The sequence below is a fragment of the Juglans regia genome, chromosome 2, assembly GCF_001411555.2.
Source record: "Juglans regia cultivar Chandler chromosome 2, Walnut 2.0, whole genome shotgun sequence".
Taxonomy (NCBI): domain Eukaryota; kingdom Viridiplantae; phylum Streptophyta; class Magnoliopsida; order Fagales; family Juglandaceae; genus Juglans; species Juglans regia.
Genome location: NC_049902.1, coordinates 30,007,497 through 30,134,219, shown reverse-complemented (window position 1 = coordinate 30,134,219; position 126,723 = coordinate 30,007,497). Strand labels below are relative to the sequence as shown.

At 34.5% G+C, this 126,723-nt stretch overlaps 8 protein-coding genes, 1 non-coding gene and 3 pseudogenes across 22 annotated transcripts in view; 2 read left to right on the top strand and 10 right to left on the bottom strand.

Moving 5' to 3' along the window:
• Positions 1-23,805: 23,805 nt before the first annotated feature.
• TRNAG-UCC lies at positions 23,806-23,877 on the bottom strand. Its single transcript has one exon. It is a non-coding gene; the product is annotated as a tRNA-Gly (tRNA).
• Positions 23,878-28,035: 4,158 nt separating this feature from the next.
• On the top strand, positions 28,036-32,866 carry LOC108982823 (aluminum-activated malate transporter 9-like). Its single transcript, XM_018954281.2, has 6 exons — positions 28,036-28,590; positions 28,805-28,945; positions 29,059-29,328; positions 29,473-29,612; positions 29,809-29,955; positions 32,059-32,866. The coding sequence occupies exons 1-6, from the start codon at positions 28,296-28,298 to the stop codon at positions 32,692-32,694; spliced, it is 1,629 nt and encodes a 542-aa protein (XP_018809826.1). The 5' UTR covers positions 28,036-28,295; the 3' UTR covers positions 32,695-32,866.
• A 1,355-nt stretch (positions 32,867-34,221) lies between these two features.
• LOC108982829 lies at positions 34,222-40,874 on the bottom strand. 2 transcript variants are annotated; one of them, XM_018954285.2, is made up of 3 exons: positions 40,684-40,874; positions 38,634-38,705; positions 34,222-37,199 (listed from the first exon to the last, which is right to left on the bottom strand). In XM_018954285.2, exon 3 carries the CDS (start codon positions 36,925-36,927, stop codon positions 34,873-34,875), a length of 2,055 nt encoding a protein of 684 aa, XP_018809830.1. In that variant the 5' UTR covers positions 36,928-37,199; positions 38,634-38,705; positions 40,684-40,874; the 3' UTR covers positions 34,222-34,872. The 2 variants fall into 2 exon arrangements, with proteins under 2 accessions (XP_018809830.1, XP_018809832.1); XM_018954287.2 differs by having other exon boundaries at positions 38,634-38,697; positions 40,684-40,873.
• An 8,847-nt stretch (positions 40,875-49,721) lies between these two features.
• Positions 49,722-56,019, bottom strand: LOC108982830 (protein PAM71, chloroplastic). Of its 2 annotated transcripts, XM_018954289.2 has the most exons (13): positions 55,750-56,019; positions 55,506-55,551; positions 54,521-54,638; positions 54,336-54,433; positions 54,053-54,106; positions 53,635-53,696; positions 53,110-53,178; positions 52,288-52,339; positions 52,037-52,111; positions 51,779-51,908; positions 50,939-51,009; positions 50,541-50,588; positions 49,722-49,938 (listed from the first exon to the last, which is right to left on the bottom strand). In XM_018954289.2, the coding sequence occupies exons 1-13, from the start codon at positions 55,914-55,916 to the stop codon at positions 49,867-49,869; spliced, it is 1,062 nt and encodes a 353-aa protein (XP_018809834.1). In that variant the 5' UTR covers positions 55,917-56,019; the 3' UTR covers positions 49,722-49,866. The 2 variants fall into 2 exon arrangements, with proteins under 2 accessions (XP_018809834.1, XP_018809833.2); XM_018954288.2 differs by having other exon boundaries at positions 54,336-54,638.
• Positions 56,020-60,736: 4,717 nt separating this feature from the next.
• LOC108982827 (disease resistance response protein 206-like) lies at positions 60,737-61,640 on the bottom strand. The gene has a single exon (XM_018954283.2). It carries the CDS (start codon positions 61,555-61,557, stop codon positions 60,988-60,990), a length of 570 nt encoding a protein of 189 aa, XP_018809828.1. The 5' UTR covers positions 61,558-61,640; the 3' UTR covers positions 60,737-60,987.
• A 418-nt stretch (positions 61,641-62,058) lies between these two features.
• On the bottom strand, positions 62,059-62,464 carry LOC108982826 (annotated as a pseudogene).
• Positions 62,465-65,163: 2,699 nt separating this feature from the next.
• LOC108982828 lies at positions 65,164-65,718 on the bottom strand (annotated as a pseudogene).
• A 6,544-nt stretch (positions 65,719-72,262) lies between these two features.
• LOC109005584 lies at positions 72,263-72,822 on the bottom strand (annotated as a pseudogene).
• A 2,403-nt stretch (positions 72,823-75,225) lies between these two features.
• LOC109005591 (cation/H(+) antiporter 18-like) lies at positions 75,226-79,855 on the bottom strand. The gene is made up of 4 exons (XM_018984602.2): positions 79,671-79,855; positions 78,597-78,844; positions 76,573-77,574; positions 75,226-76,490 (listed from the first exon to the last, which is right to left on the bottom strand). The coding sequence occupies exons 2-4, from the start codon at positions 78,795-78,797 to the stop codon at positions 75,276-75,278; spliced, it is 2,418 nt and encodes an 805-aa protein (XP_018840147.1). The 5' UTR covers positions 78,798-78,844; positions 79,671-79,855; the 3' UTR covers positions 75,226-75,275.
• Positions 79,856-87,880: 8,025 nt separating this feature from the next.
• Positions 87,881-94,760, bottom strand: LOC109005590 (cation/H(+) antiporter 18-like). The gene is made up of 4 exons (XM_018984601.2): positions 94,549-94,760; positions 91,211-91,485; positions 89,330-90,331; positions 87,881-89,210 (listed from the first exon to the last, which is right to left on the bottom strand). Exons 2-4 carry the CDS (start codon positions 91,415-91,417, stop codon positions 87,945-87,947), a joined length of 2,475 nt encoding a protein of 824 aa, XP_018840146.1. The 5' UTR covers positions 91,418-91,485; positions 94,549-94,760; the 3' UTR covers positions 87,881-87,944.
• A 10,825-nt stretch (positions 94,761-105,585) lies between these two features.
• Positions 105,586-114,077, top strand: LOC109005585 (uncharacterized protein At5g41620-like). The gene is made up of 3 exons (XM_018984587.2): positions 105,586-106,124; positions 111,631-111,756; positions 112,270-114,077. Exons 1-3 carry the CDS (start codon positions 105,738-105,740, stop codon positions 113,785-113,787), a joined length of 2,031 nt encoding a protein of 676 aa, XP_018840132.1. The 5' UTR covers positions 105,586-105,737; the 3' UTR covers positions 113,788-114,077.
• Positions 114,078-114,943: 866 nt separating this feature from the next.
• Positions 114,944-126,723, bottom strand: part of LOC109005586 — a 13,057-nt gene continuing 1,277 nt past the window's right edge. For 5 of the 12 annotated variants that reach the window (XM_018984589.2, XM_018984594.2, XM_018984591.2 and 2 more), the window contains exons 4-10: positions 116,782-117,171; positions 116,513-116,682; positions 116,301-116,403; positions 116,028-116,144; positions 115,770-115,940; positions 115,491-115,614; positions 114,944-115,420 (exon numbers count right to left, since the gene is read on the bottom strand). In XM_018984589.2, the coding sequence (XP_018840134.2) occupies positions 115,281-115,420; positions 115,491-115,614; positions 115,770-115,940; positions 116,028-116,144; positions 116,301-116,403; positions 116,513-116,682; positions 116,782-117,066 (1,110 nt within the window). In that variant the 5' untranslated portion in view covers positions 117,067-117,171 and the 3' untranslated portion in view covers positions 114,944-115,280. Of the gene's footprint in view, positions 115,421-115,490; positions 115,615-115,769; positions 115,941-116,027; positions 116,145-116,300; positions 116,404-116,512; positions 116,683-116,781; positions 117,172-126,407; positions 126,465-126,723 lie in introns of all 12 variants that reach the window. The other 7 variants (XM_018984590.2, XM_035687517.1, XM_035687516.1 and 4 more) reach the window with 3 other exon arrangements.

Here is a 126,723-nt window from a genome sequence, read left to right as displayed (position 1 = left end):
CCTCAACATAGAAAACACTAGTTCAACAATCTTACACTCCTCTAGTTCTTCATTTCATTTTAAAAATATCTTGCATTGTCCTAAAGCTTCAGAAAATATGTTATCTATTCAACAATTCTGTCATGATAATCATTGTTAGTTTGTCTTGATTGATTCTTATTTTCTTTTGAAGGATCTTCAGACACATGCAATACTCCTGGAGGGCAAAAGTGAAAATGGTCTCTACCCTCTTCGGTTCCAGAAGAGTTCTCTGAAGGGAAAACGTGCTTTTACTACTTTGCTTGGAATAAAGACCTCCTCTTGAGATTACACTCTAGATTAGGACATTCTTCTTTTGATGTAGTTTCTAAAGTTATTAAAAAATTTCATTTACCATTGCCTCTTAATGATTTTAATAAAAGTTTTGTTTGTTCTTCTTTTCAATTGAGTAAATGTAAACAATTTTCATTTGGTCACTCCATTAGAATCTCTACTCAACCTTTACAACTTGTTCACACAGATGTTTGGACTTCACCTATCCAATCTGTGAGTGGTTATAAATATCATGTGATTTTCATTGATGACTACTCACGCTACACCTGACTTTATCAACTTAGAACAAATCTGAAGTTTTTGATAATCAATTATCTACCACTATCAAACAAATACAATTTGATGGTGGCGGGGAATATAACTCTCTTCATTTTCAAACATTTCTTAATAAAAATGGTATTCTTTATCGAAAATCTTGTCCATGTACCTCTCAGCAAAACGGATTGGTTGAGAGGAATCTTAGGCACATCCTTGACACTGGCTTGACCTTGCTTGCACATTCTAAATTGTCTAATAAATATTGGCTTGATGCTTTCCTAACGGTTGTTCACATTATTAACAGACTACCAACACCAATTATTGATTATGAGTCAACCTTCTCTAAGCTTTATGCTAAAGCACTAAATTACTGGCTTCTTAGGACATTTGGTTGTCAATGTTATCCTCTTCTTCGTCCATATGGTCTTCATAAACTCGAATATAGATCCAAATCATGCATATTTCTAGGCCACTACCATGCTGGTTATAAGTGTTTAGATATTTTGACTAACATGGTTTACCTCTCACAACATCTTATCTTTTTTATGAGAAGACTTTTCCAGTCAAGGGCAAGACTTTTGCACTAATGTTGTCCAAGATTAATGTTCTGAATGATCCACCATTTCACCTTACTGTAAGTACCTTCTTTCCATCCTCTTCTCAACCTATTATTTCCTCTTATAATGTCACTTCTGAATCCTTGTCTCAATCCCACGATTCTCTCTCTATAGATTCTCCTCAACATATGCATGTTGATCCTAAGCTCCTAGCTCTCCTTTTCATTCAACTACTCTTGATTCACCAACCTCTAATCCCTTACCTACACTCTCCTCAAGTGTTGTTGTACCTTCTTCTATGGAATCTACTGCTGCACTTGTTCCAGCTTCCACTTACCCTATGTTGACACGATCTAAGACTGGTTTCTCTAGACCAAAATCCTTCCCAGATTTTCAGTTGTATTCATCCATTCGTTATCCCATCAAATTGTTTCATGTTGTTGTCCAGGAAATTGAATCTACCTCCTATTCAAAGGCTGCTTCTAATCCACATTGGAAGGAAGCTATGACTCAAGAATTTTTTAGCGCTTTTATCTAATGGAACTTGGTCCTTATGTCTGAAACCTTCCACTCATAATGAGATTCGCATCAAATGGGTTTGTAAGATTATATCGAAACCAGATGGGTTTGTAAAAAGATTCAAGGGATGGTTGGTGGCTAAGGGGATTCAACAACAAAGTGGCATTGACTATACTAAAACTTTCAGCCCAGTAATAAAGCCATCCACCCTAAGGGTTCTTCTTAGTTTAGCTGTAAATTTTGATTGGAGCATTAGGCAATTGGACATCTCCAATGCCTTTCTTCATGGCTATCTTGGGGAAGAGGTGTTTATGGAACAACCTCAAGAATTTATAGATTAAACACACTGATTTTGTGTGCAGGTTGCATAAAGCTGCTATATATGGGCTCAAGCAAGCTCCTAGAGCCTGGTTTACTAGACTCTCTAATTTTCTTCTTGATCTTGGTTTCATAGCATCGCTTGTGGTTTCATAGCATCGCTTGTGGACACCTTAACGTTTCTTTACACCTCTAGCAGTATTAGAATCTTCATAGTAATATATGTTGATGATATACTTATCACTGGCACACATGCAAATCACATTGATTCACTTTTTCAACAACTTCAGTAGGAATTCCCACTTCGAGACCTTGGTCCTCTTAGTTTCTTTCTAGGTATACAGGCCACAAGAAATGCTTCTTCTCTTCACTTATGTCAAGCCAAGTACATTCTTGACCTGCTTAATAAAGTTAACATGACCACTGCTAAACCAGCCACATCTCCTTGCTCTTTAGGATCTAAATTATCACGATTTGAAGGTATTCGTTTATCAGATCCAATTGAGTATAGACATTTAGTTGGAGCACTTCAGTATTGCACACTTATAATACCCGAGATTGGCTTTTCTGTCAACCAATTGTGCAAGCACATGCACAACCCAACTTTTCTTCATTCGTTTATTGCAAAAAGGGTTTTAAGATACCTCAAAGGTTCAGTTGAACATGACCTTCTCTACACTAAGGGAACTTGTCAGTTGTCAATATTTTGTGATTCGGATTGGGCAGGTAACCCTAATGATAGAAGATCCACCTATGGATTTCTATGTTTATTGGTAATTCTCTCATTTCCTGGAGTTCCAAGAAATAATGTGTTATTTCTAGATCCTCCACAGAAGTTGAATATAGATCATTGGTCATTGCAACAACTAAACTCTATTGGCTACGCATGTTGTTCAAAGAAGTTCAAGTCCCTCTTCCCTCTACTCCTATACTCTGGTGTGACAATGTTTCTGCCTTTGCTTTAAGTGTCAACCAGGTATTCCATGCTCGTACAAAGCACATTGAGGTTGAATTTCATTTTATTCGAGAAAAAGTACTTAATCGAGACATCTCACTTAAGTTCATTTCTACATATGATCAAGTAGCAGACCTTTTCACCAAAAGTCTTTCATCAGCTCAGTTCTCATACTTAAGATCCATGCTTATGGTAGATTCTCCATCCATTAGCTTGAAGGAGGATGTTAAGAATAGATTCCACATCCCTACAACTACCACACCAGCTCTATCTGATAATTCAGATATCACAAATAATGTAAAGGACTAAGTCAAAGATAAGAGATGGGAAGATAATAACATGTAGTTTTTTGTTTGTATTTTGAATTCCTCTGTTTAAAGTTTCTATGTATTGTATCTTATCACAAACACTTGTATTTTTTTTGGAAGGAGGACAGCACTCCAAAACTTTATTAGATTTTGACGGAGGAATACCATGAAAACATCAAAACAATACTAAAAAAACGACAAATAAATCCATAAAGACAAAAAAAAAAAAAAAAAAAAAAAAAAACCAACCAACCAACCAACTAACTAAAGTCGAACATTTGGCAAACCCAAATTCTCCTGTTTCAAAGACCCTTTGAGAGACCTTGGTAGATGGACAACATTCTCCCAAGTAGTCGTGCACCCCTTTGCCCCTAACTTAGCAAGAAAATATGCCGAAAAATTTCCTTCACGATAAACATGATTAACGTTAACATCCAAATTTTCCAGCAGCAATTGAACCTCCTCCCAAAAATCTTCTAGGTACCAAACTATACAACTATTATTCCACGACCAATTTATAACCAACAACGAATCCATTTCTATGTCAATACAATAAAAATTCAAAGATTTTGTAAGTCGTAAATCATGTAAAAGACCCATAAGCACCGCTTTATCATTTGTTCCTTCGCCAAGATTAACTGCAAAAGCTAGCTGCAATTTACTATGTGAATTTCGAATAACTCCACCAGCCCCCATCATTCCTAGATTGCCAATACAGTTACCGTCAACATTGGGTTTAAATCTACCTACATCAGGAGGCATCCACCGAACCAACTTAGGAGTTTTACGTTGAACTTGTTTAATCGGCAAATGGAAAGCTGATAAAATTTCTTCATCCGAACCATGCAAACCAGCACACCCTTCAACTTTTCCCCCGACCAACCAACCCAGTATTTTATTTTTGCGCATGTCGACAGCACCGACTCTTCCTTATCTTCAATCCTTATTTTGCATCTCCTATTCCATAAGCACCAAATCAAGATACAAGGAATTAATAATACCAAAAAGAGACCCTACTTGTGAATTTGTTTTAGCCTTAAGAAACCAGCTCTCTACTCAAATCTGCCACCCACTACCTCGCACGGATGTCATACCAAATGAAAAAGAAGCCCGCTCCCACATCTCTTCTGCAAAATCCGCTTTAGCCAAAACATGGTTCAAGTCTTCGTACCCGCTATATCACAACAATTACATCTGGAAACAATCGGTATACCAAGCTTACGAACTTGATCATCAACACTCAAGGCACTGATAAAAGCTTTCCATACCATTACTGAATTTTCTTTTTTTTAAGGACAGGTGCCATACCCACAAATTAACTCTTGTATTCATGTACTCCTATATATATCAACTGATCATATGGTATGGATCATCAATCATATTATTTTCCTTAAATTTTTTTCATTTTCATTATAAATAATTATTATCGTCGTAAATAATCTATTATAAATATTATTTTTTCTTTGAAGTAGTGTTCGTTTGTGGTATACAAATTGTTTGGCTCCTTAAAATCATAAACAATTAACGTTGTTTTCTTGACGTGGGACAGGGGTTCTGGTCTTGGCACAAGGCCATGTGGTTGCAATTCGGCCGAATTGAAATCGAGGATTTAACACGTAAATCGATCCCTATCGAGGTGGGATTCATGTATTTTGTTATCTTTGATTAGTCGCGCGCCGGTCAACACTGACTTTAGGACGCAAAACTAAATTATGAAGAATTAATTATTAATTAGTTTTGTAGTAGTGTTGAGGAGAGTACTGTACTTCCAGCCAGCTAACCCATCACATTATCATGATGTCATGACTATCAATTGGTGAAACTACAATCAGTCGAAAAGAAACATAAGTTGAAACTTTAATTAAAATTTTCTTTAAATTGAATGGTTAGATTTAAAAAAAATACACATGAAAATCCGCTTTTTTAATGGATGTTTAATTCGGATAAAAGAGAAATTAGATGATCACTAGATCTCGGTTGGAAGAAAATCATCATGTTGACAATAAAAAATTCAGCTCTCGCGCAGTAGTACTCGCGTCACAAAATCCGACAACATGACAGGCAATTAAAGACCTTCTAATTAATTATAACTACGTCCAAAGGACATTAATTATGAAAAGATATTAATGCATGCTTGGTAGCCGGTGAATGGTCCTGCGTTTTACTTGCCAGAGATTGGAGTACTCACCAAATGTGTAAAGAATACTAGCTTAATTAATTGCTACATTAATTAATGGATCAGCTGCGTGTATATATATATATATATATATATATATATAATATAAGTACTGTGTAGTGATTAATGGAACAAACATCATCTGATGATCTATTGCATTTGAAATTATCATCAATAGCATATATATATATATATATATATATTTAGTACAAAACATGATTCATGTTTTGGTAGATAATAATGCTTTGGACAGTGATATTAGAATTTTTTATTTTAAATTAAAGTTTAAAATATTATTTTTTAACATTATTATTATTTTATAATTTAAAAAAAATAAATTGAAATGTAAAAAAGTTGAATTATTTATTATATTTTATATAAAAATTTAAAAAAATTATAACGATAAACAAAACATCCATATAATTGCTAGCCAGAGTTACAGAGAAGTGCGTTGCATCCGTAGAGTATAACGCCACTGAAGATTAAGACAAAGACGATGCTTGCACAAGAAAAAACCCGGCGCTTCATCTGTTTGTAAAGGTCTGGCTTTTGTCTCTTAATTGTGAAGGTTTTCCGGCCATCTTGTCCTTTAAAATCTTTTTGGCCTCCGGGCTCAATTTCATTGACTTCAGCTCTCGTTACACGAAGCTGTTTCATCACGCTAATGTCTTCTTGGTTTTGGTCTAATTCTTCTCTATACTTCAAAAACTTCTTGTGGGTGCCTGAAAGGGAAACCACGTTGAAGAGGGCGGCGATGAAGGAGAGGATAAAGGGTACATACCAGTTATGACATTTGACAGGTGAGGGCGCGGAGATTGAAGAGAGGATGACTCCTTGAAACACGAAATATAAGTTGATGAGCTGAAGAGCTCTTGCTTCTACTTTGTGGATTCGCTCTTCTAGTTTCTGGTTAATATCATCGAGATCATCTATGTCCTTTTGGACCTCAGGACTGATCTTCCGGTCTGGCCCTGGTGCTTCTGTTTTTGGCCGGTTAAGGAGTCGCGTCTGATCTTCCTTTCCTTCATTGATTTGATCATTAATATTTGGTGTGATGTCTGACGGCCACATGATTTCAGTCATTTGGACCTGATCTGCATGATGAAGGGGGGCTTGATTACTCATATTATTTAGTACTGATCTAAAGCGAGATCTCGCTAATTCTTTTTGCAGAATAATTCACACACAGACACAATGAGAATTGTAGTCTGTACGTAGAACGAGCTGCATGCTTATAGGCTTACTTTTATAGCCAAACTTTATTATATTTATTGCTGAATAGTGTATATTTATTTATTCAATTTCAGGTACCGAAAATTCTCGACAACTTCCAGACAATTACCCAGTCGATGCATGTGACCCAATATTTAAGCTACGAAATGGCCAGAAAAGAAAGGACGTTCAAGTTTCAACCCATGCGGACTGCGGTGTAGAATAATTCATCGCGAGACAAAAAAAAAAAAATTGTCGTTTCGTAGATTTATTGACCAGCAAACGCGTGCTGGTGGATCCCTCGACGTGAGAGAAGCTGTTTAATAATGTCAGTTTAGTTTACAAATTTATTTTAACTCATCTTATCTAATTATTATAATTTTATCAAATTACAATTAATACAAAATATAATAAATAGTTTAATTTTTTAAATCTTAAAATAATAATAATATTAAAAAATAATATTCTAATAATATTTTATTCAATTTCAACTTTTATCTCAATTCAACTTAACTCATTTCAACATCCAATCGTAATCTGCTACGTTTAATAATGCTAGGACCACGTAGAAAAGTGATCTCTGCAATATTACAAGACAAATTTTATATAGAAGTTTTATACTATTAACGTCGCGCATGTTTCGTATGTTTTAATTAAGACAAAATAGATAAGAAGACAATTGAGAGAGAGTGACATTGAGATTGAGGAATTTCTGATGTCAAAATTAGTATTGTCTTTTTAAAATTTGTAAATAATGAAAGAGTTTAGGGATCAGAGACTCTTTCTTGTACCTGAGAGTTGCTATGTATACCAGGAGTTTGGGAGACAGATCGTGTCTACTCCTGGAGTCTGTGTCCTTTTACTGTTTATTCTATTAGAGCCTTTTAATGCAACGTGTCTCTGTGACAGCGTCATTGATATGTCGTGTAGCTTGGATAGTGGTGCCATTAATGCAGCGTAGTTTCCCGATTTGCCTTACCATGTTGGTATCCTTAGTGGTCCGTCGATGTCTTCTTGTCAGATGATCGAAGGTCTCACTTACTTCCAACCTGTTATGGTGACAGGTACTCAATGGCTGGACACTATTTGAGAAGTCTTCAGGATGGCGAGTCTCGTCCCTCCACAGTAGGCTCCCTTATGGAGGTTGCATCTAGGGGGCCTACCCATGGGCCGAGCAGAAGAGTTTATTTGTTCTGGGCTGGGGTTTCGTTTTTTATTTCCTTAGTTGCCCTTCTCAAATCCACTAAGACAGAGGAGGAAAAACCCCTTACACGATTTATCTTCATCTAATCAATATGTGATTTGTCATTTTTTTCTATCTTAATGTTAAATATGTGTGTGTTTAATTTAAATAAGAATGATAAAAATGACAGATTACATATTGATTAGATGAAAATGTATGGTGCAAAATTTGTTTGTAGCATTTCTCATATATATAATAATAAATGACTAATATTAGGACACATTTAAGGGATAAACTAATATTTCATAATTATTTAATGTCAGGTCATTAATATATATATATATATATATATATGTATTTATATGGTGTAAGAATAATGTATGTTAGTCTCGTCAATTTGTCCTGATCTCAAAGTTACTATTTGATTTTTTTAAAAATTGTTGAAAGTGTTATCACTAGCTAGTACATTTGTGTATTTTTCTTTAATATTTTAAAAAATAAAAATAAAAAATACACAAAATACTAATTTAAACTAAATGCAACTTCGAAGAGTCAAAATGATGGGATTGATGATTAACGTCACTCATGATGTAACTAATGGCTCATTCGGGCAAAGAAGCGCGCAGGTGGAATTAATCATTCATGCATGCACGCTATAAATTGTCTACTATTTGCTTGACTTCTTAACCAGAACTATCTATAATAATTTAGGAAAATTTCTCCCATATTTATTAATAATCGCAACGCCATAATTCTTTGAAAGAACTAGATTCCAAGCTGCTGCCTTCGCAACTTTCTCGGAAATGCAGAGAGAGAGAGAGAGAGAGGGAGAGTGCTGACGTGGTACGTAGGGCGCCGGCTGACGTAAATTAACTTTATAAGTCCAAACATTAGTTTTTTTTTTTACATAAAATAATCGTGAAATATATTAATATGGTATAATTTTTTAAAAAATAAATAAATATAGAACTTACATAAAAAAAAAAAAAAAAAAATTTAATAATAAATTTTACTCTTTTCAAAATAAATTATTCAGTAATTATATATTTTATGACTTTAACACAAGTGACCCCAGATAATAGGTCTTTCTCTTCCCCTTCCACGTAAAACCATTCCATTGTTTTGTCCATTGCTTCTCATGATAGTTACAGCCCACGCACGCACATGTCGTGTACACATATATAAACAATGTGGAGGAAATGTCCTTTGTCATTTTTTATAAAAATATTTAATTTTATATTTTTTTACAAATTAAATTATGACATGTCAATAGTATATATGGTATGCTCTTCCCAGTAGCTTGTAAATATAAATTTCATATTATATATATAAATTTATATATATATATATATATATATATATATAACGAGTAATTTAATGGATGCTTTTTATTGTTCTTGTAATTGAGTCTTTCTAGCTTAGTTTTATTTAGGGGTGTAATCGGTCTGGTCCGATCCGGTTTTGAATAAAATCTAGGACTGAATCGGTATGTACCGGTTTTGTAATTTTCAAAATCGATTATGCCCCAGTTACCCTATAAACCGGTACCTCCAGTTTCCGGTCTGGTTAAGATTTTTTTAAAATGTAAAAAACATATAATAAAGTGTTCTTAATTTTTATGATAAAATGTTATTAATAATTTAATATATATTATTTTATAAATTATAATAACATTATCTTATATATAATTATATTAATAACATATGATCAAACAAATTATAAATGTTCATATTTAAGATTAATATTTTATGTTATAATTTTTAAATTATAATATGAAATTATTTCATATATGATATATAAAACTTATATATATATATAAATATTTTGTATAATATATAAAATTATTTTATATATATTTTTTCCAACCGGTCCAGTTCGGTTCTGAAAACTACGGAACCGAAACCGGACCGGATCCGGCATTTTTTCATAATATAGGAATTGGTTCTGGACCGAATCGGTTCAAAACCGGACCAACTGGTCTGGTTCGGTCCAGTCCGAACTGGTTTCTCGGTTTAAATTTACACCCCTAATTTTACTCAGGGTGGCCCTTCCACAAGGTGAGTTAGGCGGTTGCCTAAAGTCCGGCAGTGGAAGAAGGCCCAAAAAATATTAAAAAGATAATTAAAAAAAATTTAAAAAAATTAAATTATCTAAACTAAACAAAGAGACGTTAACTTTAAAATTGAAAAAATTAATTCTTAACTCATGGTAAAAAAAAAAAAGGAACGTTAACAATTATAAAAGAATATAAATTTTTATTTAATTAGACTCTGCAAAGCTTGAAAAATCTAATGTGCAGTTTGTATATACATGAAGTTTTTGTTTTATACATGAAGTGAAGTTTTGTGGCAATAAAACATGCATCCGCGTGAATCGACTTGTCTTGTAGAAATCCTTGATTTTTTTCTTTTTTGTCTCCTTCTTCAAGACTTCAACTGGCCTCTCAATTCACATGGCCCATCGGACACATATTTCTTGATTTTTTTCTATACATAAATCACGAATAGCAATCAATAAATGAGATAAAATATTTTTGAATATTCAAACAAAGGTACTAAATGGTCTATATATATCAGTGTGAATGATTTCAAGAATTTCCTCACTTCTCTTGATACCTTTATTGATTTTGTTGGTTTGCTTACCCTTTATGCAATCTAAACAAGTATCAAAATTTGAGAAGTTTAAAGTTTTTAAGATTCCATCATTGACTAATTTTTTAATTCTTTCTATGAAGATATGTCTCAATCTCCTATGCCATAATATAAAGGATGACTCATCAATAATATTGTGTTTAGTACCAACATCATCATGCTGAGTTAATAGACTATTTTAAAAAATAGAATCTAAATTGAATTTATACAAAGTACAAACCATTAATCAAGGTCTCATAGCCTACAAATATGGAGTTCTTAAATACATAAACATTTGAATTCACAAAATCAAATTCAAATCCCAAAGGTACTAATCTAGATATAGAGACCAAGTTTCTAGAAAATGAAGATATATAAAATGTGTTTTCAAGATCCAAAATATAGCCATTATTTAAAATAAATCTAAAAGTTCATACAGCCTCGACTTGCGAACACATCCCATGCATTTCTTGAGTTGATGTCTTGTTCACTTCCCATCGATTTTCTTAGGCTGAGAAACCCTTGCATAAAATTGACAATATGAATTGAGGTACCCAAATCAATCCACTATGTATTATGATGAGAGTCTACAAAATTGGACTCATACCACACAAGAGAATTGAGATTACATTTCTTCTCAAACCATGATTTATACTTTATGCAATTTTTCTTTTTGTGCCCATCATTCTTCCACTTATTAATGCTGACACTTTTGCCTTTTTTCCATTGTCCCTTCCTTTGAGTAACAAAATGAGCATTCTCAATATTTTCATATTTCAATCTCTTTTTTTTCTTTGTACACACATGGTTAAAAGTTCATTAATGGACCATCTTTCTTTATGTGTGTTGTAATTAGGGTGCTAGCAAATGCCTTATCAGAACTAAGAAATTACTCTTCAATAGCCTTTATGTAGTCCTTGACTTTATCACACTATGGGATTGAACCTCTAATGCTCTTACTCACATGTGACTTGATGAGCATTAGACTTAATCGGTTAGACTGCTCCCACCTTTCATAGGTATTTTTATCTACCAATGAACTTGATTCAGTGGGTATAGGTGGTTCATCCACACAAAGTGCCAAGTCTAAGTTCGTGCACCCTAATGTTAAAAGAAAATTTTCTTTCCCGTTCGAAAAATTATCTGTATTCAAAATTAAAATATTATAAGATTCACTATTTAAAAAAGAAGTCATATGGTAGTTGCAATAACATAACTAAGTACATATATCAATGCTTTGAATCAAACAATAACTATAGTTTGAATTGACCAATGTCTAATTCAAAAAACAATTCTAAATCTCCTTGTGGATAAAGATTGTAATATGAATGATATTTGCTTATATTTTCTTTATAATAAGATTAGTGTATTACAAATATTTAAGAAAAATAGATCCCGCACCTATGCGTATGGGAAATCTCATTTCCCTAATATTCTTTTCACTATCTTATTCCAATTAAATCATCATTTTTTTCTTAATAATTACCTCCCAGTAGGGCCAAGTTATTACTATAATGATTTAATTGCAATATAACATGCCATTATAAAATCATACAATCAAATATATTAAAATGCTATTATGTCCTAAGATGTTGTGGCCATTCTCAATACACAATTCCAATTAAATCATCATTTTTTTTCTGCCAAGTAGTAATTAACATAATGATTTAATTTGCAATATAACATGCCATTATAAAATCATACAATCAAATATATTAAAATACTATTATGTCTTAAGATGTTGTGGCCTCTCACAATACACAATAATATTTATACTCGAATATGGCATTTTTTAAATAATAAAATCATCATAACATACTCATTCACTATGATATTACATTAACAAATAATCAAAGATCAAGATGATTCAAAATAGAGAAAATATATTTATAACAGTGAATTGTGCAACTGCCGTGTAATCGTTTTAAAAAAAATGAATAAAATATAGGATCCACATGAAAAAATTTTAATTTTTTAATAATAGATCCTACTTTTTTTCAAAGCGATTACGTGATATTTATAGACCTCATAATAACAGGTAGAGACGTTTGGATTCGCAGGACATCTCAGCTCATCTCAACTCATCTTAACTTATCTCAACTCATCTCACTACTATTCATTACTATTCAGCAATTTTAACTCACAAATTCTATTACTATTTACAACTCTTCTCATTCTATTAACAATTCATCTCAACTCATCTTAACTCAACTCATCTCAAATCATTTTCGAATTCAAACGTCTCTGTGGGTCAAAGCCACCTTTTTAAATAAAATAAACACATTGGTCCATATTAGTCACCATTTTATTTTCAAATTAAAAAAACTTTTTGAACCAAACATACATATTGTTTTTAAAATGTTATCCCATTTCCGATGCAAATTCCTGGCCATCGGAAAAGAATTAAAAATTCCTACCATCTAAAATTGAGCCGTTGCACATGTCTTGCGAGGGTGATTGGAAACAACGACATTTCATTTAAGTCAAGTTTATTTTTAAAAAATATATCATTTCATATCATTTTATTTTATCTAATTATTATAATTTTTTTAATTTTTATTATAAAATAAAATAAACAATTCAACTTTTTTAAATTTTAAAATAAAAATAATATTAAAAAATATATTCTAATAATATTTTATTCAACTTTTTAACTTTGATCTCAATATTAGTATCCTCTTTATTTTGATCGTTTATATATATATTTTAATTTTTTTTAATATTTAAGGAAGTGACGATGTACTAGTTTATTGGAACTTTTTTATTTTTTTTAAATATTTAAATATGTTTAAAAAATATTTGAAATAAAAAGTAAAAAATTTATACAATTTGCACTAGGCGGCACACTCAGTAGGCACATGCAGACAGTAGAGCAACACCACTCTTTCATTTCATGCCAATTAATTAAGAATAATACTACTATACTGTCTCATTTTAATCTGCCTCAGACGGTGCAGATCAACTCCGAGTTGGTGATGGATCTTCCATTCCAATATCTCATACTGGTTTAGCTCATTTTTCTCATTCTTCATCACATTTCCTTTTAACAAAATTACTTTGTGTTCCCTCATTAACAAAATTACTTTGTCTTGATAACAGTATATATTTTCAATTCTTTTCTTATCACTTTGGTGTGAAGGATTGCATCATGGGGAACACACTTCTCCAAGGGACAAGAAGTAACGATTTATACACACTCTCCTCTCAGTCTCCTCAAGCTCACTCAAGCTCACTCTTCTCTGTCCCATTATGGCACTCACGTCTCGACCACTCTTCCTTCAAAGTTGTTTGTGTTGTTCTTCTTACTGATGGTCTTCCGTTTGATAAAAAAAGTCTTCAATGTATTTCTGTAATGCTTGGGCTATGGCCAAGCACCACCGTGTACTAGCATATACTAGAAATACTAAATCTGATTCTCCTTTTAATCTGGTGTTTAGTGACTTATGGGGTCCTTCACCTCACATTTCTCTTGATGGTTTCAAATTTTATATCTCTTTTGTGGTTGATTATTCTAGATATACATGGCTATTCCCTCTTCAAACAAAATCTCAAGTTTTATCCAATTTTATAAAATTTAAAGCTTATGTTGAGTTACAAACTTCAAACTGACTAGGGTGGGGAATTCAGACCATTCACAAAATTTCTCTCAAACTCAAGCATCATTCATCGTGTTACATGTCCTCATGCTCACACTAAAAACACATCGTCGAACGAAAACACAGGCATATTGTGGACTTGGGTTTAGCATTACTTGCACATGCTTCCATTCCCCTAACTTTTTGGCCCTATGCTTTTCAAAATGCAGTAAGACTAATTAACATGTTGCCTTCTCCTTCATTAAATCATGCATCCCCATTTTCGATTATTCATAACAAGGACCCTGATTATAAATCTCTTTTTGTATTTGGACCCGTCTGCTGGCCTTTAACCAGGCCCTACAACAAATACAAATTTGATTATAGGGCTGTGCAATGCTTGTATATGGGCCTAAGCCCAGCTCACAAAGGGTCCATTTGTTTTCACATACCTTAAAAAAAGGATATACATCTCCAAAGATATTAAACACAACGAAAATCATTTCCCATTCAATGATCTCTCGAAGCCCATTTTTGCAACACCTTTTGAGCCCACTACAACAATGCTTCCTCTTTTCCATTCCACTCCAAATTCTACTGGACAGGTCCAATCCATTCTTGGCCCAGTTCCAACTTCTCCTTCCTCTTCACAAACTCAATCACAAACACCTGCATCTCCCCCTATCCAGCACATGCATTCTATGGCAACTGCTTTTTCTCGCCCATGTCAGTTCACTGATGGAACCATTCGATGGCCACCTCCACAAGCATATGTGTCAACCAACTCAACTGTCCCAAAAACACCCACTTGCTTCTTGGTTACACAGAAATTCAAAGAATGGAAAGAGGCCATGTTTAAGGAGTTCAATGCACTCCTAGCCAATGATACCTGGTCTCTTGTACCAACATCTGAAGCTAGAAATCTTGTGTCATGCAAATGGGCCTTTCGTACAAAAAAACTTGCAGATGAACCATTAAAAGAAGAAAGGCCCGTTTAGTGGCAAAGGGACTCCTTTAACAAAGTGGTCTAGATTATGATTAAACCTTTAGTCCCGTCATTAAAGCAACTACAATTCGACTAATTTTTGCCCTTGCTGTGACAAATGGATGGTCGATTCAACAATATGATATTCAAAACGACTTTCTTCATGGCCCTTTATCTAAGACAGTTTACATGACTCTACCAACAGATTTTGCTCATCCACAGTATCCTACTCGTGTGTAAGCTACGAAAAGCCATTTTTGGCTTGAAGCAGTCACCAAGAGTATGGTACTCTCAGTTAAGTCAAAAACTCATGGATCTTGGTTTTTATGTTTCCTCTGCTGATTGCTCTCAGTTTGTTCGAGTTCATAGTACTACATGCCTCTATGTATTAGTCTATATCGATGATTTACTTATTCAGGATCAAGCATGCAACTCATCATTGATCTCCTTCATGTACTATGATCAGAATTTCCAATAATAGATCTCGGCAAGCTTCACTTTTTCTTAGGAATTGAAGCAACCCACAAACCAAATGGATCACTTTTACTCACACAGAAGAAGTACAATGCAAACTTATTGGAGAAAACCAACATGACATTGGCTAAACCTGTCAAGACACCTATGGCCATCTTGGAAAAGCTCAGCATCCACTCAGGAAATTTTTTGAAGACCCCTCCCTTTAACGAAGCACAATGGGTTCCCTTTAGTACTTGTCATTGATAAGGCCAGACTTAGCTTTTGCAGTAAGCAAAGTCTGCCAATTCATGCACTCCTCTAGAGTTCCCCATTGGCAAATAGTAAAAAGAATACTCAGGTATCTAAAACACACTTCTCAGCTTGGCTTGTGCTTCTCCAGATCTCTTTCAATGAATCTCACAGCTCTCTCAGATGCAGACTGAGCTGGGTGCCTAGATGATAGGCACTCCACTAGTGCATATTGTGTTTTCTCAAGTTGCAATCTTATATCATGGTCCTCAAGGAAACAACAAAGCATCGCAAGATCATCCACCAAAGCCAAGTTCAAGTCAGTAGCCACTGCAACTGTAGAAGTCATCTAGATCCAACATTTGTTTCTGTGATCTTGGCATCAATCTTACCACTGCACCAGTTCTGTTTTGTGACAACTTGGGGGCTACATATTTATCCTCTAATTTTGTCTTCCATGCTAGAACAAAGCATGTTGAAATTGACTTCCATTTCGTGCGGGATAGAGTTCTTAACAAGTCCTTAAGTGTTGCCTTTATATCTGGAAAAGACTAGTGGTTGATGTTCTAACAAAACCCTTGTCTGCTGCAAGGTTTCAACAACTCTGTTGAAGTCTGTGCTTATCTTCATTACCGCTTGACTTGAGGGGGTCTGTTCAAGAAAATTGTACATTACATGCAGTCCATGATGCACAACCAGCAGCTAGTGAAAAACTTACTCAAGCAACACTTGCAATTCACGCAGGTTACACAGCACGTAATGAGTAGCATGCAGGCCATGCAGTACGAAGCAAGCAGAAAGCACACAATGGAAAGTCTATCCAAAATACACAACAACACTCAACAACCAAGGCATCCTTCAGAATACTCTCAAACCATCCACTATAGCAACAACAAATTTCTCATGAGCTGTACATTTCCTTTGTAAAGAATATTCCTTTATGTACCATTTATTTTCGTGTAAAAAAATAGAGAGGCTCTGCCTCATTGTAAATGAGAGAAATCAATGCAAGAAATTATTTTACCTTAGCACTATGAGTTTAAAAATATATGGGCACTCAAAATAACAGATCAAATGCTAAACATAAACCAGTTTAAAAAGTTCGAACATAAACCCAAAATGTAAACCCACTCTTAACCATCAACAAATTCACAAAAGTCGTTGATTTACAAAGTCTAAACATTTCAGATTAAAGGAGTATAAACTCAAATCGAAACAAACAATGATGAATAAAAAATCTTTGGGTAAAAAACGAAGATGAACTCTAACATGTATTTCGATTTGTGTTTTTTCGCATATACCCAAACTTGTATTTTTTAAATCACATAAATGAACTCTAACAACAACTCACAAATCGAAATAACACATATGTCCAAAGACTCCAAACAAGTATTTCAACAAATAACTCACATAAAAATCGGAATCCATACTAAAATACGTGGCATAAGAGTTTGCTCTAATGCCACTATTGTTAGATTTGGGAGAAAATCTAATAATAAAGAATCGTTAGAACACTAACTTCTGGTCATCGTTGATTAAGTATTCGCAAGTATCAATTATTTATGGATTGTGAACCCTCACAGGTTTCTATATAGAGAGTATTGGATATGGATTTTCAGCCTAGCTTTATTCACGTTAATAAAATTGTGACTGATGGAGAATCACAAGCCTTTATATATAGATAGGCCAAAACCCATATCCACTGTTTTTTAAGGGTTGCTTCCTTCCATCAAAGAATGTAACTGTTGGTTTTTTAAATGCGTAGTATCTTTATTTTAAGAATAATGCTAGTATGCCCTCTCATTTTGCCTATTCATTTTGACCGCTCATATATTTCCTTTTTAAAATTTTTTTTACTTACTAATTAAAGAAGTGGCTATTAGTTTATTGATATATATTTTTATTTTTTTAAATATTTAAATATATTAAAAAATGTGAAAAGGAAAAATAAAAAAAGATGAATTTTGCCTAGGCGGCATGCCCACAACCCAACGGTCACTGCTGGGTGGCAGCCTAACATCACTCTAATTACCCAGAATTTTTAATATAAATATGAAACTATTAAAATAAATAAATAAATAAATATATAATATATTTGAAAGGGTGTGGCGCGTAAGCCACCTTTAAGTCACCCATATGGAGATGTGTTCTTTCAGATATGAGTTGAGTTGAGTTATAAATAGTAGTATTTTGTAGGTCCCATTGAAATGAGTTTAACTTCTTTAGGTTGAGATGAATTTAATTTTTTAGGTTGAAATGTATGAAATAGGCTGAGATGTGTTTAACATTTTTTTATGAAAAATTGAAAAACTAATAAATCCTATCAATGATTCGTTTAAAATGAATTGAGATGAATTGAATTAGGTCTAACAACCAAACACAACATTGTCTCAAGTTAACAGACACTCATGTAGATTAGAAGAATAAAGAAATAGTACTTCTATATACAGGTAACTTTGTGTACGCCTGCGCACACCTGTTGATGTGGCTTTCTACCACGTCAACGGTTGTTTTATATATAAAAATCAAAATAAAAAAATAGCAGAACGACATCTTCTTCCTCCAGATCCACGACAAAGAGGCCGCACCATAGGACTTCTGCCTTTGCCTCTCATATCCCGTTGCTCCCATCGGCAAATCACGTGAACTCCATCTGTGTCGTCTCTGGTTGGTGAGGCGCTCCTGTCCTCTTTTTAAATCTCTGGTTGGCAAACTCTGCACCTCCAGATCCACCCGATCTTTGATACCCCATTGACTCTAGAGTCTGGACCCTGATTTTCCCCCGATTTCCAGTTCTACGCCATATATCTTTCTTTCTTGTTTATGTTCCTGTTCCTGGGACTATAGTTACATACTTACGTTCAAAGTTTTCCATGTTACGTGAGTCGACAGAATGTTTGTTGGACATTGAATGGCTGGCCATTAAGGGCATTCTTCTTCTTCATTTTTTTTAATTATTTGTAGGGATTTATAACAATGTTTTAAATTGATCATATTAAACAATTAATATAAAATGTAATGGTTAAATTGTAACTGATATTGATTCAAATATTCGGAAAACTCTGCACCATAATGGGTGACCAAGGGTAAATTTAGAAGGCTTCCATACCGGCATTTTACAAATCATGGGTGACCAAGGGTAAATTTATCAAACATTACTGATGCAGATGTGACCAAGGGTTTTGCAGCATAGAGTGCAGGAACAGGCAAATTGTTTTGGATGAAATAAGAGAACTTGAAACTTCTACAAAGCGAATGCTTGCATCTTATAGCATGCAAATTAATGTCAATTCCTATCATCTGTTCTAGCAATGTTAAAATGAAATGATAGATTGTAAGAAGAGTAGATTGGATCCAAGCTGCTCCAATTTAATTACGACGAAATTAATCAAGTACTTTATTTTTATAGCATAATACTTGAACTAGGCAAGTACCTACCTACTTAGACTTGGTAAATTTTAGATCGAAGGAGTCTTTGGCAAAATAAGGCGTCCCCGAAAGCAATTTTCTTTACATGGACAGCATCGTTGGGGAAGATTCTGACTACCGACAATTTGAGGAAGCGCCGAATAGCTATAGTAGACTGGTGTTGCATGTGCAAGAGATCTCGCGAGTCAGTGGAACATCTCTTGCTACATTGAGAGACAGCTAGAGCCTTGTGGATGTAAGTCTTTAACCGAATAGAGTTATCTTTTGTTATGCTTGAAACTGTGGTAGATCTACTGGCCAGCTGGACACTTCCAAGAGGAGTCCAACAAATCAAGGCGGTGTGAAAAATAATCCCGATCTGTATTATGTGGTGTATATGGCAAGAACACAATGATCGAACTTTTGAAAACAAGGAACGGTCTTCGAAGGAACTAAGAACCCTATTTTTCCGTACTTTATGCTTATGGGCCATTGCTCTAGACTTTAATGGCCTGAATTTTCATGACTTTCTAGTTTCTCTTACTTCAACCTAGATATATCTTTTCTCTTGTATATCATCTTGTGTACTTGGGTTTTGCCTATCTCTATTTATATATATCGATTACTTATAAAAAAAAAAAAATTAGATTGATGTGTTGCGTCTATTTATGGTCCATTAAATTTACAAACTCGGGTGTATTTAAAAAAAAAAAAAAAAACTAAAAAGCTTCCAACAAAGCAAATATCAAGAGTCGTGGAAGTTTACATAATACAGCTTCCAACTCCAAATAAAGGTGAAACGTATTACATATTATACTCAAAAACATCTGAGATTTCTGAAGTCTGAGCTCTTTTAGCATGTGTGCAGTGCAGTGCAGTGTAGTGGATGGAAACAGCAAGCATAAATGATAACGTTCCAACAAATACATGCGTGCATGTGTGGAGGCATGCTCGACTATGAGCTGCATAATTATGGATTATGGAACTCCATGGACCCAAAATGTACTTCTGGAATACAATTTTGAAAGTATTTCATCAAAACATCAAACATATTGTCATAATTATGGATATTTAAAAAAAAAAAAAAACTAATTTTCACATAATCAACATTTTCATAACTCCACATCTTTCTCGAGCAAAAACAACAAAATCAAAAAATAAATAACAGATCGATTCTATAGAAACAACTAAAAGAAATCAAACCAAAAATACAAAGAGAGACCTACCGATGGTTATTGCTTGCAGAGTGAAGACGACGAAAAACACGACGAAGCGACAACGAAAATCCCAGGAGGAGGCTGAATTAGCTTGCAGAGTGAGGAGTGAATGGCGTGGACGACAATGAAACGAGGAGGGAGGGGGGAATTAATGGGGAAGAAGGAGAAGGGTGATATAGAAGAAAGAAAAGGTGGCGGGAGTGGGGAAGAAAGCTGAGAGTGACCTAGGGTAGAATGAAACACACCGTTTCGTGAAAATGACATGATCAACAGAAAATAAAATATTGCATTTCAACCGTAGATTTAAAAGCTTTTTTTAACCGAAAACTTCATCTCAGCCAAAATATTGAATAGATTCAATGTTGAGTACTAAAGTTTATTAATTAATTGAAAGATACAAACAATACGCATATTAAATAGGCTAATATAATATATAGTTTTTAAACTGATTAAAAAAAAAGATTGCAATTTCCTAACTTATAATAATGCACGTGTCTAATACAATTAATTTATATTAGAAACTAGAGCTAGACGCCATGCGATCTTTCCCTTCTGGAAGCCTCTCTCTCACTCAAAAAAAAAAAAAAGCTTCCAGATCTGAGTTTCTTTGGAGGAGGAGGCATCTGCTTCCTCCTCCTTCCCTCTTTTCTCATTTCTCATCCTCATTCTTCTTCTCATTCCCTCATTTCTTAGTTTATTTTTCTTTCCTCAATACCGAAAATGTCGGATCTATAGTGTGGCGCCCCCGACTCCCATGTAAAGAAACACAGGAATCGAGACGCCGGGATGATGACAACACGGTCACGCATCCCAACGAAAGTGCCAAGTGTGTGTACATGCAACAGTGTACAAAATAACGCAGCGGATTAGTCAACTAAGTACCAGAATTTAAATACAATCTAAACAGCAGTAAGGTTTAAAAAGTAGTTATACAGTCATTCAAAATTAAAATACAATACAATAAAATAAAATAACCAAGCAAGTGATCCCGGATCACTCGGGCGGAGCCATCTCCTCAGGCTCGCCCTCATCCTCCTCATCTGCATCAAAATCTGCATTACTACAAAATGGTATCGTAGGTAAGTATAACCCAAATAACCACGTAATGAAAATGCATTAATGCAACAAACATGCATGCATATGATGAAAGATGCATGTTCCTCAAAACATCATTTTTTTCGAATATGATTATTTTCCAACACACGCTAAAATTCCATTTGACCCAAAATATCCGTAAAACATTTTCCCAGAAAATGATTTACACAGAAATCCAACACACTATTTTTCCAGAAAATAGTTCATTAATCTATTATTACCATATGCATCATAGTCTCCCCTAGGGACCATCCGCACGTCTTGGCTTCGTAGCGACCCCCAGTTCTGCGCCCAGCGCGTTCAAGGCCAGACATCCTCTAGTCCCCGCTAGCAGAAGGACCACGGAGTCGGCATGAGACCATCTCGTCCGATCCCATTGTCGCCCAGTGACAATCCAGAGGACGTTACTTAGTATATTCCGCTCCCGAGTAAGCAGAGGAGCTCCACTGAGATAATGCCCCATCTCGGCTTGGGATCGTGATACACACGCACCCAGAAATCCTTTCACATGAAAATCTAATTTTCATAAACACATGAACATGAATGCAATACACGAAAACCCAGTTTCCTTTACAAATATGATCATGCGTGCAAAATGCAATGTACATTAACAACACAATATCCAAACCAACAGTTACCAACCCAATCAATCACACAAACAACTCCAATCACCAATCCATCTGACCCCCGTACTCCTCGGACTCAGTCCGGCATGTTCAACCAAATACAGTGAAATGAGTTAGTACATAAATACATTTAAATCACGAAAATTCTTTGGAGAAATACTTATAGTGCTATATAGCAATTTTCGAAGGATCACGAAACTGCAAGAAGTGACAATGCAGCTACGGAACAGTGACAAAATGCGCTATGGCCATGGGTCTCAAATACTCACTTTTCAACGGAGACAAACGAAGACCCAAGAATGATAGGGTAGGGCCTAGGGATGTCGGTGAAACTAGTGGTGGTGAAGGTTGGCCGTGGGTGGCGGCGTGGGCGGCGGTAGAAGACTAAAAAGCCCAAAATGGAAATATTGTTGAAAATGCTTCACCGGTGACAGATCGGAGGTGGGGTTGGGTCCAATAGGTTGCTAAGAGGTCAATGATCAAGTGGTGAGAAGATGGTGGCCAATGGTGGTGCGACGGCGGCGCAGAGGCGGAAATAGTGCCGCGGCTTAGAGAGGCTCGTGGTGGCTAACGGCGGCGCGAATGGAGCTGAGATTGGTGGGGTAGTGTCGTCGGTGGCTGGAGAGGCTAACGGGCTCGGCGGTGACGGTCACCGTCCGCTCACGGCGGCACTGGGTGGAGAAGAAGGAACGGACGGAGAGAGGGAGAGGGAGAGGGAGCTGGGTCGCGCGGGAAGAGAGGCCGAATGGAGAAATAAGGAAAAAGAAAAGAAAGAGAAAAGAAAAAGAGAGGAAAGAAAAATGAAGGAAAAGAAATGAAGTCTAATATTTATATTTTGGATCACAAAAATGATCCAACGGAAACAATTTCAAAACCACAAGTTAAATAAAATAATTTAAATATAATGGTAAAGTGAAATTAAAATAATTAAATCACACAGTAATTAATTTAGAATAAAGATATTTTAAATGTATAACAATAATTAATAATAAGAAAGTACTTCAAAATATAATTTTCACAAAATTAAAAATCATAAAATAAACCCACTAAAAATCCAACAATTTTAAAATAAGAGAATAAATTTTTGAATAAATAAAAATAATCCTTCAGTAAAAATACATTAAAATGCGGGGTGTTACATATAGTTTTTCGGCAACTTTTGAGAGACACGCGCAGCATAAGAAGACTCCTAGGCCTCAAATCGTTAGGAGAATAGTGGCGATTTTTCAGAAATCATTGTGTGTGGTCCTCACGTGCCGCTCACAACTGTGTGTGGACCTCACACACCACCCCTTCAGGTAGCTCTTCTTGCCACACGCGTTGAATTACCGAAATCGCCACACCATATCTTTTTTAGATCTAACTTTTATGGCTAAAAAGAGACAAACTTGTTGCTTTCAAGTGCCGTCAAAGTCTACCGGAGTTAGTTCAAACTATAATCCATCATTTTTCGTTCTTGTTTTCTTTATTGTATAGTAAAAATAAAAAATGAGTTCGTTTCTTGGACGTTTGTCTATTGAGAGTATTAGCAGCAGTGAAATCCAAACCAATCCAATTGTATACCGGTGGAGCTCCAAATGATTTATATGAAGATATCTTTGTATGTATCTGGTTATGAATGTAAGTTTCTTTTGATAAATGATGACATTTCCCTTTAAAAAAAAAAAAAAGAGCTAGACGGCATGCTGCAAGAATATATAACGTACTAATTAATTTAATTCTAAAGTAGACATTTCCAAAAGGATAGTAAGAATCAAAATCTAAAATGCGTTTGCCGGGAGTCGAACCCGGGTCTATTGCTTGGAAGGCAATTATCCTAACCGTTGGACTACAAACGCGGGCTGGTAACTGGTACTTGAAATCTTTAATATCATTATGACTGTGTGCAAATACGCTTGTCACGGAGTAAATTTTATTAATTATATCCTAACGTAACAGCAAAGTTTGATCACCGCGATCGATCGAGTGATATTCATGATCAAACACTAGTACTGACTTTATGAAATTAAGTAGTGTGTTAATTAACTTAATTATATATGTACGTAGCCAAAACCAGAAAATATTAATCTTCCTTTCTTGTCATATGAATATCAACCAAGACAGTTTATATGCAGTTTTTCTAAGAATGTTAATATGAACGAGTATGAAATCTCCAATTAATTAGGGTTTAGGACTTTATAATTTGGTGTGGCTACATTCATGCGCGCAAGACGAGTGAATATCTCGATATATCGTTTATATTATATTGATCGTTAATTAACAGTACAATCTTCAATAGCCAGACTAAATAAATAATAATTAATTCAGCCTCATGACATGATGATAGACATTATATATATATCGAATATGAGATAAGGAATCAAGCATATATGCATGGATGCTATATATGAATGAGACGTTAAAAAAGTATATGAAGCATTAATGCATGCATTATATTATATACATATGATTTATTGCTGGCCAGTATATATACAGGTTAGTTAGTTGTAAGAACATATTCTGTATACGCGGACAGAATAATAATAATAATAATAATAATAATATTATGCCTGCAGACCAAATTAAGCTGGTGATCTCATGAGGTGCCAGATTCGGTTCTTATATATGTATTTTCTTTGTTATAAATGACGTTGCAATTAATAAGATCATGGTTAATTAATAGATCATTTGGAGAAAATGACTTGGTTCATGTAGCTAGCTAGGTCTTTAATTAAATTAAAATTCTCTGTTTGGATCATATATATAATATATCATGTTCATGACATTAATTTAGATTTGTATCAGTTTTTGAAAATAAAGTCGATCTTTACGTACGTACCGCGTTCAAAGAAAAGAAAGTTAAAATCATGATAATGTACATATTTAGTTTGAAATTGCCAAATCCAAATGAAAAATTCTTTTATTCAAATATTGTAACCGATGTGATTAATTATTTTGGTATATTTCTCGATTGCATCATGCATGCTGATCTTGATCATGTATACGTACAATTAGGGGTGTAAACCGGTCGGTTCGAACCGATCAGTTCGGTCCGGACCGACCAAATGCATGGTCGGTTTCGGTCCAATAAATAAGAATGTTTCAGTCTTCGGTCCGGTCTCGGGGTGGAGATTTCTCGGACCGGACCGGACCGACCGAATAAAAAATAAAAAAAATATTATATTATATATATTATTTATATAATAATTATACAATTAACAATATAAAATTTTAAATATGTTATTAATACTTGTTAATATTCTATAAATTAACAATATTTTATATATATCTTAATCTTATCTAACACTATTAACAATATAAAATTTTAAATATGTTATTAACACTTGTTAATATTCTATGAATTAACTAATATATAATATCAATTAGTTAATTATATAGTAATTATATAAATTAATAATGTAATTTTCATTTAATTTATTATCATTGACCATATAAAATATTTTTTTATTGAGTTTGTTATCTAATCCATATTAATAAGTCACTTAATTTAATTTAGTATTTTAAATAAATTTTTTTTATTAATTGATTTAAAAAAAAAATACCGGACCGAATGGACTGACCGGACCGATACGGTCCAGTTCGGTCCATCACCGGACTGGACCGGACCGACCGGTTTACACCCCTACGTACAATATATATATATATATGGTAGAAAAATGCTTGAATCTATTTAATTAATTAATTAAACTTAAAACTAGAACCACTAGGACCGTAGCTAGCTAGGGATAAAAAAAAATTAAAGATACCAATCTGACCAAAATATATGCAAAGTATACTAACTCATCATGATCCGTTCAAATTATATATGTATACTCAATTTAGAATTACCATATAATTCTCGAAAAGTATCTGTATTAAATTAAATAAAAATGATTTCTTTAAAGAAATAAAAAATTACTTTTTTAGTTTATTAATTTTCATATTTTTCTTAATTACATTTTTCAAAATGTTTTTTTTTTTTTTGAAAAAAAGTTATTTGTGTTTTTTATTAATTTACTGTTTCGTTTTAAAAATAAATTTTAAATTTTGATTTTTTTTACATTTCTGAGTATTGTTTAAAATCTAACTTAAAATTTTGTTGATGTTTGATATTTTTTTGGTTTTTTATTTTTTACCAGAGGGTATTTATGCTAACCTTCTAATGAAAAGAAAGTTCGCTCAAAAGGAGCTATTTCATTATAAGTTAATTTTATCCAGCGCATCTAATTGTGAGCTAGCGTTCACTCAATAATTGAAGGTAATACATATATATATATATATATATATATATATATTATATATATATATATGGACCATGCTACAGTCCCTGCTCCCAGCTATCACTATTCACTGGGGTTACCGTACGTAATTAGTCGTAGAATTTTATTTTATTTATATATGTATTTTTTAATATTTTTAAATATTTTTTTAAAAAAATAAAAAAATATAATATTATTAAAAAATACTTTCTTAATCACTAAATAAAAAAGAATTAAAAAATAAAAATAGTAGAGTAGAGCGGTAGATTTAAGTGGGAAGAATAGTATTATCTTGTGTATATACACACAAAAATGAGCAATCTAGCTATTTTCTTTGAAGTGGGAACATAATGATCAGCATCTATATATATATTCGTCTGCAGATAAACACGTAGATTAACCTAAATACTTGTAATAACGAAATATACTTTAACGCGCGCGGTAGGAATTATAAAACTGCATATATAAGAATCATGCATGCCGACGTGCAGCGGTAAATAAGTACGTGGAATAATGATTTGTATAAATTTTAAATAGATAAATCTTACGTAATAATCATTTTATAAAAAAATAGATCTCACTTTTAAAAAGAATAAATCTTTACAATCTCTTAGTACTCTATACTCTACATTATTTTTATTTTTTATTTTTTTTTTCTTTTATCAAATATTTATTATATAAATAATGAATAGAAAATTTGAAATAATTTAAAAAAATAAACTCAAAAAAAAATTAAAACATATTAAAATTTAAAAAAATGTGGAGTACTGAGAAGTGTGATGGAAGTTGTGTAGCAAAATTCTTTTAAAAATGTATAAAAAAATCTACTCTTTTTTAGTGGGATCTATATTTTTATAAAGGCCAGACCTATACAAAACTTGTACATTTTAATATATACAATTTTTATAAAATCTCGTATAATCATATATCTCATCTCAAAAAATATAAGTTTGAGAAGATATAAACAGGGAGCAATATGGATACCATAGAATTAACTTTCCGTACTCAAGGAAAGAGAGAACATGATGATAATATTCTGAAATCGATGTCGTAGAGGTGATGATCATCAGAATAGAATTAATAGAGCATGCATGCATGCACATAATTCAAAGCGAAAGTAGTAGATCATCACGTACGTTGATCAGCTTTAATATTGCATGGGGAGGTTTGAAAAACGTCTTTAAGGATTGGAATTGATCTCCCACTAAAATTGGAATTATTGCAGCGGAATGACAATGTTAGCACTTCAATTCTAAAATAGCAATTAGCTAGCTAGTCGTTTAACTACTTAATTGTCGTCAGCTGGCTAGCTATTATATATTATCGATTTTTCTCTTTTTACGTACAATATTATTCTTGCCACCCTAGCTAGCTAGCTAGCTTTTGTGTTCGAATTTTAGTATTTGATCTTTTGTATGCGAATTAGCATCGATCATCCGTGTAGAGAGTTCTCCATATATAGATAAGTTTCATTAGGATACACACGGTGAAGACACTTGAAAGAGAAAATCATGTACGTGTGGCTGAAAATTGCATGGCCAATATAATGCAATTTTGGATTCTAATTCTCTTCCCCAGTATTATTGAGTCGACTAAGCATCTTCTATCCCGAGTAATTACCTCCATTTTCTCTTCTATTATTGTCGTATTATTCTTTCTTTATATATCATATGCTGACTAGACAAACTTTTTCTTGCAACAAGAAGCCAGTGAGTTCCACCCTCGTCTCTTTAAATCACTTTCTCCTAATTCTCACACCATTCCCAGCACCAAATCAGCCATTATTCTTCAGCTAAACGCGTACTCGTCTAGCTCCGGCCTGCCTCAGCTGAAACCTTACCTTGCTTTATGTCTACTTATATATTTTGTGTAGAAGTTGCTTAATTTAGTACTCCAAAATGAGCGCCAAGAACCTCAGCAATACGGGGACGTGGTAGATCAGGCAAAGGGCCGGCTTCAGAAGAGTTTGAAATATCAGTACGTACGTACGTGCTCATATTTACTTCATCGATCAGAGAATGAACGGCAAAAAAGGTAGCATCGAGATCAATATCCAGTCAGCGACCAAAGCCAAACTGCCGGAGGTCTGCAAGAACTCCGGTGGGATAATTGGCTTCTCGTGCAAAGCCTTTTTTTGGAATGTATGGGAATTTTGCAAAGAAGACGTCAACAGGGTATTATTCTCACTTAAAGTGGGCCTATCTGTTCTTCTTGTGTCTTTGCTTATACTGCTCCAAGCACCTTATGAAGCATTTGGTACCAACATCATCTGGTCCATCCTCACCGTTGCTATCATGTTCGAATATACAGTCGGTATGTATACATGCATGCCCATGCATGTAATTAAAAAACATATATGCTAGGGTTAATTATTTATAATTAATAAAACTTATAAATAGTTTATATCGTGTATTTATATTTCAGATATTATATATATTAATGATACATAATAAACGGTCATTCTAACCAATATTTAATCTTCCATTAATGTTACTTATTAATGCATGGTTGTAAATTGCTTAATAAGGTGCAACATTTAATAGAGGATTCAACCGAGCACTTGGAAGCTTGCTTGCTGGAATCTTGGCCATCGCTGTGGCTCAGTTAGCTCTATGCACCGGCCGGGTTACTGAGCCTTTCATAATTGGAACTAGCATTTTTCTGATTGGTATTATATATCATCTCTAAATTCTCAAATTTAATGAAAATTAATCAATTGATTTCTTGATAAATATTTTATAAAATAATTTTAAAAAAAAAAACTTTCACGCATGCATGCAGGGACTGTCACATCGTTCATGAAATTATGGCCATCACTTGTGCCATATGAATATGGGTTCAGGGTCATACTTTTCACCTTTTGCTTGATCATCGTCTCTGGTTACCGGATGGGAAACCCTATTAGGACTGCCATGGATCGGCTGTACTCAATAGCCATTGGAGCGTTTGTGGCTGTCCTGGTCAACGTTCTTGTTTTTCCAATTTGGGCTGGAGAGCAGTTACACAAGGAGCTAGTTAACAGTTTCAATGCAGTGGCGGACTCTCTTCAAGGTACGTAAATCTAATTTTAGAACTCTCAAAAAATACAATGACTAAACTGATGTATAGCTAGGAATTAGCGGTACTGATTCGGTCATTTAGTCAATATTTTGAGTACTCTATGTAAAAGTTATCTATCTGATCTTGTATGTATAGAATGTGTGAAGAAATATTTGGAAGACGAAGGATTAGAGCATCCAGAATTCTCAAAGACTGTCATGGATGAGTTTTCGGACGAGCCTGCTTATAAGAAATGCCGAAGCATCTTGAACTCCTCCTCAAAACTAGAGTCCTTGGTATATTATATAATATGATCTTGTTTTTTTTTTTGATAGGATATAATATCTTGATCTATAATTTCAAATTAATTTTTACGTGCGCACGTCGTAGCTGCATGCATGTTCCGATCATATTCTTTCTGATAAAAATATATATATACTATATATAGTACTATTGATCGTTAATATTATTATTGCATGTTCCGATCACAAGGCTAGTTCCGCCAAATGGGAGCCACCACATGGGAGGTTCCGACACTTCTTCTATCCTTGGTCAGAGTACGTTAAAGTTGGAGCAGTTTTACGATATTGTGCTTACGAGGTTATGGCACTTCACGGTGTGCTGCACTCTGAAATTCAGGTATTTCCTCTCTCTCTCTCTCTCACACACACACACACACACACTATGCATGACACTATGCATGATGCAATTAGGGGCTTTACTCCCATAATAATACTACATCAACTGACCATATTCATGATGATCAATTTGATCATTTAATTTTAGAAAAATTTGAGAAGTCATGTCAAAAAAGTTAGTATATTGACATCAACTGACCATCTTATATATGAATGCGCAACTGGTAAGAATAATTCTAAAGAATATCAAATAGACCACATGCATACAACAGAATCAGAACCGGTCCCAGGCCATGCAGTGTGCATGTATACATGATAAAAGATAGGAACTAAGGAATCTGTGCGAAGTATCGATAATATGCAGATAAAACTCGAAAGTATGAATAGAAAGTTTTCAGAGCAAGTGAATAGTTGAAAGGGAATTAATTATGAGTAATGAAGTCATTATAGCAGTGTATATTTTGCATTCACTTCGTGACTGCTTCTAGTAGATTGTTTTCAATACTTACTTGGAGAGATGTGTGGTCTAGATGATGTCACATCATGTGTGTAAAATGGATGCTCTTAATAGTAACTTTTATCTATATTTATTAATTAATTATTAATGGAGATGATGAGGTTATGCACGGAATCAATTAAACAGTTTGGTGTTATACGTTGTGTTTGTTCTCGATTCGGCCGTGTCCATCATGCGTGCATACAAGGGAAGATGGTACGCGTGTCTGGGTAGGTAGGTGCTAAAGACATGATATATAATATTCAATTTCTTTATTCATTTTAGGTATATATTCACAGATAGGTTTAATTAAAGCAATTAGTTTCTTTCTGATTGAAGAAAAAGAAATTCAGATAGCTAGCGGCATGGATCGAGCTCTAATATTAATAGAGTCGTCATACATTAATGATCATGGCTTTCTGAGAGGATACACATTAACAATATTAGCATGCATGATCATATATATATACATGCAGAGCTCCCATCTATCACAAATATTAATATATGGAATGATCAAGTTGCATATTTATATATATATATATATAATACAAAAAACATATTGTAAACGTAATTAATTAAAGAGATAAATTAAATATTTTTTGCATGTTCATGATGATCGACTTAGATGTACAAGGACAAATACCTATGAAAGTACGTAGAAGATCCTATATAATAAATTACGAATAGTAGTTTTTTTTTTTTTCTTCAATTGAAAAAAATAGTATATTCGATATTCCTCTTTGAACCTATATATATATATCATGAGATCAGGGTAGGATGGAGAAAAAACCCATAATATTATGAAAAGAGAAAGCGCCCAAGATGAAAACAAGGAAAAGGTTAAAGGAGACTCAGGGTAGGATGGAGAAAAATATATTATGATTTCTCCAAAGATATTATTTGGCTCTTAGAAAAATTAATTTTTTAAAAAATATTGGTTATATATGTATATATGTGTGTGTGTATATATATTTGGCGATTTTAAGGGGTTATTTTAAATTTTTTTTAGGGAGAAAGAAGAGTTTTAAAAAAAAAAAACTAGGTGAATTGCAGATTTTTTGGGGGGGCGGGGTTTCAAAATTTGGGGTGGGCAGGGTATAGTAGCAACAAGTTTTTCGAGTAAGATCGAACCGTACTGCATGGCTCGAAGAAACTCACTGGGGTATAGTCAAAGCCATCATATAATATATATATATATATATATATATATATTATATTGTCCATGGCGCCAATGTGTGCTCCTTTTTTACATATGAATATCTGCATTTTGGCCATTAAATGAATGGAAAAAGAAAACAGCATGTCTGTCTCTGAGGTACTCATTGACCATCCTTTTGTCGATGCATTACAGTGCAGCCAGTCTTAGCTAAAGTTGTCAGAGTTTAGGAAGAAAAGGTTCACTAAAATTCGTATATAATATAAGTAAACCTAATCATGTAATGATGGATTTTTAGGTGAACTCATGAGGAGAACTGATCACCAGAAATGTTGAAGAAAGTCTCTATTAGTAAAGCTAAAAACTTTTACTGAGCTTTCATGAATTGGATTTATATATCTTGAATAATAAAAAAAGTTTAACAGACTTCCACATTCTGAATGAATTTGTAGGCACCCTACAACCTCCGAATCACATTCCAGTCAGAAATTCAAGAAGCAGCAAACCAGGCTGCAGAACTGTTGAGGGTTTTGGGCAAAGATGTCAATAACATGAAGCGACGCCTGAAAAGCTCTTTACTAAAGAGGGTTCACAGCTCAACCGAGAGACTCCAACGAGCCATAGACATGCAGTACTCTTATCTTCTGACATCCATTAATAGTACTGACCCCTCAGACAATTATTCCAAGCCATTACCAAAGCTCTCTATTTCCTTGTCATCCAACACCCCCTACGACCTCTCAAGCCAATTGACCGATCTTGAGAACAACAGCCTCGAAAAAACTGCGAACCCACCACCCTCGGGGACTCTTTCAATACTGGCACGCACCGAGTCTTATCATGAGACAATGAGGAAGCAATCCAGAAGGATGCATTCTTGGCCACCTAGAGAGGTAGCCGTTTTTGAAGAAGAGGGAGGTCTAGGTTCAGACATTTTGCCTAGGATGAATGCATTGGAGAGCACTGCTGCATTGTCACTGGCCACCTTTACTTCCTTGCTTATTGAGTTTGTGGCTAGACTCGATCACTTGGTTGAAGCAGTTGATGAACTTTCTAATAAGGCAAAGTTCAAGCATGAAGGATTCTAGCTAGTTGGAAAGAGGCCGTCTACATTTACATGAGGTTTTGATATCATGTTAATAATGAAACGACTAAGAACATGGGAAAAGAACAGAAAATCCCCATATAAGAGGGATAAGAGGGGCTCTAGGAAATGTTTTCTTCAGAGGTAAATAAATTTCTAATTTTAAAAAAGAAATAGTACTGATCTATTCCTTCAAGAAGATATATCCAAGCACGAGGTATCAGCGCAGATACAGCATTTAGCTAAAGTAATGAAACATGACATCATTTAAACGACACGGTATATAATATGAATGTATATATGAGAAACATGGTTCAATGGAAGAATCGTACCCTAATGATATAGCTTGTTAATATGTTATGATTCTAAGGACCCATTTTTAAAAGAGGTGGGGTAGTGATTTCCAACACCTTGGCAAGGGATACCCATTTAAATTTTTGCATGGGTTTGAAGCGAATTAAGAAAACCTTCCATTATTTGGGACAAATGTACTCTAGTAGCATTATGAAGTGCATGTATTTTTTTCAAATCACAACCTTATAAGCACAGTAATTGCTACAAAAAGATCAAAAGATATTAATCCATCTATTCTAGGCAGCGTCCTGAAGCCCTACAGGACTATCAAGGTTCGAAAATTGAAGTGGGATCGCAGACTAGATCGACCAGAAATGATTGGGTCTGGAAGAAAAAGATGATAGTGACCCTATATACCTAAAGACTAGAGTTTGCTGAATTCAGAAGGTAGATGAGATTTTGTGAGTTATATTGAGATATGTTTGAAGGTAAATAGATTGAGATATGTATTTAATGTATGAAGTAAGTTTAAATGAGTTTTAAATTTTTTATGAGAAATTGAAAAAGTAATGAATCCTATCAATGATTAATTTAAGATGAGTTGAGGTAAATTTGAATTGTAAACATAGCTAAGTGCATGGTTGATAAGCAAATTTGGATCCAGCTACGTACGGCAACCCAGAGTGGCTGAACATCATCTGTTTTTAATCCTTCGGAAAGTAGCTAGGTAATGTGATGTATGGGTGTGGGCTCTGGCCCCCAAACGATATGGCAAACACAACATCATGGGCCAACCCTTTACTCATATACGTGAGGTCAAGAGAGCAATAGTCTGTGCAAAAGCCGAAATGTAAGAAACAATGCGAACCATTGAAGTCTTCCAGCTGTTGATCAGTACTTGACATACGGAAGGCTACTCTGCCAAAATGATAGACCTCGCACAGCAATAAAAGCCGGAGAACCCGTTCTTCAAATGCCCCTTGGCTACACCTTAGAGCCAACCACCATCACTTGAATTCTTCGGGGACAAAAGAAAAGTCAAGTGATTTTGAAGCAAATAGGAGTTTAAGATCAAGCACAATCCTTAATGTTTTAAACATATATGTTCTCTTTCCCCACCAGAAAATATCATACAGTTTGAATTCGATTGCAAAACTCAATAGCGAGAATGAAAACGAAAGCATCATTCAAATGTATGGACAAAAGGGGCTTCATTAAAATAGACAAAAGACAACCATTTTAATAATACGAGGATAGCTAGTACCAGCTAGAGCCAATTTTCAGACGTCCACAAATTGTGGTTGGATTAAAGCAGCAGCTCCTGACAACTAATTAGTTCCAACAGGAAATAAGACCCCAACAAAAGACTTTATTACAACCACAATGTCTGACCAAACTTTCAGGTTTACTAGTAACGTAACGTGTATTCACAATAGAGTAATATTATACATCATACTATCATTTTATTTTGATCATACTAAATAATATGTGACACATTCATCACCATTAAATGATAAAAAAACATGCAATAAATGATCATTTAATGGTGATAAACGTGTCACATCTTACTTAGTTAGATAAAAATGAGATTGTAATATGGTGTATAGAATTTTCCTTCACAATAACCTACCCGAACAGATACAAATATTAGTATTTACAGGAAAGAACGCGAAAGACCCGACTCCAAATGCCAACTATATCCTAACTTAACTTCCCCAACCGTTAAAGAAGGGCGACAATGCATTTAGGGGTTCTCTCCATTTGTACCACTGAATGAGAACTACTACTGATTATCAAGCCACTGAACAAACTAACCAAAGGACACAAACATGCTGAGAAATTCTGTCAACTGCCGAGACCATATCAAGAACGATGGAGAGAAATAGCCTTACATCCAACCATGAGGCATAATGTAAGATTCCATTGGCTCGGATGAAGTAACGACTACACCTTTACCACTTCTTGAGCCAAGACCAGAACCGGATGCCAGTAATGCTAATAGACTTCCCCCATGCACCCTACCTTCTGGAAGATATACTGGCATTGACGAGAGGTTCCCTTCCCCTTCCCCAACTGAGATTTGGGCAGTTGGGACTCCATATTGGTTCAAATCAGATTTAGTTCTGCCAGCCAAAGTTCCTGTGCCAGTCCCTATCTTCCAAGCATCAACATTCATGTCCCCAGTGATGACCTCTTTCCCTGGCTGGATAAGTTTAGGATCCAGAATCATGGGTCCCAGGGTAACACCTCCATGAACCCTCTTATCCTGGACCAGGCCACTATGGAGAGTACAGAGACCTGTCTTCCCCTTTGCAAAGGAGATACAAGGGCCACTAGATTGGCTGAGATATTCAGATCCAGGATGGCCCCACGAACACCTCTTTCCTCCACCATGTGCCTTACAAAAATCAGTGCTTCCTTGTGCACTTTTGCCACACCCTTCAAACTTGCATCTCTTCCCCCCACCATGACGAACACAATAATCTGTCCTTCCCCTTGCACTCCTTGTGCACTCTGGCGCAGCACACCTCTTGCCACCCCCATGTGCCACACAGAAGTTGGTTCCTCCATGCACACTCTTTGTACATGATCCACCTTGGAAAGCACACCTTTTCCCTCCACCGTGGCCTTTGCAAAAAGGCGTGCTCCCCTCAGCACCCTTGGTGCACCCTGGTGCCGTACATCGTTTTCCACCACCATGGGCCTTGCAAAACATTGTGCTCCCTTGTGCACCTTTTGTGCATCCTAATGCTTGGCATCGTCGGCCTCCTCCATGTGAGATGCAAAGACCTGAGAGGCCTTCTGCACTCTTTGAGCAATTTTCACTTTGACATCTCTTGCCACCACCATGCCGGATACAAAATCCTGATTTACCTCTGGCAGCTCGAGTGCAACCCTCTTGACTGCATCTTCGACCACCACCATGGGCGATACAGAAATCTGTGCGCCCTTCAGCACTCTTTGTGCAACCAAAGAATTCGCATCGTCGACCACCCCCGTGGGCCTTGCAGTACACAGTCCTACCCTCAGCTCCCTTGTCGCAATCAATTCTTTGGCACCTCCGACCGCCACCATGAGAAATACAACGGCCAGAAGCACCTCTGGCTCCCTTTACACACCCCTCAATTTGGCATGTCTTAGAACTACTGCTACGATGTTGTGGCTGTTGCTGCCGCTGTGTTATCCCGGAAGTGCAGGTGACTGAGCTTTTCGGTGCTGTTAATACACTTGGTGAGAGGTCTGGAACAACAGGAGTTTGATCAATTTTTTTGGGAACTTGATTGAAAACGACAATACGCCGTGTCTTCACTGGAGTTTGCAAAGGAGGAATAATAATCCCCAGTTTCCAACGAGATGATGTTGATTCCTCATCGCCATTTTGGCTCCCACCAACACTTTGTGGCATCTCCATGCCCAATTGAAGTGGAGTTGAACCTGGATGAACACTAGTGATCTCGGATTCAGTAGGTACAGTGGAGAGACTTAACTCCAAGTCAACCTTGGGTGGCATTTCCAGAGTTTTCAAATTTGAACAAGTGGTTTCTTTCGAGTTGGGTATTTTCTCACCACCAAGATGGAGCGAGAAGTCCAATTCAAGATCCATTGAGGACTCCTCATCTGTCTCTTTGGCTGAAGACATTGTCGTACAAGCAGTTGCTGAACTGCCCTTGCTGTCTGAAGAACTCGGTGAACGGCCAAGCCCAAGAGACAGTGAAGAGCCAACCTGTGGCCCCATAGTCCGATTGATCAAACCCCATTTCCTTTTGATCCCCTTTGAGGTGGGCATGTAAGGGACGGAAGACCCAGGGAAATCAAGCCGTAAAACAGTATCTGTGCCATATTCAGCTCCAGCTCCACCAACTTGCACCGAATTTCCCAAAATCTTGAATGTATTAGAAGAATAATTTGCATTAAACCCCAAGTTCCGGAACCTCATGTCCATGAAATAAAAGTTATTACGATGCGACCAAACCAAATCTCAATTGTAAAAGAACAGTCTGCCTGACTTCCGGGTGAAGAAACTAGCTTTAAAATTAGGGTTAGAGGTCACTAAAAGATTCCATCACTCCCCCACTAACAAATCCTGATGTGTCACACCGATCCATTTCCTAAAGCAGAAGTTTAACGCAAGCCTCAACTGATCAGTTGGAACAATTGAAGATGAATTTGCTTTGACTTGATTTCTTCACTAGAACATGATGGCAGTCAGTCATCCTGTTCCAGAGATCATGTCATTAGATTAAGAAATTGTAGAGAATAATCACAACAGAATATGGGTTCCTCAGGCATTCACCAAATTAGGACAGCTTCACTCATGCTAAAATTCTCAATAGCGTAAAATTTCATGTGTGAATTCCATCTTACTTTAGGTAAATATACAATAAATGATGGAAAATCAATCCTAAGAGGCAATGAAAAGATCAAAAATTTATTTAAAAAAATTGTTTTCTTCCACGTTTTGCAGATATAAGGACTGTTCATCCAGGTTTCAAACCCGGGCCAGAACCCGGATGAATCCTGGATTCCGGGTAACCGGGTTTTTTTTTCCCTGTTACAATCATAATATTGTACAAGAAGGGACTGACCCATCACAATGCTTTGGCAAGCAACGTAGATCAGATTGATGCAGCTAAGATCAAATCTTATTACGTATGTATAAGTTGTAGACATCATCGATTAATTATTATTTATAAACAATAGAGGTATATATATTTAATAATTTAATTGCAGAATAATTAGTATATATATAAAATGGTGCAAACTCATGAAAACCAATAAATTAACTTTGTCCACCATCAAAGCAGCTTCCGAGGAAAACTGATCTGCCCATCTTTAAATTTTGTTTAATTTGTTTGGTTGTTTATAATTATATACTCTAAAAAAATACCATAACCGACAAGATTGTGTGGGCACGTGAATAAAAAAATTTATAACTATCAAGTGGAAGTTACACATGATAAACTCAATTGTTATTAATATATATATATATATATATTACTTATCAAAAAAATATATATATATTGGAACTGATATGGTGCACTGACTTAATTTCACATATATAATTTGTGAAATATGGGATACAAAGAAAACCCATGAATCAAAACATTCAAAAAATAAATAAAAACCCGGGTTCCGGGTTTAAAACCTGGTACCGGTTCCGGGCCGGGCCAAAAACCGGCCCAGGAAGAATAGTCCTAGATATCCAGTTCCTAAAGTAGACTGTTACACCCATAGATGACTTAAAGGTGTCAGAATGTCATAGGCAGGGCAACTGAAGTGGTTGGTCTAAGAATCTAACAGACATACAAAATATTTTTTTATCTGATTGTATTTTTCCTTTGGAAATCAAGACAATAAACAAAAGCACTTTCTTTTTTTTGACAAGTTATAAACAAACAAAACTACTTTCATAAGTTAAAGTCCAGAAATGAGCTTTGCAAGAAATTTAAGAAAATAGACAATTTTATTAGTAAGAAAATAGACAATTAAAACATTATTGGCCATGTTTTGTTCACCATTTCTTTTTAAAAAAAATTCAATTTTTAGCTATCTTTAACAGTATAGACTATGTTCAGCTCAAAATAGTACCTAAGAGTACAAGTTCGTGAATGAGAAATTTGATTTCAGAAGAAATAAAGTGGAGCAAACCTCTTTTATTACGCCAGGAAAAAGCAAGAACTGATTATAGCCGGCAGCAAAAGCGCCTTTGACCCTGAATACCTAAGAGGGAACAAATCAGATAATCAGAATGGGAAAACCCAATGATATAGATAATTACAAAATGAAAAGGTGTATGATATTTGCAAAGACATCCAACAGACAAGAAATATGATTTTTTTTTTTTTTTTTGATAGGTAAACAAGAAATATGATTACAACCAGCGAAAATGGAAAGATAATTATTACAAAAGCAAATATTGATTTTGTGTCGGTATGACAACTCAGATATGACATGTCATGAAAACTTGAAAAATGGAAAACTGAGCCTGACGAAAAGGTAAAAAATTTCTGTTCCGTAGTGCCTAAACTGCATAACCAAATTTAGAAAAAACATTAGATGAGACAGGATCAAGTTGACCAATTTGTAAACTGAGGAACTCAAATAACTGAAGGTAAATTGAAGAAGCAAGAAATTCCAAGTCTCCATTTTCCTGCCATCATTTAAGGTTAGCGTAGGGATTAAAAAAAGTGTATGCTACTCACCGTCCATTTTACCATCATCCTCCCACCATCTCATGATGTGGTATAAATTGATTGGAAACTATTTGCTATATTCCCTCGCCGGCCAATCATTTGATGTCACATCAAGAGATGTTAAGAGGATAATGATAAAAATGATAATAAAGATTTTCTTCAAAAAAAAAAACACACACAAATAAAGGATAAATTCTTATAGCTCTACACTTACTCTCATATATGACTACCCAAATTCATCTCAACTCATCTTATCTAATCATTATAACTTTCACAAATTCCAACACAAACTATAATAAACAATTCAACTTTTTCAAATCCCAAAATAAAAATAATATTCAAACAATATTTTATTCAACTTTCAACTTTCAACTCAACTCAACTCAACTCAGTTCATCATCCAAACGCAGCCTAAAACAAATGATTGAACTCAGTTTTTGCACAGAATGATGCCATTACAACGAGTCCAAACACAAGCCTCGTATAGTGACCATTACTTTTTTTGTTATATACTCGATCTATCTGGTCGCCCCCCCCCCCAATCTAGCACACACCAACAAAGCATTTTTAGATCATACAAATATAATTATTAACATCCTGATACAACCACTAGGCTCAGTAGGATGAGTTGGTAATTACCCAGAAACTAAATCGAGTTGAGACATACTCCATTTTTTCCATCTCAGTATTCTCGGTGACCAAATAAAAGGTAAATTAAATTAAAACATTTTCTAAACTAACATGATCATATAAGTCCAAAAGGCAAAATCCGAAAGGTTGTAATGATATATAAAGCAATAAAAGAGGGAAACGTATACAATTTATGTACGAGAGCAATTAAACCACAAAGCACATACCCAAAAAATCAACAAAGAAATGCAAAACAAGTGAAATCACCTAAAAACAAACTACAATCTTTTTTATGTCATGGAACCACACCAAAGCAGGGCACTCCCAGAGGGTGCTTTCTAATGAAAAATAAAATCCAGTCGGAAGATTTTTTTCTCACAAAAAAAAAAAAAAAAAAAAGCTCAATCCCTAAAAGATTCAAACAAGAAATCAAGCAAACCCATGTACAAAATAATCCTCGAATCGGTTTAGGTAAGATTAAAAGAAAGGAAGAAAAACTTGGTTTTCTTGCTGGTTTATTTAATATATAACTCATACGTGTAACAAACTTCTATAACTCAGAATTTCGAAATAAAATAGGAAAAAAAAAAAAGAAAAACCCGCAAGCTAAGTTCCGACCGGTTGCCGAGTAAACGCAGGAAATAGTGAAATCAGAATTCATGACTCTGTGTTTAGCTGTTTCAGCTCAACCAAGAAAAAAAAAATAACAACAATAAAGCATAGCGCTTTCTCAGCAAACCAAACAGAACCAGAACGGGAAACTAAATCTGACATCAAAGGACGCTTCAGAGAGAGAGGGAGAGATTGGGAAAACAAAATCGGAGAGCGTACGGGCTGAGATTTGGGGAGGGTGTAACGGGCAAAAGATATATTACCTTCAAATTACATTCGATCAACGATTGGTGCGTGACGGCGATCAATAGGAGAGTCCTAGGGCATGAAGTCACCGGCACCAGAGAGGGGGGGGTGGCGGCGGGGGAAGACGAGACGAAGAGAGACAGAGAGTGTGTGGAAACGACGGACTGCGAGAGCAACGATACGCGTGTTTATGAAAATGCGAAGAAAACCGTGGTTTTACGGAAATTATATAGAAACCACTAACCACTGTCTCCCTGCGTCATGTTTAGGCATTTTTTAAAGACTTTAAAGTTAAAACCCAAAAAATAAAAAACAAGAATTTGGAAAAACACGACAAAGTCTAAGGAAATAAATATAAGTAATGATTACAACTCCTTAGTATTATTTTATTATTATTCAACTATTATTTTACTATTTAAAGTTAGATTAAAAATTTTAAAATAAGACTTTTTGTATAATTAAAAATAAATAAATTTAATCAACTAACTTAATGATGTAAACTAATTAAAAATAAATTTAATTTGATCAAAAATAAATTTAATTTTATAAAAATTGATCTTCTTTACAAAAGTCATGTTATGAGATTTTTAATCTAAATTTAATAAACAAAATAAAAATTAACTGAATAGTAAAACAACAATAAAAAAATATATAAGTGTATCATTACCAAAAACAATATGGTAAAGATTGTACTCTTTTATTTGGCGAAGTATTGTTATTTTAAGATGTTTATATTATGCACGATTTATGTAACATAAATTAATTTAAAAAATAAATTTTAAATTTTATAAATCAAATGTTATTATTTAAATGATATTCTTTATTTACTAATTTAAAAATAAAATAATTCTAATAATAATATTATTAATGTGATGTGTATGATGAAGAGGAGAAAATATTTGTATTTAGTAGAGGATGATGTTTGGTTCTATTATTGTTTCAAATGGTGCACTTTATATCCCCTCCCTCCATCGAAAATTGGTTATTGATGTCCCACATTTAATTCTCACGTTCCATTCTTAAAGAGGAATGATTCCCTCACTCTCTAAGAGATGCTCTCCAATTATGCATTTTCTTTATACTTTTTGGACTACGGAAGATAAGTCTCGTCTTTGGATATTGAAGAATTTTATCAAGCATCCCGTTTCCTCACCATTCTTTTAGGTCACGTCCAATGATTGAATCATAAATAATGATATGAATGATTTAATATCACATTAAAAGATGGGAGCAAAATAAATAATATGTGACATTTCTCAACTGCGTAAAGATTTTTTTCTCAATTTCATTCCAAAAATATAAAATTCATTCTCTCGATATATTTAATCTCTTCGTTAAAAGACCATTATTTTAATAAAATTATGCTTTTAATACATCTCAATACATTATAAAAGTATTATAAACTCATCATCTAAGATGAGATCTATATGCAAAAATTTATAAAACTTTTATGTTTATTCACTGTTCATGCAAAAATAAAAATTATCCAATTTTTTTCATCCAAACAAACATAAGGCTCTCTCGATATATAGCTCTAGAAAAATTATATTTTTTATCCTCACATCACGCGTAATTCTTAATTTTTTTTCTCTTCCTAAATATATAGTGTATCGATGATGAGTAGAAGAACTCAATTAGTTTAAAAAAAATAAACAAAATAAATAAAAATATTTGTAGTGTGTATACATGGTGTGTGGATCATGATAAGTATCAAAACTCATAGCTCTATATCAATTGCATGTGTCAAGATTGTTTCACTCCTTCTAAACATGGTACTCTCTACTCTATCTAAGATTTTTTTTTTTAGTTTTATCATTTCTCTTTATTTCATGCATGAATTTAGACAGTGCAATACAAACGTTAAGTAATAAAAATAAAAAATACTTTAACTATAAATAGATTATATAAAAATATTTTTATCGTAACATTTGTTGTGGGGTTAGGTAAAATGCGTACAATATTAAATAAAGAGTTATTATATTTTCAAACAATTAAATAATATTTCCTCAAATAGCATATTCTACGTGTCAAATGAATGGAAGGATTTTCGTATTGACTACAAAACATAATAAATGTCAAATATGAGCATAATTTTGTGAACGCTACATATCAAACATCGTGCAAAAACATGTCATAGGTAGGCATGCAGGACCATTAGATTACAAAATGTGGATAAGTTTGGAGGCAAAAACCATGTCATCGTACTGCAATCTCTATAAGGCTAAGAATTAATTAATGTTCTCATGATTTAAGTCCAATTTAAAAGATTACTTTGAAAAGACACAGATATTGATGATAAAAACAATGAGCCCGCGTCACGTGTCGATAGAGTCAAGGTGGTTCCAGAATAATGACAAATTCAATTACTCACAACTGGCTTCCAATTTTGGCTAATACATGATCTCTTTCCAATTGTAATGTTATACTTGCAATCTATTTGAATAAAATAATTGCCTAAAACGATTTAAAACCTTCAAAACATTATACCATATTTTTTAAACTGTGGTACCATAGAAATTCGTGCTACGCTTGTGGATTATGTTATATATTTCAAGAAAAAACTTATTTATAATTAAATATTATTAATTATTTATAATTAATTATTTGTTACAAAAATAATTAATTATTATTAAAATAAGGCTTCATTTGTATTCGTAACCCACCTCAACTCATCTTATCGTTACAAATTTTTTAAATTCTCATACAAAATATAATAAACAATTCAACTTTTTTAAATTTTAAAATATTTTTTTAAAATTTTTACATAAAATATAATAAATAATTCAATTTTTATTCTGTTATTCACAAACTATCTTAATTCATCTCAATTTATCTTTGAATTTAAACCACTCGTCAATAATAGTCGTAAATTGTCATCCTCTTTATTAACAATATCCAGTGGTGAGAGGGTGGGAGGCTTGGACAGAAATTAATAATATTTTAAAAAATAATAATAGATATAATTATAAATTATGTAAATGTTGTTTATTTTTTTTTAAATATTAATTTTTTTTATTTACTCAATTTATTTAAAATAGTACAGTAACAATTGCAGCAAATATCATCATCTCTTTGGAAAATGTTGTCGTGTTAGGTAAGCTGTTGTTGATTTTACTAATGAAGATTGTTGTCGTGTATAGGATGGTAGTCAAATAAGAACTTGGGAATAATCTCACAAATTCAAAGACAAATGAACCTGTTCCACTTATGGTGCACTATACAGATATTGCGTGGAGGCCAGGCAAATAAATGTGAAAGCAAAATCGCATCTCGAGGCAGCTTTGAAAGGTCAAAGGATGGGATTAGGTTTGGCGTGGCGTGGCGTGGCGTGGCGTGGCGATGCGAAATCGGTGGTTCTCGTACCGCGCGACCAATCCTTCCACGTCAACCCTGGATGTGACGTTTACTGAGTCGGTAGCAGCGCCCCGTCACCGTTGTTCGTGCTTTGCCTTGTCGACCCCACTCGAGTCCCGACTCCCTCCCGCTTCATTCTTACCCTTAAAGAAAGAAGAAACGACCACGCCGACCAGGCGACCAAAGACCCAACTAGACGGATCTGTACCCCTCTCTCTCTTTTTTTTAAGGCTGTACCAAGAATTCGGTTTAGACCGGCAAAGGATCGAATTTTTTTATTCGAATTGGAACGGATCAAATTCTGGACTAATTGGTCTCGATTTCAAAATATATGGACCAATAAAATTTAGTCTGGTCTCGGAGTCTATAAATTTTAGACCGAATAAGACCGAACCTTTATATATATTTTTTAAAAATAGTTTTAATAATTTAATATATTATTTTTATATAAGTTAATAATATAATTTTTATTTAATTTATTATCATTTATTATATAAAATATAAAATAATATATATTATTAATTAATAATAATTCGTAAATTATGTGATAATTTATATCATTATATGTAAATAATTAATATATCATACATTCATAGAATCATACATACTCTATTATTTATACTTAATTAAAATAATTAAGTAATTTTTTTAAATACCTAAGTTGTAACCAAACATAAGTATTCTATGTACAATGAAATTATTTGATTCATCATTAACCTTGGCTCGAGCGGAGTGTTGAGTGTGGCTCAAGCAAACACTAGGGTTTGTGTCTCGCTTGAGCCCACTGTCGAGCGCACTTCAAGCGAACTCACTATTTCTCAATTTTTCAATTCCAAAATAGACTCCACTCTAACAATTAATAATTATGTACATTAAAGAGTAAAGTCTAAGTCAATAAGTAGTAACTATCAATATCATAAATATAATTATAGTAAAATATTTTTTTAATGAGTTAGTTATATAATTCACATTAATAATTCATTTACTTTTAATTTAGTAATTTAAATATTTTTTTTATTAATTTATTTGAATATAATAATAATAAAATAATTAGGCTAGACTGAATGGATCGACCAGACCAGACTGATAGCACTAGTCTGATCCAATCTCTATAGATGTTCGGTCCGATCCAATCCAGAGAAAATGACGGACCGAACTGGTCCATCACCCCTAATCTCATCCCATCTTTATTCCATGAAGATAGACAAGGATAAACTATACATATCTCCTAAATTGCGCTGTTTTCCTCCCAATTCAATTTCAGCAAGTTTTATCCAATTTGTTTATAAATTAAGATATATTTAGCTTGTAAAGAGAGTTTGTAAAAAAAATGTTACAAATTAATTTGATTTGACATAGTATATTGAATTGTAATTTGATTTGGTATAATATATTAAATTATAAAATTATTATTATTATAAAATAGATCTAATGTATGACATTAAGTCACGTCAATTTATAAATTTTATTAATCATATAAGGAGCGCGTGTGTTTTTCTTTTTCATCAAAAGACACACGAGAATAAAAAATTCTCCTCACCATCTTCATACCACACACTATACATTACTTTTTCTCTTACCAAACATGTAGTGTATGAATGATGAGTAAAATAATTTAATTAGTTTAAAAATAATAAAATTTAAAACAATTAAAAAAAATATGATATGTGGTGTGTGTGAATGATGAATAGTAAAACTCTTTTTTAATTAGACTTTTAAAAATACATGAATAGATGATGCTCAACAAATATCTTTTCATTTTTATATATGAGTTGGAGAAGATTTTTTGAGAAAAACTCCATCATATTTTTAAAGAACTTTAATGCCGAGGTTTGTTTTTTTTTTTTCCTAATCATTAATGTCGAGGTTAAATGAGTTATAAAAAAAATTACAAATGTTTTTTATGCTAATTAATGCAACAAAACTTTCATTAACTATGTGTTTTGTATGTCAATAAATAGCTTTACATAATTTTTTCTTTTAAAAGTTTCCTTTGAAGATTAAAGTTTGAAGTAGAATAAATATGCACTTGAATAGGTCTACAACATTCATAACTAACGAAATAATTTTATCAGATAATATTAAATGGTTATTAAATGTTATTGGATTTAAAGTCTTTATCTATTTCATTCAAAGCCATAAAATGAAACGAGAAATTCAAAATTTTAAAAGATTTTAATATTTTGATAAAATAACATTGTCATATTGATCAATTGTACAATAAATATGCTTATATCCTCATTCATCCTATTATTTTTAAAGAGAAGTGATATTTATAATTGTGGAATATGTAAGTACCGTACAATCATTTTTAAAAAATTGAGTAAATACGAATCTACACGAGAAAAAAATAATTTTTAAATAATAAATCACATTCTTTTATAAAGTAATTACACGTTATTTATATACTCTACATATATATATATATATATATATATAGCATTATTCCTTATTCGTAGAGAATGTTCCGTAGCAAAAATATTAGATCAGATTCTTAGAAAATAATGTTAGACTTGGACCAATAAAAAAAAACTATCTAAAGGAAAGCCATTTCGTTTTCGAGATAGAAAAAAATCCGTGTGGAATTTGTGATTTTGTAATCCCAAAATTCGAAAATAATGGTGATGGGAGGGGATGAAGCACGCCCCAACATTTTGAAAAGTCAAAAAAGAATAGATTCTATTTTTGTCTTTTTCTTTCCCTCATTTTTCAACAATAAAATCTGGACACGTAAGCATCCAATAGTGATTGTCGACTGTGAGATAGTCACTCGATCTTCTGCTAAAGATCCATCACCAACCTTCTTTGCAAGAAAATTCAAACAAGGGTTTCCACTTTCCACACTCTTCATTAGTTGCTCTCCTAAAAAAACTTGTAATTTCTAGTTTTATCAATAAGCTCGTACACGTGATTAAGCTCGTACACGTGATTCCCCTGTGCATATCATTTTCTCCGTGGCTTGGACTTCTTTACTTCTTCAGTGATCAGTTTTTTTATTAGGAATTCTAAAATATTCTATTACGTAGAGATTTTTAAAGAGTAATATTAGTACGTTAGATACAGTTATAGAATATGTAAGTCTCGTATATATATTTTTTTAAATAAGATTTATTATTAAAAAAATAACTTTTTTCATTTAAATATCAAATTTATCCATTTATCTCAAATTTATTTTTTATTTTTTAAAGAGAGCGTGGAAGACTTTTTAACTATAGAATTATAAATATCATTTATCTTTTTTAAATTTTGAAATTTTATCAAATAATATATTTTTCATATGTTCTAGATTATTTTCCTCGGCTTGCCTTCCACTTCAAAACTCTTCCCTTTATTTTATCGTCTTTTTTGTTTTTTTGTCTTTTGCCAAATTGTTGTCTTATTAAGTTCTGTTTAGATGGTGAAAATATTTCATTTCATTTCATTTTATCTCATTATTATATTTTTTTTAAATTTTTATATAAAATATAATAAATAATTTAATTTTTTTAAATATTAAAATAATAATAATATTAAAAAATAATATTATAATAATATTTTATTTAATTTTTATTTTAAATCATTTTATTTTAACTCACTATCTAAACTATACTTAAATTATTTAATTATTTTAAATAAAGCGCTTCCACTTTTGGAATACGAGTGGACAAAACGAGGCGTGTTCCTCATACATAAGACTTACAGAATAAATAAATAAAGGATAATTATGGGCATTAATATTCGGTCGCTTGGGCGCTCATGAAATGTTTCACACATGGGCCCTTTCGCCTGACAAACGGCCCATCAAAATTAACGCCATCACCAAGATAATGGCATTATTGCACGGTTGGGTGTCATTATGCTCAAGCACGTGACCACCGTCCCACAAGATCCTCTGTTGTTGAGAGGGGAAAGTACGGTATTTATATTGGAGTTTTGTTATACAACTTCTATCATATTTTATACTTGATATTTTTTTAAATTTTTAATATTTTTTTAATATTTTTTTAAGTTTATTTTTTTAAATTATTTCAAATTTTTTATTCATTATTCATATAATAAATATTTAATAAAAAAAATTAAAAATAATATAAAATGTAGAGTGTTAGGAGGTTGTGAAGATTTTTTATTATGATTGTTAGACATTTTGGTCTGCATAAACTTATATGTTATATTATTAGTATGATTTACCATAAAAAAAATTAAATAATCACATGTTATACACATTGTGGACATGGTAGATATGATTTCATATTATACAAATTAGAAATCCCCAAAGGTAACTCACAAACTGATATGGTTTGATGTGGTATGTTAGATTGTAAAATAGATTTAACGTATTATTAGTATTTTTAATAATTATTTTTCTTTTCGTAGGCTTTTGTAGCTGTTGGTTAACGGGCTTTTTTTTTTTTTTCTTTCTTATGGACTCAATTTTTATTTTATTGGTTTTACTTTATTAGGACTTTATTACATTTGGACGATGGCCTTTAATTCTTTTTCGTTATATCCATGTTGTCCATATTTATTCTTTGTTCCGTTTATATATTTTTGTTTTGTCTTTTGGTACGGGTGTAGCATATATTGGAGAAAAAATGAGATAAAAAAAAATAAGTTTAAAGAGTATGTATTTTTTAGAGTATTTCCAGACAAAAGAATTTTGATGGAACTTTGAGCTCAACCACTTGTACAAAGTTGATTCGGGCTATACGACGATCAGTTGAGCTGTTGTATCCTAGAGGAGTCAAGTCAAGAAGAGTTCTATTGCACCGGTTAATTTGAGATTTTGTACACCGCAGAAGATTTGAATCTCCTTAAAGAAAGCGATATTTCCGTGTCTCAGTCTAAACTGGTTTCATTTGAATGTTAATTTCATTGTAATTTTTATTACATTATTATATATTTCACTAACGTATTATATAAATTTATGTCAATTTATAAATTTACTTTTATATAACCTCTTTAATGCTAAAACATTTTTATAAAAGACTTGGATATGAAAATGGTAAAGAATTTCAATCTTCGGGGTCTAAAAGTAAATTGTGACAAGAACTTTTAAGAAATGAATGCAATAACTTAAATTAGTATTCTAAAAGGGAATGTATTTCAACGTCAAGCAAATTGCCACTTTCAGATTCTGATGGCATCTTCGAATGCTAATGGAATAATAGTTTGTTCCTTAAAACTATGATAAACAAGTAATTTAAGGTCGCATTTGAAGCTCTCTCTCAATAATGATGAATTATATATTGCCATTGGTTATTACAAAAGGAAAGCGGAGCCAGTGGACACATAAGATCTGTACGAAGATAAGCCGAAGTGGAAAGGTCGGCCAATGGAAAAGGTTGGGAGGTAAGAGGCATGTAGTAGCGCGGTGTGGGGATTTGCCTTCCTCCACCCACAAATCACAATCATCTTTTTAGGACATTTTGATTCTTGGTAAAAGGTTTTATTGATGGTCAAGGGCGTGACACGTCTGCTAAATCCTGCCACCTCGCATTAAGTTCATATGTCATATCAATAATTCTATTTGAAGATCTTTACACCGCACACCATTCACGTGATATGATTTAATTTGGACGATAAATTTTTAAAATTTAAATCTTACAAATCATATTATACTATATAGATGGCGTGTGGTGTAAAGGATTTCAAATATCACCACTCATGTCACATATAAAGGCTTTGCTTCAACATAATCTCAAGGAACAAAGAGAAGCATGGATGGACATGAAAGGAATTGATGTTCTAAATCCTAACTTAACTATCTCAATCAATTTTAACATAATCTCAAGCTGTTAAAATAATCTCACTGGTACAAATATTTCTTCTTGCATGGATGGACATGAAAGGAATTGATGTTCTAATTCCTAACTCACTATCTCAATCAATGTTACTGCAGCAAAGACAAGGAAAAGAGCCCCTCCAATGTATGCAATGGCCTGCACAAGGAACAAAAGATCGGGATTGTTTCCTTAATGCATGCAAAGAGAAGCATTTCCTTAGTGTACACTAAGAAGTAATTCCTGAAAGAAATATTATGTTTCCCCTATTAAAATGTAATAGTCTCAATTAAAGCAAGTAACCGAAGTGTAGAAAATGTCTCATGCACGTTAGCAGCTGCAACTAGGGAAGTCTCATGGGAAAGAACTTATCTGCATGCACAACATGTTGGTCTACCATATGCGCCTCGCACATACGTATATACACGATGCTGCTGCTCGTGGCTGCTATATAAACTTGATAGTTACATTGTCCACTACACGTCTGTTAAACAAAGAAGAATCCCTATTCCTGGATTCCTTATGGTGGTAGTTTGGCGTATTCTAATAAAGAAGTGATCTGGGTAGATTCTGTAAAATGGTCTTAATGTGTTTCCAACAGAATATATTCTGGATACATATTGCTTTGAATTATCTGAAAATCATTAGGACTTCTTAATGATGTCTTTCCTACGAACAGTCTCAAGTTTTGGAGAAATCTCATGGAATATCAGATGGAATTACTAACAGCTAATAAAAGGTTGAAAGCTTTTAAGACCTACCTTCTCTGACAAAAATGTCCCCAGTATAGAACCTCCCAAAACTGCAAGCTGCATGGAAAAAGTTTTCAAATGAAGTAGGCCAGGCATGTACTAACAGGTGGAAACGAAAGGGAGAAGAGCTTATATAATTCAGAAAAGGACAGAAATTGGATATGATTAAATTTGTCTATTATCCAGACAAATGATGTGCAAAATCTTCCATTCAGAGCCCATGATCACAAGCCTTTATGTCAGAGGAGATGTTTAGTAATAAGTTTCCAAATACCAAGAATAGGGATTGCATGTTACAGCTAACCTCTAATTTGAAATTAATTTGCCCTACTGCTGAGTGCTAAGTCACTATTTTGGCTCCAAAGCAAGGGACATGCATTCCTTAAAAAAACAAAGTAACAAATTACCAAAGTTGCGACGCCGTGACCAGCTAGTGCTCCCCCGATGACTCCGAGAGGTGAAGATGCTGCAGCAAGTGCTGCATAAGACAAGAATTTGTGTTAGTACAGAAGACACATAACAACATAATGCATCGGGAAGAAAAAGTAGAACCTTTGTCTTGTGTACAGTTTGTACAGTAAATTAAATAGCTATAAAACGAATCTCTAACACTTGCAGTTCAAGCGGTGAGATTGGTATGTTAGACCTTCCATACATGGACAATTTTAATAAGAAAAAAAGGAGAGAAAATGAAAAGAAAATCAAACTGCAAGAGCACATACATTGTACACTGACGACATTATATTTTACTACTACATCAAGTTTGACAGAGATTACTTTGTTTTTCATCCTATTTTGACCAAGTCCATTACATATTACGATGATAATTTACACCTTAAATTTCAGATTATAACATGTGACATTCATCCTCTTTACTCTCCGAATTCCAAGATATGACAATCGATATTTCCTATCTTGTGTGGTAACACAGATCACACATTTAGTCAAGAGCTAATTTATGTTTTGTAACGATTGCAATATAAATGGTAAAACTTGCTTTTAAATGCATCTGACATTGGGCACAAAGTAAATGTCATACAGGTGCAGAAGTGCCATCATTATTGTTTTTATCAAAAGAAGAACATCTTTAATTTGCACATTCTAAATCTGGTAATCTATCCGTGCAAAGAAAATTGTCTCATGGGCAGCATGAGAGAAAGGATAATTTCCAGTTCAATACAATTCCATCAAATTGTGTATATTGGCGTACAACTTGATAACTACAGGTGTTTGACCTTTCCACTAACCTATTGTGGAAAAGAATGATTTATCACCCCATTCAGCAACGAAAACCAAGAAGAAAGTGCTAGCAATAGTATTGAGAGAAGATAATATTCCAGCACCATTTCCAGAAAATTTTGAAACTGCTAACTCTGCCTGGTTCAAACGCAAACATGACATTCATTAGAATTTACTCCTACCACAACATTAATGCCACAAAGCATTGCAACACATTTAAAAAGAATAATATGAAAAGCCCCAAGTTATCGTTTCTTTGAAATTACCTCCTTCTGTTCATCTTCTGCTTTTAGACCATCACTGGAGGTGGCATCAAGCAAGGTTGAAACCCCAAAATACACCTATATCCATTGCAAGTAGCACACTAGGACAACTTACTTCATCAAAGAATTTGAGAGTTTTAACTGTTGTTTCATTTCCATCATGATATAAAATGCTTAACTATGAACATGAGGTATTATATTCTTTTTTTTTTTTTCCAGCTAAATATTAAAAGATTACAAAAAATAAAGTTTACCAAAAGGAAAACTGCAGCGATGTCATCAATGGGCAAATCAGTTTCGCCAAACCTGGGATCAACAGACAATATTAACACCACATGTAACAAGTTCAGATTATCATTCAAACAAAAAGTCATACTTAGCAGATCCGATAATACTTATATGGTATGAAGTCTAGAAAATCCTCCAAGATCCAAGAATTTTCTTCCGAAAAATAGGGAAAAATACATTTTGCACTTCCAAACTATCACACCTGTTTTTTCAATTTGCACCCTAAACCATCAATTTGCACCCCAAACTACCAAAACCATCAACTTGCAACCACAAGCTACACTTTTTGGAAATTTGCACCCTCACAATCTTATTTTCAAGACTGTTCTACGTGTCCTATTTTTCAATGATCTTGATGGTTAGATCTAAACTTTTTTTTTTATAAGTATGAAAACAATGGTAAGATCTAAACTGATGGTGCAAATTGCCAAAAAGTGGTGGTTTGGGATTGCAAGTTGACAGTTTGGGTGGTTTGGAGTGGAAATTGAAAAAAAGGGTTGCAGTTTAATAAAAACGCTCATTGAGCTATGATGGGTCATATTGGCCAGGCATTTTCCAGACACAAATCAATGAGTTCTATCAAGCATAAATATATAGGGTGTTCAGATCTTCCAAATTATCAAAAGAGATATTTCTAGTTCAGAATGGTTATTTCAGGATAATTATACATCTTCATGTCTGCTGCATTTGGTAACATGTCATTTATTACATTATCAGCTACCAGTCTTCCGAAATGCAAATTTCTTACCCTAAGTTCCTAAATTGCATGAAAATTTCAAGGAAAGTACCTGAATGGTAAGATCTCATCGACATAGTGAAAAGTTCTTCCAAGAATAACAGATACGATGGTCATTGCCCTGCCCATGATAAACAGACATCTCTGTAAATTGAAGAACTGGGAAAATGCACAATAACTATTCTCTGATAGTGAAACAAATTGATTAGATATTACAAAAATACAAATTTTATGATGCTTCTGTTGAAAAGAGAAACCAATGCTTCATTCAATGGATTAGGACAGCTATGCATCACTACAAGTTAGAAGGGGATCATTTAGCCGACATATTCCAAGCTACATGTTTTCTTGCATTGGTATTTAGAAAAATTTTCACGATGACAAAGGTATCTTTTTTAATTGGTAAACTACACATGCACGTAGAGGATCCCAAACCTGTTACCTCACCCTCAACCTCATTCTTTTGGAGGGAGAAAGTATCATTTGAGATAGAACTCATTGGCAAAAACAAGAAAAAAGAAATAAAACATCAATGCAAAGGACATCTAAATCACCATGAATAAACAGAATAACATACGCTAGTGCACCAAAAGTCCCAACAAAGACAACAGAAGCAGAGTTCCTAGCTGCTAGAAGTGCCTGCACAGAACATTAAACCTTCAATTAGGTGGAGGCATAATGATCTGTCTTTGATGTACAACTAGAGAACATACACAGTAAGGTGAAAGAAAAAACATAATTATGAATTTTTGTCTGGTCTTATTATCTCTGATTTATTTCCTAGTAAACTAGGACTGAAAGCAAGTAGAACAAAGTTTTAAGTGTATAATGCCTGACTAGTCAACCGGTCAACTAAAAAAATGTTTCTAGAGGCATTATCACAATTGATCTGACAGTGCCAATACGATTTTTGAGTGGTAAGAAGTAAATTAGAAGTGCATATATGTCAATAAAAGAACTACAAACTATGGAGCTAGAACTCATCCAAAAGTTACCGCAATAAAAAAGGTCTTGTCCCCAAGTTCCGAAAAAAAGATAAGCAAGAATGCCTGCAGAAGAACACATTCTGGTTTAGTAGTTGGAGGTGCACTGTTCTCAAATGGTAAATAAACATTGGTAACATCTAATAATGTCCAAAAGTTCGTCATAACAGAAAAACATTAAAATTTGAAGTGAAGTCACACAGATTGAGTTGTAAATTCTTTTTTTTAAAAATAACTACAATTTCATTTATGATGAGAAACTCATTTGTATAAGTTACAGGGAGGTTTTCCTAACTGAAGCAAAACCTGTGCTAATATCGCCAACATCCCCTAAATAGGGGATTGATTGCAACCCACTAGCAACATCTGAAACAGCAACTGCTGGTTGAGAGCCTTGAAGGGTGAGAAACCCAAGCATCAGTAGAAACTTCATAATATCACCAAGTGAATGATCAGAAGCATGGATATATGCAGCTATATCAAATTCCCCTCTTGAATTATCCTTTGCTCGTGATTTGGAAGAGGCACAGCAATCATCCATCACAGGTGTTGATTTTGTACTCATTTTGCAGGTCTTGTAGTCAAGACACCTTAAATCCTGCGTCAGAATTTAGAATTCCTCATCAACATACATCACAAGAAACCAAGCCTCAAAATTATCATCCATGCATGCAAACCTGAAAAAACAAGGCCGGAACATGTAAACAGCATTGTGCATGTGCAAATGAGCATACAAATGGGAGTTTGAATGGTTAAAAGTGGTTACGTCCCACAAAAAATAGTAATCACAAAATGAGCAGTTAATATAATTTTAACAGGCATAAACCCATTGGCTTAAGCTTTTGCATTAAAATCCCAATATGATATATCAAAGAGACAAGGACTCACTCGGAGTCTCCAGTATTTATCTCCCCAACAGAAAGCATTTAAAAGAAACAAAATCAGCCTCCAATGCGCTAGGGGAACGAAAAAAGAAAGAAACTTAAGAGAAACTTCACAAATATAAGCAAGTGCAATCCCACACAGTGGCAAGTTCTTTTCATTTTGGGCTTGTTAGGCAATTTCTAGTCCGAGCAAGTCTATTACATAATGTTGAAGATAATATCAAATCAAGGCATATATCCCTATTTATAGGAAAATTACCTTGAGTTTGAGGGGACATTAAAGATAATATCAAATTAATAATTTGGTTTGATATTATCTTGATTTGATTTTCATAATTATCAAATCACTTTGATTTGATATTATCTTCAACACATAACACCAATTAGCCAGCCTAAACGGTAATGAAGACTAAAAAGTAAATCTACTCTTCTCATTATACGATTTAGCGAAGAAATTTGTTTGCACATTGCATTATACCCCAAAAAAAAGAACAAAATAGGAATCTCTCGAAACTTTCTAAAGTGAAAAGCAACGTATGGTGAATTTAAAAAAGAAGAACTCGGGAATGAGAAAATATTACGACGCCATCTGAACTTCTGGTAGTTGCAGACCATCGGCTTGAGTACCTGCAAGACAAAGTTAATCGTTTCTTTCAGAAGATAAAATGCTATCTCTATTTCCCATTTTTGTTTTATTTATTTATTTAAACGTTCTGCTCTTGAGGTCTTCTAATTTCTCGGAAGATCACAATACAATGCTCTAAAACTTTTTCCTTGACGTAGACAGTAGAAGAATTGGCATGGAGGTTCGGAAAGGATAGTTACCTGGACAAAACGAGACTTGGGTTTGGACGAGAAAGCTTGGAATTCTGCTGCTTCGAGCGTGAACTCGAAGAAAACAAGCAACAACAGGTGACAGGTCTGCTATGCCTTGTACATGAAGGCAGTGACTTTGCCCCCAACATACAATCTGAGAGGGTTATGCTTCGCATTCTCTCTCCCTCTCGTCTCGTGCGTATGTGTGTCTAATCGATACGGGCCTCTGGTTGCTGTCCTCTGAAACGATAGCTTTGGAAGATAAGCCATCTGGGTAAAGCGCCAATACCACATCTCGTTGGGAAATTATCAGGTCTCGTTATAACTTTTTAAAACTACATTTACCGGTCACTCGTTTTAATAATTTTTTTTTTTGCTAAATAATAATGGGCCATTATTAAACATCACTTAACAAAAAAAAATAGGCCGGATTGGAATTTGGATTGAATTGAGATTAAAGTCTAACGTCTAAATACTTAATTTTTAAATTATTAAATTTATCTAAATTCAAAATCTCTTAATACATAGGATTCATAATATTTTTCAACTCATAACTTCTTCACACGCAAAATCTGTAATCTTTTTCAACTTTTTATAAATACATCTAAATTTATTTTAGGTAGATTCTACAAAATTTACTCTATCATCTCAGTTCACTATTATTTATAAAGAACTTAACTCATCTAAACTCAGTTCAACGTCCAAACGAAATAATCAATCTCCTTTTTTGAGATCTGATCACGCTCACGACACTTTTTTTTTTTTTTTTTATCATCATAAAGTTAGTTTTCTAGATAAATTAAAAATTACTTTTAAACTAAAATTAATTAAAGAAAATTTTTTTTCTTACAAATAACTAAGGCTTGCTTTTACAAACCATCTCAACTTATCTTATTATTATAACTTTTCAAACTCTCGAATAAAATATAAAAAATAATTTAATCTTTTAAATCTAAAAATAAAAATTATATTATAATAATATTTTATTTAACTTTCAACTTTTATAACATCTATATAATCAAACGAGACAACACTTTCTTGGCTAAAAAAGTTTAAAAGTAAATTTATTTGATCATATCTATATCATTCGGATAAATCAATGAATGCAATGAGTTAATTGCCTGTCTAACGCTAGGGAGATCCATATCATATTTGGGTTTAATTCCAAAAGAATTAATTAATGAAATAATTAAAATATTATTATAATTATTATAAATAACAAAAAAAATTTATTTTTAAATAATGTGAAGTCCATCCGTCGCAGATGACATGACTCAAATTTCACATATTTTGTTGAGATAAACTCTAATATCATTTTTAATGCGTTAAAGGAGGCTTAAGTCACATCTAACTGTATACTCTAAAATAATTAGTCAATAAAATAATTGAAATTCCATTAAAATTATTTTAAAAAATAAAAACTTTTCATTCTCAACAATATTTTATCTATCAGAATGGAGTATCACAGTACCAATCGGTGTCCTTCGTGTGGTTAATAGGAGTTTTTATTTTGTTTTTTGAAGGTTAGTAGAATTGAAAACAAAAGCCAAAACAGAGTGGTAAATATATATGTTTGTTTGGTCATAAATATAAAACAAAGCCTTGTGCTGGTCTAAGCCCAATAGGTGTTGAGCGGAGATTATTGGCTGAAGTAATTGGGTCAACAACACAACCGAGTGACCAAAATGGTCTTGCCCTGCCCGCCAAGATGGTATTGATCTTGGCCCAATTGCAGGTGCCTTTATGATTCCTGAATTGGCATGTTCTTGACATTCTTTACATTGTAAATATTGCATGTCATGGAAATAGAACACCATGCAGCCTTCTGCATGGGCGGTGAGCTTGGATTATTTTCGTCGGGTGTGGCATTAATGGAGCTAGAGATGAGGATGAGAAGGAGCGTAGCAAAAGAGCTTCAATGAATTTTGGTTTTCCTAATTTATGAATTTGGTTTAGTAATAAATGGATGTATTGAATTCGGAGGAACCCACGCGCGAGCATAAATATGATCATGAGTACTATGGATGATCATTAGAGTTATTTCAATTCCCTTTCTCAAACTGAAGTAGAATTTCAATGGAATGAATTTATATGAATTTCTTGTATCGCTGAACTAACAAGTTAAGGCGACGCTCTTGTATATGTCCTGTATACCTGGACTTTTGCCTATTCTTATTATGATCAAATAAAATATGGTTTACCGATAAAAAATACATATATATTACAAGCATAAGAAATTAGTAAGAAAGATGATCAAGGTGCTTAATCAAATTTTGAAAATCAAGATACTATTGACACTAGCTTGTTTAAACGTTTTATATATTTAATTTATTCATCCATGCATGATGGGTCAAAGTTTTTTGACGTGTTTGATTATTATATATATATATATATATATATATATATAATAGGATTAACAGAAATGGAAGGAGTAGGTTTCTTAGGACTGGATAAGGGCTCATGTGATGATGGTCTAAATTAACACATTATAAAGGGGATTTAACTGATAAAGAAATGGGTACGTAAGCTTAGCTCAGACGCCAATTGTTTGGAGGACGTAACCTTTCTCTATGTGGAAAAGCTTGCATGCTTTAGCTCGTGCACTTTACGTACGCAACTCAATACAATCATTAAGCGCGGGGAGGACTGTACCATACAACTCAATAGATATATATGCAAGCTGTAATTTTTTTATTTTATTTTTATATCGTAAGAGAGCCTTTATTCATCAAGCAAAGCATTACATAAGTTATCAATCCAAATAGCATTTGCAATACTGCATTCTGGAATCAAATCCCACCAAGTTGCTAAATCATGATCTAAATTCTAAGCAAACCGTGCCAAATAGTGTGTTGCACCATTTGCTGTCCTGCCTTTGTGATGAACAAACCAACTTGGTTAATGCTGCAATGTACTCCTGATTTCATGAACAATATTGCCCCAAATAGACAATGAAGGACCCTCCATGTTCAACTCTCGCATCACAAGAAGGGAATTACTCTCTATGTGCAAATCTGTAAGTCCCATAGGAAGACATAATTGCAACCCTCTTAGAATAGCGAGCAACTCTATCTCAAATGGATCAGTGACCATATGCTCTGCTTTACTAGCTGCAAAAATAACATGGCCCTTATCATCTTGCAGTACCATGCCAACTCCTGATCTGCACAGATCACTAAAAATGGCTCCATCAACATTAAGTTTTAAGACCCCCACTGGTGGTGCCACCCAACTGCAAAGTGTTTTCAAACCTGATTTGTTGGTAGCTGCAGCAGAAGCATGCTCATAAAAAAGTGAAAGTGCATGCTCAATAGCTGGCCTGTTGTGGGGACAACAAATTATTCTCATACAGCTGTTGATCATTATTCCTCCTATACCACATACCCCAAGCTATAAGAAAAAGTTTCTCAAGCTCCCCCGAAATCCTTCTCTTCATGATAGCAAGTACCACTTGCAAAAAAATTCAGCCGAGCATTTGAATCTTGTAGAAACTATTAAAATTGACATGCATATTATATCTTCCACCTACCAAATACTGATAAATATACTTTAATTTGCATGTCCAATTTTGCCGTCGTTGCTAGATGAACGGAAAATTAATCAGTCATGATGTCCGTACAACCAATATTTGACGGTCGATCGGGTATTGATGGAGGATGCAAGTTTTAAGCACTTTTTGATAATTTTTTTTTAATAGTAAATAGACAACTTTATTCATTTATGAAAGTGAAGTTACAGCTATGACTTAATACATATAGGAAAAATACTAGATTACAAGCCAACTATTCACAGTTGGGGCTCCACTAGTACATAAATTTCTTTGTAACTGATATGGTCTTAACTTAACTCTATAGAAAAATCGTCTGAGAGACCACACTTTACCTAAAGTAGAAATTTCAAACCCGGCCACTTCCAGATGAAGATAGGACTTTCATTCTATGAACAAAATGTCCAATTAAGAGACTTTCTTTTTTATTTTTACCTAAACAAAGGAAATAACAATAAACATAAATATAGATGTGAAAATGATATTGGATTACAACTGTAAATCTGAAATTTCAACTTGAAGGAAAGTAAAATACAAAAAATAAAAAGACTGTGGTAGCGTGTGAGGGATATGCCACGCTAGGAGTGTGGCGGTCAGTCGAGTATGAAGAAACCGAGGTGCCTGATCCTAGAAACACCGTGCGTGGCGGTAGTAGAAGCTTCCTGATAATATGATAGTACTGTAATATATTTGTTTATATAATTTGATGATACACGGTGTATTTTTCATGAAAACAAAAATTAATTAGATAATTAATGAGTAACAATTTTTCTTGCTCTTTTTAACTTGCATGAATCGCATTCTAATTTGGTCAATCTTGAAGTTTTAAAAATATCTTAATATTGTAATAATTAGCTAGTGCTGCTCAGACAATATGGCATATATATATATATATACATATATATATATATATTATATGTTAGTCTACACATTAACATGAAGATGCACAAATATAAAACATTGAACCTTTAAGTTGCATGTTATCGCTTTTCCTAATTAGAAGGACTGTAGATTTCTCCAAAAATCATCTCAAGACAATAAGTAATAGTGCACCCGCCACTCTCACCGCTTTAAGTGGAGGTTCCACTGTTACCGGTAGTGGTTCCATTGTTTGTAAGAAATTACAAACAACTTATTTCTGTCTTTTAAGATGGTGTCCTCTTTGTAGGACATAGGTGAAGACAAAAAATTTGGTTGCAAAAACCTATTTTTTTTCTTTTTTATCCACTATTTTATATTGTTATTATTATTCTGGGGTGTTTGTTCGGAACCCTACCTCCTCTTATATCATCTTTTCTAATGAAATATACTTACTTGCTTAGGGGAAAAAAAAAAAAAGTTGCATGTGGTCGATCGTGCGTGTATATATATATAGGTTCTAATAAAAAAACTCACATGTGATTTACTGTGCCATATCAACAGTACCATAAGATCAATAAAATTCCATTATATTCAAACGCGCATCGTTCTGATCAAACTTCAAGGAATTACAACATAGCATTGGCCGTGCTCATAAAAAGAGAGCGAAAAGACAGGAAAAAAAATGAAGGAGCTTGGATTGGATACAATTATTCCTTCCTGAATACTGATGATGAAACTCTTCTCCATTGAGTTCTCAAGGATTATTCCAGATTTAATAAAAAAGAAAAGAAAAGAACGACCATTAGCTAATGACCGTTATCAAAATCCGTCATCAACAGTCACCAACACTCGTACAGTTTAATGTCAACACGAAGACGGAAATAAACTTCTCCCTCAAAGGCATCAGTCATCAAAGTGGCTATACCTCTAGCCATGAAGAAGTCACCGGTGCCACCAACCACAGATATATCCCTAGTCTTGTTCATCAGAGGATCAGCCCCAGCAAAGTTTATGCTCCCCTTGTGCTGCGTAGAGTTGAAAACAAAGGAGAAGCCAAGCCAGGCAGTGAAAATGTCCTTTTGGTCATAAAGATAAAACCCTTGGGCACGACCAACTGGGGTTGAGTGCAGATTGTTGTCTAAGGTAATTGGGTCATCAAACACAACCAAGTCACCAAAATGGCTTTGTCCCGCCATTATGGTTCTGTTCCCCCAGGCTGGTGCACCTACAATGGCTGAAGTTGCATTCTTCGAGTTCTTTCCATTATAAATAATGTCATGGAAATAGAACACCAACCTTTTACAAGGGCGGCGAACTTTGATTTTCCCAGTGGATGCAGCGGTAGTACTGGATATTCCAACGAGTAGGAAGAGGAGGAAGAAAGATGAAATCAGATTTTTAAGCTCCATTGTACTCAATTAATTTCAATGGAAAATGGGTTCGAGAGATACAAGAAGTAGATCATGCTTTGAGGGGATGAGGGACAGACATGTTGTTATATAGGATGAAGTAGTGCTAAGTTAAGCGTTGCTTAAAAGAGATTTTGACACAGTTGTTTAGTTTGCTTCATGAGCTCGCGGGCGTTCTTTAAGTTTGCTTCATCTCTACGACTAACGAAATCAATGCAGGCATAATACATTTTGTGACCAAAAAAGGGAAAAAAAAGTTGCAGTAGATGTCCTGTGCATGTCTGCCACATGACCTGAATTAAAGATAAAGATAACCTTAAAAACCATGCATTAAAGATAACCTTAATGCAGGCATAATACATTTAATGCAGGCATACATGCATTAAAGATAACCTTAAAAACCATTAGTCGATCGCTATGTCCAAGCAAAAGGTTCACATGACCTGAATTCTAGAAAAATAATATACTCCCATGATAAAGTGCTTCAAAGTTCCATGTCTTGATTAAACTTCAATAACAAAAATACTCAAAACTGTCGGAATGAAAATATTGCATGGGGTTATGAGATCACTTCTTCTTTTCTCCAGCTCCACCAGACCTCATCTTGCGGAGAACACCAGACATCTCCTCACGCTTCTTCTTTGCCCTCTTATGAGTGCCAAGCTTTCTTTTAGCAACTTTCAGTGCACGCTTCTCCTTTCCAACTTTAAGTAGCTCAGTGATCTTCTTCTCATATGGTGCAAATCCAGCAACTTCCCTGATCAAGTTCCTCACAAATAAAGTGGACTCTTTTACTTGTTTTTCCTTTCCGATCTGAGGGACGTGGAGCCAATTCTTTCTTGGTCACAATATGACCTTTATTCAAGCCCACAAAGAGGCCAGTATTTGGCTGTTAATTAGGAGCCATCGCCTTAAGCTTCAACGTCCGAGGCGGCAGGTGTGAGAAAGTTAGGAACGTTGTCTCTGGCCATATATAATATTAGTCCTTAATTCCCTAATTTTGGGCTGTCAATCGTCAGATATTAATTTGATTAAATTTGTAATCTTCATAATCATAACATTAATGTTGATGGACCGATATGGCAGTATTTAATTCACTTTATAATTCTTATTTTTAATAAATTTTGGTTGATTTGCAGTTGGCACTGTGTTTTGGTTATATCAGAGGTACTGATTTGTTGGAGTTTCTCCAGCAGTAGTACCCCTCCTGTTATTCTCTTGGCCAGATAACATACCCGGTAAAATTTTTTTGATACATGGGAGGAGAATTCGATTGTTGGTTCTCTTAGAGAAAGTGAAAAATCAAGGTATTGCCAATTGATCCAAAGCATTTTCCCTAACATACCCAGAAAATTATTTTGTCAAGAAAGGGCAAAAAATGATTGCTTGTCGAAGTTCTATGTTACAGGAGTCAAGGCCGTGATCATACATCATACCAAAAAAAACTAAAAAGGTTGGATCCATATATAATTGGAGGTTAATAAATAGAAAAAGGCGAGGATCTTAATTTCCAAATTTTCCATAATTGCTCTATGTTGAATCCTTCAAACGCTTTTTCCATAATTAACTACTTTCCTGCATTCTTTCCCTTACGCTCACTTATTACCAACAACCCCACTTTCGTCCGGAGAATTAACAACTAAACCTAATTTATCAAAAAAAAAAATCTAACCTCAAAAGGGCCATGGCTTGAAGCACAATCAAAAAATAATAATGCTACGTACAACCGGCGTGCGCAACTTTTGTGAAACCGGGTGACACAATTGGATCCCACCGTCCCATTTTCTCCTTTTCATCCTCCCTCTTTCTCTCCTGTTTCATTTTCCCATCTTCTCAAACAGCTATCTTTTTTTTTTATACTCAATTAGAAGTATTCTATTACTCATGAGAAAAATCTAATAGGCGAAAACGAAAAACTATGACAGCAAACAAAAAATGATAATTTGTAAATGATCTTCAAACATTTGAAGAAAAAAATTCATACTTCCGTTATTGAGGTTTAAACATTACATAGAACTAAAAATAAAAATCAAGAGGTACTTCAAACTTAAAAACTGCAAATCATATCATACTTCAGCCATGCCTTTGCTCTTGTGGAACAGACGGACGAAATGCAACAACACCACCTCTCAAACAGCTCAGACGAAACCCATTTCGGAACCCATTTACAGATGAAAGAAACATTTTCTGGAAGAACTACCGCCATTAGCTTCTTCCCACTGCTTGGCCTTGTGGGGCTTTTACCTCATTGGATCAATTTGCTTTGCTCCAAGGCTACAAAAATCATTTAGAAGTTCCTGCAGGGGTTGGCTTCATGGGAAGTAGCCTTCGTGGAAACGAGAATAGAGTTTTGAAAAAAAAAAAAAGGAAAAGAAGGAAGATGCAAAGAGTGAATAGTCAAATGAAACGGTGAGTTTCTTATCTACCTGGCGCTGATTCCCCAAGGCAGTTACACATATCATTTTTCATCAAAAAAATGGATCAATGATTGTTGGGTGTGGAGACTGCTTTGTTCTTGTAGCAGTCCGATTTGATGACCTGAATCAACAAAGATTTATTACGTACATTTTCTTGGTGGGTTTTCAATGAGGTTTGTGCCATAGAGTGTAGACTTGGGCTTGGAAGAATTTTTAGCACTATTGTTATTTACTCAGGAAGCGCCAGATAGAAAGTTCGCTTGAGACTCGTGTGATATGTTGCTCAAGCGAGGTCCAGAAAAAGAGTTCACTCGACAGGTGCTTGACTAGGCACTTGAGTGAACATTAGATAGAGAGTTCGCTTGAGGCGCACTCGACACACCGCTCGAGCGAATATACGAAAATGTTCACCACCTTAGAGTTTTTTCAATGCATCAACTTAGGCATATAAAAAGCAAAATGTTGAAAACTGAACTTAGTTGTTCAAATGACGTTCTTGAAGCAGTGAGAGAGAGAGAGTTAGGCAATAGAGAGAGTGGGAGAGCTTGAGTGTGTGAAAATCTTGTAATTTTCACAATGTACTTCTAGATTCATCTGAATAAAATTTCTTACAGCTCTGTAAACGTAGGCAAATTGCCGAATCATGTAAATCTTGTGTTATGTGATTGTTTTTCTCTATTTCTCTTTACTATTCTTGCATTATCGTTCTCCAACAGTGATTCGATGTTTTAGAGGCTAAAAAACATGTAGAACTACAGGCAATCACAAGTTATCATGCATTTTTTTTCCTTTCCAATAACTTTGTTTAAAGCTTTTGAGAGGACATAAGATACTAGATATACTTGATTCTTTGTTGTCCATTTGAAAGGACCAAGCCATCCAGAATGTTCAATTCTGTATATGTAGGGAATACTAATCTTTCCATCTATATTCAAGGTAGAGATATGGATGTGACATGTTCTAGATCTTGAGATTTGTAAAGCTAAGGTTCAATCTTAATTAAAATACATTATATCTAAATATGCGCGCATCCTAGCACTCTAGCAAGAGTTGGAGGTTGTGAAAAAGCAACCCATGGACAGATAGCTCATAGAACATAAAAACAAAAATACTTTCTAATGCACAACAATATTAATATTGAAACCCTAGCCATAATGAAAATCATCTCTATGACACGATCGATCTCAGTTCACCAACATTCATAGAACTTAATGTCGACTTGGAGCCTGAAATATACTTGTCGGCCTTCATATGCATTAGTCATTATAGTCGCAATACCACGATGCGTGAAGAAATCTCCTGTCCCACGCACGACAGAAACGTCCCTAGCCTTCACTCGAATTGGGTCAGCTCCAATGAAGTTTATAGTGCCTAGGTGGTCTGTGCTATTAAGAACAAACGTGAAGCCTAGCCAAGCTGTGAAAGCGTTCCTTGTGTCATACAAGTAAAGGCCCTGAGCCCTGCCAACAGGCTCTGAGTGGAGATTGTTGTCAAGGGTACGTAATAGGATCATCGAAAACGACGGCGTTCCCGAAATGAAATTGGCTTGCCAAGACAATTACGTTTGCTCCTTTAGGAGCTGCAACAATGGTGGATGTGGCAATACCAGCATTTTTGCCATTGTAAATGACTTATGGAAGTATAAGGTTAAGTGTTTGCATGGTTTATGTTGTTTCTTGCCCTAGGATGAAGACAACGCAAGTAAAATGAGGAATTGAAAAACAATGAAGTATCTAGCCCCCATTAGTAGTATTGTTGCTTGAGTAATACCAGGTACAAGCCTTAAATATAAAGGCAATTGGATTCTAACTGTTTATGTAAATGTCTCATATATCATGAGAACATGCATGAAAGCCTTCCATTATATATAGTGTATGTACAAATATGTAAAAGGAAAATACAAGAGAACATGGAAAATAAAGAGATGTTACATAGGAGATTAGAGCAGAGGATTTTGTGTTAAGTTTCCATATATACAGTTTCTAGCCGTTGGGTCTGTGGTGATGATATGTGTCTTGGTTTCCATAGGAGGATTAGTTGGGCCTGTGGTAGGGTTGAGTGGCTCAGTTTCCATATGTGGATTTGGAGTTGTTGGTTCCTTGCGAGCATCTTCCATACTCCCCCACAAATTAGAAGGCCAAGTTTAGAATGTAGCGAATAAAGAGCAGGACGTCCAAGAGGTTTGATGAAAATATCTGCAAGTTAAAGTGATGCAGGGACATGCTGTGTTTGGAGAAGGCCAAGAGCAACGCGCTCTCGTACATAGTGATAGTCAATCTCAATGTGTTTGCTACGAGTATAAAAAACAGGATTGACAGTCATACGAATCGCACTTAAATTGTCACAGAAAGGACAAGTGGCGATGATAGTTGAACACCACGATCGTGAAGCAGGAATGAGACTCAAGTAAGTTCTGTAGCGGTGTGAGCCATAGCATGATACTCGACCTTAGAGCTAGATTGAGAAACAGTGTGTTGTTTTTTAGCAATCCAGGAGATACAGTTCCTACCCAAGAACACGCAGTAGCCAGTTATAAAACGGCGAGTTTGAGGACAGCCGGCCCAATCTGCATCAGAAAAGGCATAAATAGCAAGTGTAGATTGTGAAGTAAAATGCATGCCAATATCAACTGTACCATGTAAATAGCAAAGAATGCGTTTCACCATTTTGTAATGAGCAATGGTGGGTGAGTGCATAAACTGTGAGAAAAAGTTGACACAATAGGTTAAGTTGGGGCAAGTAAGGGTAAGATATTGAAGGGCATCAACAATGCTATGATAATGACCAGGGTCGAAGTAGGGAATATCACTAGTGAGACCCTTTGTTTTGGGCATCATGGGAGTACCCATGAGTTTGCAGTCTTGCATTTGGGCATGTTCTAAAATGTCTGAAACATATTTGGTCTATGACAAGTTGAACCCATCGGAAGTGCGGGTAACCCGAATACCTAAAAAATAGAGAGAAACAGACCAAGGTCTTTCATGGAAAATTGTTGGTCAAGAGTACTGATGAAAGTGTTGAGATGAGTAGGGTTTGAATCGGTTAAGAAAATATAATCAACATATAATAAGAGAATTATAGTGCTGTGAGTGGAGTGATAAGTAAAAAGTGAGGGACCAGCAGTGCTACAGGAGAACTTATAGGCAATGAGAAAATTACTAAATTTATCAAACCAGGCACAATGAGCTTGTTTTAAACCATATAAAACTTTGTTTAATTTGCAAACATGAGAGGAAAGAGTAGGATGGATAAAACCTAGAGGTTGATCCATAAAAACATCTTCCTGTAGATCACCATGGAAAAAAGTATTATTGACATCAAGTTGGCAAATGTCCCCACGTTGAAAAAGAGCTAAGGTAAACACAATGCAAATGGTGTCAGGTTTGATGACAAGAGAAAAAGTCTCTGTATGGTTGACCCATCCATTTGATGGAACCCTTTCGCAACAAGCCAGGATTCGAGTAGGTCCAAAGATCCATCATCATTGATTTTGGTCTTGAAGACCCATTTGTAGCAATGACATCCATGGACGGGGTGCGAGGCACGAGAGTCCATGTGTTATTGTCATGGAGGGTTTGGATTTTGTCTTGCATAGCCTTGTACCAACCAAGATGTTTGAGAGCATAGCGAACAGTCTTGGGTTCCTGTGGAAGATCAACAAGAGTATGAAGATTAGCATATTTAGGGTTAGGTTTGTGAATCTCAACCTTGGAGCGTGTAACCATGTGGTGGTGAGGAAGAGAATGGGGGGAGTCAGCCACTAGTGGAAGAGGCTGAGTTGCAGAAGCGTTTGTCTCACGGAGAGCGTCACTCCACGTGGCACGATTAGAAGATGAAGTAGGTACAATGGGTGGGGTGGGCACAACTATCGTAGAAATGAGAATATCAGCACCAGGATGAGGGACCTACAAGGAAGAAGAACTAGTAGCACCTGTAGTGTTAGTATTTGATATAGGATAGTGTCATTCATGAAACGTATACCTAAGCATTAAAGGATGGGACATGAAGGTTACCAGGTTGCTTAAATGGGAAGGTGGATTCATCAAAGACGACATGTCAGGAAATGAAGGTTCGTCGAGAGGGAGGGTGTTAGCATTTGTAACCTTGATGGTGATCATTATAACCCACGAAAATATGGGGTAGGGTTTTGGGATCAAACTTGTTATGTTTGGTGTCCCATGTGCAACGATAAGATTTTGAGCCAAAGACACGGAGTGAGATGTAGTAAAAAAAATGATCATCGAGGACAGAAAAAGGAGAACGAAGGTCAATGCTTGTAGAAGGGAGGCGATTAGTTAAAAAGACAATAGTAGTAAATGCTTCTACCCAGAAGCATTTTGGGACACCACTATGGAAAAGCATGGACATGCCTAATTCTCGAATGATGCAACATCGACGTTCAACCGAGCCGTTTTGTTCAGGGGTATGGGGACATGAGCATTGATGCAAGATTACCTATTGCTAGAGGTGTGAGTTGAATTGATGGTTAGCAAATTCGTCACCGCCATTAGATTGAAATTTTTTTATTTTTTTGTTAAATTGACGGTCAACATATTTTTCAAATAAAATAAAAGCATTAAAAAAATTAGATTTTCTGGAAAGGGGATAAACCCCATGTATTTGGAAAAACCATCAACTAAACATGCATAATATTGAAATTTTCCAACTGATAAAATAGGAGCAGGGCCCCACAAGTCACAATAGATTTTATCAAATACATGAAGATTAGGATGAGAAGAGAGCAAAAAAGGTAATTTACTCATTTTTCTTAGTTGGCAGCTCTCACAAATTGAGATGCCAATATGCTTGCCAATGATTTGAATAAGACATTTGGAGCGAAGAACTTAAAGAGTAGAGGCTTGAAGATGACCCAACCGTTGATGCCACATTTCTTGGGGGACCGATTGAAAGCAGGTGGAAAAATGAGCTTCAACAGAAGGGGATAAGACATACAGGTTACCGTTCCATTGCCAGTTCAAGATTGTGTGATTGTCACTTTGTCATTAATAGAGGAACCAATACCATAAAATTCACAAAAGTAAGGATAATCAGACGTTAATTAACTAATAGATAAAAGATTTTTATCAAGATTATGAACTAATAAAACATCTTTTAATTTAATTTTGGAGGCACCAGACCTGATAATAGTATCATCAATATTGGTGATTTCATGTAAAGTACCATCACCAACAATAACATCGTCAGTACCAAAATAACGTCGAAGATTTTCAAGTATATCTGAATTACCTATCATGTGGGTAGTAGTCCTTGTGTCAATAGTCGATTCAATGTCGAAGATACAATCATTAAGAGTGAGTGCAGCCAAGGCTTGCGGGACATCATTAGGTTGAAGAGCATGATCAAAATGATGCCAACATTTAAGGGCCACGTGTCCCTTTTTGCCACAAATTTAACAAATTTCAATTTTGTGAGGATCACATGTAGGAGCCGAGCCAGCAAATGCACAACTTTGAGACCCACCAGATTGTGCATAGTGATGAGAGGGGCAAGTGGGTTGGCTGGACTGCGTGAAGCCGCACCCCTTGGAGGAGAAATTTTGGTCAGCTTGTCGCCAACCAATGTGCACTGTCTTTTGTCCATAAAAGGCCATAAAAGGATTAGAGAAAGAGTCATGGAGATGGGAACATAGCTCATACCCTTGGAGGAGTGGCACTAATTCAGTGTACGCCAGCATCAGTGATTTGAGTATAGAGGTGGTGAACTTCTCGTACTTCAATCCAAGGCTATTCAAGAGAGAAAAAAAACCTTTGTTAATCCTCCAAGGGTAGTTCGACTGCTGCAAGGTTATCACACAGGAACTTAAATTGCCTTAGGTGTTCAACAAGAGAGGAGTTCGACTCCTTCCTCAGGTACGAAATCTGCTGGGTGATATGAAATTCTCTCTCTTGTGAGACTTGTGCGCATGCGGCTTTGAAAGCTTCCCACACGTGATTGGAGGTGTCAAGACCAACCACCAACCCAAGGGATTCTTCGGAAAGAGTCCCAATGATCTACCCATAGAGGAGACGATCGACCTTGCACCATAGAAGGTATGGCTAACTTAATTCTTGTGTGGGGTTGAAGGAATCATCATCAGAGTGTTTAGTGGTTTGGGGAGTCACCAATGAGGTGGTTGACTAGGTCTTCGCTTTCTGCCAAAGCCAAAAGTTGCTCTCTCCATAAGGGGTAATTTCCTTGATTGAGTCTGAGAGTAACAAAATTGTTAACACTTAGTAAAATGGAGGCCATGATAATCGAGAGGAAGACTCTTTTGCACTCTCAGGCGACTCTTGATACCATAAAGACAATTGGATTCTAACTGTTTGTGTAAATCTCTCACACACCATGAGAACATGCATGAGAGCCTTCCATTATATATAGTGTATGTACAAATATGTAAAAAGAAAATACAAGAGAACATGGAAAATAAAGAGACGTTACAAAGGAGATTCGAGTAGAGGATTTTGTGTTAAGTTTCGATATATACAGTTTGCAACCATTGGGTCTGTGGTGATGATATGTGTCTTGGTTTCCATAGGAGGATTTGTAGCCGTTGGGTCTGTGGTAGTGTTGGGTGGCACAGTTTCCATATGTGGGTTTGGAGCCGTTGGTTCCTTGTGGGTATTTTCAATAAAATAGACAAGTCTCATACAATTTCTTTATAAAAAAGTGGGTTATACTAAAAATGAATCTTTTTTTTATACATTTTTTAGGTGGGGTCTACTTTTTTACAAGAATTTGTATGAGATTTGTCTAATTGAAATTTGTATAAATCATTTCTCTTGTTGCTTGCTTTTCTACAAAAACAATGAAGCTAACAAAACAAGCTGAAGGAAAAAGAGAGATTCTGATAAGTGGATATATGAATAATGAATGGAGGAGCTTGCAATTTGATCGGTTCACTCTCTCCCTTGTGTTCCTACTTATATTAGAAGTAGAAGTCGAATTCTATGTATAGGTGCTAGTTATATGTAGTACAAAAATGGCGTGGAAGAGTGATGAAATTAGTCTTGACGTTGGACATGAATTAGCATTTTCCCAAGTATATATACTAGAGTTAGTCTACACACATTCTTTTAACCTTATTAATCAATAGGACTGCATATGCAGTCCTCCACTCAAGATTGTAAATAAATTTTTTTTTATATATTATATGTCTGGTAATAGAATAGACCCTAGCTAGCTAGATACTGATGAGATTCTCTAAAGTAAACAAAGCAGACTATGAATGAGAATATAAACAAAATTAGGTTGTGCCAATTTTTGGGAAACACCAATTGATCAATTAATGAGTTACAATATAGGCCAAATGGGCAGTGATGGTCTCTCGCCCTCAGCCTAAAGGACAACTCCGGTTCAATATCCCCGAATAATGTGCCGAACCTTTCGACATCGAGTGTTCAAATCATCTTATTGTACGAGTAGTAGTACTGGTCTGCATATATAACTATATAAATTAATGAGTATTCTTCCCTATGCTTCATCTTCTTTCCTCTAAATTAACGAGTAATAATTTTCCTAGCATGTGCATGGAGAGCACAACGTGTCAACGTCGAGTTATAATTATTCTCAAGCCTTCAATATTGTACGTATTAAAATGAAAATGTCAATCATGTTCAATGAATTCACCTGAATGTCAGTAATAAATCCAGCAGCCATGCACCAGAAATGTTCAGTTCTGTGTATATATATGCTGGGAAATTGGAATAGTTATCGCATTTATATTATTCAAGGTAAAGAGATGAGTATGACATGTTCATGTAGATCTTGAGATAATTTATAAAACTAAGGTTCATGAGTCTTGATTAAGGAGACGTTTGGATTCGAAGATGACTTGAGATGACTTGAGATAAGCTGAGATGAGTTGAGATGGATTGTGAATAGTAATGAGATGAGTTGTGAATAGTAGTAAGATTTGTGAGTTAAAATTGCTGAATAGTAATGAATAGTAGTGAGATGAGTTGAAATGAGCTGAGATGACTTGCGAATCCAAACGTAGCCTAAAACGTACACATATATATTAATTATATCTAAATTATATAATCTTCATACTCTGGCAAGATTAATTGGAGGTTGTGAAAAAGCAACGTCCCATTATTTACAGGCTCATAGAACACAAAAGCAAACACAAAAATATTGAAACCCTGCCGACGGCCAGTGGCCTGATGGCACAAGACCTACATCTCCAAAATGGAGGTCATGGGTTTGACCCCCTCCCCAAGATATAAAAAAAAATATTAAAACCCTAGCCATAACGAAAATGATCATTTCTATAACATGATCTCAATTCACCAATATTCATAGAACTTAATGTCGACCCGAAGCCTGAAATATACCTCTCCTTCAAATGCATCAGTCATTATAGTCGCAATACCACGATGCATGAAGAAATCTCCTGTCCCACCCACTACAGAGATGTCCCTAGCCTTCACCAAGATCGGGTCAGCTCCAATGAAGTTTATAGTGCCTAGGTGCTCTTTGCTATATTTAAGAGAACAAACGTGAAGCCTAGCCAAACTGTGAAAGTGTTCTTTGTGTCGTACAAGTAAAGGCTCTGAGCCTTGCCAACAGGCTCTGAGTGAAGACTGTTGTCGAGGGTAATGGGGTCATCGAGAATTGCAATGCTCCTGAAATGAAATTTTCCTGCCAAGTTGGTTAAGTTTGCTCCTTCTGGAGCTACAACAATGGCAGATGTGGCATTACCAGCGTTTTTGTCGTTGTATATGCTGTCATGGAAGTATATGGTTAAATGCTTGCATGGAATATATTAATGTTTCTTGCCATGGAAGGCTGAGGACAAATCAAGTAAAACGAGGAACTGAAAAACAATGAAGTATCTGACCCCCATTATTCTTGGCTTTCCTAGCTAGTGGAAACGATCGAGGAGGAAAAAGAGAACTAATGCTAAGGGGATATATATATATATATATATATATATATATATATATATTAATGATCGAGGAGATCAGCAGCTTGGAACTTGAGTTTACTCTCTCCCTTTTGTAAAACACTCTCTCTCTCTCTATATATATATATATATATTTAGAGAGTGGAAGTACACAAAATGTACTTATCATAATTTGTACTAAGGAGTGGAAGTATACAATGAGCATTCTGATGAGTTAAGAAGTTTCTTCTCTCATACTTTATTTCTTGGAAAATGATTTATCTACAACACATTTTACAACACATTGTACAATAATGTGTTAAATGAGGGGCATTATTGTAAAATCATCTTATTTTTATAAGATGATTTTACAATAATGCTCCTCATTTAACACATTGTACATAATTAAGAAAAGGTTATAATGAAAATTAAGAAATTAACATAATTTGTTGCATCCAGCCTATTCATGAAATAGACAACTCATCATTTTTTTTTTTTTTAATTCTCCATTTCCTATGGTTGGAGGATTAATGGTAGTAGGTATTCACTTGAATAGTCTAAATGAAAAGCAACATATATATATTGTTTGTCGTTTATGGTAGGTCCACCAAGACCACGCCTATCATTACAAGTTCCCAAAACCCTTTTTTGTTTATAATTTCATTTTCCCCATCCTCCTTGACGAATTAGATCGATCTGGCACCGAGCAAAAGGATAACTCGTCAAAATACAATATTTCATCATTTCTTTTGTTGTTTAACGGATTAGTCTGATATTTTTCTTGACAAGATCGTTAAGGTCTTCGAATTAGTTATTAACCAGACGATGAATTATATTAATATTATTTATCATTTTTATATTATATATTAATATTTTTTTTATTTAAGGTCTTCGAATTTGGTCTAGAAGATGATAAATAAAAGAATAATACTATTTTGATATCATATTTTGACACTTCATATATTTTAATTTTTTTTAAATATTAATGTATTGATATTATTTTTTATATTTTTTTAAAGTATGAATAAAAAAATTAAAAAAAATTAATTTTGATCAAACAATAACTTGCCGCGGGAGCGGAGAGTAGCACCGCTCAAAATAAATTTTTTTAACCATAAACTAGTACTTACTAGGCTAACATATCATTAAGCTAGGGAACTAATTATATCATAACCGTACAAATCTTGGGTAGGTGTGAATCTGTGATAGGTTTAGTACGAATTCTAAAAATTAATTTTTGAGAGAGTCCAACAAATGTACATGGACATGATATGTTTATAATTAATACTGTTGGCATGAAATAATTTGAACAACGTCATTAAATTCATGTACGTACTACATATGAATGTTATTTTAAAAAGTCACCTAGAATTAATTCTAGAAAGGCGTGAGATTCCTATCAGGTAATCAAGCAAATAAAAAAAAAAGAGAAGAAGATCATCACCTAAATAAATACAAAAGAACATAAAGTAGCCATCATTTTAAATTTTTATGGCATGTTCTCCTATGATCTGTTCATGCGCGCAGGAGACATGAAGAGATTGAACGTACGGTTCATGCATTGTTTGGTGCATATATATGGTCGTCTCTAAAAGCCAAATTATTAAGAGTCCATCCAAGAATATTAAAATTAGTTTTTCCCTTTTTGTTTTAAATCGTACATATTTGTCAAGTTTTGTTAGTAATTCAAAACGTCGGAGAAGATGCCTCCCAAGAATCATATATCGGAGATGATCTTGTAAACATCATTGTTCTTTATAATCTGTTGTGATCAATGATTACATGGAATCGGTAGGTTTAAAAAAAAAAATAGTACAAAAGCTACAAATAACGTAACAAAACAAAACAAAACAGTAGGACTGTTGTTAAATTTCAAAGAGAATGCACAAGACTTGCACACTGTAAGACTATTTGTATATATTATTACTCTATAAGTATTAACTATCAACCACAGTCGCATTTAGTGTTGTGGCACATTTTCAATGGCTTATTCGATCAGCCACTTGAAATGTGTCACATCTCCAAGTGTGATTGGGGTCAATAAGATTTAGGCGAATAATAGTATTTTGTAAGTCTCGTTGAGATGTATTTAAATGTAAATAAGTTAAGATATATGTGTAAATGTACGAAAATGAGTTTAAGTTTTTTTATAAGTTGAAAAAGTAGTAGATCTTATCAATGATTAATTTGAAATGGATTGAGATCACTCAACCAACCAAACACAGCCTTAGAATAAAGAAAGAGAGTTACTCTTTGAATATATAATGAGGCACATGATGGGGTAGTAATGTTTATAGAAGAAAATGGTTTATCTAAAATCTGGGATCATAACCTAAGAAAATAACAAACTAATCAACTACATTATTTTTTTTTTTTGATAAGTACAAACTAATCAACTACATTATGAAACTCAACTAACTAGATTCCGAGTGTTTGTCAGGTGAATCTTCCTCCATCTGCAGGGCAAAATTTGGAGATTCCCCACTGTTGTATTGTTGGACAACCAGAACCGATGCTGTTGTTGAGAAGTCGGGCGAAGTCAACAAACTACCTACAGGCCCCAGTTCCGGGCACTCGCTCCTCCTCCTGCTTAAATCTAAGGCTACATTACCTTCAGGCTTTCGACCTACCAAAAAGAGATTGCAGCGGTTTAGCTCGCGAAGCACAGCAATTGTATCTGCAGCATTTCTGACTACTTTCTCTTCATATATGATGGTGTTATCCTTGACAATTTTCTGCTTGAATTCAGTAAGGAACTCCTCATCTGCTGACCCCAATTTATTGCTAGAATCGTCATCAATATTTACCGTGACAATCTCCCCTAGGCTTTCTGGTTCCACTATGAAACGAATAACCATTAGTTTTATACCAGGGTGCTCAGCCATTCTAGCCCCATAAGCAAGGGCTTCACAGTCATCACAGCCCCCAAAATAGAGGACCGTGATGAAACAAGAAACATAACTTGCCGCTACATGGGTGGCTCCACCAAGCCCACGATCAACTAAAATACCTACTGAGCATTGTGCATGCTCAAGAACCTTCCGGTTAACCCAGCGGAAGTCATTTCGAGTAGTTTCTAGCGAACCATCTACACGGTGGTGCTTATGGAATGGAAGAATTATAATTGCAGCTCCCTTCCTCTCGGCAGTTGTACATATGTCCTCGTGCATGTCACCCATTGATGAGATCGCCCTCATTGGCCTGATGGACACGTGACTCAGTTGCCTGTAAGCCTCAAATGCCACAACAACATGGTCTGAATTCGATTTCTGGGCATTATTCCAGAAGGGCAACCCATTTTTTCTTGCCTTGTTTACCATTACTATAGCCGAGGACCTCTCAGAGAGCTCCATGAGGTGCATTGCATACACACAAAGCCCTTTGCGCTTGTCAGAACCTCTTGAGGCCTCAAGAAGGTTTAGCATTGATGGAATGTTTCTTGCACTGTGGTAACAGGCCAACATCCTTAGTTCCGTATTTGGATGCTTCCTTTCAATTGTTCTATACTTGTAATCAGCTTTTCTTGCCCTTTTTGCTGGCTCGTACACTGCAATGACAAGAGGGGTGGTGATGAAGGTGGTAAACAAGGCCATTAGAACCATAATGGCAAAAGTCTGGTCATTCAATACCTGCACAAGGCAAATAGTAGAACCATTATTATATAGTTAAGATTTTGATCCTCAAGATGAACAGAAAGGATGCTAAGATTACCTTTCTATCTTTACCAATATTCAGAACAATAAGTTCAACCAAGCCTTTGCTGTTCATCAGGAACCCCAATGCGAGAGCCTCACGGAGAGGCACTTTGCAAAGAAGGGACACAATGACAGTGCCAAATATCTTCCCAAAACATGCAGTAAGTATAACTAAAGCTAGAAGACCCCATGATTGGAGCCCCTGAATTGTGGCTATATTAGTCTTCAATCCGCTTGAAACAAAGTACAATGGCAGTAAGAGACCAGATACAAGATCCTCAAGTTTTTCAACAAGAGCGCCTGCAAATGGCCCATCCTTCGGAACAAGAACTCCAATCACAAAAGCACCAAACATAGCATGAATCCCAATAGCATCAGTAATAAATCCAGCAGCCAGAACAGCAGCTAATGTAGCACAAATATATATCTCTTCTACTGGCTCGCCTTCATGGCATCTCCGGGCCATCCATTTGAAGATTGGAGGGGCAATGAGAATAGCACAAACAACAAAACCACAGCCACATAAGAAGACCCAAACTGAGACAAGGGGAGATTTGTCAGTGCCCGAGAGGGCAATGGCAAGAGCAAGTAGAATCCAGGCGGCCACGTCATTAACTGCCGCTGCTGACATAGCCATTCTGCCAACATCAGTGGTTAAAAGTTTCAGCTCAGCCAGAATACGAGCTAAGACAGGGAAGGCAGTTATGGAGAGTGCCACACCCATGAAGACAAGAAATGAAGTTCCATTTGCACCTTTAGATATTGTTTCTCGAAGGACAAATGAGGAACCAATTCCTAGTGCAAAAGGAAGGCTGATTCCTGCAATAGCAATGCCAAGTGCTTTATTTCCAGTCCTACGAAGAGATTTAGGATCTAGCTCGAGGCCTGCCAGAAATAGAAAGAATATAAGACCAAGGTTTGCTAGAGTATCTAACACAGTGAGACTCTTGGGTGGAAATATTGCATGCATGTAGCTTTTGTTTCGTCCCAGGGCTGATGGCCCAAGTATTATTCCTCCCTGCCGAATAAAAACATAAGGAAAACTCATCAGTGTTATTAAAAAAGGTGACCGATGGTATCTAATTCTTTTTGGATTAGTGATTTTGCCTGTGTGAAAAATGGAAATTTGGTGAAACTCAGAGAGTAATCTCAAAGCTCCATAAAAATTTATACTATCTGGTGATTGTGCAAAGTGGAAATTTTAAACTCTCTTTCATAATTTATTAGTCACTTTTTTTCCATTTTCAAATGCAACCATCATTCCCATGCCTGCAAAGTAAACCTCAAGATCACAAAGGACTTGATGTAACGACCAATAAAAAATGCTGACAGCCCAAAAAAGGTTGGTCAAATTGAAGCTTCCCTACAATCATTTATAAATCCAGTTTCACCTAGCAAGTAGCCAATGTAGGAATTAGCAACCATGACTATTTTTATAACTTATCCACTCTATATAAGTTATTCACATTACCATGTGAGATTGGGGTGTTACATTTTAACTAAAAATCAAAGTATTAAACAAAGAAAATAGTGGATACGCTCATACTTTTTCTTCCTAAGTGGATATACATTTACTTACATACATATCCATATATATAAGTTTGTATATATACACACATGCTGGTGGGCTGAACCAATTGATTCTTTCAATCGAAAATAAAAAATACATCTTTCACTTTTCATTAAGTATTCCAATATTAGCATCTAATTTCATAACCAAGAAATTTGCGGCAGATATTGTAAGAGAACTACAAGTTTTACACCAGAAAATTGGAAACTTTTAGACCTTAGATGTTCCCGGAGGGTGGAGGTGGGGATATCGTAGAGTGATGCATTATGCATAGACACTATCATAGTAGGCAAAAGAAAGTGAAATTTAAACTATCGTCGGACGAGCTGTTCCTAGGAAAGATAATGGTTCTCAGGTAGGCAACCAATTAATCCCCAGCGATATGTATGCATAGCATTATCATACTAGGCAAAAGAAAGTGAAATTTAATTAAATTTTCATCCTAGCATAGAAACACGAAGTGAACTTACAACAATCTCGGCAATAACTCGTGGCTGTCTTAGCGGCCTCAGCAGGACCGCAAGACCCCTTGTTACTACTAGTACCAGACATATTTGTAGTATGGCAAGAGGCACTGCAAAATTAAGAGGATCATCTCCCTGAAATATGCCATTTGATGTAGGTTTCATAAAAGGTGGGCAAGTCTGTAACACTATATCTTTGGAAGCCATTCCAGCATGACAAAGTCCAAAAATAGTGAGAGATTTCACTTCAGAACCTGCATAGAGAGAGATATAATCAGATGTAAAGTCCAAAATCTGATTTATAACGAGACTAGACAGTTTGCGTGGTCTTCAATAATTAGCACATAAAAGGAAAAAAGTCCCTTAACACATTTTGGATCACACCAAACAAATCTTCGATACAGAACAACACCCCAAAATACACTCACATATAGGCACGCGTGCTAAAACACAAACACACACATAGTGGAAACTCACTTTCGTCCCTAATGATGATGTCTACAACTCCACTATTCTAATAGACATATAAGATAATTTGATTGGACTGACTCTTTGTTACACCAAAGGTCAGTGAACCCAGAAAATTCTCACTATCAGCCATCAGGAGCACCGAACATAAACATACAAGGTCTTGCTTCGGGTTTACCATTCTCATAACCCAACAAGTACCCCCGACTGCACACAAACTCTTATTCGGTAACTTTTCATCTCAACAAAAAATCAAAATCCAGTAAAATAAGTCCATCAATATACTGATTCTATATCGCTTTTATCATTAAGTTTATTCATTGCCAAATTGACCCATCCATATATAATTTTCCCACCATCTAAATACCAAATCTTTGAAGGATAGTTCGTATTAGATATGTTTTTGAAGCATGGCATAACTCATATTATTCTGTACTCTTCAGCAGGTCAAAACAAATAAACAAAAACAGTCCCAAGAAACAAATAAATGGATTCTGCACTACCATAAACACAGTCCATCAAAGTAATAGATTTCATGGCAGCCAAACAGACCCGAATGCGGTGACAAAACAAACAAACATTACAAAAAGCGTCGACGGAGGTAAACATTACCAGGTTATGGCTATGATTTCAGGTGACACAGTCGGGTCCGAAACGGGTCTGAGCTGACCGTACGGAAGCCAATAGAATAGCGGAAGCGTTTGAGTGTGGTGCGAATTGCGAATTTCCTTGCGGCAGTTTCTAAAAGCATTGGGTTCTGCAAAGAATATATATAGTTTTCAAGTCGCCAGCATCAATGTTCTAATAGGATTCGAATTCTACAATTTTGAAAAAAGTTGTGGTACATAGAAGTTTTATATTTTTATATGAGAATAAAAAAATAAAATTATATATTTTTTAAGTAGTGTATAAAATATAAGATTTATATCTAAAATTTTTCTTTTAAAAATCCAGCCGTTCATTGCATCTAACGGTCTGAAAATCAAGTCTCTCTCGTTGAGTTTATTTCGTTGTCGTCTTCTTCTTCTTAAAAGCTTTGTTTAGTTTTCCAAATTCTTCGAGATTTTCTTTGATCTTATCACAGATGAGCTGGCAAATTGTAAATGGTAGTAGAATTAGTTAGCTACTTAGTTACTTCTCTTTTTTTTTTCTCAGCACTTAGTTACTTCTCTTAGTAAGTTACTTTACTTTTCTGTATAAATACTGCTCATGTATTCGCGTAAAGATTAAGCACATTATGTACTGAAGATAAGAGAAGATATTTTAAATAATAGTAAAATTTTTTAGTTAAGATTAGATGAAATAATTTGTAAAAAAAATTTGTGTTAAGATAGTGAGATGATATGAGATAATTTTAATTTTTAGAATTTAAAAAATGTATGGGTTCCACTATTGATTAGAGAATAAAAAAATGCACTGTATATATATTGTTCATATACTGTTCACGCATTGTTCATTGTCAATATTTACTGTTTATTACCGTTTATTTAAGTGGATGTTTTTAAAAGTTAAAGATAAAATATAGTATGTTTGAATAGGGAAAACTATTGTATGGTACATATGTATTGTGTAACCAAACTAGGCCTAACTCTCATATATAGAATCAGAGACCTTTTCTTCAACCTTTCCAAGATTTGCTTCATGGTAACAGAGAGTATACTTTAGGGTTCCTCTGTAAATAGATTTTGACTGCTGCAAATGGCTTCAATGGCCTCTATATCATTGAATGTTGATGATTCAAATTTTTACCATAAACAAAATGGAGATTCGCCTAGATCCATGCTGGTATCTAAGGTGCTTATGGGAGACAACCATCATAGCTAGTGTAGATCAATGAACATGGCTTTGAAGGCCAAGATAAGTTCTGGTTCATAAATGGAGCAACTGTTCAGCCAATCGATACATGTCCATTATATGTTGTGTGGGATTGCTATAATAGCATAGTGCTTTCGTGGATCTTGAATTCCGTATAAAAAGAAATTGGAGAGACAATCATTTATGCGAAAACACTAAAAGAGATATGAGAGGATTTACGAGATTAGTTCTACCAAGGTAATGGACCAAGAATCTTCCAACTGCATAAAGAACTTTCTTCTCTGACTCAAGATCAAAACTCAGTGAGTATATACTATCGAAAATTCAAAGTTTTGTGGGATGAGTTGTTGAATTATAATCAAATACCTAATTGCACATGTGGAGCATATAGAAACTGCACTTGTGGTGCTATATGCATGTTTGTGGAGTATCAGCAGGGTCAAAACATTATCATGTTTTTTATGGGTTTAAATGAGGAATTTTCTCATATTAGATGACAAATTTTATTGATGGAACCATTGCCACCAATTACTAAGGTTTTTCTTTAGTAATTCATGCGGAGAAACAAAGGGAAGTTGGGTCTATGATTAGATCTGGAGTGGAAACAACAATTTTCATGAATAAAAAGGTTGATAATGCAAAACCAAATCTTCGAAAGCAGCAATATAGAAAAGTTTTATGTACTCACTGTGGTATGACAAATCATACGGTGGATAAATGTTATAAATTGCATGGGTACCCTCCAAACTTCAAGCAAAGGGAAAGAGTTTCATTAGTAAATCAAATAATGGCTCAACCTGCGAGTACACCATTTGATCAAAATTCTATGTCTTTCTCTCCAAAAGAATATTAGTAGCTACTTGCCTTAATTCGCCCACAACCATCTGATCAAAATACCATCCATCAAGTAGCCAATGTTTTCTCTAGCCCAATTGCCCAAATGCATTGCCTATTTTTTCAGGTAAAGCTGTTTTTTCTTCAAATAACAACACATCAACATGCCTTTCAAGTTTCTCATCAAATAAAATTGAATCTCCATATTCTCTTTCAAACACCTAGATCATAGATACATGTGCCACATACCATATTATACATTCAATCAAACTTTTTACTACAATCACACGAATCCTAAACACCTTTGTTAAACTCTCAAATGGAGAAAATGTTATAGTCACGCATCTTGGGACTGTACAATTATCTGATAGTCTAGTATTGAAAGATGTATTATGTGTACCAAGTTTCTCATAGAATCTTCTTTCAATCACTAAGCTAACTTCTAATCCAAATTGTTGTTTCATTTTCATGTCTGATGTTTGTTATATTCAGGGCATTGCCTCATAGAAGATGATTGGGAAGGGTAGAAGAGCAGCTGGATTATATGTTCTGCAGCAACCAGCAGTGAGTGCAGTCAATAATTCCATTGTTTTACCAAGTGTCAATTTTGTATCTGATTCAAGTTTTAGAATTTGGCATAATAGGTTAGGCCATCCATCATCATCTAGACTACTTGTTCTTGCTAAATCCATTCCAAACATTGTTTCTCAAAATAAAATTGCACATAATAATCATTGTACTGTATGTCCTTTGGCAAAACAGAAACATCTATCTTTTCCAATCCACTCATATAAATCTTCTTCTTCTTTCCATTTGATTCACTGTGATATATGGAGTCCCTTTTCAATACATACTCATGATGGTTTTAAATATTTTCTAACCATTGTTAATGATCACTCAAGATCAACTTGGGTGTATCTAATGAAACCCAAATCAGAAGTGAAATCCATTTTTATAGGTTTTTATAATATAATCCTTACACAATTTCAAACAAAAATACAATGTGTAAGGATTGACAATAGTTTAGAATTCAATATAAAGGATTTTTACTCTTCTAATGGTATCATTCGTCGAACTTCTTGTGTTGAAACTCCTCAACAAAACTCAATTGTTGAGAGAAAGCATAAACATCTTCTTAATGTAGCAAGAGCCTTAAGATTTCAATCAAATGTTCCTTTGAAATCTAGGGTGAGTGTGTTTTAACAGAAGCTCACATATTCAATCTTATTCCTTCACACATTCTAAGTGACAAATCACCACATCAGATTCTGTATGGAAATGTTCATGCATATAGTCATCTAAAGGTTTTTGGCTGTTTATGTTATGCATCTACTTTAACTCAAAACAGATCCAAATTTTCTTGAAGGGCCAGAAAATGTATTTTTGTAGGCTATCATTTTGGAACAAAGGGATACAAATTATTTGATTTAGATTCTTAAATATTTTTTGTATCCCGAGATGTCATATTTCATGAATCTATATTCCCACTCCAAAATCAAATTTATAAATCTTCAATTTCCTTACTATTTGATATTGTTTTGCCCAATTTCATTCTAGAATATGATTCTTTTTCCAAGCCACCTAATTCTTCAACTTCCATACCTCAAAATCTTCCATCAACTTCCTCATCTATTCCAAAAAATTCAAATGTTCATTCACTTGAAGATAATAATCATTTTCCTTCACTTCGAAAGTCAACTAGACAGCACAAGACTCCTGGTTACTTGCAACATTATCATTGCAATCTAGCAGCATCTACTTCTGTCTCATCTTCTACAGGCTCAATTTCTATACAATCAGGTAATTAATATAACATTTCTGATTTTTTTACCTTACAAGCATTTATGTTCTTCTCATCGTATCTTTAGTGTTTCTATCTCATCTAATTCTGAACCTGAATTTTATCATCAAGTTGTTAAGCATTCTCACTGGATAGATGCTATGTCCACCGAATTACTTGCTTTAGAATCAAATAACACATGGATTCTAATTTATCTACCACCTAACAAAATTCCAATTGGTTGTAAATGAGTATATAAAACCAAGTTTAATGCTGATGGTTCTATTGGGAGACACAAAGCTAGATTAGTTGCCAATGATTATACACAAAGGAAAGGCATGGACTATCTAGAAACTTTTTCTCCCGTTGCAAAATGGTAACAATGCGCTGCTTTTTATCCCTATCAGCTATTCAAGATTGGCATTTGATACATTTAGATGTCAATAATACTTTTTTATATGGGGATTTGGAAGAAATAGTACACATGAAACCACCTCCTGGGTATATGAAGAAGGGGGACACAAGGGTTTGTAAATTGCAAAAGTCTTTATATGGACTAAAGCAGCTTCTTGGCAGTGGAACTCAAAGTTCACTGCAACATTTGTTGAATTTGGAATTTATTCAATCCAAGTCAGATTACTCTTTGTTTACAAGGAAGCAAAATGATTCATTTATTGCATTATTAGTATATGTTGATGACATATTGCTAGTAAGCAGTGATTTGGGTGTTATATAGTCCATTAAATCCTCATTGAGTGAATACTTCAAATTAAAAGACTTAGGTCCTGTTAAGTATTTTTTGGGCATGTAAATAGCTCGATCCAAGAAAGGTATTTCTCTATGTCAACGCAAGTATGCCTTAGAGTTATTCTCAGATGCTGGTTTGTTAGCATGTAAACCTGTTAATTTTCCAATGGATACTCATTGCTAGTTATCAAAGAATGATGGTGAGTTACTTAAAGATGTTTCTTCCTGTAGAAGACTTGTTGGTAGATTACTATATCTCACCAACTCAAGACCAGATATTACATATTTAGTACATCATTTAAGTCAATTCCTTGATTCTCCTAGAGTTCCACATATGCAAGAAACTCTCAAAATCTTGAAATACATTAAAATGGCACCAGGGCAGGGTATTTTCTTCTCAATTTCTTCCTCAATTCACCTCAAGGCCTTTGCTGATTCAAATTGGGCTAGTTATCCCGATACTAGGAGATCCACATCTAGTTACTGTATATTTCTTGGTGATTCACTCATCTCCTGAAAATCTAAAAAGCAAAAGACAGTCTCAAGGTCTTCTGCAGAGGCTGATTATAGATCCATGGCCTGTGCTGTTTTTTGAATTAACAAGACTCCAATCTTTACCTTCAAATTTGCATCAACAACATCCTCAGGCTTCCTTACTCTTTTGTTACAACCAAGCTATCAACCATATTGCAGCCAATCCTGTATTTCATGAGAGGACTAAACACATTGAATTGGACTGTCATTTGATCAGAGAAGAAATTCAAGCTAGAGTCCTTCAAACACTACATGTTTCTTCAAGTTACCAACTTGCTGATTTACTTACTGAACCTCTTGGGTCTGTTATTTTTAACTCATTATTATCCAAGATGAATGTTAATAACATATACTATTCTTGAGGGAGACTATCACAGATAAGCTAGCATATTGTAATTGGTAGTAGAATTAGTTAGTTACTTAGTTACTTCAGTTAGCTACTTAGTTACTTCTCTTAGTTAGTTACTTTACTTTTCTATATAAATACTGCTCATGTATTCGTGTAAAGATTAACTCTCATACATAGAATCAGAGACCTTTTCTTCAACCTTTCCAAGATTTGCTTCAGATCTCAATCTGTATTAATTTTATACCTTAATATACTTTTCTATTTTTCAAAAAAGTTTTCATTAATAACTTTCCAAGTTTTTGTGAAACTGAGTAAGAAACTCAAAATAATTCTTACAAAAATCTAAAGAAAGTTCTCATAAAAGTTATTGATAAACAATTTTTCAAATTTTTTTTTTTTTACAAACTCAATATAAACTATAAAATACATGTCAATGAAAAATGATATTTACAGTTTTAGGATATGCAAATCTCGCGTACTTATTTTAAGAAAAATGAATAAATATAAGACCCACATAAAAATATGAAATAATATTTACAATTCTAGAGTGTGTAAGTCTCGCGAACTCTCTTTGATAAAAGTGGATAAATTTAAAATTTACATGAAAAAATCATATTTTAATAATGTATCTCATTTTTTTTTCAAGGGAGAGTGTGCTTAACTTGCACAATTTTAAATTTATCCACTTTTGTCAAAGAGAGTGCACAAGACTTGTACAATTTAAGATTGATTATTTTTAATAATAGACCTCACTTTTAAAAAAAAAAAAAAAAAGTACGTGAGACTTACATGCTTGAGACATAAGCAAGCATTACTCTTATTTTATATCCAAAGAAATTTTCAATCATCTCATGCAATATTTCGGTTCGGTTTCGCAGTTTCTTAAACACCCCTAAGTAAATTTATATCATAGTTGTCTCATTTAACTCCTGGCTAGGTTTCTTGCCCTTAAGGTTGAATCAGGGCCACTGTGTTGCCCTATCCCCTACTAATCCAACCCTCCATATATATATATATATATATATATATATATATATATATGTATGTGTATATGGATATTTTTTACGTATCTACTTCGGAAGGACACCAGTACCCCGTCTGAGAATGATACGGATCGAAGACGGTGGTGTCCTTCCGAAGTAGATCTACGTCTCTCATGTAAGATCGATCACTGGGTGTTTCGTTGGATGAATATCTCACGAGAGAAACTCTATCATCAGATCATACGATTATTTGTCGATCGCGACAACTCCAAGTGCAATGATCAATTAGTGAACACTTCTATCTTCTACCTTCAAAAGCATACTTGTGGACTCTCTCACCTGGCCTTCGATCTTTTCTAATGAACAAACACGCAGTTGACAATGTTTGTAATCAGCTCATTTCCATATAATATTGGTACCAATAATTAAATGTTCATTATCAGTCCGATATTGGAAAGATTATTATATTCTCAATTATTGTTGTTAATATATAGTACAATTGGTTATACGGCCAAGATAGAAGCATGCATGCCAATTAAAGGACTATGATCGGTGGAGCCTTCCACACCAAAGCTATTGAAAAAATTAATGTTAGATACAATAGAATGTATAAATTTTGCGCACTCTTTTTAAAAAAAATATGGTCCAATATGAAAATGTTTATTTTTTTTTTATATATGTAGGTCTTAAATTTTTCCAAATGCACGAGACTTTCGATAAATTATTCTCCAATTGAAAAACTTTAAGACTCTTGCGGCCTCCTTTCTCTAAAAAGAAAAGAAAAATAACAATTAGTCCCAACTGATCCGGTCCCCATTCACTATATATATATATATATATATATATGTTGGCTAGAACTAGCCTCATCTGTTTGCTCATTATCTGAAGGAATATCTTGATCAAGTTGTTTATCAATTTTGAATAATAAAAATTCTTGTTTCAAAACTTCATTTTCAGATTTGAGGTTATTAACTTCAGATCTGAGTTCAACAAGTTCTTTTTTAACAGAATTTATTTCATGTTGTAAATCAGAAGTAGAAATATTCTTGAGTTTTTTCTTTTGAAATCTTTCTAAGGTTTCTTGAAAATTAATCCTTTGTCTAGAAGTTTCAGGTTCGTCATATATATATATATATATATATATATTTCTCTTTTTATTAATTGGGCCAACCGATCACGATCATGTACTTCAACGGTTCTCTGCCTCTCTTCTCATTAATCTATTTCTTTTTTCTCACCAAATGGATTCGAATTCTGATGTTTCTAAACGTTCCATGATACATGCAAAAAGAAAATAATGATCATGATTGAAGATGGTGGCGTTGGAACCAACTTTATAGTCTTTACTTACTGGCCACTGATTAGGTCAAATACTCATTATGAGTCTCCAACTTTTTTTAGTCTTTGGAGTTGGCCGATTAATACAAGCACTTCGGTTGCTTTACTTTTGAACCAGTATGATGATCAGCCTTCTTCAGATGTAGTTTTTCTGATCATAGATGCTTGAAAAAAGAAAGAAACCCATTTGAGTAGCCCAATAAAGGGGGAAAAAAGAAGAAGAAAACGAACATATTTAAAGCTCAAATGTTGGGTCACTAAGATAATGCATATATAGTTTCAAACTATAGTTATGGCATTAGTAAAATAAAACTTTAGGTGACACAGACATTGTATTAATTATCTCTTGGAGATATATTCTAGCCATAAATTAATTATATAATAATAATCCTACAAACTGATATAGTTTGATATGATTCGTCATATTATAAAATTACTTTTATTATAAAATAGATCTAACGGATCAGATGAAATCACGTCAATTTGTAGGATTGTTTTTGTGTAATTTATTTGTGGACGTAGCTGTCCTCTCTAGATTCTGAATCTTCCTCGCCCATCACAGAAGAACCATACTCCGGCGACGCTACCCTCCTTGAAGACACTGAATTTGGCACTCTCGCTGATCTATTGTTATGATATTGTTGCACCACCAAGACTGATGCCGAAATTGAGAAATCTGGAGATGTCAACAAGCTGCCAACCGGCCCCAGTTCCAGGCAGTCATGTTTCATGTTCAATGTTGCAGCTACTTGGCCCTCCGGCATTCGGCCGACCAAGAACAGATTGCATCGACTAAACTCCCGAACCACGTCAATCGTTTCTGCAGCATTTCTCATCACCCTCTCTTCAAACTTGATGGAGCTGTCATTCGGAGTCTTCCGCTTGAATTCAGCAAGAAATTTTTCATCTCCTGATCCTGGTGAGCCGTTGGAGTCGTCCCTGATGTTGACGATAGCTGCCTCCCCTGCAATCTCAGGGCTTGTTCTGAAGTGAATGACTGTCAATGAATTACCGGGGTGCTCAGCCATTCGAGCACCATAAGCGAGGGCTTCCCGATCATCAATTCCTCCAAAGAACAAGACTGTTAAGGTTGAAGAAACATTACTTGCAGAAACATGGGTGCTTCCACCAAGCCCACGGTCCACCAAGATCCCCACAGAGCATGGTGCATGCTCAAGAACCCTCCGGTTGACTGAACGGAATTCATTTCGAGTTGTCTCGAGCGCTCCATCAAACCTCTGCTGCTTGTGAAAGGGGAGAATTATCATAGCCACCCTTTTACTCTCAGCACTCGTGCATATGTCCTCGTGCATGGTAGTCATGGGAGAAATTGAAGTCATAGGGCGAATGGACACATGGCTTAGCCGCTGGAAGGCCTCGAAAGCAACGACGACTCGATCGCTATCCGAATGGCGCCCCTTATTCCAGAAGGGTAGCCCATTCTTTCTTGCCTTGTGGACCATCAGAATTGCAGAGGGCCTTTCAGTTAGCTCCATGAGGTGCAATGCATAGACGCAGAGTCCTCCCTTCTTCTCAGTCCCACGTGAAGCCTCAATGAGATTGATCATCGTGGGGATGTTTTTTGTACTGTGGAAACATGTCAAAATCCGAAGTTGAGAATTGGGGTCCTTCCTCTCAATTGTTCTATGCTTGTAATTAGCTTTGCTCATTCTTTTAGCTGGCTTATATACTGGTATAACTAAAGGTGTCGTAATAAAGGTTGTGAAGATGGCCATCAGAACCATGATGGCAAATGTTTGGTCGTTCAATACCTGCAATAAAAATCAGCTAAATTTATTAGGATCATGATCAAGCGGATCAAGTCCAATTACACATGAAAGATTATGAAGTTTGATCTCTCTGTTGTTAGAAGCCAAAAAATACATTTTACCTTTCTGTCTATGCCAATGTTGAGGACGATGAGTTCCACCAAACCTTTAGTATTCATTAGGAACCCCAGAGCCAAAGCCTCCTGGAGAGGCACTCTGCAGAGTAGGGAGACTGCGACTGTACCGACAATCTTCCCAATGCAGGCTGTACAAATGACTAGAACAACGAGACCCCATGACTGGAGCCCTTGAATTGTGGCTATATTGGTTTTCAATCCACTTGAGACGAAGTACAATGGAAGGAAAAGACCAGTGACGATATCCTCAACTTTTTCCACGAGAGCACCTGCAAAGGGCCCTTCCTTTGGGACAAGAACTCCAACCACAAATGCACCAAAGAGGGCATGAATTCCAATGGCATCAGTGACAAACCCGGCTGCCAAAACTGCAGCTAAAGTAGCACACACGTACAACTCTTCCACAGGCTCACCCTCGGGGCAACGTTGCACCATCCATTTAAAGATAGGAGGCACAATGAATACACAACAGAGAACAAAACCAGAGCCACACAAGAAAACCCACAATGGAACGAGGGGAGAGTGGTCATTGCCAGAGAGGGCAATGGCAAGAGCAAGTAGAATCCATGCAGCAACATCATTGACTGCTGCCGCCGACATGGCCATTTGGCCAACATCAGTGGTCAATAGCTTGAGCTCAGCCAGAATACGGGCCAAAACAGGAAAGGCAGTGATAGAAAGGGCCACCCCCATGAATACAAGAAACGGGGGTCCATTTACACCTTTGGAAATAGTTCCTCGGAGGACAAATGATGTTCCAATTCCTAATACAAAGGGAAGGCTAATTCCTGCCATGGCTATGCTTAAAGCTTTCTTTCCGGTTCGACGGAGGGACCTTGGATCTAACTCTAGGCCAACGAGGAATAGAAAGAAAAGGAGACCCAGATTTGCTAAAGTATCCAACACAGTGAGGCTTCTAGATGGAAAAATGGCATTCAGATAGTCTTTGTTACGACCCAGAGCGGATGGGCCAAGTAATATTCCACCCTGCCAAGAAAGCAACAAGATTTAAACTCTCCATAAAAAATGCAGATGCAGCAAGCAAATTAACTTTATGTAGAACCTAAGTTATGACTCTTAAAAGGATGTTTGGCAACCAAAATCATCTCGATTCTTTAAAGTCAAAGATATTTTCATTCCTAAACATACATCTATGGCGTAAAAATTCAAAAAATTAGACAACCACCACCTAGTACTGGCCGTGGCTGCAACCACGGGGAGGCCAGATTCCGGTGACCACAGGAGGCCCAAATCAAGCCACCCTTCTCTGGCCAGTACTATGGGTGACTACTGCTAGTTGGCTACCATAGGTGCATAGGCCATAGCCCAATGGATTGTGCTGCAAGCATTAATATACAGTGGTGCGTTTTTCTATCTGGAAAAATCTAATTATAAATCGAATACTAATTTGAATTTAGAATATAAAGGTAACAATATTAGTATGCAGATTGGTACGAAAACTTGCTTGTATATAGCAAAACTCTTCCTATATAGACCCATCAGTACTTTTACTAAGAGCTCGCAAAGTAAATGCTACCACATGATTATGATTAGGTTCTCCTCAAGTCTTCTCTAAAATAAATAAAAACTAGTCTTCAACTAAACAAGAAGACAATGGAAGAGATCAGAGCAGAGTACTACGGTTTAAAAAAATTCGATCATATATATATATATAGAGGCATGCATGCATGCTGCAGGGCCACGTACGGAGTAGTTCAAGATGCAAAGACGTTGGAAGTCAAAATAATTTATAAATCCTGCTTAATTATTGGTAAAGAAAAAGGCAGGCATGCAGCACATGAGAATGAAATCGCAGCATATGATCTAGAATTATAATGGAGAAAATTAATTAAAGGAATTACTTACAACAATCTCTGCAATCACTCGAGGCTGTCTCAATGGCCTTAAAAGAAAAGCGAGAATGCGCGTGAGAGTGACAACAAGACATATCTGCACGATGGCAAGAGGGAGTGCATAATGAAGAGGATTATCCCCCTGGAACACCCCATTAGACGCTGCCTTCATCGGCACTGGACACGGACTCGACAGTACTGTAGCATTGCTAGCGGCCATCTTGATTGATTATTATTATTATTATTTTGCAGCAAATATTCCAGCCCAAAGTCTCAGATAATTAGTTCCTGCGTGATTAATTGAGATTCCCATTTATATACATTAGTTCTCTCTTTATAACGTACATACAAGGAGAGATCTAGCACAGAACAATCCTCACGCCAGAGGCAAAATCAATTTCATGCACATATGCTTTAATTAGATAGGTGGACCCAAACAGAGGAAGAGGAAGAGGATGGACGACTTCAATTAAAACACAAGGAAAAATATTTGCATCAGCCCCGCACCAGCACACACTCAACCTATTAAGTGTAAAAAAAAAAAAAAAGTGATGTGAAGTGTGTGCTGGTGTAAGGCTGATGCATAGCATTTCCCAAAACACAAAACAAGAAATAAAATCATTTTTTTTTCTCTCCCAAAAATAAATAAAAAATTTAAACTTTTAGTCTAGTATGTTTTGCATATAAGTTGAAATAAAAGTTGAAAGTTGAATAAAATATTATTTTAATTTTAAAATTTTAAAAAATTGAATTGTTTATTTTATTTTACGTAAAAATTTAAAAAATTTATAATGATTAGATTAGATGAGAAGGCCATAATCTTCTACTAGTACTAAATGCCTAGTTAATAGGATAAAATAATGATATCTACACAATACATTTCACAATATATTTTACAATATATATTATAAAATAAAGATATTTTGATAAAATGATGTTCCTTTTACAAGTTAATTTATAAAAATATTGTTATTTTATAATATGTATTGTAAAAGAAAAAAGCTAGGGATTCCGCTCGGGGATCCCGTTGTAATCTACCGTTATTTTTTTTATTTTATATTTTTTGCTTAGTGATTAAGAAATGATTTTTTAATAATTTTTTAATTTTTTTAATTTTTTTAAAAATATTTTTAAGTATTTAAAAATGATATGAAAACAAAAAATAAAAAATAAAATAAAATGAAATGACCTATTGTAAAATATGTTGTGAAAAGTGACTTGTGTGTATATCTTTCAAAATACATATATGGTAGCCGAGGTTGTCAGGTACGTACGGAGTCGGACGTAGATTTCGCATTTGTCGGCAGATGGTTAAAAACATGGAACAATTATTTTTATTTTTATTTTTCCAACAAGAGGTTGGGAAAGCTCGGTCTTTTTATAACACAAATATCATCATCAACTGCAATATCATTAAACCATGCTATATAATAATTGTTCCCATATTTGAGCAAAGAAAATGGACATCAAATAACATATGATGGACCCACTTACCAAGACATTCACGAGGCACCTCTAACTAATAACGCAATAATAATTATAAAATATATATATATATAAATATATATATATATATATATATATGATGTTTTTATTGACTTCTAGCTAGCAACCAAACAAATCCGAGGAAAGCTGCTCTCTAAGAGCATCTCTATCGGGATGCCTAAAATACTATTATCTCTAAATTTTAAAAAAAAGTTTAAAAATCCCCTCCCATCCCATTTCCTATTTTAGAATTTTAATTTAAGAAATGAACAGTGGTTCCCTAAATATAAAGAACTACTATTCATCCCCTAAATCATTTTTTATTAATATTTTATTTAAATAAATAAAATAAATTCTTTTTTCAATCAACTATATTTTCTCTTATATTCATATTTATTATACTTTTAAATAATATTTTTAAAAATAATTTAAATAATTACTAAAATATAAAAATAATAATTTAAAAAATATTATTAAACCCTTAAAAAAATAATTTAAATTTTTATTTAAAATATTCACTATAATAATAGTTCAAAACATAAGAAAAAATATTAAGTAGTGAAGTTTGAAAATAGAAGTGAGAGAAAAAAGTAATAAAGAAATAATAGAAGAATATTATTTTAATAGAATAGAGAAATGATAGGAAATGGGATGTAGAAGGTTTTTTAAAAATGAGTAAAATTTAGAATAAAATTATAGGAAGTGTCTTTTTTAACTAAAATTTAAAAAAAAATTTAGGAAATCGGATAGGAATGGTCTAACATGGCTACCTCTCCTAAAACCATTGTTTATAGGAACAGTCCGACCCCAGAAGAGACACGAGAAGACTTTCTTAAAGATACACAGAGAACACGTGTATTTTATAATTTAAAACAAAAGACAATCGAGTGGAAGTGGTAGATGTCGAATAACATAAGGGGCCTCAGTATTATTATAAGAATAAATATACATAGAAGTTATTATTAAAAATATTTATTTTATATATATGATGTGATATTATCTAAACCACATATATTTTTAAGTAAGTGTTAGAAATAATTAACTAAAAGTAACCATACAGTAAATGTGAAGTGTGTACTGTTATAATAGCTTCTCTTTAATATTACTCTTATTATAATTTTACGGAATTTTACGCATGAAAAATGCCCATCTATTGATAATCAACCTACGAAAATAAATTTATAATTCATATAATATATAATATATTATATTTATTTAATAATAAAAATAATTTTATGATCAAACACATGAAACTATATCAATCTTAAATTTATTTTTGTGAAATATTTTTATAGCTTAAAGTATTTATCGTTAAAAATACACTAGCCCATCTGTAATTACCAGCACGATAATGGCATTGTTGTCTTTTGGCACGACGGGAGAAAGAATTAATTCAAAAACTCAACGTGAGACACAAGTGACTGACTATGTATTTGTGTAGGAGCTAGGAGGCTCCTACACAACTTTACACGTGACCATCGCTGAAATTGAATGCCATGAGTAGGGGAGGATTGATTTTGCAAGGACTTTAATGTCCCTGTACCTCATGGAATTTACAACTTTAGCGGTGTTCTCTCTGTGGTCGGAAACCGTATCATTTCGATATTGAAATTTTCCACTTCTTACCCAGGTGAAGGAAAACCACAAAACATGGGAATTTATGATACCCACTTCAAATTCAATGGGAAAGAATAAAGATTAAAAACCACGAACAAAACGCCTTGCCACTGGTTTGGTTGCCGAGAAAAAGCGGGAAATGAAGGGAAAACCTAGAAGGACCGGCTAAATTCATATATCCCATGTTTCATTTTCCCAGAAGATTTCTCGGCATCCAAACACATACGAAAGAAAGATAAGACGAGTCACCTGGATCTTCCTTCGCGAAAATTCCGATGACACAGTAGCACTGCAACGTGCATGCAGTCTAACAGCCTTAATAATCTTCTCTGCATTTCCACCGAGAAGATTTTGTGGGACTCCTGAGTGTAATTTCTCAGAATTTTCGTTCGAGAACGATCGGGGGATCAAACGGAGGTGTTTCTGTGCCTATAGTGAGAAACTTTCCAGAAGTTGGAAGAACAGAGCAAGGGACAGAGTTGATGCTCAATTGCTCACGCGAACACATATACGACCGCGCAACCGTTAAATTACCAAGTTAGCCACAATTACTCTCTTTGCTCAATGGACATCTTGGTAAATGTGGCAACACGTTACACACTCCACATACTTTCCTGGAATTTCCTCTGTTTTCGAAGACTCGACACCAAATCCAAATCAAGAAATAAAAAAATAAAAAAAAACAAAAAAGTCAAAGCTTCGGGAATCCGATGAATCGGATGGAAAATAATACAAAAACAATTATTACACTATTTGTAATAAAATATTATCTTTTTAAATTCGATTTTCCATCAAAATCAATAAAATCTTAATATCAGTCCTTTTATTCAAAAGAAAAATTGATAGTTGCAATCGTGAGTACGTAAGCGTCATATAATCACTTTGAAAAAAGTGAATAAACATAAAATTTACATAAAAAGAAATTAATTTTTTAATAATAAATCTCACTCTTTTTTAAAATGATTGCATGACACTTATACATTATACGACTGTATGTAACATTACTCTTATATAACATTACATTACACCACACACATTTGGAGAGGAAAAAAAATAAACACAAAGAAAGACTAAGAAGATAACAAACATTATGATTCATATATACTTTTCATCTTAATTTATACAATATAACATATATAATTTTATAAAAATAAAATAAACTTAGCTAAAAAAGAAAATTTTTTTCTTAAAAAATTTATAGTGTGGTCTACTTTTCTACAAAAAGACTGTGTAAAATTTGTCTATTTAAGACTCATATAAATCATTACTCATCTTACCATTATCTTACTTGACTAACGTGTCAATATTTAGTAGCTCTGAGATCAGTTCTGATTAAAAAAAATAATCTACAACCTAGGGGAAACCATTAAACATACTTCACCGAATCTCATAAACTTACAAAGACTAATCTAATTAAACTAATCTACAACCCATAGGGTGTTGTTATTCAATCTCATGATTTTGTTCTCTCAAACTTACAATTAGTGCAATTGTACTTTTGTTTCCTTTTTCTTTCAAATATTTTTTAGATATTTTTAAAAAAATACGCAATTTTATTAATAATTACTTAATTATTAAAAAAAAAAGCATCTGAATGCATGATAACTTTGAAGGGATAAAATCATGGGACCAAGTTTCATTTTTCATACATACATATATATATATATATATATAGTTGGTCTCTAAAAGCATCGTATTCATGTTTTATGAAGGATGGGCTTGGCTATTATATTTGCCAAAAATATATTTTTAAGGCTGCACTTGGTTCGCGGAATGAGGAATAAGAATTCCTATTTTTGAGGGAATGAAAATGCTCATTCCTATTTCTTAAGGAATAAAAAACGATCGATATTATCAATTTATGATAACTCATTACATATCATTTAAAATTATATCAAAATTTTAAAAAATAATCCACATATTTTTTTTCTCAAAAACCCACCAAAATTATTTTTCAAAAGTCTAAAAAACTAAAATTATAAAAAAAAAAAATTCTCATGTTTTTGAAAAAAGAAAAGAAAATTTTGGACAGCCACCTAACCCGGGGTGGCTAGACCACCCCTTTGGGAAGTGAGAGTGACCCAAACCACCCTCGTGGCTATGGCAAGATGGCTTGGCCACCTCATATTAATGGTCACGAGGTGGCGTACGTAGACCACCCCCTTGGTCACAGGTACGAGTTACATGCATGGTTGGAGCTTGGAAATCCAGTATGGTCGTCTATTATTTAATGTGGATGTCGATCCCAATCGCGTTTTAGCGTTAGAAGTTAATTATTTAAGGTCAAAATCGTTGATCTTGTACTTGTTGGGTAATCTTACTTATCTATATATGTAATAGTATCCTAGTGTCAGTATCACTCATTTTATGTATATCTAAGCATTTATCGTATAATTTATTATTTTTTTAGTGTAATCTACTATTTTTCAAAAGATGTACATAAGGCTTGCATATTTTAGATTTGTACATGGTTATTACTTTAATCAAAACTGCTAGGTACATGCAATTAAACGTGTACCAAAGATGATGTGGAAATATTTAATTTTTTTATTATAAAAAAAAAAAGAGAAAAAGAAAAGGATGAAAACGAAAGAAGAAGACTGGATCGTCTTCATCTCCCCCTCTGCTATCCATTTTCACCATTTCTGATTTTCGTCCCCCTCACCATTCATCAAAAAAGTAGAGAGGTATGGCTTTTTGTTTAGTATTACTGTTTGGTCCTACTCTTGGTCCACAAACCACTCCCTATTCTGAATTTCACAGTCACAACCACCTCCCCCACACTTGTTACTCGTTCGTAAGTACACTAAAGTGGATATGGGTTGCATTATTCTAGCTTCAAAATTGGAAGGCAGCTTATCTTTTTTCTGCCCTCTCCAAGGCCAAGTAGCCACAGCTCCCATTCTTCCATGGTTCTCATATACGATCCCTTCTTCCATGGATTTATTTATAGGAATATTATCAGTCATCTCCAGTTAGCAATCTCACAAAACCCACCCATAAATAAATCCAATGGCCAACTAAATCCAAAAAGCAACTTATCCACATTTTTTGAATAACAGTTTTTTCCATTTTCACTCTATATATAAAGAAATGCCATTTCTCTCGTCTCATTTTGGATTGGAGAATCATGGAGTGGAATCACATCCCACTCATTTTTCAGTACCTAGATATAATAGAACCAACAATAGCTTAAAAACCTCAATCTCTCTCGTTGAAAGGAAAAACTAAGAAAAATGACCCTCGCCCACTCACTTTCTGTGCCTGAATTTATGTCTTTTTCCTTACCTGGCAACCACAATACCCTTATTCCCAATGGCCATAGTCCCACAAAATTGGGTTTTATCAGACCCACCTTCTATCAACACACACCGTTTCATTTTTATTTTAAACCCAGCTTCCACGTTAGCTTTTGGTGCGCATCGGTGCACGAAGTCGCCTTCAACGAGAGTTTTCCTACTTTAATATCGAACATATCATTAGCTAGCATAAAAATTTGTTTATGTTTTAATTTTTGTTAACATACTATTCATTTTGAGATCCATATATTCAACTTTAATAGAAGAATTAAAACACTAATTATTTTTTGAAATCGCTAGTGTGAAATGATTACATATCAACAATATGTTAGAAGGTAAAGAGTGAGACTTATAAATAGAATTTTATTTTTTATATTTTTATATTTTTATATTTTTACAATTGAATTGACATGTCTTAACATCGGTGGTGTGTTTGCTTTAGCAATAATAAAGGGGTCGTATTATAATCATATAAGCGCATGAACAAACTTTTTCAGCTAAAGCACTGAACCTGCTTGGAGTAGGAGGCCCTCCCTCCATTGATGCTTATTCTTTGAGACTGTAGGCCTCTCTTTTCCGCGAGTGCAGAAAAAATGTTTTCAGCAAATTAAAGAAAATGGCTATAGCTAGACATAATCATCAGTACCTCTATTAGGGTTATAATTGAGCAGAGCCCTCAAAATACTCGAGTCCAAATTCGAGAATTTTTTTTATTTTTTGTTCAAGCTCGACTCGATAAGCTTAATTCTCAATTCAAGTTCGTCTTACAAACAAGTTCAAGTCGAGTCAAGCTCGAGCTCGAGTTCGAATTGTTTATTTTTTTATTTTTTGAATAAGATTTAATAATTAATAAAATAAATAAATAATCTAATATTAAATTTATATAACTAATAAGTAAAACCTCTATTGAATTATAAAATTTTAAAAAAATTATAAATAATTAATATCTAACTAGTTAATATTTATCCAAAATAACAATATATTATATACCTACATATATTATTAATACATACACCTAATATGATAGCATATATCTATTTCATATATACTAGTATATAAAATTTTTAAATTTTATCGTCTAATTATTATACAAATTATAAAATATACCTATAAAATATATTCACTATATAAACATAACTAATTAGATTACATATTATATATTTAATTATAAAAGTGGCATGCTTATATTATTAGCTAATACATATATATGTATATATATAAGTGTATGTATATATATTTATCAATATATGAATTAGTTTTAATCGAGTCGAGTTAACGAGCATAAACGAGCGGACCTTAACGAGTTTTAGCCGAGTTGAGTCGAGTTTTATCGGATATGTGTCATATACAAATCGAGCGGGTATCTATTTTTACGAACGAGTTTTTTTTTTTTTTTTTATAAATTGAGTTCGATTCGATTTTAACCGAACGAATACCGAATTAGCTATCAAATAGATTGATTCATTTACAGCCCTAACCTCCATCTCCAATAATTATGTTCATGCTTTTAAGATTAGCCAGCAGCTACAATTAATATATAGGTTATTTGTAATATATATATATATATATATATATATATATATAAATATGTTTCGGCCTCTGTACTTTTGTAAGTTGACTTTCGCTTTCGGGTCTGTGCTTTCCAGTTAGAAAATCCATACAAAATAATACAGAATAATTCTACACGCAACTATAATGATTCGTTAAAGTAGTGGAGTTAATCAATTGGTGGTTGAACTTTTTTCATCAAAAATAAGGAAATGCGTCTTCCATTCATAATAGAATTGTATAAGATTTCAAGGACACTTTCGGACAGTTAGAATATCTCAAACTTATATGAATAATAGTAAAATTATTTGTAAATAATAATAAAATTATTTGAGTTAAATTTTTTTATTAAGTTTTAAAAAATGAAGGTGAAAAAGTTGAATAAGAATATTATAAAGTTAAAATATTTTTTTAATATAGTTTTTGAATATTATCTTTATTTTAAATTTAAATTTAAAAAAATATTTTGTACGTGTTTACGTGATATTTGAAAATAAAATTATAAAAAAAATTTGAAAATTTCTCACCTCATTCCTTTAGCCAAACATCCATAGGAGCACTCCCAATGAATTCTTCATCTTGTATTTTAAAATATATTATCAAAATTTATTTTTTTCATTTTACATATTAACTTTTATAATATATCATGTATCAATTTATCTATTTTTACTTTATATCATTTAAATATTTTTTTTATTTTATTTTAAATATTTTCTCAATCTTCTCATATCATTTAATTTTAGAATATTTCCCTATCTTTCAATATCTTCGTCACCCGAAAACTGATATGTAACAAAAAATAATCAATGGTAATGAACTCTGAAAATAGTTTTAATAAAAAGAACACTTGTCTTCTGTTTTCTTTTCTTTTTTTTCTCCACCCAAGTAAGTGAAGTTCTTCTAGTCTTCTAGACTTTCTCAGCAATGAACAAAGCCTAAATAAACTGCAAGACCAGCAAAGCAAATATATACCAATTTATTCTAATCACAAAATCCAAAAAATAAAAAAATAAAAAAAAGAGAGAAAGAAAACTAAAGGAACACCCGTAAAGAGCAAACCAATGAACTTTGCGTACGCAGGCACAACGGGCTAAATAAAATGTTTCTAAAGTTCAGCAGTGGGGAGGAGAGAGAAACGAATTAAAAATATTTTACACGTGTAATCAGTATCTTCTAGATGTAACGAGATCATTGTAACAAAATGAGAAATGAAGATGAAATACAACATCCATTATAGGTTTTCTTTGAACAAATTTCTTTATATTTTTTTTAAAAAAAAATGTATTTTACAAGACTCATTAAGAGTGATCTTATAATAACTTTTTTAGAGTGAAAGAGAGAAAAAAAAATAGACACATAAAAATAATTATATTATATTTATAAAATATTTAATACAATATGAAAAATTGATCAGACGTAAATCTCTCTTGAAAATATTGCCTAGTCTTTTGATGCATCTACAGATCAAATGGAGGCGCGATTTGCTGCCTACCCTTGAAAAAAACACAGAAAACGTTTGCGTAAGCCTTGGCTTGCAAATAATTTACACGTGCGAGCACGATTTAAATGCCACATGAGGACAGGGACAAAATAGTCTGATCATCCAGTGCTCGTGACTCGTGAGTCATCATTACACGCAGTTTTAAGTGCTAACTTTTCTTTAAGGAAGCTGCTAGATGAATTCCATCGAAGGTGGCCACAGAAAAGAGTAAGGTGATGTTTGAATTAGATGATTTGTGAATAATAAAATAAAAAATTAAATTATTTATTATATTTTACATAAGAATTTGAGAAAATTATTTTGAGATTTAAAAAAATTAAATTGTTTATTATATTTTGTGTAAAAATTTAAAAAAATTATAATGATAAGATGAGATAAATTAAAATAAGTTAAAGTGAGTTGAAGTGAATTTTGAATCCAAACTTCTTTTAATTTTTTTAAAATATATTTCTTTTTATAAAAATCGTCACATCATTTAAAAATATTTTCTAAATTATTAAGTAAAAAAAAAAAGTCGGTAGAAAGTTTCGGTAAAAAATTTACGTTGGCATACCATTTTCTTTTCTTAATGAAAAATAATATTTAATATATAAACGTCGTATAATTATTTTTAAAAAGTGAATAAATTTTGAATTCATATAAAAGAAATTAATTTTTTAATTATGATCCCTATTATTTTTTAAAATGACTATATGATATTTGTACATTTTATAACTATATACAATATTATTCTTATTTAATTTTCCTTGTTAGTTGAGGACTCTGTTTTGTTGTATTTAACAACGTTTTCTTTTGAATTCTCGTTGGGTTCTCTCTCTTTCAATTCTATCCTTAATTAGGCCATGTTTTTCTTAAGCAAGAAGAATTTAGAAATAACAGGTAGAACAGTTATCAAATATTATTTGAAGAAGTCACAAGATTTTATTTATAGAGTTCAAATAAGATTATGATCTCATCTAAATATTTAACTAGAATCATATTATTTTTCATTGATTTAGGTATTAGAGCTGTCCCATCAAACTCCAAATCCTTTTTACTTTTTGGTTGCAGGTGATGTGTGTGAGAAGATGTGAAAAATACAAATTCTTAGAACATTAGTATTGGTTTATGCATATGCATATGCAAAGTCATATTTCCATAATATGACTCTAAAATCCTCTACATTGACTTATGCATATCTAAATATTTAGCTACCTATGAACAGTATTTATCCAAATTTAGATAACCAATATCCACCATACAAATCATATTTTAATCATTATTTCTCTCTCCTCCCACTCTCTCTCACAATCTTTTCATTTTCTCATTTCTTTAACAACACAACAAACATTCACTTGTACATTTATTTTATTATTATAATATATTATATATATTTTTTTCATTTTATTATATTTTTAATATATTATTATTAAAAAATTATATTTTTTTATTATTATATTTGTATTATTAATATCAAATATATATAGTGGATGTTAATTGTAAAATATATATATAAAAAATTGATTTTAGTAAAAAAGTAATAATAATAAAATATATTATTTTATTATTATTTTATCTTAAATATATATAAACTAATATAAAAATTTTACTTAAATGACAAAATAAATATACAAAAGAGATAATTTTATAAATGCACGTGCATAAATCAATATTAATGCTCTTAACAGTTCTCATGATTCCTGAAGATATTGCTGTCTACAGAATATTGTCAGACGACAATATGTCAATATGAGCTAAAATTTCATTTCCGAGTACAAAAAGTCGTCGCTTAAATTCTCATTGGGTTAAACTATGTAACGAAGGATCAGTTTCCACGTGAAATAATAAGAGCTCATGAATATTTGGGAGGATACAGAGTACAATTGTGAGGTTTTGTTTGGTTTCTGATCCTTGATGATAATTGTGGTGAAATTGAGGCATGTTGCCTTTGAACTTCATGCTACTAACTATATACAAAGATAAATGTTTAGCATATTTTATAAAAATAAATTCATAAATTGACTTGACTTAATGCGTTATATTATATTATAAAATATTTTTTATTATAAAATAAATTAAACATGTCATATCGAATTGCAGTATTGTGTAGTAACGGTTCTTTTTTAGGCTTAGGATTTATGGGGAGCTAGGCATGGCATGATTAGCCCAATTTGCAGATCCCACGTCAAGGACATGAACGGCTAAAGTGTCCTTATTTACTGCCTTCAAAGCCATACAAAAATGGGCCCAGTGGATACCGAACGCATTAGCCCCCTCTTGTTCCCGGGCCCCGGCCCAGTTTCACTCGCTCTATCTTTGCAAGCCAGCCTGTTTTTATTATTTTGTAGACCTACAGGGTGGTGCAGAGTGATGCGGCTCCATCTACTCCTTCGTGTGTTTTTCTCCTTGTTTTTCGTCTTTTCTTGAAGTTTCCCATGAAAATCTTGTGTCGAAGAGTTTGACTAATAGAAATTATATATACAATCTCTAAATGCATAACTCCCGCGTAAGTCTTTTATAAAAAAATAAAATTTATTATGAAAAACTCAAATTTTCTTGATAGAGTCCACATTTTTATAAAAAGTTTGTATATTTAAACTTGTACGTAGCATTACTCTTAACTAATGCTTAACAATCTTTTGAATTATAAATATCTTGTCATTTCATGCTGTATTAAATTATTATAAAATTATTTACTATATTTTACCTATTTGTCAATCATTTGATATCACACCAATAAATATATTTAAAATTTGAAAAAGAAAGGAAAAAAAAACTACAGAGTTGTCAATGCCGTGATAACTGCATGATTTGTAGTTAAAACTCAAAAAGAATTTTTCCAGCTGGAAGCAATTGACCTAAATATGGCATAAAACAGTAAAAAAATAGGGTCTTTTGAATATTAATGGAGCCCAGCGGAGGCAACCTCAATATTCTTCTTCTTCTTCTTCTTCTTCCAAAACACGAGATAGTGATTAATCATCATCTATAGAGAAGTAAAAAGGGCAACTCTCAAGCTTTTTGACCATATTACTTGCATTGAGTTCCTCATCATTTGAGCCTACTATTACTTATTATTCCGTGGTGTCACGTATATATCTATAATTTTATACACAATATTATAGGTATTGAATATTTGTTTTATTTTATTAATTTTTTTAAACTCGAGTTTGGAATTTCAAATTTTTAAATTTTTACCATTTTAATAATTGACACGCTATGATTACGTGCATAAAATTATAAGTGTAAATAACATTTTCGTTTCTTATTTCCATGATTCTAACATTCCCTTAGAGCTAAACTACAAATGCTTTTTTTTAAAAAAAAAAACTTATATTAATTAAAAAACAATATATTTCAATATTAATGAAAGCCCATTACTAATTTAATCTAATTTAGTGTTAATCTCAACACATCTAATCATTATTATTTTATTAAATTTTTATAAAAAATATAATAATAATTTTAAATTTTTAAATATTAAAAAATAATTTTTTTAATATTCGACTAAACATTTAACTTTCATGAAATGGAATACGACAGGCTGGGTAGAGTCGAGAGAGACAGGTAGGTAACTTGAGTGAATGTTCCTGACAGGTACTGTGAACGGCGAGTCGTCGTACTAGTCTACTACACACCTGGAATTGGATCCAACGGTACACGTATTGAAACTCCAACACGGCACGGAAAGTTTTGGCAGGCAGACCAATAGTGGTTTTGTTTTGTTTTTTTCAATTAATTGATGATATAAATATTTACCTTAAAAAGTATTTATGATTTTAGTTATTATTTAAATGAAGTGATGAAATATGACCAAAAAATGTCAAATTGAAATGAAAACCCAAATTTGTCATATACTTTATTTTTTACTTTATAATGTTAAGATGTTTAGTGAGTAGGTTACATTAGATGTTGGTCTATGGCCTTTAGGGATCAGATATGGCAATCAATCAAATATCACACGTTCGTGTCTTGTCGTTGTACATGTCAGAATCCACCTTATATTATTATTATTTTTTATTATTATTACTTATCTTCATTATTATATGAATATTGCTAATATAGTAACACAATTTTCGTCGGTAAATATTAAAAGAGAAAATATACTTACAACCGTGAATTGCGTAATCGTTTTGAAAAAAATGAATAAAACATGAGACCCACATGAAAAAAATTAATTTTTTAATAGTGGACCCCACTCTTTTTCAAAGCGATTACGCGGCGGTTACGCACTTCACGGTTGTATGTAGAATTACTCATATTAAAATGATCCCATTTTGTTGTTCAATTTATGATTTTAATAGTGTTTATGGGTGAAAAAGAAAAAAAAAATTATTCGAAAGAATATTAAGATATTTTTGTTACTAGTGTGGCCGTATTTTATAAAAGAGTAATATTAGATATAAACTCTAAATAGACAAATCTCATACAAGTTTTTTGTAAAATAATAGGTCTCACTAATAAAAAATATTTTTTTTTATACTTTTTTAAGATAAAATCTACTTTTTTATAAAGACTTATATGGAGTTTGTCTATTTAAAATTTGTACAAATCATTTCTCTTTATAAAAATAATTTCATAATTTATTAGAAAATAAAAATAATTTATAATTATTTAAATAAAAAATAATAATTACAATTATAAGTATGTAAACATCATGAAATTATTTTAAAAAAATAAATAAATATAAAAATTATATAAAAATTAATTTTTTAATAATAAATTTAATTTTTTTAAAAATAATTATATGAAACTTACGGACTCTATTTTACATAACATTACTCAATTTAAATATGTAAACTTATTTTTAAAGCAATCATTTATCTTTTGGCACTGGTGCCACCTATTTGGCGGGTGACCTGAGTAAATGCACGACGGGTAATCCAACAAATTCTCGCGACCTTCTTTGACCATTGAGATCAACAACGGAGCTGGAGAAGCTGGCAGCAGGAAGAAAAACCAATACACACCATAACCTGTCCGACTACGAGAAGAGCAAAAGGCCAAAAACCCGTTCACAGAAAAATAAACAAAGTAAATAAAGAATGAGAGAGAAAGAACCATCTCGAGCATAGAGAGAGAGAGAGAGAGAGAGAGAGAGAAAAAAAATAATGGAAAGGGGTGAGAAAAGTGGGGAAGGGGGAGCGGAAAAGGAAGAAAATTTGGGAGAAAAGTTGAGAAGAGGGGTAGTATTGATAGGGAAAAGAGGGGGCCCATGTACTCCAGTGCGCTCTTGGAGACTTTGGGCTCCTCCTGCCCATGACACCATCATTAAGAGCTACCCTCCCTCTGCTAGAAAGCTTGCCGCGGCTCTCTGGGAGTTCCAATACCTTTATTTTCCAACATCTAAAATGCACCGGGGCGTCAGTAATGGTGGTCCTCTTCCTGACTCCAGGCTGCGCCGCCACCAACACCGCCACTATAATAAGCCGAGCAAGGACAAAGGTCTTGACCTTTCCCACTTTTTGGCTGACAATACTCCTAGTTCTCCTGACCAGGTATAATTTTTTTCTTCCCTGGGTTTGAGGTTTCTGTTTTGGGTATTGTTAATTCGATATTCTTGAGTTTCTGGGTTTGTCCAGATTTTAGTGATTCTGGTTGCTTAAGATTTACCTTTCTCCCCTTACACCTAGTTTTGTACTTGGGCGGGGGGGTCTTTGTTCTTCACGTCTTTGGTTCATTAATGATTATTGGAGTTTTATGCCAGTCATAATTGCTTGTTAGAATGTCTCGTAATTATTAAATCTGTCATTTTCATTCTTCTCTGTATATATGCGTTACATCACGTATATTTTACTTGTTCAAAGCTTAGCGCCGCTCTTTTATTCACAGATTAGTTTGTTCATCTTGGTGGACAGTAAGTGTTAGGGTTTTGATGAGGAAAATCTTATTTTCTTTCTTGGTTTCTTCGGTTATAGGGTGATAAAATTGTCATCCTGGGTTTATAGGATTTGAGTCCCTTGTATTTTAGCCCACTGGTAAGATTGTCTGATTGATTTTTTTAGAAGAAAAACTAGCTCTCTCAAGCTATCAGATGTTGTAGTTAAAAACCCAGACTACCAAAACTTACAATTAACGCCCCTGAACTACAAAATATTGACTACACTCAAGTTTAATTCTGGCCGTTAAAATAGGTGACGTGACATAATTTTGATGGTCAGATCCTAAGAGGATGCAGTAAGTCAATTTTGATAGTTTGAGAATGCAAAGTGCATTGATAATGTCACTTTAAGGTGAAGGAAAGCCAATATCATCAAAATGTCTATACAGAAGATCAAACAAAAAAAAATTATCCAAAAGCATGACAAAGAATAAAACTGTTGTATAGTCGAAAAGGAACTTCAAATCTATCAAGCACAAAGATTCTCATCAAATGCTGAGGAAACTGAGAAGTTGAAGAAAAAGAAGCAGTGGTACCAGCAGCAACAAGGTTAGCCCATCCATTAACTAATCCATTTCCTTCCCCATAAACATGAGAAATCTTGAGAAAGACACTTGAGAACAAAGCTGCAAAATATCATCCAACAACTCTTACCATCTGCAACGGTGCTGAGTACCATTTTTGAGCCAATTTACAGCTGCTAATGAGTCAGACTCCACAATTAAATCCTGCTCATTCTGCTGATAATAGAGTAGTAGAGCATAATTTAAAGCAGACAACTCATCATATATATTTGCTTCCTCACCCAAGAAACAGCAAAATCGAAAGTAAAAAAAAAAAGAGAAAGAACTAGAATGGGACTGAATCACCTCTCCACAACCAGCAAAGCCTGGGTTGCCTTTTGATTCCCCATCTAACTTCATCTTAAGCTTGCCAATGGGCAGAGGACACCATTTAACCAAAACAGGCTTCCTTGATCTTACTGCCAGTTTTGGATTATAAAGCAAATTGAGAGCAATAGGCTTCAAGCTAGAAACAAGTTTAATAGGCTTCAATAAGAAATTGAATTCCTGCAGCTAGTGAACAACCTTTCTGACAATGAAATCCATGTATGTAGTGGTCATCAAACCTGGCTTCATTTCTAGCAAACCAGCATTCCCATAAAATGAGGGGTGGGACAAGCTTTGCAAGCAAGCTAATTTTTTTTTTTAATAGTCTGGATCACATGTTCAATAGTGATCCATCCCCGAATTTATTCAAAACTCTCGCTTTGTGGTGGAGGAAAAACCGTGGTTACATGACCAACCAAGTAAACAAACAAAGCAACTTCCAACCAAAAAAATCAACAATGCAGACCACAACCCACTATAGAAAATTAATACTGTCTAATGTAAGGAAGACTAGCTTTATCGGTTCTTAGAAGTCCTCTCAATAGAGGAGGAACCAATTCCAAATTACTCCATGAAGACATTATAGCACCATCATCCTATGCTAGTCGAGCCAGATAATCTGCCGGAGCATTACCTTGCCTATAGATGTGACAAATAGTAAAGCATTTACCTCTAAGCAATCCCAGTTCATCCCAATAGTCCTCCAGGTACCACACAGGGCACCTAGCCAAACGAAGCCATTTTACTATCATTGAATCCAACTCTATTTCCACATAATTCAACCCAAGTAAACAGAAAGTTCTCACCCCTATGAGTAAACCCATAAATTCTGCATAATTGTTTGTCCCCTGACCAAGTGGAGAGGAGAAAGCTTTTATCAAATTACAATTTTCATCCCTTAAAACACCCTCTGCCCCAGCTATCCCTGGGTTGCCCCTGCTACTTCCATCAGTGCTTAGTTTAATCCAGCCTTGCTTTGGTCAACGCCAATAAACAGGGTTCAATCGCTTCCTATATACAGATCTTGGTTGGATATTTAAATCAACTAGCAGCATCTCATCTTGACAAGAGGACATTTGGCGGCCACGAGCCTTCTTACTTATTTTTGCAATCCAAAATTTGACTTTACGCCACATTTCTTCCACCGACTCTATTCTACCTACCATCCTAGCACTACACCTCCTAGTCCATAGAATCCAGGTTACGATTGCAGGAATTATGCCAAATAATAGGCCTCGGGTTGACCTCTTTGTTGCTCTGTGATACCATGCATTCACCATCTCAGCTCAGGACCCAAATTCATATCTCAACATCCCCACTTGACTAGCACATCTCCTCCAAATGGACTTAGCCACCTCCCCTGAAACCAGTACATGGTTCAGATCTTCATAAGCCTCTTCTGCACAGCAATCACACCTAGATACAAGGGAAATGCCCACTCTTCTTAATCTATCATCCACACTTAGTGCATTGTTAAAACACTTCCACAAAGTAATCGTCATCTTCTTTGGGAGACATGGGTGCCATATCCAGTTTGCCCATCTTATTTTTGGAGCTCTTATTTTTATACAATCCCAAGCCCTCGAAGTACTGAAATTGCCATCCTCCTTAGGCAACCAAACCAGCCTGTCTACACCATCCTTATGCCCACACATAGAGCTCCCAATATCTTGAGCCTTTTGAGGACCAACCAGCCGGAATATTAAATCCAAGTCCCAACCCTCATCCAACCAACAGTCTTTCAATTTTAGCCGAGGCATAGAGACAGTAACACTATCTGCAAGAGCTTCCTCTCCCAACCATTTATCAAACCAAAAGGAAATGTCCCCCTCCTTAGGCTTCCATTTTGAATGTTCATAGATACTAGGAATACAACTCAACAACATCTTCCAAAACCGAGATCCTTTATTTGAGGGTGAAAGTGAAATATGATCTGCCTTTACATACTTGGCTTTAAAGAATCGAGACCATAAAGAGTCAACTGTTAATAACTTCTAGGCCAGCTTCATATGTAACGATTTTTGGACATCTTGAAAATTTCGAATACCAATACCCCCCTCACTCGTAGGTAGACCCATCGAGGCCCAATCTTTCCAATGTTTTTTTGGCTTACCGTCCTTATACCCCCAAAATAAATTACTTAAAGATCTACTAATAGCCACAATCACCGACTTAGGAACTTGTAGGATAGATAGAAGAATCGGCATTCCACTCAGCACATGTTTCAAAAGTAACAACCTTGCTCCATTAGAAAGCAGACGAGACTTCCATCCACCTATTCTATCCTGAAACCTCCCCAGTAGATCGTCAAAATGACTGGCTTGAAGTCTACCAGAAACCATAGGCACTCCTAAATATTTAAAAGGAAGCACCCCTTTAGAAAAACCAGTCAACCTTAGGAGTTGTTGTCTCCTTGCAATAGAGATGTGCTTAGAAAAAATCAAAGAAGACTTTTCCTTACTCACTTTCTGTCTAGACCACATTTCATATAGCGCAAGAGAGTCCAATATTGCCTTAAGAGAGGTTTTGTTGCCATTTGAGAAAATGACAATATCATTTGCGTATAGCAAATGCGAGATGATTGGCGCACCTCGAGGATGAGAGAAGGCACCAATCAAGCCATCCCGATAATTCTTCTTCAAAATGCGAGACAAAATTTCCTCCACCATTATGAACAAATAGGGAGAGATTGGGTCCCCTTGTCGCAAACCCTGAGCTCCTTGAAAGAAACTTTTAGGTACTCCATTCATCACCTCCAAGTACCATGGAGAAGAAATACATTGCCGTACTAAATTACGAACAGCTGTAGAAAATCCAAGGACCGCCATCATGTGTAAGAAATCCCCAATCAATACTATCATATGCTTTCTCCATATCAATTTTTAGGACAACATTACCCCCACGAGTAGGTTTATGAAGACTCTGGATCAACTCCTGTGTCAAACTCACATTTTCAAAAATACTTTGGCCGGGAATAAAAACACCTTGTTCCTCAGAAATAAACCGAGAAAGCAAAGGAGATAATCGACTCACAAGAATTTTCGTGCACACTTTATAGAACACTGAACACAAGCTGATAGGCCAAAATTTATCAAAACCTTTGGGATTATCCACCTTCGGAATGAGAACCAGGAAGGAAGCTGTGAATTCTCTAGGAATGACACCCCCTCTGAAGAAATCATGCACAACAATAAGCACATCTTCTCCAACAATCTCCTAGCAAGCTTTGTAAAGCTTGGATCCAAACCCATCCGGTCCCGGACTACTATCAGTAGGAATGGAGAACACAACATCTTTTACCTCTTGGATTGAAGGAAGCTCTAAAATGGCCACATTATCTTCATTACGCACCACTTGTTCCACCCAGGGTGCTAAGTCAAGTAATAACGGCTGATGGTTAGAGGCCAAAATTTTTTGAAAATATTCAACTGCCCTCCAATGAATCTCCTTGGGAGTTTTCAAAATAGTCTCCTCATTAATCCTCATCTCTCTTATAGTTTTTGAATTTTTTGCAGCCATAATCCGAAAGAAAGTGGAATCAGCTTCCCCTTTCTCCAACCACGTTTGTTTAGGTTGTTTCTCTTAGGCTTACAGTAAAGAAAACCCACCAAGAGTAAATCAGTACCTTCCAGCCATGATAAACCAAGTGAGAGCAGCTATGTTCTTCATATTGATTCAACTGTAGAATATATTTTACGTCTTGAAATCGGTTCACTTCTGAAGACTGAAGCTAAGAAATTTGAAGTTTAATTGTGTCTGGAGATGATTTCTAATTTAACTAAATGAAGTTTTACCCTTACTAATTTATCAAAACAAAATTACTGTTTCTAATTAAACTATGTATCTGTATTGATCCTTAATAATACATACAGCTTCTCCAAATTCAACCAGCTCTCCATGAGTTGGACTTCGGTAATGAAATCTGAATGTTTGAAAGTGTTACATAATTCTTCAACCCTGACTGTGCCACCATGTCTTTGCTCAACTCCATCGATAGGCAAATAATAGTATCTTTGTTGTTTAGTATATCAACAATTAAAACTTTTTAAAACTGAGCTATGGCTGGGGCATTTATTATTTTTTATCTTGCAAACCTACCAATTCTCGAATATACCCAGTCAACTCTGTGCATGTTATGGATACTTCCTCGTTTCAGACATCCCTATAGAGGATGGACGTCAAATGCCCAAGTTCTCTCTTCACAACTGATTGATATCTGATTACCCATGCCAGCCAGGGAGTGCAAGCAGTTTGAGGCGGCATATTGCTGCATCACTGATGCAACATCATCGAGCCATTGGAAGGAACAATCATACCTTGCAGCCTTTATCTCCCGCGAGTTATGGTAGTTCCATGGAGGTAAGCATCATGATCTTTTTGACATATTCAACTTAATGCTCTTTCCCTTTAATTTCAAGGGAAAAATAGGTGTCATAAAAGGATAATTCCGTTATTATTTGAATATTGGTTTTTCTGGAGGCAATACTACTAAGCACCCAGAACAAGGCAGAGTGACTATGATATGTCCTACACAATTGATCAGGCACATACCAGATTCACATATTTGTTCCCTTGAATGCTATGTGAAAAAATATGGAGTCATGCATTTTCCTTGAAATATCAAGAACCCACACGTTTGCGTCACTTAAGTTTTTCTAAATTGTATTATGAATATCAGTCAAGCGGGTCTACACATAGTTGGCTTCCAAGACATTACAGTATTCACAATGTGTACAGGATATTCTCTCTTTTCGACCGTCAGTCCTAGTATCATTGCCTTTTGTCGTTCAATGCCCCATAATTTCTTAACTTTCCACAATCAGTTTTCTCCACCGTACTTTTTTCGTTGGTTCACATTCCTTTCTCTTGCAGGTGGCACCTTACAACCCTGCAGTCACTCCTAGCAGTTCATTGGATTTTAAGGGAAGGGAAGGTGAATCACAGTATAATCTTAAAACATCTACTGAACTGCTCAAAGTGTTAAATCGGATCTGGAGCTTGGAAGAACAGCATGTGTCTAATATGTCATTTATAAAAGCATTGAAAATGGAGCTGGACCAATCCCGTCTCAAAATCAAAGAGTTGATGCGAGATAGGCAAGCTGGTCGACATGAGATGGATGATTTGATGAAGCAAATTGCAGAAGATAAACTAGTTAGGAAGAGTAAGGAACAGGAAAGGATCCATGCTGCAGTTCAGTCCGTAAGAGATGAGCTAGAAGATGAGAGGAAGTTAAGGAAAAGATCAGAGAGTCTTCATAGAAAGTTGGCTCGGGAGCTTTCTGAGGTGAAATCTTCTATTTCTACCGCTCTCAAAGAGCTGGAAAGAGAGAAAAAATCTAGGACATTATTGGAACACCTCTGCGACGAGTTTGCTTGGGAAATTAAAGGCTATGAACAAGAGGTGCATGCTTTAAAACAGAAATCAGACAAGGATTGGGCTGGAAGGGCTGACCGTGATCGTCTGATTCTCCATCTATCTGAATCATGGCTTGATGAACGAATGCAGATGCAACTAGAAGCTCAACATGGCTTTACAGAAAAGAAAACAATAGTGGACAAGTTATGCGTTGAAATAGAAACCTTTCTTCAAGCTAAACGCCTGGATAACTCTAAGAGTATGGAAAATCCACTTCCAAGGGATCGTCGCAAGTCACTTGAATCTGTCCCTTTGAATGAGGCTCTGAGCGCACCTCAGGACCTGGGTGATGAAGAAGATTCTTTAGGCAGTGATTCCCATTGTTTTGAGCTGAACAAGCCAAGCAAAAATGACTTAAAAACGCATGAGGATGAAGCTTTAGGTGGTCATATTGATGAAGCAGTGAAATCAAATGAAATGAAGAAAAAACACCTCTCTCATGAACGGTTACAAAGCCGCACTCCATCCAGCTTGCAAGTTAAGTTTGAAGAACAGATGGCTTGGGCTATGTCATGTAATGGAAATAAGAAGTCCCTGGAAGTGGATTCAGAACAAGGTAGAACTACAGAAGGGAAGCCAATTGATGTAAGCATATCGCAAAAGTCTGAACTTTGCGAAGCCGCTGAAGACAACAGTTACCAAAATAGAAATAAACCCGATGAAAGTCATGAGACAAATCCAAATTTCATGGTTGATAACCTAATAAGAAGTCAACTCTCATTGTTGGATGGTGGGAACTTAAATATTGACAGTACTTATGGGGAGGCTTCTTGCAGTAACTCTGGATGGAGGAATCAGGTAAGTCCAGTACGACAATGGATGGAAAAACTTGCATCTCCTGATCTTGATGCCCCCCAGCCTTCTTCAAAATTGCCGCCGGGCTTAAAGGAGAATACTTTGAAAGCAAAGCTTCTTGAAGCAAGGTCAAAGGGTCCACGCGCACGTTTAAAAACCTTCAAACTCTTCTCGTAGGCTTCCGAGATTTACTCACTGGCTTAACGGTTTGAAAGGTTCTAAAGCTTCCTATTTGGGAGTATGGGATTGGATGGGTCTGCCTCGGTGGTTGGGAATTTGTGAATATTGGCTACTATACTTTATCTGATTTTGAGTCTCACCTTGTTATTGATCATAGTTCCGTCTTCTCTGGTGTAGTTTTGTAATTCAAGTCTGTATATGAGTGTAATGTTACTATAGAGCTACATGTCAGAATTTCCAGACCCATTACAAATTTGAGTAATTACTTTCAGCCTTTATTCACTCATCCCTGGTAGTCATCACTTATAGCTATGTCCAACGTTTACACAGCATAACTTTATATGGAAAGTGTTTTTCATTGGTACATTTGGCGGAAGTGCTCCTGAAACTATGCAAATGCTTTCCAAATACTTCCCACGTGTTTGGATATTCGGGATCATGAACCAAAAAGACTCTTATTGTTGTTTTATACAAAACATTGTTCAGCAAGGCTTACATCTTAAGCACATTGACAAGCATTTTAATGCTACTTTTATGATCAGATTCTACAGAAAAGGCTCAGAAGCTCAAGTTGGTTGGCATTTGTAGAAAAATGAAGCTGGGTTTGGATTTAGGAGTGGTTGGCAACTTGAATGAAGTACATTTCCCTCCTTAAATTCAGGCGGTTGAAGCTAGTGTGTAGATGTGAATTGTGAGGTGCGTGAAATTGTGCACTGGTGGGATGGAAACTTTGGCAGTATGCAGGAAGATAAGAGGAAGGGAAGGTGCCTCCAGAGAGGAATCAGTGAGGCCTTTTCGTAGAGAGAGATAGAGTCGAGGCATATAGAATCTGATTGGTAAAACTAGCGTGTAAAACTTTCAAAAGTATTCTAAATGCCTTTACCCTGTAATCAATGCGTCAAGTTCAAGTTTGGTCATGTTTTTTTATTTATCACTGTCAATCATTCACGGATGTGGTACAAAATTGTTTTGGCTTCTTTTCTAGTCTCGCAGATGTAAGTTCTATAACTTTGATAGAAATGATTCACCTCCACCAAGGTTGAACATGTCAGCTGGTATTTCAATTTCACAGCAACCACGTCCACAGAACGGATACTCTTTCGCTTCCATAATTCACAGTGACCGACATAAAAATAATATGACAAAATTGATGTAATGGGAGCTGAACAGGACGGTCCCTTCAAATATAAGATCCATGGAAAGGTAAATGCCCTTGGTCTCACTCTACAGGTACATTCATCTTAATTTTTGGTAATCATTATTCAGTATCTTAAGGTGATCTGTATTAGCACATCTGAAGGCCACATGTTAGGCCTCAGTGAACCAGCTTAAGCGGCTGAAGAAATAAGTTTAGCAAAGAGCTTTATTGAGGTTTCTTGAACTCTTTTGCTGACATAACGAATACTGAGAAACTTCCTTATCTAAAGGCCACATGTTAGACCTCAGTGAACCAGTTGAAGGGCCTTAAGAAATAAGTTCAGCTAAGAGCTTTATTGAGGCATCTTGAACTCTTTTGCTGACATAATGAATACATGAGAAGCTTCCTCTTCCTTTGGATTCCCCTCAATAATTGATAGTGTTTGTTCATCCAGATCGAATACAGCCGTACATAGTGTATAAAGTGTTGGACCTGATAATATGGCATAAAGAGTAGTCAAGAGAGTATCCAGCAAAGGTATTAAAATATTCTTCACACTTACCTGTCATGTAGATGGGGTACTTTGCATCGTCCGTATCTCCAAGAATTGACAGAAATTCTTTTCTTGATCCTTTTGGTAGCAGAGCCGCTCTGTTTTGCCTGCTTATGGAATTCTCATCTTGTACCTTTATACACAAGCCATGATTCAAATTTTCAATCAAAGTAATTTGATCCACTAAAACTCATTGTTTAGTTATAGTGGTGAGCATGTGGTTAGGTTGGTGAGTACAGAGGCATGGTGCATTTGCATGGAATGATGCAAGCCACTTTATATATATACCTGCTGAACAGGAAGATGGAGATACATATTAGCATGGAAAAATGGTGTTGCTCCAATCTCTCTGATGGAAATCCGATTCCTTGATGTGGTCTCAACGTTTAGAATCTTACGAGTTTTTAAGTCAATCAGATTATAACTATGTCCCACAGAAACATCTGAAGAGCGAATTCTCTGTAGGAGACAAGCCATGATATAAACATTCCATAATCGAACATGAACCACAAAATCTATGAGAAGATAAAGGCGATAACATCTTACAGTTAATGCATCATCAATGTCTGACGCTTCAAGGAGATCGCGGGAAACGAAGTTCAATCCAATGCCACCGGCTATAATCTCCTCTTCAGTTGGGGGTACTGAATTTAATGTAAATGCCTGAATTTATCAAAGTATTTACATATATATGATCAAGGTCTGATGAAAGTGGTCAAATCTGACTTGGATAAAGTTAAAACACTCTGCATACTTTAGTAGTCCACATTATAAGAAATCAGTCTCAAACATGTTCTCGATGAATGAAGGAATGTTTACCAATCCATGACTGTTGAATCCAAAGGCACAGCTTGGGAGCTCTCCTGCATATGTGTAAGCAACGAAAGACGGTCCATTTGCAAGCGTGCCTTTTATCAAATAGCTGGAGGCCCAGAAAATAAATGTTACAAATTGCAGAAATTACTCATTTTACAGACTCAACTAAGCTTTTTTGAAGCCTAAAATTTATGATGGAACATAGTAAACAATACGTGTGGCCAACTAGAGCAACATTTGCGTCCTCGTTGTGTGCTGCCATCGCCAATGAATCACTAACGATAAGAACATCAGAGCAATCATCTACTGCATCAACAATATTGGACATTATTGAAGTCTTTGGAAGAAAGGAAACAATCTCTTTCCTGAAGTTGATTAGTATTAGCTGCACATGGACATGAACAACCACAATGCATTTAATATATATTTACAGTTGGATAACCAAACTAAAACTGTTGTATTAGTTTAAAAGTCGTGTAATTACATCCAGAACAGGCACTCCGCTTCCCTCAGCTGTCCCAAGGAGCTCATCCCAGTATTGTGGAAACTTCTTTCGATTATTGTCTGTGAGTGCTTTGAGAAGTGGTTGTGCTTGTTGGGTTTGGGCAAAAGGTAGAAGTTGGTCCCGTAGAACGAGGTCTCTGGCCAATCTACCCCGTATTTGACTAGAAAACCTCTGGCCTATCAACATTCCCATCTGGTAAGCATCTCCACAGGGCCCAACTTCAAACATCTCCAGCAATTTCCCTTCCAAAACCAAGCTCCCCATCTCAAGTTCTTCTATGTGGATGAATAAGGTACCAATAAAGGTAGCACAATGAGCCGAAAAATAGTTTGGGAAGGACCCACTTTACCAAAAATAGTGAACCTTTGCCTTAAAAAGTCAAGGAAAACGAAAAAAAAAAACAACAGAGATATTAACAAGTCTCTATATCGGGAATTTAATAATGCAAAATACATAGTAAAATTTATAATTTACTCTAAAATATCAACCTTATCACAAAATCTAATTCCATTGCAACTCAACTACAAATTACTTAACAGCATAAAAACTTGTTTAGTCCTACTATTGGCTATGATTCTATAATTTGATGGGTTGGATTTGTTGGAAAGTAGCACTGTTCATCAGGTCCGGAACTCAGGCCGGGTACCTGTTTTAGAACCCGGATTTTAAACTCGGTACCCGGATTTTTTTTTTTTTTTAAATCAAACCCAACCTCAAAACGACGCCATTTTGATGAACCAAAATGGCGTCGTTTTGACACAAGGGTTAAAAACCCTGCCATTTCCATATCCCCTTGCCACCCCTTTAGCCTTCTCTCTCTCTCCTTAAGGAACCCTAGCCTTCCTCAGTGCTGAATCTGCCGATCGAAGAAACCCCATAATCCTCGTGACCCCACCATCATCCTTGTGAGTCCAAGGTTTGTTCTCTTCTTTTTAACTTTTTATGCTCAAATTTATGACTGAGTTTGCAAATGCTTGAGGTATTTTCTCGTGACCCCATCATCTCTCTCGTTCCAATGTGGGTCTGTGTTGGGTTAGTTTTGTGTGAGGTACGTGGGAATATCTCCGTGCGAAAATTTTCAGCAAATCTCGCCTGGGTCTCTGTAAATCTCTCCTCTCTCAGGCTCGTCTCTTTTTAACCCTTTTCCCCACCCACCAGAGATCTCACTTCCTTAGAGATACTGTGTTTGTATTATTTTCTTTTATTTTAGCGGATTCATGGACTTGTGAAGGTGGTGTTTGGCAGGCACAATATTACATAATTATTCAAGATAAAATAACCAGATTGTCTCTCTATAGATGAAACCAGACAACATTACGAACTTGAGCATGTAGCTTCTTTTCTCTTGCTACAAATTAACCCGATTGGCTTATGTGTTGTGATTTTGAGCCTCTCAAAGCATCCTTAGTTGTTTTTATTAATTGTGTGAAGTAAAATTATTGATATGGGAAACTGTACCATCTTTAGTTATTTTTTTTTTTCACTTCTTGCTCATGCATGCCCTGTGTAGTGTTCTTGTTTAGAGGGTTTTGTTTCATTGTGGGTAGTGTTCTTCAAATTTGCTTTCTGCTTGACGCTTATATACTTGTAGTTGTGGTCTAGGTTGGTTATCCATGTTGGGTTGGGAAGCATACTAATCCGTCGATTGTCAGCATAATTAGAGTATTGTTTGACAGTCTGGATGCTGAATTTGTATGGTGGTTTGGTCAGAAAGGCGTTTGATGATTTGTAGGTTTTGTTATATTTTATTATATTTGATTATTAGTGTTTGATTACATATTATATTATTTTTGGTGGTTTTTATTACTCAATAACAGATAAAAGAAGATTCTGTGAGTGTAATGTCGGTACAACCCAAGGGTTAGGTAGTGCCTCCTCGTTTATTCCAGTGGATGTGGAGGAGCATGGGAGTCTTTCAACCCTTTCAACCACATTTACACAACAACCTACCCATTTCATCCCACCTTTGCCCAAGCAATAAAAAAAACACCTAGTAACCAATCGGTGGTTTGGGAACACTTTACTAAACTACAACCTATTGACCATGACAACCCAAAAGCTCAGTGCAATTATTGCGCTGAGCTATACAGTTGCTACTACAAAAATGACACTTTATCTATGATACACCACCTCCAAAATGCATGTAAAACTTCCCCTCTTAGATTTAAAGGAGTTGAAAAAAGTCAATCATCTAGTATTAAGAGGAAAGAATGTGTAGCCCACAAAAGTCTAGTGAAGTATGATGCAAAAAAACTTAAGGTGTCAACCGCTAAGTTTTTTATTAGGTGTGAATTGCCTTTTAGGCTTGTGGAGAACGAAGGGTTTGTTGAGTTCGTGACTGATTTAGAGTCTCGATTTACTTTGTCATCCCAAATCACTTTAAAAATGAATTGTATTAAGCTGTATAACGAAGAGAATATACAGCTAAAAAATTTATTGGATGGTCAAAGAATCTCTCTAACCACTGATACCTAGACATCGGTGCAAAATATGAACTACATGTACATTACTGCAAATTTTATTGATTGCAACTGGAAATTGCATAAAAAAATAATAAAGTTTTGCCAAATTTCCAACCATAGGGGCGAAACTATTGGGAGGGTGTTAGACTTGGGATTGCATGATTGAGAGATTAATAAGATCTTGACCATCACAGTTAATAACGCCTCCTCTAATGATGTTGTTGTTGATTACATGAGAAGGAGAACAAAGGATAGTGATTGTACCATATTGGGTGGTGAGTTTCTTCACATGCGGTGTGCTGCCCATATATTAAATTTGATTGTTATGGACGGCTTGAAAGATGTTTATGAGTTTGTAACAAAGATTAGAGATGTCGTCAGATATGTGAAATCTTCACCGTCGAGGTTTGCCAAGTTTAAAGCTTGTGCGGTAAAGGAAAATATTATTGGGAGGATGATTTGTTTGGATGTTCCTACTAGATGAAACTCCACATATTTGATGTTGAGTACCGCTGAAAAACACAAACAAACCTTTTAACATTATTATATGTGTGTGGATAGTGAAATCTTGAACCCCACTGTTGATGATTGGAAAAAAACACATAATTTTGTAGAGTTGCTAAGAATATTTTATGATGTTACATTGAACATTTTTAATTCTTTGTATGTGACGGCTAATGTATACTTCCAAAAACTCTACTCAATTGAAGATATATTAAATGATATGTGCAATAGTTATGATATTATCACTAAGACCATGAGCATAAATATGAAAAATAAGTATGAAAAGTATTAGGGTAGCACAGATAGGTTCAACTTGATGATATATGTTACTTTTGTGTTTGATCTACGATATAAAATGATAGCAATGAAGTTTTGGTTGAACCAGTGCAAACCGAATGAGCTGACGGATAGGATAGAGGCCAAGGTTAAACTCTTGTTAAGCCGCTTGATTGAGCAGTATAACAAATTTCGTGTGAGTAGTAGAGGGAGTTTCTAATGTGGCTTAAGGGAGGCCAAGCACTACTTCTACTTCTACTACTACCTCGACTAAATTTGATATCAGGTTAGATAAATACCTTTAGAAGCAAGGGTTTATGGAGTTTAGATCATAACTAGATCGATATTTGTCGAAGGGGTGTGCACAAAAATCACCTAGTTTTGATATTTTGGATTGGTGGAGAGTTAATGCCACCAATTATCCTGTCCTTATTGAGGTAGCACGTGATGTGTTAGCCACTCTCATTTCCACTGTTGCCTCGGAGTTAGCATTTAGTACTGGAAGACGCATCTTGGATCCTTTTAGGAGTTCATTGTCTCCAGAGACTGTTGAAACCCTCATTTGCACCCAAAATTGTTTAAGGACCAAACCTGTCGACATTCGGGAGTTGGAAGAATATGTACAGTCGATGGACCTTGAAGGTAAGTTTGAAACTTGAAATATTTTTTTAATATCTATCTATCTCGATTTATTATCTATCTAACTCATTTTTAATATTTTTTTAGATGATCATCTAACTTCATCTTCAACAGAGGCTGTTGTGAGTCTGTCTTCCCATTCATGTTGAAAAAAATCTAGAGTAAGTGTTTTCTTCTTGCATAATCTAGAGGCTACAACTATTTATGATGTTAGATAATGATTATCATTGCTTCTATTTTGTTCTATTTAGAGCTGTTAGCTCCAAATGCTCAAAACCTTCTAATTAATAATGATGGAGACTATGGTGGGGTTGAAGGAAAATGGACTTGAGTTCCATTTTCTTTGGAAGTATGATGAAATTCTAAGCACAAATAATAAATATATTTATGTCCTTGAGCCACATTAGAACTCCCCCCACTACCCACACGAAATTTGTTATACTACTCAATCAAACGACTTAACAAGAGTTTAACCTTGGCCTCTATCATATCCGTCAACTCATTCCCTTTGCACTGGTTCAACCAAAACTTCATTGCTATCATTTTATATTGTGGATCAAGCACAAAAGCAACATATATCATCAAGTTGAACCTATTTGTGCTACCCCAATACTTTTCATATTTATGCCCATGGTCCGAGTGATAATATCATAACTATTGCACATATCATTTAATGTATCTTCAATTGTGCAGAGTTCTTGGAAGTATACATTAGCCGTCACATACAAAAAATCAGAAATGTTCAATGTAACATCATAAAATAGCAACTTTACAAAAATATGTGTTTTTTTCCAATCATCAACAGTGGGGGTTCACGAATTCACTAACCACACACATATAATAGTGTTCAAAGGCTTGTTTATGTTTTTCAGCGGTACTCAACATCAAATATGTGGAGTTCCATCTAGTAGGAACATCCAAACAAATCATCCTCTCACTAATATTTTCCTTTATCACACAAGTCTTGAACTTGGCAAACCTCGACAGTGAAGATTTCACATATCTAACGGCATCTCTAATCTTTGTTACAAACTCATAAACATCTTTCAAGCAGTTCATAACAATCAAATTCAATATATGGGCAGCACACCGCATGTGAAGAAACTCACCACCCAATATGGTACAATCACTATCCTTTATTCTCCTCCTCATGTAATCAACAACAACATCATTAGAGGAGGCGTTATCAACTGTGATGGTCAAGATCTTATTAATCTCTCAATCATGTAATACCAAGTCTAACACTCTCCCAATAGTTTCGTCCCTATGGTTGGGAATTTGGCAAAACTTTATTATTTTTTTGTGCAATTTCTAGTTGCAATCAATAAAATGTGCAGTAATGCACATGTAATTTATATTTTGCACCGATGTCCAGGTGTCGGTAGTTAGAGAGATTCTTTGACCATCCAACAATTTTTTTAGTTGTATATTTTCTTCGTTATACATCTTAATACAATTCCTTTTTAAAGTGATTCAGAATGTCAAAGTAAATCGAGACTCTAAATCAGCCACGAACTCAACAAACCCTTCGTTCTCCACAAGCCTAAAAGGCAATTCACACCTAATAAAAAACTTAGCGGTTGACACCCTAAGTTTTTCTGCATCATACTTCACTAGACTTTGTGGGCTATACACTCTTCCCTCTGCATCCCTCTTAACACTAGATGATTGACTTTTTCCAACTCTTTTAAATCTAATAGGGGAAGTTTTCCATGCATTCTGGAGGTAGTGTATCATAAATGAAGTGTCATTTTTGTAGTGGCAACTGTATAGCTTAGCGCAATAATTGCACTGAGCTTTTGGGTTATCATAGTCAATAAGTTGCACTTTAGTAAAGTGTTCTAAAACCACCGATTGGTTACTAGGTTTTTTTTTTTATTATTATTGTTTGGGCAAATGTGGGATGGAATGAGTAGGCTGTTGTGTATATGTGGTTGAAAGGGTTAGAGAGACTCTCATGCTCCTCCACATCCACTGGAATAGACGAAGAGTCATCAATAACCCCACAAAATCTTCTTCCATCTGTTATTGAGTAATAAAAATCACAAAAAGCAATATAATAAGTAATCAAACACTAATAATCAAATATAATAAAATATAACAAAACTCACAAATCATCAAACGCCTTTCTGACCATAACACCAAACCACCATACAAATTCAGCATCCAGACTGTCAAACAATGCTCTCATTATGCTAACAATGTTCACAATCTACAAATTAGTGTCTGCTTCCCAACCCACCCCAACATGGATACCCACCCCAGACCACAACTACAAGTCTACAAGAGTCAAGCAGGAAGCAAATTTGAAAAACACTACCTAGAATGAAACAAAACCCTCTAAACAAGAACACTACACAGGGCATGCATGAGCAAGAAGTGAAAAAAAAAATAACTAAAGATGGTACAGTTTCCTATATCAATAATTTTCTTTCACACAATCAATAAAAATAACTAAAGATGCTTTAGTGGCTCAAAATCACAACACATCAACCAATCGGGTTAATCTGTAGCAAGAAAAAAGAAGGTACATGCTCAAGCTCAAGTTCGTAATGTTGTTTGGTTTCATCTCTAGAGAGACAATTTGATTACTTTATCTTGAATAATTATGTAATATTGTGCCTGCCAAACACCACCCTCACAAGTCCATGAATCCGCTAAAATAAAAGAAAATAATACAAACACAATATCTCTAAGGAAGTGAGATCTCTGGTGGGTGGGAAAATGGGTTAAAAAGAGACAGCCTGAGAGATGAGAGACTTACAGAGACTCATACGGGATTTGTTGAAAATTTTCACACAGAGATATTCTCACGTATCTCACACAAAACTAACCCAACACAGACCCACATTGGAACGAGAGAGATGATGGGGTCACGAGAAAATGCCTCAAGCATTTGCAAACTCAATAAATTTGAGCATAAAAAGTTAAAAAAAGACTCAAATCGAAATAAAAAGAAGAGAACCAACCTTGGAGTCACGAGGATGATGGGGTTTCTTCGATCGGCAAATTCGACAGTTCGGCACTGAGGGAGGCTAGGGTTCCTTAACTGCACTGAGGAGGGAGGCTAGGTTCCTTAATGAGAGAGCTGAAAGGGGCGGGGGGATATGGGAATGGCAGGGTTTTTAACCCTTGTGTCAAAACGACGCCATTTTGGTTCATCAAAACGGCGTCGTTCTGACCTTTTTTTTAAAAAAAACCCAGGTATCGAGTTTTGCAACCCGGGTTCCGGACTGGGCCGGGAAAAAACCCGGCCCGGATGAACAGTGCTACTTGGCATTGGCAAACCTGAATAGTGGACTTTTCGTCATTGGTCATAATGTAAGTTCTTTTCTTATTTCTTATTTTTATTTTTTTTCCAAAATTACATTGCATGATGTGTAAATACGTATCTGTTCATGCAAAATTCCGCTTTCACCATATATTTGTTTCAAGAACATGTTTTTTCTTAGTACTTCAACAAAGGCATGCCATGAAATGTCATGAGATTATTCTTCTTTTTTCTTTGCCCTAGAAAACTTCTATTCCAATTTGATTAATTTTCACCAAGGGTAATAAACAAAAAATCCTACCTTTTTCAGTTTTTTTGTTCCATTTTCTTAATTGGCAGTTCAAATAATATGATGTTATGGAAGTTGTTTCTGGTTAAATAACTTTAAGCTCATTGATTTGGAACTTGCATTACAGCTTCTAGTTTGTACAGGTTGTAACAAATGCTCCTTTCCCATATGGCGTGCAACAGCATCAAATACTAGTTTTTGATTTAGCCAAGAGAGCTTGTCAAAACCACTATCCTGTGATTGTTGGAAGAAGAGCTAATTGCTGGAAAAATTTCTGATTTTTTGCAAACAATTTGTTGTGTATTAGAGTTTGATTAAAGCAATATATGCGTTTTGTAATATTCTTAGCAAATTAGTTCAAACAATGTAATATGTAGTTGATTGCATCTTGTATGTCGTATGAATTTTATATGATGAATATTGATTTTTTTATTTTTACATGCATTTAGTTAAAAAGTTAATTAATTTTTTATAGGCCTATGTTGTATTGAGAATATAATTTGAAATTCTAAATGGAGACAAAATATTTGAACTCCAATTAATAATAAAAAAAGCTTTTGTAAAAATTGAAAAAAAAAAAAATTCAGGGTTCAACCCGGAACCCACCCGGGTTCCGGCCTGGGTCCGACCTGGACCAACCCGGACCGGGTTCTGGCCCAGGTTTGAAACCCGGGTCCCAGTCCGGGTATACTTGGATTCCCAAGTTGGAACCCAGATGAACACCCCAATGGAAAGGGTCCATACAAAGGAATGGTATAATATGTCCTACATGTGACATTAGACCAAGGTTCTGTTTAGCAACTGAGAATTTCTAATATTTTAAAAACTTGAAAATAAAAATAAAATGTGCTTTGTAATGGATAGAGTGAATCCCCCTTATTATTATTCTGTCAATGATTTTGTTGATATTCATTTAGGGCATGTTTTGATGCTTAAAGAATTTCAAAATTTTGTGAATAATAATGAAGTGGTTTGGGTGAAAATGTTTTACTGAGTTTTAGAAAATGAGAGTGAAAAATATGAATATAAATATTTTTTAAAATAAGTATTAAATTAGAGTTTGTGAAAGTGAATAGATAAAGTTATAAAGTTGTTTGAATATGATTTTTTAATTTTGTTTTTGTTTTAAAGTTTATAAAAGTTGTATTGAAACTTATAAAAATTGTATTGATTTTTGTGTTTGAGTAATGATTAGATGAAAAGTTTATAATTTGAAATAGAGAAGTATTTTGTGTTTGAGTGATATTTAGGAATGAAATTTTGAAAAATTTTAGGAATGTTGGGAATGTTTGCTTGGGAATTAAAGGCTATGAACAAGAGGCGCATGCTTTAAAACAAAAACTTGACTAGGATTGGGCCGGAAGGGCCGTGATTGTCTGATTCTATATCTATTTAAACCATGGCTTGATAAACGAATGCATATGCAACAAGCTCAACACAGTTTTACAGAAAAAAAAATTCAATAGTGGACAACTTAAGCGTTGAAATAGAAACCTTTCTTCAAGCTAAACACATGGATAACTCTAAGCATGTTTGCACACTCGAAGTATCTCAGAATTTTGTGAATAGTAGTGAAACAGTTTGAGTAAAGATTTTTTATTAGATTTTGAAAAATGAGAAAAAAAAGTTAATAAAAATATTATTAATAAAAGTTTGTTTGAATATAATTGTTTTATATATTTGTTTTGAAGTTTGTAAAAATTGTGTTAATTTTTGTGTTTGAATAATGATTAGGTAATTATTAGATAAAAAAATTGAGATTTTGAAATTAAAAAATGTTTTGTATTTGAGTGATGTTTGGAAATGAGAATTTTCAGAATTCTGTGTCCAAACAAATCCTAAGAGTATGGAAAATCCACTTCCAATGGATCGTCACAAGTCACTTGAATTTGTTCCTTTAAATGAGGCTCTGAGTGCACCTCATGACTTGGGTGATGAAGAAGATTCTTTAGACAATGATTTTGTCACTCCCCGAACTCGGGGGTGAACCTTTTAACATGAAATCCACAAAATATAAAACTTAGATATAATAATCCTCCAAAATCAAATGTCTCAATAATTCTTCAAAACAAAATATACTAAGCTTCCGAACAAAATATTAAACAATGGTAAAATTTATCTTAACTCGAACTAATCCACTTATGTCATCTAGCACTTATCTCACATTTTCCTTGTAATCTTATCACATGCCATCTATTCCAACCGTCAAACTATCAAATATCTGAAACAAATGGAGGAGATAAAGAGGTGAGTCCATTGACTCAATAAGCAGTGAATCTATAATAGTGTATAAACATGAGCCAGTTACAGAAAGCAGAAACAAACAGTTATAAAAAATAACAATGATATTTTCATTAACATTTCTTTTTCAATAATAATATATACAAAAGATCTTTGGTACAAGCATATTGAAACAACATCAAAAACAAAAACAAAGGCCATATTTAACCTCCGTGGCAGGGTTTTACATATTTGCAATT

Bases quoted from the DNA above. Each gene is read 5' to 3' on its own strand.
- LOC109005585 (XM_018984587.2), top strand. From the start codon at position 105,738: ATGGAAAGGGGTGAGAAAAGTGGGGAAGGGGGAGCGGAAAAGGAAGAA. The intron at 106,125-111,630 runs GTATAATTTTTT...TACCCATGCCAG, and splicing joins CTCCTAGTTCTCCTGACCAG to CCAGGGAGTGCAAGCAGTTT. The intron at 111,757-112,269 runs GTAAGCATCATG...TTTCTCTTGCAG, and splicing joins GTTATGGTAGTTCCATGGAG to GTGGCACCTTACAACCCTGC.
- LOC108982830 (XM_018954288.2), bottom strand. From the start codon at position 55,916: ATGCGAAGCATAACCCTCTCAGATTGTATGTTGGGGGCAAAGTCACTG. The intron at 52,340-53,109 runs GTACTTTCCTTG...TGTTGATCCCAG, and splicing joins GATGAGATCTTACCATTCAG to GTTTGGCGAAACTGATTTGC. The intron at 51,909-52,036 runs GTAATTTCAAAG...CGTTTGAACCAG, and splicing joins CAGAAGATGAACAGAAGGAG to GCAGAGTTAGCAGTTTCAAA.
- LOC108982823 (XM_018954281.2), top strand. From the start codon at position 28,296: ATGAACGGCAAAAAAGGTAGCATCGAGATCAATATCCAGTCAGCGACC. The intron at 28,946-29,058 runs GTATTATATATC...GCATGCATGCAG, and splicing joins AACTAGCATTTTTCTGATTG to GGACTGTCACATCGTTCATG. The intron at 29,329-29,472 runs GTACGTAAATCT...TTGTATGTATAG, and splicing joins AGTGGCGGACTCTCTTCAAG to AATGTGTGAAGAAATATTTG.
- LOC108982829 (XM_018954285.2), bottom strand. From the start codon at position 36,927: ATGGACATGAGGTTCCGGAACTTGGGGTTTAATGCAAATTATTCTTCT.
- LOC109005590 (XM_018984601.2), bottom strand. From the start codon at position 91,417: ATGGCCGCTAGCAATGCTACAGTACTGTCGAGTCCGTGTCCAGTGCCG. The intron at 90,332-91,210 runs GTAAGTAATTCC...CTTTCTTGGCAG, and splicing joins GAGTGATTGCAGAGATTGTT to GGTGGAATATTACTTGGCCC. The intron at 89,211-89,329 runs GTAAAATGTATT...TTTTTATTGCAG, and splicing joins ACATTGGCATAGACAGAAAG to GTATTGAACGACCAAACATT.
- LOC109005591 (XM_018984602.2), bottom strand. From the start codon at position 78,797: ATGGCTTCCAAAGATATAGTGTTACAGACTTGCCCACCTTTTATGAAA. The intron at 77,575-78,596 runs GTAAGTTCACTT...TTTATTCGGCAG, and splicing joins GAGTTATTGCCGAGATTGTT to GGAGGAATAATACTTGGGCC. The intron at 76,491-76,572 runs GTAATCTTAGCA...TGCCTTGTGCAG, and splicing joins ATATTGGTAAAGATAGAAAG to GTATTGAATGACCAGACTTT.
- LOC108982827 (XM_018954283.2), bottom strand. From the start codon at position 61,557: ATGGAGCTTAAAAATCTGATTTCATCTTTCTTCCTCCTCTTCCTACTC.